The following is a 144,179-nucleotide window of genomic DNA, read 5'->3' on the forward strand; positions in this document are numbered from 1 at the left end:
AGAGCACCAAGTCTTAATATTTTATCAGACGCATTCCTCATCTATTCATCCCTGACTACAGTGTGTGTGAGAGTGCACGGACATGTGTGTGTGTGTGCACGTGCATTTATGCATGCGTGTAATGTGTGCATTGGAGATATGTGGGACAACCTCAAAGGCACATAATTTTAGTCATACTGCCCAAAGTAAATCTTCATCCTCTCTTTTACATTTTGAGCAGACACCATTACTTGAATTCAAAATGGTAAAGGCACAACATTATGTTAACATATATTATATGTTAGCAAAAGCTGTGAACATCGAGTGAAATATCAGTACTTGTGCTAACAACACCATATGCTTTTCCATGAATTGTCTGTCATCACAACACTAGTTCTTGATGGATAGTGGATTTTCCAATGCCACCAATACAGATACTGTATTTGGAGAACAGATGGCCAGTGGCTGATAAAGCATGTGTATGCAGAATGAAGTAATAATACACAAAACCAAATGAGATGCAGAAAATCTCAAAATTGTATGAAACAGAACATGTTTATTAGTCATTTACAAAACCCACTGATCATCCAAAAATGTTTCTTCTTTTCCATCAAAAAATCCAAACATCCTTAAAAAAATAATTAAAGGAAGGGTAAGCAATTTATGAGAGGCTGCAAGCTAGGTTTGAAAGCATAAGATCCCACCCTTCGTCTCCAAAGCCACGCCTCCTCCAAAACACATGAACGCACACAGCAGAGTCTACAAAGCGCCACGAGACAGCGTTAATTTACCTCATGTCTCAAAGCACATAACATTACAATAATAATGAACATAAACTACTTACAGAGCACTGACCTGTATCACCTGACTGCAGCAGATTAATTTTGGTGTTGATAGTGTTGCCATTGAAACACATAAATCTGAGTCTGAGGATATGAACAACTCCGAGTAGAACGCCACCGGTTGACATCTCGTAATTACGATTACAACATGGCGGAGGAACTGTAAAAGGCGGTTGCTGTTTCTTTGCGGCACTCAGTGACTGTCTGTCTAAAACTCTGCATAGCCTTACGTGTGATGTCTGCACGAGTAGGGTGAGTGGAGGTATGCAAATACATATGTTAACAGGCAGGTAGGACATCGTATCGTATTCGGACCAAATGCAATGATTGGACGAACATTTTTTTTGGTCCTGAGACTTCATTGAGACTTTCAATGAAGACCATGTTTATAATGAATTATAGCCCCATTTATACTTATTTATAAGTAAGTATTACTATTCTATAAATATATTTACAAAGAAATATAAGTTCAATTAGGGCATGTCTGAATCCACTTTTGCTAGTTTAACGACGGGAAAAATAGTCGGTGCGCCAGGGGCATGGTCTAAAAGGGTTGTCCCTATTCTCTTAATGAGTAATTGGTTTGTTTTGGGATTTACGTGCGGTAAACCAATCAGAGTCTCATCTCCCATTCCCTTTAAATGGCAGTTGCGCTGGCGCCATGGCAGATTCGCTATTTACATGACGGAATTTGATAGTGGAAAGACCGAACGCGTCTCCAGAGCGCAAATGGAACTGCTCGTGCGTGAGGTAAAAGTGCGCAAGCAGATCATCTACGGGACAAGCCGGATTCCACCATATCTTTATATACACAATAATAATCTTTTACATTGTAATCCTTTTATTTTAAATATTTGGCATGTTTGTGTGCTGCTGTGCGTCCCTGTGTGTTTAATAAGCAGAGTGTACGCGCGTTGTGGACCCGCCTATAGGCGCACATTACTAAATAACAAAAAAAAATTGCGCCATTGACTTTAGACCAGGTTTCAGTTGGTCAATTTATGTTGCCTCAAAATAGCAACGTGCCAACAATGCGCCAGAACACACCTCGTTTTCAGACCAACACACCCATGGGCGCACAAATGCATTTGCTATTTAAACAACATGGCGCAGGACGTGAAAATGATAACTGCGTCGGACTGAAACTAGCAAAATACCCTTGCGCCGCGCTTGGCGCTGCATTGCGCCGGGTGTAAGATAGGGCCCCTATACTGCATTATAAGAACAGTTATAGTTACAGTTATATCATTTTTATAATTCCTTATAAGTCATGCATTTGCTTTTTCAGTGTGCATGCTCATAATCAGTTATACACTGATTTATAAATGATCACATATCAAATATATTCAGAGACACTTGTTTACCGTACCAATTAGTGAAATGTTTGAAAATGTTTGCATTAGAGATCATGAATGGTGATTCTGATTTGTTAAAATCTACATCTCAGCCATATACTGTACATGGTATTGGTTATAGCAGTTTGGAATCATACAAAAAATATTGTTGCAGTGTTTTGCTAATATGTAGTAAGTAGGTTTTTTTTTTTTTTCAACTATTTGTATTAAAGATTTCTGTTTTTTCATTATTTAATTACATGAATTATTGTTCATTAGTTACATTTACAAGTAAACAACTTAAAATATATAATGAGACATCTTCATGATTTCTTCAAATTTGCTTTAGGAAAACTGCATCCTATGTTTTGACTTTACTTAAAGCCTACCTTTAAGAAAGATTTTTAAAGTCACCATGAAAACAAAATTTATATGTTTTTTTGCAATGTTGCAGTGTTTATTATAAATGATTTATTTTTTTTTTAAATACATGTGCACTCGAAATCAAAATCAAAGTTAACAATTACATGTTAACCTCCTTAAAACGACATGGCATATGTCTCGATGGAGGGTGGGACTAAATATCCTCAATAACTGACTGCAAACTGGCATTCAGATCTGCATTTAGGTAGCAACGTCCTTCGATCCAGTCAATTCCTGAGGACGAAATCCAGTCCCGGCCTACATTCATTCCAGAAGCCATTTCACTCGGAAATACGCCACAATACGACAGAAAACACCATCACAACTTCCGTTTCATGCAGACTTCAACATATGTATTCAGAGAATATCTTTAAATCAACCCATGCTTATTAGGAAAAACATGCATGTGGCAATATTTCTGCAAAATGTTGTTTCCTGCACGTTTTGCATTACTTTCAAAGTGAAATGAGGTTTTACATGGCAAGCAATAACTTCTAAATAAAAAACTGCATTCTGATTCATAAGCAATGGAAGATAGGAACAGTTTGGGGAAAATGGGTTTGAAAACTATTGCAATCTTTGCTATTCCGTTTCATGTTGGGAATAGTACATTCATTTTTAAGAAAACACAAAATTTGATTATTGTTTATTTATCAAGCATCCATCTACATTAATGCTACCAATAAAAACAAATAAATAAAAATTAAACAGTATTTCTACTTATTTTGACATACCAAACCTGACAGACCTCTGCTTTTCAAGATGGAGAAAACTGTCCACAATTCACAGAAACCAGCAGTAGAGCAAATATGGCATCTTCCACCTCTTTTTACTGTTTTCATCTGATTTTTTACCCCTCACCGGAGCAGCCATCAATTTCTGGCCCATGTTAATGCACCTTCTCAATATTTGATGTTTTTTTATGGAGTGCTGACAATAGAACAAGGAAATGGCCAGCACATTTCGCTGATCTAGTTCAGTGCTCTGCTTCCATCTTCCCAACAGATCTCTGTACTTCCAGCCCCATAAGTGCCTCTCCTCCGCTGGGAACATTTTCAAAGTTTACTAAGGCAAGATGGAGCACAAAAAACAACAACTCTGTATTTCCCTCAAGGTTCTATACAGTATCTTTCTTTTTCTCTGTCTTGCACCCCCTCCCTCCCTTTAATGCGTCACTGGTTAACTACATGGGCATGAAAAGAAGATAGCTACATTTAAGGAACAAAGTCTCGAGAAAGAGTAGTTATATACATCTTAGTTTCTTGAATACGGTGTTCTTCAAGGGATAGCCTTGTGCTTTGCACATCGGTCATGTATACCAATACACAAGAATACACACATAAGAATACACAAGATAGGGAGAAACCATGTTCTGCTCAGGGGCAGAATTGCAAATGTTTAATTTAATTTAATTTAATTTAATTTAATTTAATTTAATTTAATTTAATTTAATTTAATTTACCAGGAAGTCCCACTGAGATAATAAATAAATAAATAAATAAATCAATAAATCAATAAATCAATAAATCAATAAATCAATAAATCAATCAATCAATCAATCAATCTCTTTTACAAGAGTGGGATTCCAAATCTCTGAATGTACAGTATTCAGTGTCTGTGAGGTGAAATCGTACTGACACGCATAACGTTTTAGAGATTCTCTAGTAATGTCAACTGGCCCTGTCCATGAATAGGCTTTAAAATAGTGCCTCAAACAGCCCTTGAAAGGAGGTGCTTAACCTTGATGAGCTTATGTATTGTTTTAATTCGTTTTAAATGAGGACCCTGTTACCAAAAATTGGATTCAAAAACACTTTTAAACAACTATTTTGTTTTGTTCTAGATATACATATAATTTGTGTAAAATAATGACAGAATGGAACATCAGTTTTAAGGATTTATTTTTTTTCGTAACACTTTATAATAAGTATACAGAAAAAAAGTATTTACAAGTAATTAACAAATTATTAGTTTATAGTTTATTCATAGTTGATATATTGTAGTCTCTATATTGTTATTGATAGGCCATATTGATGACATTGATATACAAATAGCGAGTACTTCATTCATTGTCACTGTAATTAACGAAATTATTATTGTTTAATTAGTTCATATTTAATTAGCTCTTTTTTATGCTTGTTAACAACTCATTTACCATATAAATAATGTACAGGATTTTGGCGAGCAGGATGAGACCGAGGGCTGTGAGAGAACGGCGCAGATTTCTGATGAGCGACCCCTGTGCGACGCACCGGTCTCGTATCTCTTAGGGAGGAGAGGAAGCATAAAAGGAGGAGTGATGACAGTGAAGTGCGAGAGAGGCCAGTGCGTCACGCAGGTGTCGCTCATCATCAATCACGCCACCAGCCTCGCGCCGTTCTCTCACGGCCCTCGGCCTCGTCCTGTTCGCCACAAGTATTTTAAAAGAAAGTAGTTAAGAAATTGTTAATTGAATTGTTAGAAATTGTTATCAGGAGTAAATAGTTCTAGGTTTAGATTAGTTCACAGAAAATGTCATTAATTATGTGCTTTAAACCAACTTTTTTTTTTTAAATGAATTGCATTCATATTCAGTGTTCCTTAAAATGTTTACAAATACATTAAACACACACACACACACACACACACACGCACGCATGCGCACGCGCACACACACACACACACACACACACACACACACACACACACACACACACACACACACACAGGTTTCCATGTTTAATATATATATTTTTATGTATTTTGATCTCATGAGTATTTGCATGTAATTATTCTACCACACGTTCATTTAATTAAATTTGCATAGACACAAAAACATGCAGTATTGGCATATTAATTGGTTTAAGAAACACTTACTGCAATTATGTATAATAAAGGTTGATTTAGAGCACTTTCAGTTTTTTTTTCAATTGCTTAAGCACAACAGGGCCCGGTTTTTCAAACCCCTTCACACAATTAGCACAACACTACACCAAAGTAGCACAACACCTCAGATCATTTGCAAAATGGAACACTTTTGTCAAAACTATACAATGTCTTATATTGTATTCTGATTCTGTTTGAATCAGTTAAATACTCCTGTGCTAAACCTAAACACTTAGCATTTACACAGAGAAAGTGTAAAAATAAATTCATCAAACACCACGACACCATTTGTGCAGACTAATGAAAATATGTATTTCTTTTCATGTACTCAAGTCAGTCAATACTGAACATTTCAACAAAACATGTTCCAGTTTTAATACAGTATTACTGAACGTGCCATTGTACTGTAAGCTTACAGTAATACTGTCACATAAATTACATATCCAGTTCAGTACCGAAAAAAACAACAAAAAAAACAAAAACAAAACATCTCTCCACCTAGCTGGATCTGGCCACAGGGCCTCGTCCACATCACAGGCTATATTTTCATTTGCAAGGCAACGTGGGAAGAATCTTTTGGAGTGACGAATCCACCCTTGTATGGATGCTGCTTCAATTTGATCACATGCTTCCTCCATAGCTTGAATGAGGGGCATCTGGACATAGGGCCGGAGATCATTGTCCCAGACGACAATGTGTTGCATCTGGTCCCTTTGGTTTGCTGCTGTGATAATATTGTGTATTCTGTCTAAAAATGTAAGAATGAGGTCAGTGTTGCAAGGACTCAAGTTGGCATGGCGGTGGAGGACCCCATTCTGTGTAATGGCAGCACAAAGGGTAATGTTACCCCCACGTTGCCCTGGTACATTGACAATAGACTTGTGGCCAATGATGTTTCTTCCCCTTCTTCTCACTGTTGTCAGGTTAAATCCAGCCTCATCAATGTATATAAACTTATGCGGGACTTCCTCCACATCCATTTGCAAAACTCACATTGTGTAGATCACTATACTGTAGGTCTGCTACACAGTAAAATTACATGTACAGTAAAAAGGTTATGTGTGCAGTACACAATACTACAGTCAGTGAACAAAACGTACCACCACATATTCACGCCGCAGGACTTTCACCCTGTCTGGATTTCTTTCAAATGGCACTTTATACAGTTGTTTCATCAGAACTTGATGTTTTTTAAGGATACGGGCTATTGTTGACAGAGAGACCTGTTGGACATTATTGAAAATTGGGTGATCATTGACAATTTAGGCTTGAATTTTTCTAAGTCTGATTGCATTATTGACCAAAACGAGGTTTATGATCTCTCTCTCTTGCTCCTGTGTGAATATGGGGCCCCTCCCTCCTTGGTGTTCTCGACGTTCAATCATATGTTGGCCAAACAAAATACATGTAGCTTACTGTAAAATGATACAGGAATAGATACCAAAACTGTCGATATAGTACATGCAGTAAGCCACGGATTTTCTGTTGACAGAAGATACGTTTCTCACCTGTGCTCTTGACGAAATGTCCAAACTATTGATGCCACCGTGCACCTGCTTAGGTTGGGCTGTACTCTAAGTCCAGCCTCCCTCAGTGTTAGTCCGTGGTTTATTACATGGTCCACAATTGTAGCACGAATTTCGTTACACAGATTTGATTGTCTTCTTCTTTGTGCATGTCCTACCCCTCCTCGAGGTCTTCCTCTCCCTCTCCCTCTCCCTCTTCCTCTACCTTGGCCTTTTCCTCCAACTTGTTCTCTCCGGATTCCCCCTCTCATCCGCACTCTCCCTCTTCCTCTGACACCGTCCATTTTTGTTGAAGACAGGTGAACTTACCTGTTGCCTTCTTATAGTGCTTACACCTGATTGGTGTGTCTACAATTAAGCACCAGTGTGTGTGCACACCTGGTGGCTGTGTTTAACCAATTGGTTCATGCCAAAGCCTTTGCTTTGAAGTTGCAAGGAAATTACATCATGATAAATTTCTGTGTCAAATGCATACAAGTGTGTTTAATGTTTTGCAAATCACTGTGTGTAATGTTTTGCAAAAAAGTGTGAAGCTGACAATGTGCTTACAGTTGTGCAAATCTAGGCCGGTGTTTTGCTCCTTGAGTGTAAAGTTTTTGATAATTGTGGAAAAGTTTTAATTTTAGTGTGTAAGCAATTTAAAAAAAAAAAAAAAAAAAAAAAACTGTAATTAATGTAAATTTTACGATTCTCCGTGACCTAATCTAAAGTGAGAACTATTTAAGTTAACAAAGCATAAAAAAAAGCATGTTCTAACTCTTTACATTTGAGCTAATTAAACAATAACAATTTAGTTAATTACAGTGATAATGAATTAAGAACTATATAGACTATTAATATATTAACAATGTAGAGTGCTAAAATAGTAAAGAGGAACTCCAAAAATCAATGTTAAACTGCAGATTTCACAAAGAATGGAGGAGTGAAATAAAAGGACAGTCTTTGTTCACTGCATTGCAGATGGCTACTTCCTGAATTTATGCTGTCTTTCATTGTGTTTTGTCTCCCAGTTTCTACAAAGTGATGCAACTGTTTTAGTTTCTCATCAATGCAAGTTAGACTGCTCTTTATGGCAGATGGGAGCCCTAATGTATTTCTTTTCTTTTGATTCTCTTACAGAATTTTGGTAAATATGTGAATCCAGACTAATGTTGTTATGGGGCAAAGATTACACTCTTCCAGCTGGGGTTCTGATGGTACTTTATTCAAGACCAAGGGTTTTGGCGCGAGGTGTATCTTTAGTAATGTAATCATGATTATAATCAAATTTAAAGTGATTATATAAGACATTACTATGGTCTTCACTATATATATATATATATATATATATATATATATATATATATATATATATATATTCTCCTCTGCAGCCCTTAAAAAACAAACAAAAACAAAAAACAGAAGGGAAAGAAAGAAAATGACAATGTGAAGACCAGTAGTACTTTTGTTATAATACTTTGAATGTCTCTACTTACATAATGTTCTAAAAACATACATGATTTACCATTTGGGGACTAATTAGTTTAGACCAACAGCCAAAAGAAAATAAATGCAACCGTTAGTCCACAAATGGCAAATGAAAAAGACTTCTGCATTGTCGTTCTTTACTGTATAAGCCTTTATTTGTAAAAAGTCAGTTGGTTACTTATAACCCTTTTTTGTACCACATACTGTAACATCTTGTATTAGTAAAAAACACATTTTGCTCAAACACCTAGAAAAGCTGACCGACACCATTACATTAATTGGCACTGACAAAAAAAAAAAAAAAAAAAAAAAAGAAAGAAAGAAAGGGGGGGGGAGGGGGTGAATAAAGAAGAAAATACAACCTTTTACTTTACAAATGTTGATTTCATGAAGACAAATCATACCCCCAAATGGATCGTCATAAATCATCACACCTCAATAGTTCAACAGAATCAAACCAAGAGCTTAATGAGAACAAAACCAGTACAACACAAAAACAGAATGCATTTTACTTTCAGGGCAGGATGTAAAGTAGAAATATATTTCCTTTCTATGAGAAAACATCAACAATAAGAGTTAACCATTCATTTAAAGAATACAACAAATACAGGCAACTAGAAATGAAACAAAACAGTATAAATAGCGACTGAACTCTCAAATTAGGTATGAAGTGGTTGCCCTAGATATTTGCCAATTTGTATTTATTTAAATTTTTTGAGGATTTTCACTTTAGGTTAGTACTTAACTTGTGTGTGCTGTGTTTATGTGTTATAATTCGTTTTATCGGTAACGCTATCCTGGTGCAAAGAAAATCAGCACAGCAAAGTTACTGGCCTATACATTTTAACAAACTCTGAGAATTTGCTTTGCCAGTCGTGCATTCTCATGGCATGAGACTTTAACTTGCTGTTTTGTTCAACAAGATGTAAGCAGGTCTAGTCTACTTTGAACTAATGGCTTAATAGGTGTGTCTATCTACTCTCAATTCTATGTGATATATATATTTTAAAAAAGCAAGAGAGGATGAAAATGTGCATATTCTTCACATATTTTTTATGATGAATTCCATTAATCATTTTCTCCGTAATTCTCCTTTTCTAATATAGATAGTATTTGTCTTTTTTGTTTTCTATATTTAATTTTGTTTTCTATATTTAATTTAAGATTTACAGTGTTTGGTTCGATCTCTGTGTACAAGAAGAAGCAAAAAGCTTCCTTCCCTTGTATGTGAGGGTGATATGAATCGCCAATTTTAGAATAGAAAAGAAATTATGAAAATAAACCTTTCTGAAAACGTAAGACATGCAAAACAAAACCGGTATCTTTTTTTTTTTTTTTTTTTCTCCTCTTCTTTTTCTTTTTCTTTTTTTTTTCAGAGATAGGTTTTGTTTGCAGAAGTTATGCCGGTGCTGCAAAAGCTGTCCATGCCAGTAGCATTGAGGCTAGCTGTTATTACCAACTGCCCTGTTTTGTTCATGCATTAAGAAATATAAGTGAAAGATATCATATTTACAATACAATTCACATGTAATTACACATATACACAAGAGGCAAGAAAAATTCACATTAAAATCAGTTCAACAGTTTTTGTACTTCCTTTTCTCCTGCTTCATGGATGGATGTAGCAAAAGACAAAAACAATGTACTCGAGTAAAAGCTATTCGATGATTTGTTGAGTTATGTTAATGGCATGAAAATGTGGAAGTGAGCATATGGGGTGATTTGTGTGAAGTGCGTAGATAATTATGTCCTCCATTGTCATCAGAACACATTAGCACCCCCCCCCCCCCCTTTAAAAAAGAACAATAAACAATAACAGACAATATATTTGTCTAAAACTGAAGCAAAGTGCAAGGCAAAAGGAAAATGCGTCCCCTGTCCCCTAACCAGATATCAAATTACACTCAAGAAATCATTAGTATTACGATGAGTCACATTCTCCAAAAAAGGCCAACAATCCCATCCGTGCTCAAGAGTATGCTACCTTTACACAATTCTGATCTAAAATGTCTTGGTTGTCCTAAATTTCCATTATATAACGTCCATCTTAATAAATGAAGTCTTGTTGTTTTTGTGTGTCATAACAGTGTATCTATGTCTGAGCCACTATTCTTCAGAGAGTGTGTTACAAATATAGACATGAAGGGCCCATTCCTTTTCAAACACAGTTTTAAGGTGGCAAATAATGGCCAAATGCTATAAATTATGCATGCATCTTAAAATGGTCCCAACTGAACCCTGTTTTGCTCTTCACTCGCTAAAAGAGGTAATTAGCAGCAATTTCTGTCACAAATTTAAACCCATTCGACACATTCTTCGATAGACCAATTCATATCATACAAAACAAATACACAACAAAAGTTGTGTGAATAAAAAATAACTACCCATGCAGATTCAGTCTGCATGTGATTTTGAAATTAAGTTTACAAAAACTAAATTATTTTAATAAGAAAAAAAAGAAAGAAAAAAAAGCAAACTCAACATGGACGGCCATGAATACTATCACCCTCTCTAACCTAGTGCTGCTACATTTATCTGAGTATTTTCGCCAAATGACCCTTGTAAACTGGCAAATTGGTTTTTAACAACAGTTAATCTATCCTAGCACTATGATGAAACAGTAAACTTTCAAATAAAATCTAAAATGCTAGAAATGATTTGTTGCATGCACCAAATACCTCAGATAGTGAAACATAAGTGAGAGTGTAGTTACCCAGCTAAGAATGTATTTTCAGAACTTGTGCAATTATAAATATAAAACATTTTTTCCGATACAGCTGTTAGTGTGTTTATACAGCAGTTGGTTGCAGACTTAGCAAACTGGTCAAGCAGGCTAACTATAAATAAATTAGCAGTTAGGCTGTGTCCAGTTTCTACGAAAATTTTGTTCTGCTACTTGCCATTCTGATGTGAACTACTACACTAGCCAAGTTTCCACTCACAAAACACAGAACCACATTTCTTGGATAAAACGCTAAGATAACTTGTGTATGGGAGAGACACTGAGATGCAATTACAAGAAATAAAGTTGCAATTATGGAAATTAGTCTTTGATTGCCCAGTTAGGCTACAAGAAGTAATATCATAATTTTGAGACATAGTTGCAATTATGATAACTAAAGACACAATTACAGAAAATAAAGTTGAAATGGTAAGATAAAAGTTGCAGTTACGCTAAATTATAAATGATGTTAGATATAAATGTGCAATTAAGAGAATAAAAAGATTTATATCTAGGCGTACATTTAAAAGTGAGAAATAAAGATGCTACTATGAGGAATAAAGCCACAATTACCTTATTTTATTTTATTACTCTGAGGTCTGATAAATGAAAAGACAATGTAATCCTAAACCAGGAAATATTTGGTTCTACACTTTGTGGTTCTGAGGTTAAGCAGTGGAAACATAGCCAAAGTACCTGGGTGAGACATTTGAGGGAACTAATTTGTCACTATATTATCCTTTAAGGTTCTAGAACTGATAACTGAATTGTACCCCAAATGTCCAATGATCAACTTATAATGATCTTTAACCATGTTTAAGGCTTGAATTGGGTTGAAAGAGAATCACTCTCTCATGAACTTTGTTGTAGTTGCATTGTATTGCTCATTAATATTTCATGAAAATGCTTAGTGATCTTGTTAAGGCAAATCTTGCAGGGACAAATGCCCACAAACCAGAATCTTTCCAAAAAGCTGTTTTAGCCGTAAGCTCACTGTGAATAAACAGAGTGCTGGTGCTACAAGAACATGTTGATGATCAACACAATATCCACTTGAACAAATTCAACATCCAGCATGTCTCAGTGGCACAGTATGGCTGCATTAGCATGTTGCTAATCCCCTCTCTATTGAAATATTCAACCCTTGCCTATCGTGATTGGTCAGGACGCATGGACCAATAGTGATTCAGGTTACCCATGTGGAACAATAAACTGATCATTAGTAAGAAAGACTGCATAGTGCCAGCAAGTCTACTAGAAATGTATGAAGCTATGTAGTAAATGGGCACTAACTTATGTGCATTGTACTAACTACTTCTAAGAATTTCTAATTATTCTCATGAATAAAATACCTAACCACAGGTTATGATTATGATATACTGTATGCATTTTTTTGCTCTATTATTAGTCGCTCAAAGGGAAAAATTAGAGCGCCTATTAACACCGATCGATAACTTAGAGCAGTAATATCTAATACAAAAATATATCAACATCATTTAAATTGTACAGTTCTACTAGTTAATAGTGGTTGGCGCTCAAATGAAACAATGTACTGTATATCCCACCTTTTCCAATGTGTCAAAGGCAGCGCAAAAATCTTCCTTCTAACTGATCTGGTTGATCAGTTCTCTAACTTGAATACAATAAGAGAAATGTTGGCTAATGGCGGAGCTGGCATTTTCAACTTATCGCTAAACTTGTCTACAACACTGCACTAGTAACGGTGGATTTATATTGTAGCTTAAATTGTCTGGTCTACATTGTAAATTCATATCTAAACAGTATAGATTAAATGAGTATACTAACGATACCAAATCAGTAACTAAATACTCTGCCTTTGAACCTTCATTTGGCAAAGCATTGCAGCATCTTGAATGCCAACTGAGAGTTGTAATTGGCCAAGGCACCCCCATAACACTCATGGTAACTAGAGTTACTCATGAAAAGCACTCTGACCTCCATCCTCTTTTAGTGCAGATTTGCGCTTAACTTAATTGCTACACTGTGCATGCATCTGTGCATGTCTCGCTTTGCACTTGGGAGTACTGGCTCCCTTGCACAGGTGTTATGGTCGTGCTCACAATAACAAATAATAACACAATAAGTGGAAATCCCTCAAACATGCTTCTATGTAACATAGGACTTTGCAAGTACATTGAGTTACAGCCTCCTATCTCCCCTAATTCCATTGTTTCTCCATGGAATGAGTGATCTTTTGGTGATCTGGTGTTGAGGGGTCTGGTGTGGGGATCAAGAGCCAAGGGACTTTGTTAAGCCCTGAGGTCTGAGGCCTGCTCAGAATATCCTCATCAAGAAACTCAAGCAAGTCTAGGGCTCTCGCGTTCCCAAGGCACCACCGGACCCTGCTCGCTTTTAAATGTCCCTTGCCCAGTTATTCAGCAGTTCAGTTCTCATCCACATCTTCAAGAACTGATCCAACATTGCTTTGAGAAGCATTTGTTGGGATGCTTCTACTCATCAATCTACTCTGAGACTAGAGACTACCAGAAATAAGATTTGAATGAATATGGATGGTAGATGAATTGACATATGAATCTGAGTTTGTGGTCACCTGGAGATAGAGAAAGATCAATGAAGCTGATGTGAATCATAATGAGGCAAAGCCCAAAAGAACTGGTGGTGGGTGAATCAGGGGTGAATCAGAGGTAAATGGTAAAAAGAGAAATGGATTATAGGCCTTTTTGGTTGTCACTTCAGTTCATGGCTTTTATCGTACATGTCATTTTGCCCCGAAAAGACTCAGAAGCATTTTTTTTCCTGATTATGCTGATGTCATTCATCTTTGAGATTCAATCCCAAGATGCAAAACGTCAGAGCTGTGGGTGGGTCTGCAGTGCTTAAAGTGAAAGGTCAAAGATCAAGGGTCATCTGGCCCTCTTTCACTGATTGATGAACTGAGAACACATCCTTCAGGTTTCAGACAGGCACATTTTAGAGAAACTAAAAACATCAGAGTATATCATTCTTGGGATGGATCACTACAATGACTGAATATATACAATATCAGGTCACACTATGGTCAGAGTGGTTGACTTAAACATGAAACAGATAAAAACATGGTCACATCCCCTGTTGAATACACAATACTCTTTTCTTTTCTTTCCTTATTTTTTACATTTTTCACATAGTTGATGGACTAACTTCAAATCCAAGTTCTAAAGAAACGTCACAGCTCACTAAGGGTTTCCCTCCATTCCAAACAACACAAAGCTCTACAAGATGTTCATGAATACTGTATCAATAGAACAGATGAAATGCACTAGGAACAAGAGTAAAGAAAGAACACCAATACTACCTGACCATGGCAATAAGGCTACTGAATGAATTAATGTACTCTCTCTTTTTTTTCCATTTTCTTAAATTCTTGATGAATGAAGCATACTAGTGGCTTATTATCTATTAATGAACTACCTCTAGAACATGTTTAGGTGTCGCCCTCCAAAAATATGATTATAGCCCAAAAATGAAAGAAAAGATGATCTGCAAAAAATGAAATGTACTGACACTGGGCAGGATGCACTGGTTAAAACTCAAGATGGCCGTCCAGTGTAAACCATTGACCAGAGCTGAGGTCCGATAAAGAGAATGCTTGTCACTTGCAAAATCAAGGAATGACACATAATTGCAAAAGAGGTTGCTGTACAGTGTAGAAACGGACAATTCCGTGAGGATGGGGAAAGAAGTGGATCGGGTCTGGGGTCCTGCTCAGTTGACTCTCCCCGAAATGCTCAAGCCACTTCTGATTTCATGAGCTGCGGTTACGAGAGGCTGATTACAGTATCAATAAAAAGCCGATGAGACGTTCAGATGTGTTCTTTTTCTCTTGCGATCTTTTCTTTTAGGGAAAATATCATGCAGTCTTTAGTTCCGTACCCTCGAACAAGGGACTGATGCTTGTTATTTGTTTGTTTCAGAAGGAAAAGAAATTCAAATACTTGAAATGTTTCTCTTGTATTATTCTTAAACATTCAAGTCATTCTATATAATACTTTTTTTTTTTTTTTTACACCAGAAAAGTCCTTTAGATTTTACACACGCATGTGTATATAGAAATATAATATATAGAAATATGCATATACATATGTATCAACTTTATATGTGTACACATATTTTCCAATTGTATCAAAGCCAATTCAATGTGCTCTCAAAATATGGCCCATGTTTCCTAGGGGAACGCATATCAATTCACATAATACAACCAATAGATAAGGTTGAAGAATCCAAAAGTAATAGGAAAAATGACCCGGGACCACTTGTCAATGGTGCTAACATCCGTCAAGTTGGGGATTTTGAGCTTCAGCTTGGACGAGCGCCTCCTTAGCCGACAGTTGGCACGGCTGCGCATGGCACTGCGGTCCAACGAGTGGTGGCTGAACCCGTCCCGCGAAGCCATGGGCTTGCGGAACTGCACTCCGGAGCTGTCAAAGGACATGACGGAGTTCCGTGAGTCACTGACGCTGCTGCCTACGTCGGATGGCATCACTTCATTGTTCATCTCCAAAGTGGTGAGAAGAATGTTTCCGTAAGCATCCACCTTGAGGCAATAAAAGACAGAGAGGGGTGGTCATGAGCAGCCACAGGAAGCGGATAGCCCTAAACTGTTTCAAATAGCATTTACTTCCATTCAACCTTTCATGCAGATGCAACGATGATGTGATGTGACAGTTATAACAAACTTCAATTGGGAAGATTACAAGACGTCATTCAAAAGGCGATGGCTGACACACACACACACACACACACACAGTAGTTAATGACAATATTTCATCAACTCCTCATTCTAAATTTCCACTGTTTCAGCTGATATGATTTCTAAATGCATGTACCCCGACTTTTCTTTGTTCCTCGAGATACAGATTTCTTCGCTGTGTATATGACCTGAGGGTGTTGCTTTGAAACGGCGCTGAAATGGAGTCCTTGCAATGTGAAAGAAAAAAAAATGAAGAGAACGTTAAAACGCCCATATAAACTCTGACAATCAAGCAACAATTTTTCGAAGAATACAAAAGTGCATAAATATAAGGGTGAAAAAGAAAGAGCCTGCATAAAAGACACAGACACAAATGCCTAAATTCAGTAAAACTATTTTAGTAACTGAGCTTAGAACACAGTTGTTAAGTATGAAAATGGCTGACACATTTTGAGGAGGAAAAAATGAATCTAAATCTATCTCTTGATACATCACAGTACTTCTATTGAAAGAGAAGCCTGTGGCAATAAAGCAGACTAGAATCTGATAACATAATGACAATGTAATTTGTAACTTTCCAAGCAAGAGGAACCTCTCTTAATAATGAAATGCAACTTCAATCAAATTAAATACGTCACTGATTAAGTAAAGTGATGGTTAATGGGCTATTGAATGTTTGTTTTTAGCAGTGATGTGATTCATTCAGGCAATAGTTATTTTGATGAGTAAACTAAGTAAATTCGTATTGATTTAGACATGCATGAACATTGTCAATGCTTATTAAATTCAATTAAATTAGGTTTTAATTAGAACAAAAATGAACTGTGTAACCGTTAGAAATGGTTTACAAGAGATCCTGCATACCTGTTCCCTTAGACGCTTCTCCTCATAGCGGGGACGCTCGTTGTTGGCTTTGTTCAGCTTTTCGTTGATCTTTTTCTGCTGCTGGGGTCCCCGTCCAAAGAACACATAGTTTACAAAGGCATATTCGAGCAGGGCCAGGAAAACAAAGACGAAGCAGCCCATGAGGTAGACATCGATGGCTTTCACATAGGGGATCTTTGGGAGGGTCTCCCTCAAGTGGGTGTTGATGGTTGTCATAGTGAGCACCGTAGTTACACCTGCAAGGAAGATTGTTAGTCATTTGAATAAGCAGTGTCATGTTCACACTTGCGTCAGGGCTTCAATGTACCATGGATATCATGCCCCTACTTTTTTTGGTCACACTTTAGATTAGGGTCCAATTCTCCCTATTAACTAACTATTAACTACGACTATTCCTAATAACTGCTTACTAATAGTTAATAAGGTAATTGTTAAGTTAATATATTGGGTAGGATTAAGGAATGTAGAATATTGTCATGTAGAATAAGGCATTAATATATGCTTTATAAGTACTAATAAATAGCCATCCTAGTACTATGCATGCTAATAAGCAACTAGTTAATAGTGAGAATTGGACCCTAAAGTGTTAACCTTTTTTCTTTTTGGAAAAAAAGCCATGCCCGAATTATTACTATTTTTATTTACATAATTACATAATTACATAATTATGAGACATGGCAGTATACTGTTATGGTTTCTTTTAGAACGCAAAGTGACTACATTTTAATCGTGACATAACACAACTTTTTTTTTTTTTTTTTTTTAATAAGCCAACTAAAGACTTAACCTTTTTAGCCTTAGAAAAAAGAAATGGGTTCTCAAAAGGGTTCTTTGCCAGCTACGTAAATGTCAGTGAGATGAATAGGAATGCAAACTGACAGTTCTCTCATTTTAGAAATACTTGATCTGCATACATATAAGATCAGTCTATCCATCTTGTTTTAATTTCAGTACCTGCATCATCCATATAATGATACTTAATGCATTTTTTGGGGAAATGAAGTCAAAGTTGAACTTTGAACAAAGTGAACTTTGAGCATCACGCAAGCTTAAAACTTTGCTCAAGTTTATTGCATCGGGGAACCCATATGAAAGGGTATCTCCTTTAATCATCGTCGACAGGAAGTTGTATATAAGTATATTTGGAGTATACGAAATTCAAAATGATTGATATGGTTTTATACAGAAAAGTAAAATTCTATGGGATTCACATCCTGTAAAAACAGGGTGCTTTTTAAACAAAATCCGAAGGTTACCCAGGGCCACACGAGCAGCAGAGGCATCATAGTTAATCCAGAAGGAGACCCAGGACAAGATTGTGATCAGGATGGAGGGCATGTAAGTCTGCAGGATAAAATAGCCAATGTTTCTTTTGATGCGGAAACTCAACGACAGCCGAGGGTATGAACCTGGGGAGACACAAGTACATAGCAGAAACCGAAAAAAGAGATGTCAACATGTAAGCGGGAACACAAAAGAGCAAGCACAGGAAAAATAGATCTACAATTTGCAATTGTCAAAGTCTGCACTTTGACAACAGATAGTCATTTTCCCATTTGTTCAGATGGAGCATTTAATTTCCCCAAAGCAATGGATTCCTTCCCAGGGACTAGTTCCATTCCAATTAAACATGGCAGAAAGTCGCAAACATGGCAGATTTTTCTGAAACCCCCTTCTCAGCAGCCAACGTCTACGTCCCTTTGAGAATTGTCACAAAACCTGCAGTGTCTTTTTTTTCTCCCATTTAGCCCTGTAATACAGGGAATTTGAGAAAAAAGGGGGGGAAACAATACGTAACTGAAAAGCTTGTCCAGTAAATGTGTAAAATCTGGTGAGCGGTTTAGGAAAACTGTTAGCAGCATGTTTCAAGACGCCTTTCCAAGATTAGCCTGTATGTGCCCGTTTAAAAACTATGCAGCTAAATGTAATGTGTGGTATGATTTATTGACTTATTCAATGTACTGATTATTCAAATTGTTGCAATGGATATTTTTTGATGTGAAATAAATATACGTGTTATTTCCCTGCGGTTCCAATCTCCCTGCATTTAGGCCTAAATGAAAAATTTTCAGATAAAGATGCAATGGAACAAATTCCTTTGGAAGTCTTTCAGGTGCAATTGTATCAAAGAGAAAGGGAAATAACTTCAGGCTGTAACTTAAATAGCATTTGAATATGAGTGGCACCCAACGCCAATCACAGCTTGCAAAAAACTGATGAATCAACAACAGCACTTATTTTTCACACTTGTTTGGACACCTCACCATGGATTTCTCCATGAAATAAACAAGAGCACACAAGGGCAAATGCACTTAAAATGATAGACGCATTTTTTATATTTTTAATTTAAGCTGTGCAATGCATTGCGATATCCTTAAATCTCTAGTATAATGTAACTTATTCACAGCATTTTTGCCCAGGCCATGAATTTAGTGCTGGTATTAACCCAATGTGGGGTGCAACATTAAAGTAGCAAAACTCAACTACATTTTAGCTGTGTAACAGCAGTTCAACTGTTTTCAAAACTACTGTATTTTACAACAATTAGTTTTGTAAAGGTGCGGTCACAAAATGTCACAGGCAAAAAGATCCAATGTTTATTGCTAATAGCAGAGAGATGTATAAATAACAGCTCACACAGATATCATGTGACCAACTTGAATTTGAGCAAAATCCTTCTCGGAACTCCACATTGCACAGATTCCTTTTGGAATGAATGATTTCGTTCATGAAATTTTGCCATGCAGCGGTAAATGTGACCGTTCCTTAACCCAATAAAATGATACATCACTTTGTGTGAACTGTTTGATATTCATGAACTGTCAGAATGCAATGATTCATTAAAATTAATCACACATTAAAAGCCAAAAATGTAATTAAACATTGTTCATCACTGTTTTTGACTTACATAGAACTTACATGGAACTATAGTGTCACAAAATGGTTGCGTACACGCACAAAGACGAAGGAAATACTTATAGAATACTTAATGTCTTTAATGACAAAACTCTGGAGATCAAACAGAAAACTAACATAAAAATAACTTAATATTGACGAGAACAAAAAGAGAATGAGGGAGAACACAGGGTTTAAATACATAGAGCAAACAAAGGGAACTAATGAGATAATTGATGAAGCGACAGGTGAAAATAATGACTAATTAACCAGACAGCTAAACTAGGTCACAGGGAACACAGCATAAATGTTACAAATAGTTTGATCAGATTTTATTAGTTTTATTTATTGCAAATGTAATGATCTCCCTGCAATTGATATCCACATTGTTGAATTGTTGAAAATACATTGTATCATCTAATATGGTCTTTTCATACAGACATTCTGAAAAAGTTCCAGTAATTGTTCTGGAATTGCATGATTTCGTTCAAACAGCCAGATCTTCCCTTGTTCTCTGCTTTCACACGCATTCCAAACAGTCCCATAAAGACAAATAACATCTAATGTAATTGCCAAGAAGCCCTGCTTATTAATTGTTTTCTGTCCTTTTGTAAATAATTCCATCACCTACAGTACAGCATTTTTTTTCTGTTCTGAACTCATGTTCTTTTTTGCATCTTTGTCTGTATACAGTCTTTATCCTCCTCCTTCCCCCAGGCAAACAGTCACATGATAAATAATGTGACATCACAATTTTTGTTCACAGATATCGCTTTCTGAGATCAATGAACCCCCAGTGAATCATTCATCCATTCATTTTCTAAACCGCTGGTCCAATGTGGCTAAAGCATAATATCATACAGGTATAAATGTATTTTTAATTGATTAAATTGTTTAATTAAGGTTTATATGCTAGTTTCCATGACAGAGGTCAAGATAAATCTTTCCATTACTACTGGAGCTGCCAGTTTTTCTAAGTTTCAAATGATTATTAAACAGCAATAAGCTGCAGCCCTTTTGGCACACCCAGTGTCCGAATTCACTCACTCGTTTTCATTCACTTCAAGTGGACTATATTAGTGGACTAATATAGGGAATAGTGAATGAGGGTACTGTATAGGGGGCCATTTCGAACACAGCCAAATTTTTCCAGCATTCAAGCTCCAAGGTGTGTTCACATAGGAGGCTCTCAGGAGAAAAAAGAAATCTCAGTGTGAACATCAGCTGAGCTAGAGAAACCCCAACTGCTAACACAGATCATTAACCTTATTGTTCATTATTTGAAATATAGCATGACGGTCACCATGCCTTTTGCCAAGACAGACATGTTCCTGGATCAACATATTTTGTTGATCCTGGAACAACATTCCTGTTAGAAAATTTTATCTTAGCCCTATCCCTATCCCTAAACCAAACCATACCCATAAGTTATCTCTAAAATCAAAGGGAAATGATAGGTGAATAACACTGATTGATTGATTGGAATGTTGTTCCAGGATCAACAAAGATGTTGTACATGGTGAAATCACGTTTACCATAGCATGACAATAGCAATGGGATAAATTCCTAGGTAATAGACAGACTGATAAAATGTATACCTTGATTGCAATGTAAGTTGCTTTGAAAGTGTCATGAAGTATTTGGGCCCTTTTGCACATAAGTGAATTGTCCATACCTGTGGTAAACCTCACTTCCCTGGACACAAGACGTAGCTCCACAATGGAGAACTGAGGCAATTCCAGTTTGTCCACACCAGTTACAGCATTGTCCCCTCCTTGCCAGAAGAACACGATGTCATCTGTGGTGTACCCATCTGTAGAGATGGTAGACAGTGTAATGAATGTTTACATAGTATATAATTTATAGATACAACCATTGCACTGGACAACAGCAATTTTACATCTAGCAAGCATGCCGATTTGTGAAGTGATACTGCACAACCTACCAGAAGGTGCTGAACAAATTAGTTAATTTGCTTGATCAATGGAGACAAAAATGTGATTTGTGTTTTAGTGATGTGTAAATTGGTCTGCGTTATGTGTCGTTATCAGCACTTTTAATTGCAAAAGTAAATGGTTCTGCTGTTCGTTATCTAGTGGGTCGCTGCGCTCAGTTTCATCACACATTTGTGTTTGATGAGTGTTTAGTGTGCTTCCTTTTTCCTCTTTGACAAGCTGTCACATTATTATGTTTCCATCCACCTATTTTTATGCACATTTTGGGATACCATTATTGTGTTTCGTTTGCATGCTCTGAGGTGCAAGTAATTTATTATATACTGTAGCAAATTACATTTAGTAATATTCAGCACTAGTTCATCAGGAAGTGATGATGTTGTTCATTTCGTATGCGTGTATGGAAACAGTGCTTTATTCGTGAATGTTTTATGCAATTTTCAGTTTTGCGCATTACTTAAACTTTGCGCATAAATCGCGACTTTGGATAGAAAACATAGCTAATGAGGAGAGATTACTGCAAGAAATAGTTTGTTGTAAAATAGTGAACTTCAACATTTCACTTGCTGCCACTTCTGGTGCCAGTGTGTTCATCGGCAGGCCGTCGCTCTATGTCTGTGCAGTGTGTCCCGCTGTTTCTGTTCGTAACTGTGTTGTTTATGTGCCTGTCAGCACATAATGCTACATCTTTAATTACATATGATCTCCAATTTCTTCTTGACATTCATACTTTGGCTGTGGATTACTGCCGTAAGGGTTATGATGAACGAGAACGCGGATCTTCTAATCCTCCGTTCCTAGCCCGACTTCCATCGGACATTTGTCGAGTCCCAGCCTGTTCTTTGCACAGAAGGAAACGGGTGAGAAGACGCGGCAAGCATGGCTGCACTATGGTGCGGTTAAGGAGAGTTTGTCGCAATCGTGTTGAACCATTGGAATCTCTCTCTGCTACCTCTCTCGCCTACGTCTCTAACGATGGATTACTTTTTTATTTTAATACATCTGAGTTAAGACTTTCATGCCTCGTACCTCTCTGGCCACAGCATTTGGATATGGTGTACAGATTGTTACCGGATCTAGCTTTTTTAAGATCAAGGCCCCAGGCTGGGGTAAACTTCAGCAACCTCAGAACTCTTGATCACGCTCCTTCACAGATGTTGAGCATTGATCATTGCACTGAGCATTGAGCACAGATGTTCAGCATCACTGACTCAATCTACGGAACCAACGACTGTAAAGATGGCTCTGTTGAATGTAAGATCGATTTCAAATAAAACATTTTTAATTAATGACTTATTTTCAACACGTGATATGGATTTTGGGCCCTATCTTGCACCCAGCGCAATTGACTTTGTACACTGACGCATGTATCATTCCTATTTTGCACCCGCGCAAAGCGCGCTTTTCCCTCCACAGAAGCACGTCGCTAAACTAGGGAATGAACTTGCGCTCCCTGGACGGTTCAGCGCAAAAAAGGAGGCGTGTTCCGGCGCAAACGTTCCTTCATGCTATTTTGCAGGTTTAGAAAACAATTGCGCCACTAACCAGGAAAAAATAGTTTAAAGTCAGTGGCGCGTTGCGCATGTTATTCATATGCTATTTTAAGGGCGCATGCTTGGCCATAATCAATGTAGCGTGTGCACAACGCGCATACACTTTGATTCTCTCATCTACACAGAAGCAGCAGTTTTCATTTTTGCAAATCATACATTATTATGATAGATAGATAGATAGATAGATAGATAGATAGATAGATAGATAGATAGATAGATAGATAGATAGACAATTTATTATAAAAGCATACATCTAGCTTACACATTTACCCAAATTATCATACGCCTTTTTAACCGAAGTTAATTTGGGTGGGTTTCTCCATCCCCAACGTCCCTGACGAGAGCGTTGCTCTCCTTGGCTGTGAACCGCTCCTGGCGCGCGTCTGGGGGGGGGGGGGGGGCTTGGGGGGGTTGCTACAATTTATAAGAACAGTTTTAGTTTTAAGTGTTGTTTATTATCAGTGGACAATTTAGCAGTTTTGAAGTTCAAGTACTTAAGATAAGTCCAGAGAATGCCCTTCTATGTGCCTTGATTTATCGACTCCCTATTATAATAAGATGTTTCTGCAGGAATTTTCTGAGTTTTTATCTTCTCTGGTACCTTATTATGACAAACTATTAATTCTAGGTGATTTTAATATACATGTGTGTTGTCCCTCTCATCCTTTGGTTAATGAATTTCTTCAAATTATTGACTCTTTTAATCTCACTTTGTCTGTCACAGAGTCTATGCATAAACAAGCCCATACTCTTGATTTGGTCATTTCAGTAGGTCTTACTGTCAGTAAAATAGAGAATGATGAAATATGTCTATCAGATCATAAGCCAGTATTGTTTAACACTGTACTCAATACTTCAAAGGTTAATGTCAAGTCCCGTGGTCGTCCAATCCGGTCTGTTAATTCTGTTACATCTAAACAGTTCGAAGATGCTTTTGTTAGGGATGTTTGCCCTACTGTGTCTTCCTTCTCAGAGATGTCTGTTGATGATTAACTTTATTATTTTAACACTCTGTATGGCAATGTTTTGGACTCAGTTGCTCCATTTAAAATTAAGAAACCTAAATTAAGGATGCAACCTTGGCTTAACAAGGATACTCGTGCCTCCAGACAGGAGTGGAGGAAAGCTGAAAGAAAGTGGAAGAAAGATAAGCTCCAAGTATCCTATGAAATCATGAAAGATTGCATGGTGAGCTACAAGCACTCTGTTAAGGCTGCTAGAGAAAAATATTTTTCTAACTTGATAGCAAAGCATGCTCACAGCCAAGTCTCTGTTTAGTACAATATATAATGTACTTATTACCAATTTACTCTCATTTCCTGATGCTACACAACCTGTGATACATTTTTTATTTTTTTTGTTGATAAAGTTAATACTATTATTTCTTGTATCCCCAAGTTTGATTTGAACTCATCTGTTAATGGCTCATGTTCGGCCTGCTAAACTGAGTTTGAGCCTATTTCTTTTTCTTTTCTTGTAGAGCTTTTCCATAAAATAAAGCTTTCCTCTTGCTCCTTGGATGTGGTGCCTCCTCATCTACTTAGGGAAGTGTTAGGTGTAGTTGAACCTTTTGTTTTAACTATTATAAATAGCAGCCTATCTCAAGTCACTGTTCCATCAATCCTGAAACACACAGTAGTGAATCCACTCCGCAAAAAGGCCAGTTCAGATCCCTATATTTTAGATAACTATCGCCCAATTTCAAAATTACCATTTTTATCAAAAGTAATGGAAAAGGCTTCCATCAATTGACTGTATTTTTAAGTGAGAATAACTTATTAGATAAGTTTCAGTCTGGTTTCAGACAACATCACAGTACAGAGTCAGCTTTGCTGAAGGTGTTGAATGATCTTTTGTTGGCTGTGGATTCGGGTAACTGCAATTTTGTTCCTTTTGGACCTCAGTGCAGCTTTTGATACCATTGACCATGCTATCTTGCTTGAACGGTTGAGTAACTGCATAGGAATTGAAGGTACCGCATTGAATTGGTTTAAATCCTATCTTTCTCATAGAACATTTTCTGTAGAGGTTGGGAATTTTTCTTCCTCTTCTGTACCATTAACTTGTGGTGTACCTCAGGGGTCTATTTTGGGCCCGCTGTTGTTTTCGATGTATTTGCTCCCTTTAGGCTTAATTTTTTTGAAAGCACAACATTCCTTACCATTTTTACGCGGATGACACCCAGGTGTACCTCCCTTTGAAAAATGGGGATAATTATGACATACACTCTGTGTTGAGCTGTCTTGAGGAGGTAAGATGCTGGCTGGCAGCTAATTTTCTAACATTGAATGACTCTAAAACTGAAATTGTAGTTTTTGGACCACCAGCTTCTATTATACAGATAAATAACCATCTGGGTCCTTTATCTGGGAATTCTCATGCTTACTGTATGCCAAAAATTTGGGAGTGATTTTTGATAACGGCCTTAAATTCGACAAACAAATCAATTTAGTGGTGAAGAGTAGCTTTTATCATCTCAGATCCATTGCGAAATTGAAAGCGTTTTTTACAGTAAAAGATTTGGAGACAGTGATTCATGCATTTATTTCCTCCAGGCTGGGTTATTGTAACTCACTGTACCTTGGTGTGGCTAAGTCCTCCTTATCCCGCCTACAATTGGTACAAAATGCTACCACCAGGCTTCTTACTGGAACTAGAAAGAGGGAACATATTTCACCTGTTCTTGCTTCGCTTCATTGGTTGCCGGTCAAATACCGTGTTAAGTTCAAGGTTTTGTTGTATGTGTACATTACAGATCTTCTTCTGCACCGGAAATGTTCTAGACCCTTCAAACAAGTTGATGCTGACTGTGCCACGATCTAGATTGAAGTTAAAGGGTGATCGTGCCTTTTCTGTTGCTGCTCCACATCTGTGGAATGATTTTCCGGAACACTTAAGGCTGTCTTCCAATGTTGATAGCTTTAAATCCTCACAAAAGACTTATTTTTTCTCTCTGGCTTTTGGTTCAATGTAATTTTATGAATTTGTGTGTGTTCCTGTGTGTTTTTGTATTTATGTATTTTATTGTCTGAAGTGATTGTACAGCACTTTGGTCAGCAGAGGCTGTTTTAAATGTGCTATAGAAATAAAAGTGCCTTGCCTTGCCTTTCTAAAATAAAAATGAAATAAAATACATTTTTATAATAATTCTCTGTCTCTGCTTTTCCAACCGCTAATATGTACTATAATGTGGCAGCTCAGTATCATATAGTGAAAAGTAAAAAAAAAAGAAAAAAAAAAAAGATTCAGTGTAAATTTTTTGTACAAACGTTCTTAAATTATTTAAGATTAATTTTACAGAAAATTTACACCGGCATTTCTTCTGCTAAGTACAACATTTAGGCATTGGATGGGGGCAAAAAGGTTTTCTAAACAGTATTTTTGTATTAAACGAGACAATTTACATAAGAAAAGATTTATGTTTAAACAATTAAAGCAACAATTTACATAAGAATGGTTTTACAAACAATTTATGCATTGACAAACACTTTCTATATTGATTGTGTCAATTTATATAGGAATGGTATTATGAATGTTTACAAAAATGTTTCATGAATGAGGCCCACAGTGTGATTAGTGACACCAAAGGAATTCAGTTATTGGAAGAGCAAACGTTAATGTTCCAAAAGTACAGAAGTGTTTATACAAGCAAATCTAAAAAAATGCTCACGCCTCAGCAGGTAGCAACTGACGCATTGATCTGCTCAAGTGATAAACAGTAAGCATGAAACAATGTACATGGCATAATCACTGTAGCTCCACTGATGTACCCGTGATGGACAGGGCACAACATCCTGGTACGACTGACTGATCGATAGTGCAGGGCACCTCATTGATAAACCAGCAAACACTTTCAATCTTACCTACTTCTGTCAATTGTGCCATGAGCCCTCAGTGTCAAACCCCTCCAAGAGCATTTATCACTACTGACACCTAAAAGACAGAGTGGGCAGGACGGCAGATATGGATGATTGCTCTAAATGGCCTTAATGATTATGTTTGCTTACATTAGGTATCTGTGGAGTGTGACAGAGATAAGAAGCAAAAGTGAAATTGATGAGCTGGACGAGTTCACGATTTTTCTTCAAGGTGATGTGGTCAGAATGTGAGTAAGAGTTGGCATTTGTGCAGTGTAGGGGAACTTGTTACTTTTGAAGATTGGATTATTATACTAGTATTATTCATTGCTGCAAATTTGTTATTTTAACCTGTTAATCAATAGCTACAATAGGTATAGCTACAAATGTAAGATAATGTGCTTGCAAATGTTTGCTAATGAACTTATTGACTTACTTTATATCTACAAATGATACACTAATTAACATCTTGTTTATTAATGTGGATTTGAATGATTACAAAGTAAGCAATAATTGACGGAGGGCTGTTGAATTATTAGAAAAATAATGCACACCTGATGTGGTAATGTGGCCACAACACGAAGCGAGCATTATGTGAAGCATTATTTTTGTAATAATTCAATGAAGCATTATTTTTGTAATAATTCAACGGCCAGGAGTCAATTATTCCTCTTATACTAAGGTTACCACACCTCAAAACATCTGTCAGGTTTTTGTCCCTAAAACGCTCTTTTGTGTAGAACTAATTTCTTACACATCTAATCCCAAGCCTCCGTTGCTAATTCCAAAACGTCGTTTTAGAGCTAGTAACAGAGGCTTGAGCCACTGATAGCAGACTGACACAGTTATTAATGCAGTTATCAGAGAGAGAGAGAGAGAGAGAGAGAGAGAGAGAGAGAGAGAAAGTTAGTTATCAAGCGTGAATGAATTATCTGAGTCTGTGTGTCTCTCAACAGTGTTCAGCTCCAGCGTTTCTTTTAATAATAGTATAAACTATAAACTGTAGTGAAACTGTACGTGTATCTGCTCCAAGAACAGTGGCATTATTACATTGCTAGTGAGAAATCTCATTTAGCTTTTAAGTTGTTAAACTATTTTACTGCTAAAATCGTCAGAGCAGTGCTGATAACACATTTCTGTGCTAGTGTGTGTCCGTACTGTATGTATGTGCGTTTGAATGGGAGAGAGAGCGGGAGAAAGAGAGTAGGTGCCTTTCTATAATAAATAATAAATACATAATAAAACAAAATTTAGTGGCAAAAAAACATGGAAATATTTTTTTTATCCTATTATATACTATATTTATTTGCTTGGTCAGTGTCATTGTGGGTTTTGGTTCTTTTGCTGAAATTATTGAAATTAATTGGCGAAGTGATATGAAACTGTAATGCAGTCAAGACCTGCATGGAACTACTTTACCTGTGTGTTTCCCTGAAAATAACTGGATACCTTAGAACAATTGATCAGATTCAAGCATTCAACTGCCCCATAGTAGAAATGTCATTACATGCATGATCATATTTGAATTGAGGTTAAGTAGGTAAGTATCATTACTGTTGTTATGATTATTCATGAGATGACACAACACATTATAAAGTTGTTTATAAGGAACTATGCATGCATTATAATGCACTAAGAATACCCTTATGATACATTATAAATGCAGGCTTCATCTGGGGTTATAATGCATTGTCCTCTTAAAAGTTATAACCACAAACAGGTAGTGTTATAATGTATTGTAACTGCTGTTATGATTATTTATCAGATGGTACAACATATTATAAGGTTGTTTGTAAACATTTGAAAGTATTTTAACTTAAAAGAACCAATGATTTTATTGTATTTTTTAAATCAAGATGATCAGTTAACATTTAAAAGCACATTATCTCATATTGTAGCTATTTGAATAAATATTAATGATCTGTTAAACATTATATAATGTTTGTTAATGCTTTATTAATGAAAGCTATTACAAAGTGTTATCAGTCTTGGCACTACACGCATAATTGTAGGCTCATTTGAAAGAAGGCACTTGGAAGTTTGTTGTCCTCCAGTCAGAATTACATACTGTCATAACAAAATAGCGAAGGTATATTAAGGTAGAAAGCTTAAATGTATTGTAAAGTTATTTGAAATTTATTTCCATTAAATATGTTATGAAAAAAAAAAAAAAAGGAAATTGACATTGGTTCTGTTTAGAAATGCAATGGAGCTAAAGACACATCTTACCATGTTGTATTTATATCTTAGGATATCTCTAAAACTCTGAGTTTTATTTAATATTTTTGTGATTTTATTTAGAGGAGACTAAAACATTAGTTCTGCAAAAAAACAAAAAAAAAAAACAAACAAAAAAAAAACAGTTATTTGTCATAATATTCTAGTACCTGATTTGCTTGTTTGGCATATTATATCCTCTAAACCATGCCAGTGCTTGCCAAAGACAAGTGTGTAGAACACAACAAATTATCTTCTCTACAGGTGCAGTATATAGTATTGCATTTCGAACAAAGCTTATGTGTGTGTGTGTGTGTGCGTGTGCGTGTGTGCGTGTGTGTGTGTGTGTGTGTGTGCACGCGTGTGTGTGTGTGTGTGCACGCGTTTGCGCGTGTGCGTGTGTGTGTGTGTGGGCGCGTGTGCGCGTGTGCGCGTGTGCGTGTGTGTGTTCCTTTCACTTACAGCTCTCAATCTCCAGGGTACAGTTCTGTTCGTCGAGGGGGTACCGTCTCAGGTCCATCATGCAGGCTGCTGTAGTGGTTATTCTGGAAAAAGAACAGCAAGAAAACAGGGAAAGGAAAATAGAAAAAAAGAGTGGAGAAAGAATGAGAGACACCGTTATCTTGGTAACCTTTAGGAAATCATAGCTTAGCCTTGACTGTGCCATGTGAATATCTGAGTCATGAGTAATGTTTGCCATCTATTCTCTTATTCTAAGAGAAAAGAAAAAAGGGGGGAAATGCAATCATTATAGGCAAATGGTGTTTGAAGTCTCTTGTTTTTGTTATTTCCCCCACTTGGACTCATATATATTGCTTGTTTTTAATATTCTTGTAATGTCCTGTAAAAATATGATAAAAGAAAATTAAATATAAAAAAAGAAATACGTATGCTGTATATCTTATTATGAAATGTTAAAGTACCCTGTAGTCAATCATTTTATCTCTTAAAACTCACCTTTGATCACCAAAATAACATTTTTAAGCGTTTTTTCCTTGAAAATGCCTTAAAATAGCTTGAATGTAACCCTAGCCTCATTTAGTATACGTGGTTCTATGCATATGCAAATTAGGCCTGCCTCCACTAACGCACTATCACACACTGACCAGGGGTGCATTTCCCAAAAGCATCATTAGCCAACTATGGTCGCAAGTTCCGTCGTTATCATCTTAGTTTAACAAATCAGTGTTTCCCGAAACCATAGTTCTAACGATGGTTAATGACATGTGGACTTAATAAATTCATATCTTGAGCAAAATAAGCAAGCTGACATTCATTACAACATGTGTCTTTTATTTAGAATACATACAAATGTCATTTACGTCTTTTAGTTAATCAAGAGATTTTAAGCACCATTTTTGAAACAGGTAACAGTCGTGACTAGCTGATTTCTTCAACGATGCATAGTACTTTGGTAGTGAAACATCGAGTTACGTCGTTGTATGGGAAACACACCCCTGATTGGTTACAAGGTAGTTTGTGATGTCAGAAACACCAGCGATTTCAAACCGCGTTTTTGAGACTTTGGTTCTTTCAAAGACTTTGTCTTTGGTTCACTGCACGTTTAAGGAGAAAATGCTCAGCAATGGTGTTGACACATGAATTTGCACATGGTTTGTCTTAAAACACATTAAAACACCACATAGACATATAAACAACATTAAAAGATTGATTTTCACCACAGGGGGACTTTTTCAGAGCTAAAGAACCTCTTGGTTCTTAAGAAATTATTAATGATTATGATTGTGTTGAATAATACACATTATAAAACAGATGGTTCTAGTCCTGGATCCTAATTGGCTATTACAGTGTTCAGAGGCATCCTGCACTTAGTATATTTGAGGGGGCACCACTTGGTAGTCTACTTTTGATTTATCGAAGCAAGAACATACAGTACATAAACGCATTTACTGTTGCTATTCCTGAATATTAAGAATATTACGCCTATAAGTCCCCCATCATTCAGTCTTCCACGTATTTTGTTGCTCATAGAAACAAAAAAAATTAAAGCATATAAGCACTGACACAGCAAGGAAAACTGCACCTTATCTCATTGTTGTACAGCAAACCTAACGCTCAGTAGATCAGTAAAAGTAATTTTAACAGAAGGCTAAACATTTATATTTTGTAAAATTTTGGACGGTCTCCCCCAACCACTCGCACACAAAAAGTCGATGGTTCTGCACAAATCGCCAAATCGCCATTGGAAAAAAAAACATGCCTTTGGCATTTCTGCAAAATTACGTTGGTTCTTGCACATTTTGTGACAGTTTCAAGGTGAAATGTCTAGTGAGTGGAACTAAAAGTATGCTCAGTTTTAGTTGTAGCTATTACATTTGTTGAACTTATCGTGTAAGTTTGGAAATTAAATGTCCAGTTCAGTGGTGCTAAAAGGTCAATGCTCTATCACATTTGAAAAAAACCACCTAAACCCTGCCCTAAACCTAACCGATAGTGTTAACAAAAGCAATCATGAGATAAAACCCAATTTGCTGAGGCAACCATGCTATTTTAGCTTCAACAAGCCTTTAAGCTCTTTTACCATGGCTTGCATTTCAAAGAACTAGTAACGCTGCATTGAAGGTGCTATACTGTACCAGGTTAGCTACAGAGCAATAAGTGTTTATTTAACAATAATCTCCTGTAATCATAACTTGTGTAAAAAGATGTTGTAGTTTTAATGCCTCCAGTGTTTACTTTATCTGGAAACTGCTGTGAATTGTATGTATAGCTACTTTTTTTAATTTTTGGTAGGGGCATGTATTTCCAATACAATACAATAATGTTGTTGTATTAAAGTCTTGACCAACTTTTGAGAATGGAGAAGTTTGAAAAGCTAACAGTTATGACTCACAATTGTTTATGCACTTTATACCAACTTACTGAAAGTTCTCCAAATAAACATAAAACAGTCAAATGAACTAAGGTATTTTTATTGGATGTGTTCATGCATCATACTAAGTTGATTCAACAAATTTGTTACTTAAATGATGAAAACGTACAATGTTTTGTTTTAGTTTTCATTGAAGTTCGCGTTTTTTGTTAGCGTGTGCACAGTTTGAACCCTGAACGCATGCGCAGTTTGAGACTTCAGCTACTCGGCGGTTAGGTCTCTGTCTGCAGCTGGTGAGAAGTCGGTAGCGGTGTGCTGCCTTCAATTCAGCTTTTCTGCAGAATCACTGGTATGTATTAATCATTTTTATAATCGACTGTATGTTATTTGTCATATATGATGTATTGTGCTCTTCCCAAACTGATGGCCTGATGTAATTAACCAGTGCTGCTGATTTCGCACACTTTTGGGTGCTTTTGCCAATGCTGATGTTAAAGGAACCGTATGTAAGATTGTGGCCAAAACTGGTACTGCAATCACTTTCAAATTACTGTGTATCCCCTCCCCCTCCCCCCGACTCCAGGTTGCCAGCTAGGCTGCAGGATCCAGCAGGAACGTAGGCTGCTACAAGGAGCTTCCAATGGCAAGTGACGAGTTCTACACAGTAAGTTTTTTTTTTCTGTTAATTATGTTTATGCTTCATGAGAGATGTTTTGCGAAGTAATTATGTATCGCAAAAATTTACTAATGGCGATTAGCCAAATATAATCGCAAAGATGTACAGAGATGATAGATGATATAATCTCGTATGTGACAGTACATTGTTAGAACAGTAGCTGTTAGTCTAACTTGTAACGGTAGGTATCTGTCATTAACATTAATTGTTTTATTTCTGACTTTGTCACGACATATTTCGGATTCATAACGAGGTCTTTTAGGTTTCGTAACGTAGGACATTTTTTATCCGACACGTTTGTAGCTGCAGCTGTGGTAACTAGAGCAGAGCTGGCAACCCGGATGCCGAAACACTACTGACTTCGTGATTGGTAGATAGGTGGAGGGTGGCGCATCAGGCCAAAACACAAGATGACAACATCAACATCAGTTGAGGGCTGCAACTTCACTTTTTAAATGACAATATCCTGGCCGGACTACTGTTGTCAGTGATATAAATATTTGAAATGAACATGATTTCTTAATGTCTAGTGACATATCAGGGCCATTTTATGATTAATTGAAATACATTTCTTACATACGGTTCCTTTAACTAGCAGTGTCCTGCCTATTCAATCCAGCGTTTCTAAAGAGTCATTGGTATGTATTAACGACACACTGACGGGAATATTGTTCTTTGTGTTGTTTACTGTATCGCTTGTTTATACAAGGGGTTTGTTACCGCTGGCGCTCTGTGGAAGACTACATTACCAATCACTGCCTAGAACTACAGCAAACTACGGCAACTCAAATAGCTCAAAATACACGGCACGTTTAGTTTTTTGTTTTTGTTTTTTGGTGACTCTCCCTGCATTCCAAATGGCATAATGTTATGTATTTTAAAAATAATCTTTTTTTATTGTGAATACAATTTTTATTTTAAATGAATTCATTAATGATTTAAGTAATAATTGATGTGCTATATTAGACATTTTTGAAGTAGAAATCCGTTTTGAAAGTTTAAAACACTGTTAATTACAATAACTAGGTTAGCTGAAAGAAATATTGTTTAAAAAAAAGGTACAAACTAAGACTTGACTTGGCCTTTAGGGACTTGAACATGTCTGGTATTTATCATTTTTATAATCAACTGTATGTTTTGTCATATCAAATGAGATGTTTGCTCATTATGTATTTACACTAGTTGAGGAGTTCAGAGAGAGATGGCCTGCCACCTGCACTTTTTCTAAAGGATGAGGTAAACCATTTAATAGCAACTGTCAATATTAATTATTATTTTAATTATTATTTCTAAAGATTTAGAACATTTTAGGAATACTTCTAGTAGTAAAACTTTGTGGTGATTCCAATTGACTCATTTTTTACAGATCTCCATGGAGTTTTCATGTATCTGTAACGTCGACCATGAGAATCTACTTTGAATGAAAACATATAGAGAGGAAAATAGTCAGTAAATAACTTTATAATATCAGTTATCAATATCATAAGCTTAATTATGACATCAGTCTGTTTTTTTATTCAGTTGTCAATTGGGAAACAGTGCATGTTTTGTTGACACATTTTATGATTTTACATCTTTGTTGATGCCACTCTATGTAAAAGAGCAATCTGTACATTATTTAAAAAAAATCTTTGTTATGGACCAAGTCATATGGATTTGGAATTACATGAGGAAGAGTAAAATATGACAGAATTATCATTTCTGGGTGTGCTGTACCTTTAACTCCCAAAGCAGTAGAGATCCCTATATTAAATTATTAAGAGTTAAGGTCATAGTGCATCTGCAGATTTAAAAAAAATATATACAGTCGTGCTCAGAATTAATCATACCCCTGGTAAATATGATCAAAAATGGCTGTAAAAAATAAATCTGCATCGTTTATCCTTTTGATCTTTCATTAAAAAAATTGGCAAAAATCGAACCTTTCATTGAAGTAAAATAATTGAAAGTGGGGGGGGGGGGGAAATCACATTATGAAATAAATGTTTTTCTCCAAAACACGTTGGCCACAATTATTCATACCCCTAGAATTTGTTATGAATAAAATATCTCTGAAGTACTGTATATTCCCATTAATATTTACCTTTTTTAGCACACCAGAGTGACTAGGAACAGGAAATTGACCAGCCATGACTTCTTGTTTCACAGGAGTTTAAATATGAGGAACCACAAAGGCCAAATTCCCTGAATCATCCATCACAATGAGTAAAACCAAAGAATATAGTTCTGATGTGCAGCAAAAGATTGTTGAGCATCACAAAATAGAGAGTGGCTGTAAGAAAATAGCTAAAGAATTGAAAATCCCCATTTTGACCATCAGGACAATAATTAAGAAGTTATAATCAACTAAAGATGTTACGAATCTGCCAGGAAGAGGACGTGTGTCTATATTGTCTTAATGGATGGTGAGGATGAAAGTTTGAGTGGCCAAAGACTCTTCAATAATCACAGATGGAGAATTGCAGAGATGAGTTGAGTCTTGGGGTCAGAAAGCCTATAAAAAAAAATAAAAAAAAAACCCTCCATCACCACATGTTGTTTGGGAGGTTTTCAAGAAAAATGCTCCTCGCTCATCCAAAAACAAACTCCAGCATATTCAGTGGTCAGACACGACTGGAACTTCAAACAACACAGGGTTCTGTGGTCAGATGAAACTAAAAAAAGAGCTTTTTGGCAGCAAACACGCTAGATGGGTTTGGTGCACACAAGGATAAAAAGTACCCCATGTGTACAATTTAATATACCATTGGATCATTAATGTTGTGGGCATATTTTTCTGCTGGAGGTCCTGGACTTCTTATTCAGATACATGGCATTGTGGATTCTATCAAATATCAACAGATATAAATCAAAACCTGACGCCTTCTGCTAGAAATCTTATAATGGGCCGTGGTTGGATCTTCCATCAGGACAACGGTCCAAAACAAACATCAAAATCAACACAAAAATGTGTTAGGGAGCACAAAATGAAGCTTCTGCCATGACCATCCCAGTTCCCTGACCTGATGAGTGGAGTGAACTGAAGAGAAGAAGCACCAACATGGATCTGGGAACCTGAAGGATCTGGAGAGATTCTGTATGGAGAAATGCTCTCTGATCTCTTGTCAGATGTTCTCCAAACTCATCAGGCATTATAGGAGAAGACTCAGAGCAGTTATCTTGGCAAAAGGAGATTGCAAAAAGGTATTTAATAAAAGGGTATGAATAATTGTGGCCAACGTGTTTTGGAGAAAAACATTTATTTTATAATGTGATTTCCCCCCCACTTTCAATTCTTTTACTTAAATGAAAGGTTAGGATTTTGCCAATTTTTTTGAATGAAAGATCAAAAGGATAAACGATGCAGATTTATTTTTTACAGCCATTTTTGATCATATTTACCAGGGGTATGATTAATTCTGAGCACGACTGTATATATTTTTTCCTTTCTTTTTAGGTGAGTGACATTACCACACGTCAGAAAACAACAGATCTTGAGGGATTGCCACTTTTCCAGCATGAAAACTCTACAAGTTTACTCAGGATGCATCTGGTAAATTACCATATTCATTTTCATTTCTTGGTCATTTTTTAAACTATGTATGTTTTACATGTATTCAGGTTATTTACACAACAACATAAATAATAATAATGTTGTTGTTGTTATTATTTTTAAATTTACACTTCAATTAATACCCCTATCTCATGAATTATTCTCCCAGGATACTGATCCTCTTGACCACGGCACCAAAGATGTAGAGATCAGAATCCTTACTGTGGCCGAAGATGCCGCTGTTACATTACTAACAACTCTGACCAACTAATACTGGAAGAGGCCATTGTTCTTGAGGACATTACAGATCTACCAGCAGCATACGCTTGTTCGGACTCATGAATGCACTGAATATGGATTATCCAAAAGAACTGAAGTATACTTTCAAAGTAATTAAAAGGTAACTTCTCTGCAAGAGTGCAGTCACTGAAGTTTAAATTTAGCTAAATAGACAAAGCCATTTTGCAAATGTCATGGGAAAATTTGTGTGACATTCCTCCACTGGACACTGTTTCTTTTATAGTTAATGACTAAAAAAAAACAAAAAACAATACTGCTCTGTCAATGTATTGATTAATGTTAAGTATTAATCGGTTTCAACCTTAGCTTTAAAGGGATAGTTCATCCAAAAATGAAAATTCTGTCATCATTTACTAACCCTCATGTTGTTCGAAACATGAATGAGTTTATTTCTTCTGCTGAACACAAAAGATGATATTGTGAAGAATGTTACTACCAAACATTTGACAGTAGCCATTGACTGCCGCAGTATTTTAAGGCTACCGTTTAGTTACCAGCATTCTTCAGAATATCTTCTTTTTAATTTCAATTTCAATTTAAGGGTAAATCAATGATGATTGTCTTTTCATTTTTGGGTGAACTGAACCTTCAGGCTAATGTTCTTTAACGTGCATTTGTAAGTACCATGCATTGAGTTAACAAATTCAAGACTTGACACAACTTTTTTTTTTTTTTACAGTGTGGTAGTGTCTGCATGTCTGCCAAAATCGATGCATTTGAAATGTGGTGCTGGGGGAAACCGTTGCGAATACCAGGGACAGCCAGGAAAACAAATAGTTCTATAACGCATAAAACCAGGGATGTCACTAGAAGCTGAAATAAGTAGACAACGACTGTGTTATTTTGGCCATGGTATGCATACAAACTTGCTAGAGAAATCAGTAATGTTGGGGATGGTCAGTGGAACCAGAAGGAGGGGATGGCAAAGAACTCACTGGCTTAACACGATCAAAACAGACACCAATATGAAAATTAAACCGTTGAAAGAAGCACTGCTCGACATGACAGCTTGGAGAATATTTGTCCATAAGGTTGCCAAAAGTCGGACATGACTGAATGGACAGATCAGCAGCAGCAATAAGTGCACCACAGACATGTCACCCTGTAGCCCGAGACTGGTTGCCCACTGCAGCTAAGCAGGGTTGAGCCTGGTCATTACCTGGGGTGCGTTTCCCAAAAGCATCGTTAGCCAACTATGTTCGCAAGTTCCGGTGTTATCAGCATAGTTCAACGAGTCTGTGTTTCCCGGAAACTTAGTTCTAACGAACATTCGCAAACAGCATCGCAAAGTTCTGTGGTTGGAATGACAGCTCTCGACCTGTGGTTTGAAGCATAGTTTCTTGTTTGCATGACATCTGGACTCAATAAATCCTTATCTTGAGCAAAAAAAAAGGGGTTTCCCAACAATGTGAATGTCTCAGCAGTGCATTATTTGTTTGTATTTGGTGTATTTCACTGTGGATTATTTGGTAAATTTCAGTGCAGGCTTTGCAAACAGACTTTTACGATATGGATCTGCCAGCACCGCCACAAACATGTAAGTAGTCATGTTTATTCTAATGCCAGATCTGTGATCAGTGATTTCTGATGTAATTATTCAAGTTCAGACAGATCATCTCTCAAAATATCGTTCAATACTGTTTATGCATCAGTAAATCAAGCCAGTGACTAAACAATCAACTTCACGTCATTTCACTTAGTAGGATGAAGATAATCTTATTTAAACTGTGATTAAATTACATAAAGAAAGCGATCAAAGAACGCTCCCTTTCCAATTGCCCAAGCTGTCAATCAAACAGCACGAGTTTATCTGGACACTTGCCAAAACTCGTTGAAATCAAACTCTTTTGAGGAGAGAGTGGATTTCCATTCATTTGTTGTCCTGATTCCACGCGCTATGCGCGAATACACTAGAGGCTCACTCTCGCTCGTATCCAAGGTAAATCATCAACACTATCATACCTTACATGTGTTTTATTTAACTAAATACATCATAATCAGCTAAAACGCATGCGCAGGTCACTTTACTTCCTGAACAAGTGCGCACCTGAGTCCGTGTTGCTTTCACATTCACACGAACCGCGGCACGGTTCGGGAGCAACCGATCTCAGACCAGCTCCTCCAGGTAGTCTCGGGTTCAGTACCCCAGTGCGCACCCGCTTCCGCATGACAGCATTCACATTAGCGATTTTTCATGCGAACCGTGCCCCGTTCCGAACTAAAGTCGGTGTTTCACAGTGTGAAAGCACCCTAAAAGTCCTCCTCAGTAGCTATTGTTCCAATCACCTGGATTTGCTAATTAACACCATTTTTCAGCCAGGAGATAGAAATAATAAGTGAAATCAGCTGGTTGAGTTCATGGGTGGAATAAATATATGGCAGGACTTTTACTTTCTGACCCCTGGACTTTACACCTCTGGTGAAAGCATTTGTGAGAGTGCCGAAATTGCGTTGCAATGATAAGATCTTTTCATACGCGATCAACAGACTGTCATCTGCTCAATGCTCATCATTGCAACCTTTCATGTGATGGGAATAGATCATTATGATCAATACTTTTCACGATTCCTTAATCTTGATAGCTGTAATAGTAAAAACGTAGCAAAAGTTTTAGAGAGAGTTACACATGTAATACTAGCTATTTCATATGCAAACATGTCAGCCAATCACAGCTGTGGGCGTTTACACTGAAGTCTCACAACAGACACGTCCCTTAAAACAGTGTGTTCAAATCAGAGGCTAAAATCAGGCTTGGAAAAATGCCTTTTATTTATAAATTATGACCATTTTTGATGTTAAAGCAACACTATGTATTTTTTCAACCTTCATAATATATTTCCAAGACCCTTGTGATGGTACATCGACTTACAATAGGTTGAATGACACGTCTGCCATAGCCTGACGGGGTCTGTATCGCTTTTACTGGCACTGCGTAACTTCGGGGTTCTGGTAGTAACCCAAGCACAAAAAGAACTACAAAATTCAACTTCTTTGCGGCATACGTCACTTCCCCCACCACTTCCTCAAATTCGGACGTGAGAGGCCAACCAGCGTTTGTTTTCCGGCTTTCGTGCGTATGTTTTTGTCATGGCCAAAGTCAGAAGTCAAAAAAAAAGTCAGAAGTAAGCCTATGTCTAAACAAGTTTGGTAGGGGCTACATTCTTGCAAGTAAATAATAGATGATTAGACAGACAAAATAGTCTTTTAGGCTAGCCTATGATTGCAGGCTGATAGTCATGTTTGTTTATTTATTTTTCTGGTGAAAGTGTCTTGCCTCAGGCTATAATGCAAATCGATTTTTCAACTTTGCAGATTCATCTATGGTAGCTTGATATTATAATATTGACAATATATGGCTATTACCTACCACACGAACATTGAATTGAATTAGCATATCCATTCTGTAAAACAGTAGCCAATAGGCTACTATAATGACGCTGGCTTGTAAACGTGAGCTACGCGATCTTTTGGCGTTAAAAAAAAATAAAACCCATGAAATTATATTCATATGACATGCTGAAATATATGCCACTGTACCTGGGATGAAGACATTTCACACGCAACGCAGGCAGTCTGCCCAAGATGTGAGAACTCCTTCTGCAGAGTTCGGGGGTATCGGCTTGTCAACAAATGCACGTGTATCCCCTGGTGTAACCATGACAGATTTTACGACAATAGTAGAAGACAATACTGTTTCCCAACTGTAGGGGGACCCCGAGAGCAAAAGTTACTTGGTGTTGCTTTAAAATCATACTAACATTATAAGGGCACCCCAGGAAACATTATAAAATAATAAAATAATCCAGTCCATGACCCCTTTAAAGCACCGTTTTTGAAGAGTGCGCCTATGCGAACGTACTCTAGTGCGTAAGAACGAACCTATGATTGAATCTGGAAATAAAGCAAAATAACTGAGAAAAGTGAGAAATAGTCCTCAGATGTCATGTCTGTTATTACTCCAAGTGCGTGAAGTCATAAACCAATGTGGTTGAACGACCACTTTGCGACAATATGGTTTTGGTAAACAGTCATGACTAGCAAGTTGATTTCTTCAACGATGTATCGTATGATAGTTAAGCAGCGAGAAACGTAGTTGTACAGGAAACGCACCCCTTGATTGGAGACCTCCTGGGAAAACTAGGTTGCTGCTGGAAGAGCTGGAAGTGAGGCCAGTAGGCTGTGGTTTGTGTCGGTCCTAACGCCCCAGTATAGTAATGGGGACAATACTGAAAAAAAGTACCGCCCTTCGGATGAGACGTTAAACTGAGGTCCTGACTCTCTTTGGTTATTAAAAATCCCATGGCACTTCTCATAAAGAGTAGGGGTGTAACCCCAGTGTCCTGGCCAAGATTACCTCCATTGGCCTATATCAATCATGGCTTCCTAATAATACCCATTCTTTTGAATTGCTCTATCACGCTCTCTCCTCCCAAACCTATAGCTGGTGTCTGGCGCCGATGTTATGAGGCTGCCGTTGCATCATCCAGGTGGATGCTATACATCAGTTGTGGTTGAGGAGAGACCCTCTGATATGATTGTGTGTTCAGTAGTACATAGTAAAGTGCTATATAAAAAAGGCTTCGCTTCACTCACATTCTGTGTCCAACCTATATGTAATTTGTGTGTGTTTATCAAGGGCCTTCTGTCAGGGTATGCACAACATTCAATTTCCATCAATCCAACGCGGGGCAGTAAAATGTCTTGCATTACAAATGAGTTGAGTGTGTTGCAGCACATGTTCATAATTACATTTACGATGTTAAATCTTAGCGACCTTGTGTAGATGAAATGAAGGCTGCAATGTGTGTAAGGGTAGGCCAAAAAGAAACAAGGGCGAAAATGATTGAGTGTTCACATGTGTCACCAGGTGACCACATGTTGTGGGGCGGAACTAAAATTACAGAGTTTTGTTTCCCATAAGGAGGAGGCATTAAAAGACGGACCAAAACAAAGCCGGCATTTTACACGTGATGTCCTTATCGTTGACGATGGACAGGTGTGCAAGAGGGAAGTGTGGGGTTTAGTGATTGGCTAACAAGACTCGTCAATGTGTTTTTAAGCTTGTGACTTACAGTCTTTGAGTCGAGAGAGTGTGGGGTGAGACGGATTCGCGGCGAGTTCTGGATTTCCGACCGGGTGCTGGCTGGGGACGCAACGGTGGAGTTTGTAATCAAGAGAGGATAACGAGCACGAGTGACGTAGAAGCAGGACTGCCTGGGGCTGTGGATTATCGAATCTGACGAGGCAAGAGAGAGATCGGCTGAGCTACGATAAGCTAAGTGAACATTCCTACACAAACATACTGCTGTCTTGCTAGTGCTGTAGCCAACGATTTACCTGCCTCATTGCACTGTTCTATCGACTTTCATACTGGATGTGCATATTGCTGTCTTGCTAGTGCTGTAGCCAACGATTCACCTGCCCCATTTCACTGCTCTATTGACTTCCATACTGGATGTGCATACTGCTGTCTTGCTAGTGCTGTAGCCAACGATTCACCTGCCCCATTGCACTGTTCTATTGACTTCCATACTGGATGTGCATATTGCTGTCTTGCTAGTGCTGTAGCCAACGATTCACCTGCCTCATTGCACTGTTCTATCGACTTCCATACTGGATGTGTATATGGCTGTCTTGCTAGTGCTGTAGCCAACGATTCACCTGCCCCATTGCACTGTTATATTGACTTCCATACTGAATGTGTATACTGTTGTCTTGCTAGTGCTGTAGCCAACGATTCACCTGCCTCATCGCACTGTTCTATCGACTTCCATACTGGATGTGCATACTGCTGTCTTGCTAGTGCTGTAGCCAACGATTCACCTGCCCCATTTCACTGCTCTATTGACTTCCATACTGGATGTGCATACTGCTGTCTTGCTGGTGCTGTAGCCAACGATTCACCTGCCCCATTGCACTGTTCTATTGACTTCCATACTGGATGTGCATACTGCTGTCTTGCTAGTGCTGTGGCCAACGATTTACCTGCCTCATTGCACTGTTCTATCGACTTCCATACTGGATGTGCATACTGCTGTCTTGCTAGTGCTGTAGCCAACGATTCACCTGCCCCATTGCACTGTTCTATTGACTTCCATACTGGATGTGCATACTGCTGTCTTGCTGGTGCTGTAGCCAACGATTCACCTGCCCCATTGCACTGTTCTATTGACTTCCATACTGGATGTGCATACTGCTGTCTTGCTAGTGCTGTGGCCAATGATTTACCTGCCTCATTGCACTGTTCTATCGACTTCCATACTGGATGTGCATACTGCTGTCTTGCTAGTGCTGTAGCCAACGATTCACCTGCCCCATTGCACTGTTATATTGACTTCCATACTGAATGTGTATACTGTTGTCTTGCTAGTGCTGTAGCCAACGATTCACCTGCCTCATCGCACTGTTCTATCGACTTCCATACTGGATGTGCATACTGCTGTCTTGCTAGTGCTGTAGCCAACGATTCACCTGCCTCATCGCACTGTTCTATCGACTTCCATACTGGATGTGCATACTGCTGTCTTGCTAGTGCTGTAGCCAACGATTCACCTGCCTCATCGCACTGTTCTATCGACTTCCATACTGGATGTGTATATGGCTGTCTTGCTGGTGCTGTAGCCAACGATTCACCTGCCCCATTGCACTGTTCTATTGACTTCCATACTGGATGTGCATACTGCTGTCTTGCTAGTGCTGTGGCCAACGATTTACCTGCCTCATTGCACTGTTCTATCGACTTCCATACTGGATGTGCATACTGCTGTCTTGCTAGTGCTGTAGCCAACGATTCACCTGCCCCATTGCACTGTTATATTGACTTCCATACTGAATGTGTATACTGTTGTCTTGCTAGTGCTGTAGCCAACGATTCACCTGCCTCATCGCACTGTTCTATCGACTTCCATACTGGATGTGCATACTGCTGTCTTGCTAGTGCTGTAGCCAACGATTCACCTGCCTCATCGCACTGTTCTATCGACTTCCATACTGGATGTGCATACTGCTGTCTTGCTAGTGCTGTAGCCAACGATTCACCTGCCTCATCGCACTGTTCTATTGACTTCCATACTGGATGTGTATATGGCTGTCTTGCTGGTGCTGTAGCCAACGATTCACCTTCCCCATTGCACTGTTATATCGACTTCTATACTGAATGTGTATACTGTTGTCTTGCTAGTGCTGTAGCCAACGATTCACCTGCCTCGTCGCACTGTTCTATCGACTTCCATACTGGATGTGCATACTGCTGCCTTGCTAGTGCTGTAGCCAACGATTCACCTGCCTCATCGCACTGTTCTATCGACTTCCATACTGGATGTGCATACTGCTGTCTTGCTAGTGCTGTAGCCAACGATTCACCTGCCCCATTGCACTGTTCTATCGACTTCCATACTGGATGTGCATCCTGCTGTCTTGCTGGTGCCGTCGCCAACGACTTAACAGCCTCACTGTACTACTCTATCGACCCCCATACTGGATGTGCATACTATCGTCGTGCTAGTGTTGTATTTAACGACTTAATTGCCTCACTGTGCTATTCTACTGACTTCCAGATTGGGCGGGCATTGCTGTTGTGACCCACCAGCCTTACTGTAATATTCTATCCTGTGTGTGGTAATTTGTACTATAGATGAACACAGACAACGGCATGTCTTTAGCCTGCTGGCATATTTACTGAACTGTTTCCATGACAACACAGAGATACATTTCTACGGCCCCAGGTACGGGGCATCCCGAGGGTCATACTACATCTCCCCTTCTCCCAAAGTAGTGATAAAACCTTAAATAAATGTTCACACTGGCAGAACTGCCTTAACCGTAGGTCACCTAGTCTGTTGGAAAGTTAAACCTGAACCAAAGATATCAGACAGAATAAACATAAACATAGCACTGTCTATAATGCTTAATTCTAGGTGCTGAATACTATGTTACAAAGTCTTTAAGCCACCCTGGGGCTTTCACCTCTCTCCTTGGGTGGACTCTCTGTATCCTCCCCCCCTCCCCTTGCCCTTCTTCTGGCCCTGCTGCCTGTTCCGTATCCTCCACGGCCGGTGGTGGGGCTTGTATCTCTGGGAGGGGTCTGAGGTGTGTTTTGTTTCTCCTCACCTCTTCTGAGTCCGTTTCCACTACATATGAGCGGGGCGTGTCTGCTTTTCTAATCACTGTGGCCGATTCTTTTGTATTTGTGATCCAGACTCGCTGACCTGCTTTTAGCTCCGGTCTCACCGTAGCTTTGTGTCTGTGATTAAAGTCAACTGTCTGTGTGTGTTTCAGTTGTTTGTCCTTGTCTGCAAAGGCCTTCCTGTTTGGCCATTGAGGTTTGAGTTGAACAGTTGAGACTGGCAATGGTGAGCGCAGTCTCCTGCCCATCAGGAGTTCTGCTGGCGATGGTCCGTGATGCAGCGGTGTGACCCTGTAGGCCAACAGAGCCCTGTATGGGTCAGCATTTTTCTTCAATAGCCCCTTGACAGTCTTCACCGCCCTCTCTGCCTCTCCATTGCTCTGTGCAAAGTATGGGCTGCTGGTCACATGTCTGAAATCATAGTCCATGGCAAATGAGGAGAAAGTGCCTGAAGAAAACTGAGGGCCATTATCAGTTATTAGTACTTCAGGAACCCCATGTCTAGCAAAAATGGATTTAAAGCCATTGATAACTCCTGCTGATGTGGTTATTGGGGTTTTAATTACTTCAATGTATCGAGAATAGTAGTCCACTAACAATAAGTAAGAGTCATTTTCCCAATAAAACATATCCGCTCCTACTTTCTGCCAGGGCCGCTGTGGCAGCTCTGAGGGTATCATTGGTTCTGGGTGAAATGGTTGGTTTTTAGCACACACCTCACACTGGGCCACCATTCTTGTGATTTGAGCACCCAGTCCCAGCCACCACACTGACTGCTGGGCCCTCAGCCTGCATTTGGTTGTCCCCATATGTCCCTCGTGTAGTCTGCACAGCATTTCCTTCTGTAATGTCTCTGGTATAACAATCCGTTGCCCTTTCATCAGAAGGTCACCATTCATGTGTAGCTCACTGTGGTGGACCGAATAGGGTTTCAGTTGCTGGGACAGCTCTTCCTGCCGTGGCCACCCTCTCTTGCACTGTGACATCAGCTGGCTACAGATAGAATCCCTCTGTTGGTGCTCAGCTATCTGTTGAAGTTTAGACTGGGATGCAGGTAAGTTTTCACGTATCATATTAATGAAGACCTGCACTTCCCCTTCCAGTTGTGCCTCTTCTTCGGTCAGTGGCCGTCTCACCGGGGCCCTGGAGAGTGTGTCTGCTGTGATGAGAGCCTTCCCTGGCACGTAAATTATCTTGTACGTGAACCTCAGCAGTCTGAGACGGAATCGCTGAACTCTGGGAGGTAAGTCATCCAACGCTTTTGTCCCCAACAAGGCCAGTAGTGGTTTATGGTCTGTCTCTATCGTGAATGGTAGGCCTATGAGGTATGAACTCAACCTTTCACATGCCCAGGTGATGGCCAACGCCTCCTTTTCAACCTGGGCATAACGTTGCTCTGTTTCAGAAAGGCTTCGAGAGATGTAAGCGATTGGGCGCCACTCCATGTTATCCTGTCTCTGCATAAGGACAGCCCCCAGGCCAAAGGATGATGCGTCTGCAGACACTTTTGTTTTGGCTTGTGGTCTGTACTGAGCCAACACTCTCTGTGATGCCAGCTCCTTTTTGAGGTTTTCAAATGATGTCTGTTGCATGTGGCCCCAAGACCACTCATTGTTCTTTGACAGCAAATCTCTGAGTGGTTTGGTGGTGTCTGCAAACTGAGGGATAAACTTTGCTATGTATGTGACCATCCCCAAAAAACGCCTAACATCTGCTGTATTCTGTGGGATGGGCATATCTGTGATGGCTCTGATTTTCCCGGGGTCAGGTTCAATAGCTCCTGCCCTGATTTTGTGCCCCACAAACAGGACTTCAGGCTGTGCAAAGGTGCACTTTTCATTTAGTGTTAGACCCGCCTCCTGGAGACGTGTCAAAACAGCTGTGAGCCGTTCGTCGTGTTGGGCCCTATTCTCTCCACATATGAGGATATCATCTGCATGGCATATTACTCCACTTAGCCCTTCTAAGAGCTGGGACATGCGTCTCTGGAAGTGTTCTGGCCCTGAGTTAATTCCAAAAGGCAGAACATTAAAACAAAATCGGCCAAAGGGGGTGATAAATGTTGTGAGCTCCCTGCTCTCCTGTGCTAAGGGTATCTGCCAAAACCCACAACGAGCATCCAGCTTTGTGAACACCAGTGCACCATTCAGCTGGGCTAATGATTGGTCCACTGAGGGTAATATGTGTCTTTCTCTGCACACTCCCTCATTGAGTTTGGTCAGGTCAACGCAGATTCTTATCTTACCATTGGGTTTTGGGACCACTACTATTCCTGCACACCAATCAGTGGGTTTCTCTATCTTTGAGATGACCCCCATCTCCTCCATTCTTTCCAGCTCTTCCTTGACTTTGTCAGTTAAGGGGATTGGCCGCGGCGAGGGGTGGTCAGAGCATAAGGGATGGCGTTCTCATTCAGGCGGATTTGGTAATCACCTTCAAGTCTCCCTAATCCACTGAACACCTTTGGAAACCTCTTTTTGAAGACCTCCCCTGAATCTGCTTTCTCTCCCTGTTCTTCAACTGCATCCAATCGCTCAATGAGGTGCAGTTCTGTAAGTGCTGGTAAGCCCAGCAGTGGCCTGGCTAGGTTATCAATGACAAATACAGACTGAGTGGCCTTTTTGTCTTTACTTTCTAGTCTACTCTGTATCTGTCCCACCACAGGCAGTATCTTGTTATTTGGACCATACAGTCTTTTTGAGGTGTGAAGTAGAGGACCATCTCTACTATACTTATATAATTGTGTGGGTATCGCGGTCACTGCTGCTCCTGTGTCTAATTTAAAAGAAACAACTTCCCCATTAATTTTGATGTCTGAGTACCAACCAGCACAGTCTGCCTTCACCTCACCCAGGAAAAGGCTGTCCTGGTAGAGTTGCTCCTCCTCATCTGCCATCTCATGCACAGGCTGCTTGGATTTGCAGACAGCAGCAAAGTGTCCTCTTCTGTGACATTTCCTGCATTCAGCCTCCTTGGCCGGGCAATCTTTCCAACTATGAAATGGCACTCTCCCACATTTATGGCACATCCCTGATGTTCCAGTAGCATTATGTTTTGCTCTTCGTTCGGAATTCCACTCTTTCCTTCGAGCAGGCGAAAGCGCGTGCACTTCATCACTGGGCGCGCTGTGTGCGTGATTTCCCGCGCCGCGCAGCACCACTTGCTGCTGTTTTACAGTTTCACTTTGTCTTACTAAGTTCGTAGCTTTAGACAGAGTCAGATTTGAATCTAACTGTAGCTTTTCGGAAAGTCTGATGTCTCTTATGCCCACTACTATGCGATCACGTATCAGTTCATCTTTGAGAGTCCCGAACTTGCAATATTCCGCCAATTTGTGAACTGCAGTAACAAAGCACTCAGCCGTTTCCCCCGGCTCTTGTTTCCGCATGTTAAACCTGGCCCTCTCGAAAATGACGTTGTGTTCTCCAATGAAATGTTTATCGAAACAGTCTTTTACTTTCTCGTAGATTACCTTGTCCTCTTCTTGTATCGCCGACGCATGTAAGATATCCTCTGCTTCATCTCCCATGGAATATATCAATGTGTTCACCTGGAATGCCTCATCCTTTTTATCCAAACCCGACGCTACTCTGTACCTTTCGAATCGTCTAATCCATTTGGGCCAATTTTGGATGTCTCTGCAGTCAAACTTCTCTGGAGGGCTAATGCGAAATGCATCTCCAACGGCGTAAGCTGCAGAGGGTGGTCCCGCGCGTTCTCTCTCTTCTCTGGACATCTTACTTAAGCTGGCGCGTTGATTTACCTCCAAATAGCGGTGATTTTCCCTGAAAAGTTCATTAAACTGTCGACTATACTGTCACGTCGAAAGCTGAGTTGGTTTTAACATTAAACACTTCTGACACCATGTGGTAATTTGTACTATAGATGAACACAGACAACGGCATGTCTTTAGCCTGCTGGCATATTTACTGAACTGTTTCCATGACAACACAGAGATACATTTCTACGGCCCCAGGTACGGGGCATCCCGAGGGTCATACTACACTGTGTCTCGCTATCATCAGTCTGCTTTGTCGCTTAAGGATCCCAGCTCTTTGCTCCAGCCAGGCAACTGTAAATCTATCATCCAGTTTGTCTCCTCCCTGACATGTAAATAATGGAATAGTCCATCTCAGTGTCGCCGGCGCCGCCTGCCTGTCATTGTTCCGAGTCGACCGCCTGCTGATTATTGGTGTGAAGATTGTGGTGAGACCTCACTTGAACCTTGGGGTGTTGTGGTATTTTCTTCTGTTTCAAAGAGTATTCTACGTTTGCTGTGGATTCCCCCCAGGCTTCGTTGACGGGGCTGTGGCAGACTAAGCGGTCAGCTGAGGGTCAGGGAGCAAGCCGGTGACACCACACTGCTGGTTACCTGCTGTGGGAGGAACCAACTCAGCTGAGTGGCAGCACCCTCTAAGTGGGGGAGCGTGGAGGAACTTCGGACTTAAGCCGGGCTTGGAGACACAACGTGGAGAAAAGCAGTTGTTCTGCTTCAAGAGATATATCGTAGTAGAAGACAGTTGCCTTGCTTCCAGAGACATTTTAACTATTGAGACTTCAATAAATTCTTTGTTTTAAACTCACTTGACAAGCCTCTGAACTTTATTGGTGGGTGTGGTTTGCTCCTCGGGGTGGTAGGTTAAAAGAAGGGAATAACGCCCTCATCTCCTGGTCACACATGTAGTAAGTATAATGAATGATAGAGCAGTCAACTCTATAGAGCAGTTCCCATAATGAGGCAACAAAGAGCATTAGTCGATAGTTTTCACTCTATGAACTAGATTTATAAGATGATGACTGATTGGCAGATGCCCTAACCACTTATTGACAAGCATAAAAAAAACATCCTTCCATTAATTCTCCAAATTGTCCATCTTGTCCTAAGTGCGATCGTTGGGATGCTTGGGCTGTGGGAAGGGAAACAAGCTGGATGGATGGCCAGTCCATTGCATGGCTAGCAAGACAGCTAGACTTATGAAATCAGATGATGACTATTAGTGATAACTGAGCATTACAAAAAATGTACAATGAAATGTATATGCAAGTGATTTTATGAAACCAGATCAACTGTTTCATTTAAAAAAAAAGGACTCAAATGGACAAATATCTATATCTGTCTTTAACAGTATACAGTATTTTCAAAGGAATTAGTTTATCAGTAATGTTAAATAATTCTGCATCTGGTAAATAAAAATAATTTTGGTCAAAGCTCTTAATTGGTCAAAGCATAAATATTATAGATTCGGCAGTTCTTACAATCATAGGCTACACAATGTTGTGGCGTTTTCAATGATTCACTATGCTTACGGTTGAAATGTGAATATTTATTTTTGAATGAGTTGAGAAACAGAGAGAAAACGTGAGCTTTAGGACACGTCTCTGCTCAACTCTACTTATGGGAATCGTGTCACATTTGCTTCAAAAGAAGTACTGAACAAGCCAGTGACAAGGGATGGGGAAAGTCAAGTTTTCGTCTGCTGAGAACATTTATTTCACTCTTTTCCATTCATCATCAAATTTCTTCCTCTGGTTTCTGAATGCAAAACATTCAGTCACCATATGGCAAATATAAACCTGCCACAACCATTATATTATGCTTGATGTAAACACAGAACAACTTATGACACCACACATTTCTAAACTTTGAATGATTAAAAGATGTTCTGAGTTCAAAGCTCTATGTAGATTTTCACAAAATTATTTAGACTCATCCTTGAGTTTGTAAACACAAACAAATTTTAAAAAGTTGATATCCTTTCTAACCTGTAGCATATAAAATAATAATAAGAAAAAAATAAAAATAAGAATAAAATCAATATATAACAGCTTGATAGAAATCACCTCGGTTATGACTGTAAGCTCGGTTCCCTGAAGAGGGAACGAGACACTGCGTCAATTGACGCTAAGGGAACGCTTCACGTGATGACGTCTTGAAGCATATGTAAAATCAGTCCAATGGTGTGACGGAATGTCAGAGGCAGGTGACGTCATGAACCAGGAAACTATAAAGCCTGCCCAAAACAGAGCCGCACTAGCTTCGTAAAAGTCTGAAGTAGTTGCTGACAGGCATGTAGGAGATATGGCAAGTTGATGCAGCACTCAGGGAACCGAGGTTACAGTCGTAATCGATTGACGCTAAGTGAACGTCTATACCAACGCCACCATAGCGATAAGTATCTGTCCAGTGTGAAATCGCGACTAGGTAATAGTAAAGCACTTTTTTGTTGTTGGGACTACACCACTGCTGTATATGGTAATAAAATTTGGCCGAAGGTGTAGAGGCTGCTGAATTTATTTATTTATTTCTGTAATTGAGAGTATACTGTATTGTGTTGCATACCGTTCATATTCAATTAGTTGGTATTTGAACATTTCTTTTTACTTTTAATCTACTGTAAGATCACTTTACAGTTATGTAACTAAAATTAATTTTCCCTAAAGCACATTGATGTATTTTACGGTCTCTGCATTCATTCATTAATGTTGTATAATGTAAGCTGCAAAATGATTCCTGAATAAGAGGTTTTTGTAATCTCACTAGTGTTCACAGGGCAGGAAAGTAGTCTGTTTATTTGTTTTTGTGTGTCATCTGAAGCCAAAGCTTAATTCGGACAAAAGACAATATATGTTTTGATGTGACAATTTGAGGTTTGTGCAAGTTTATGTGTAGTTATGAGATTGTGTTTATAGTTGTGAGAAAATGGTGAATTGTTTCATGAATTGTGTATTAGCAGTCGAGCAAAACTGTATATCATATATTTTGTAATAACAGCTGCTTGTTTGTGTTCTTCATTTCATTTCATTCTTTTTTCCTCATTATTTCACCATGCTTTCTTTGAAATGTAGAGTAAACAGTCAGCTATACCTGCCATATATTCTCCATGTCTTGTCAGGACTTTTGTTGTATTTCCTGTCCTAGTGCCATGTTTTGTAGTCCTTTGTAGTTTTTCTTGTTGATTAGTTCCTGATTGTTCCCCCTGTTCGCCCCTTGTATACACCCCAGTGTTTCTCATGTTCTTTGTCTGGTGTTGTCCTACATGGATGTTATGTGTGCTTTTTTTTTTTTTTTTTAATAAAATAGTCACTGCATTTAGATCCTCCTCTCTGTCCTTTCTAAAGTGTTAACATTCTATAAAATTCTTTCCTTTCAACACACTTCTTAAAACCCTTCAATATGAGCATTAGCATTTTCCTTCAAATCCCCATAAAGCACAAACCACTGCATATTTGCAAATCTATGCGTTTGTGGGTCATATGGAGGATGTTTTGCATACATACTGTAGCTCTACTAAAGCTGACTAAGGCACATTAATTCGAAATCCCTTTTTAGACACGACAGGGCATGATATGATAATTAAACATTAACAACAGCCCCGACTCATTAATAATTTACAGCCAGCAAAGGTCCATCTTAAGACATTATAAAAAAGTGGACATATCGATACTGCAAACATCCAAGCTGGAGTTCACCTTATTTAAATTCTCCACAGCGGTGCATGTTTGAGAGACCCTCTGGGGGAAAAAAGCAACCAACCTGTGGCCTCACTGCTTATTCCTCGATTCCACCTGTGCCAGAGCCTCTTGGAAGAGGAAACAGTTTGTCATCTTTCATTATTGATAGTTTGATTGAGAGGAGCACGAAGAGTGTACTCTCTGCCTTGCCGGATCAGCTCTGGGTTAATGCATAGCAGAGTCAGGAGGGAGAGTGTTTATTTTTATACCCGTGCCTTTGTTTGTCCAAAAGAGGACGCCATCTGAGACAACAGTTTGTAGACGTTCCATCTTATGTGTAACCGTTTAGAGGAGATTTGGGGGTGAGTTATGATATTGACTATTTCACTAGACGTCCAGCAACCAAGCTCGATTTTAGTCTCTGTAGTGTTGATATTTTATCTGTCACCGCTACAGCTTTTGGCCATTGTGTCACGTTTTGCATTTAAAGGGAATGGGAGATGAGACTCTGATTGGTTTAATGCACATTACGCCCAAAACACTCCCATTACTCATTAAGAGAATAAGAACAAACCAAAAACTAGCAAAAGTTGATTCGGACACGCCCTAAGTGCACTTGCGCCATGCGCTTTAGACCATGTGCTTAGATCATTAAAATAGGGCCCTGTGTGTTGAGCTGACAATAGTCAAACCTTCACAACTTGTCTCAGTTTGTTCCATTGTGCTCCATCTATCTGAAAAGTTCAGAGATTTTTTGTTGTTGTTAATTTAATAAATTTACTGAATTTTAGATTATTACACTGCGTCTACACTGGACGTGAGCAGCACAATATGGTGCATCAAAAGCAAACAGAACCCATTAAAATGCTGTCTACACTGGATGGTGCGAAGAGAAGGTGGCGGTTTTATGTGTGCTTGTGCTACACATCCAACAGAACAAATGGATTTGGAAGGTTTGCTTTGATGTGTCCAGCATTTTTTCCTATGTAGCTATCAGATTACAAATAACTATGTATATTTAAAGGAGCCGTATGTAAGATTGTGGCCAAAACTGGTACTGCAATCACTTTCAAATTACTGTAGAGCGGTGAATCCCCTCCCCCCTGACTTGAGGTTGCCAGATAGGCTGCAGGATCCAGCAGGAACGTAGGCTGCTACGTAGCTGTGGTAACTAGAGCAGAGCTGGCAACCCGGATGCTGAAACACTACTGACTTCGTGATTGGTAGATAGGTGGAGGGTGGCGCTTCAGGCCAAAACACAAGATGACAACATCAACATCAGTTGAGGGCTGCAACTTCACTTTTTAAATGACAATATCCTGGCCGTACTACTGTTGTCAGTGATATAAGTATTTGAAATGAACATGATTTCTTAATGTCTAGTGACATATCAGGGCCATTTTATGATTAATTGAAATGCATTTCTTACATACAGCTCCTGTAACGTATCTCTATTTACATATTGCATGTAAACATGATTTAAAAAAAATAAAATTAATGGCTTTGTTGTTTTGTGTAAATTAACTATAAAAATCTGACATTAATGGCGATCTTGAATCGACTAATTAGCCTTTTCCCGCCAGCGTTTTTTTTTTTTTTTTTTAAGTTGCCAGCCACCGCCAGCATTTTTGATCATTTTCACAAAAATGTATATGGTCCCCAGAATATTTTTGTTGTATGAATATCTGAACATGTAAAATGTCAAAAGAACAGTCCCTCTGCTTTTAAACAACAACAAACAAAAAAAATCATTCATGCATTCTTTTTTAATCAAAACTTGTATGTGAGTAAGATTCATTAAAAAAGCAACATTTTAAGCAAAAAGCTGAGAAAATCACATTTTTGTCAAAGACTACATCAGGATTGGATTCAGAACGATGATAAAAACATAGATGGAGTAGATCAAGTCCATCAACACTAAGGTTGCACAGTCCTATAGCTCGTCCTGGGTCGACATTTCATTCAGTAACATTGGGCAGTTTTGATTTATATGCTGTTTGATGTTGATGATCGCGTAATTTTACATATGCATATGATTACATATTATATTGCTTGTTTCCGCATCTTCGTCATATGTGTTTTGCTAATGAGATTCAGTACTCTTTCAGAAGATTTGTGATAGCGCCCCCGACCGTATAACAGTGAAAACATGGTAAGCTTGAAAATTTCGTCAATGGCTTTCTCACAAATGATGGACATTCATATATTGCAAGGTGCCACCACGTAACAGTTTCAGGAAACAGTCGTGACTAATTTGCTATATGCAGTTTTATGTTTTCTGAAAGTAAGGGACCACCTTACTTTGGCCAAATCAATAACGAAGTTTGAAGCGGGGCTGTAAATCAAAAGCTTCTTCACACTTTCCACCCAATATCATTAGCGCCTTCATTTTCAACACAGTCTGTCAGTGCTGTGAACCATTAACACATATCTTTCACACACCCCAAATAGAAGCTTTCCCATAGCTAACCTTGTCCTCACTGTGATAGCAAGTGTGACATAAAGTTTAACTTTTAATTAAAGTTAAACTAAGAACTTTGACACTGATATCAACAATAAATACAAGAATGATGTAAGACAAAATGGCTGCAAAGTTCAGGTTAAATGACTGTGAATCAGGCAATTATTGAGCTTGGACTGAGTGAATGAAACCTATTCATTACTTTCAGCTGATTACAATCATCTTTAAAGTCTGTGTGAACTGAGAGTTGTGACGACTTAACATCAGTATTGTGACAAATGTAATAGTCACGGATTAATTGTTCACCACATGACTAGTAATGTGTGCTAAGGGTCATTTCTGATTTCATGTGGACTTTAAGACTGTGATTTGCAGTGTTATTGGAAAATCTGACATTATACAGCACAATACACATAGGTAGCAGTGATGTTACAGAGGCAGTGGCATTTACCTCAGTCCATAAAGAACAGTGCCATCTGGGTGGAGCCGAATCATTCGGTTCTTCACCGTCACACCGTGCAGGAAAGACTTCTTGTCATTCAGGAAGTAGGTATCTGGGAGCCATAACTGATCAGCCACACGGTTGTCCAAAGTGAGATTCAAAGCCATCTCAGCGTAGGCCAACCGTTTGTCCCTCCAGCTTTGTTGGAAATACATGGTGATGGTGTAGTCCTGCAAAGAGCACAGAAAGAGTCTGAGATTGAGAATTAAGGTGTATTCAAAGTACTTATTAATATTATTATTTTAGATTTTTCCTTTCAAAGAAAATGTACTTTAAATTTAGTCAACATTTCGTCATGTCATTGATTTTGATCCAATTTACTCTGACTGTATTTACTCTTACACGATAATTATACATTTTTATTTAATAACACCACCCCTAATTGAGTATTATGTTTCAAATTAATTTTAGGATAATAAATAAGAAACTTTATGCCTCAATATTTGTTTGATCTGGTTTGACAGCATTGTAACATCTAGGACAGCAAACTCATTATAAAACATTTTTTATTGAATGAGAAGGTAATGCAAACATTATAAAATGGATTAAGATGTGTACCAATTTTTATATTAATTAAGCAGCAAAAATACTGCTTTGATAGGATTAGGTCCATTGACTTTTAGGTCCAGTGACTTTTGGATGTAGGGCAAATACGATTGGCTAAGGAGGCCACTCTAAAGATCCACTGATATGACTCATCGCTGCTTCAACGCTAACTGAAAACTGGAACGGCATCTCTAATAATACAGCATTCTGCACAGAAACTAGTATAATGCAATAAGCCTACATTTAGTTGTGGATGCTGGATGATTTAAGGAAATGGTTAGCAAAGAGTTTGACTTCATATTCATCCACATGGCAAGGCCCCTGTTTACAAACTGTAATAGAAGCAATAAAATATTTCATAGGGCAATTTCATATATTTTGTACAGTTGATGACTGATAAATAAATAATCATAAACAAATTATGAATGTAACAACTACAAGGGCGAATCAAACACAAATGAATCTTCCAGAATATTAATTCAAACAGAATATTAATTCAAGATTTGGTCAGGACTTCTATCCTCATCCATCTTGTCACGGGATCCAGGCGCCGACCAGTCTGACTAATTACAGCCCCAGCACTAACACATAACTGGTCAAAGCTAGCTTTGTTGCCAAATTACTGATTGGTTAAGAGAAAGACAGAGACCAAGGCATCACACAATGAATCATTCACAGTCTCCAGGAAGTCTGCGGACCAACGACTTTTATTGGTCAACTTTGATAGTTTGCAAGACTGATCGATACCAGCAGATGTTACTGAACCCCCACAACATTCCTGAACCCCTCCTCCTTGAGGACCTCTGAATGACCAAACCAGATTTCTCTTTTCTCTTCAAACCAGAGAACTGATTCTTACCAATAACTTTACATAAAATCATTCGAGAACAATTTTCAATGGACTTAGGATCAGACATCACGCAATTACAGAATTCGATGGTGTTTTACGTGTGTTGTTTCACCTGTGTGTGTTTTAATATGCTTTGATCCCATATAATTCATGTAATGGTTATAACTATTAGAGGTGTGAATGAAAGTGTGTACTGTTTCATATCAATGCTATCTTACGAACACAACTAGCAAGATGGTTGGAATTAAATCTGTGTAAAATGTTTCATATTCTGATAATTAGAAATCATGCCTAAACTGTTGCATCTGGTCTTTTAGTTTCATTAGAGAAACCCCCCAGGGAAGACATGATTTATGACTTTGCAAACAAAGCAACAGTCAGGACTTCACTGGTAGGGTAACAAACCTTTTTTGTTTTAAAAACCCTTTAAAAACCAGCGCAGAGTGTTGGGGGGAGGGAAGTTAGTTCGTTCAAAATGTTCTGATAGAGAAGAGCTATCCACGAGTGCAGAACAAAGACGGAGACGGCAGACGATGGTTTAGTAACCATGTAACGTTAACAGACGAGCAGATCAACCCAAATTAAGATCAGATGGGTTAGATTCAATCCCAGTCATCTAGCTGCTTTCCGTATCTTATTTTCTTTCTTTCTTTTGTGTTATTCTTCTTTTCCGATTGAAAGTCTGGGTTTTAAGTTAAGTTTTGCTGCAAAGTTTCGGTCCACGATTGATTCACGGCTGCAACGCACGCTTTCAACTCCAAAGACTTTTCATTCATCCACCAGCCACCACGTGACTGGTTTTCCCGAAGCTCTATCCAAGCACGAGGAGATCAACCAACGGACCCCGAAAACACCCTTTTTACCCAACAAAAGGGAACCCTCAAACGGAAACGCAAGTAGACTACCTCCAGACTTAAGCTGAACTGGTGTTTTTGATAATAACCTGTCTAAGAAACGATAGAAGGGTTAAATTAATGATTGATGGTTCGTTCAGGTCATGTCTTACAAGTGCATATAGAAATTCGGAATTTCCTTCCTCTTACCCTTAAACTCATTCTTCCCAAACTCATTCTTCTTTTTGTATTTCTTTCTTTCTTTCTTTCTGTAACCTGTATGAATGTGTGCGTATGCGTGTGCGTGGGTTTGTGTTAGATATTTTAGATAATTAGCTTTGTGTGTTAGTATATAATCAATAAAGTATTGTTCGTATTTGAAAAGATATTGCTTGTGTGTGTGCTTATCAGATTTATTGTCTTAAACTTCGATCTAAGTTACCGATGCTGTTACCCGTGATTTTCTTAATTTATTGTTAGCTGGAGATTAATTCTTTCTTGGCCAGGAAGATATTATAGTTCCTAGAGTTAATACTTGTTTATGCTTTCTGTTCATTGGCTGAACTGATAAAATGATCATACTATTGATTCTGCTACAGTAAATTCTGAAAATAATTAAAGATAATTAAAATATTAATTATTGATCATAATCCGTTATGAATAATAATTCAATATTCATAATCAATTATAACCAGTTATTATTGATTATTAATATTTCATATAGAGCTAATTTGCTACATGAAACACATAACAGTTTCAATAAATAAGATAAACAATCCTAAAAAGTAAAAGTATTGTATTTACTTGGAAAAGTGATACCCAACTTAATAATGTACAGCTGTGTACAACTATTTTACTTGGAACCAGAGGTGGACAAAGTACACAACTTCCTTACTTGAGTGAAAGTACAGATACTACTGGTCAAATATTACTCTGTTACAAATAAAAGTTGTAAAGACTGATTTTTACTTAAGTAAAAGTACAGAAGTACTTGTTTTTAAAAGTACTTAAGTATCAAAAGTGAAAAGTAAATGTCAATGCATTGTTTTATTATTGTTGCATTGTTGTATGTAATACTTACAGTACCTTATGCCTCTGAATATATGCCTGCCTACCTACCCTCATATCAATATCAAATTTATTTCTAGAACACAGTTCCAGTAGTGGGATTAAATGTGAGATTGAATAAGTGCACTTAATAACGTCCACAATAGTTTCGGACACCCAAATGGCTGTTCCCTCAAATAGTGCCCTGTTTAAAGTTTTTTGGCTTTTAGTATGAATATTTTAGCCTTCCTGTTATAAGCTAGTGTGCTCCAAAACAATGACACAATTTGCATTTAGAAGACCAAACCCAACATTGAAAATGATCACAGATTGATGTCAGAATCCAACGTCAGATTGACGTTAATCTCCAATGTTGGACAGACGTTGTATTGTGGTTGAAAATGAAAATCATGTTGACGTCAGAAACCAACATCAGTCGGGTTCTGACGTCAACTCGACTTTGATTTCCAACCAAAATGCAAGCCCTGCAACCAAAATCATCCCCTAACTAACATTACTACGTTCTACTCAAGGACCTTGACAGAAATGTAGTGGAGTACGATATTTGTCTTTCAAATGTAATGAAGTTAAAGTAAAATGTTTCCAGAAAAAATAATACTCAAGTTAAATACAGATACTCAAAAAGTATACTTAAGTACAGTACTCAAGTAAATGTACTTTGTTACTGTCCACCTCTGCTTGGAACAAATATATGAATTATACAAGCTCATAGCTATTGGCAACAATTATTTCATTTATAATTATTATATTATTACAGGCTTAAATTAAAATAGATTAAAAAAGGTCACAGAGAAAATTAAAGCACCATGGTACAATAATACTACGCATGTTCTAAAGAGAGAAACCCGTAATTTAGAGCGTAAATGGAAACAAACTAATTTAGAGGTCTTTAGAATCGCGTGGAAAGACAGTATGTCACGTTATAAAAAGGCCCTAAAAGCGGCCAGGGCTGAGCATCTCCGCAAACTAATAGAAAACAACCAAAACAATCCTAGGTTTTTATTTAACACCGTGGCTAGACTAACAAATAAACAGACGTCACCCGAACAAAATATCCCGTTACAGTTTAGTAGTAATGATTTCATGAACTTCTTCACTGAGAAAATAGAAAACATCAGAACCACAATTGTAAACGTTCAATCCTCAATCGCACCTTATAATTCAGCCTCAATTTTCCCCCCGCAAGAACAATTACAGTGCTTTACAACTATAGAACAAAAATAGTTAAATAAACTTATCACTTCATCTAAAACAACAACATGTTTATTAGATCCTATACCAACTAAACTACTGAAGGAAGTGTTACCTGTAGTGGAAGAGCCTCTCCTCAATATTATTAACTCGTCTTTATCTTTAGGTCATGTTCCAAGAACATTTAAACTGGCAGTGATAAAACCTCTCATTAAGAAACCACAATTAGACCCGCATAATCTAGCAAATTATAGACCCATTTCAAATCTACCTTTTATGTCTAAATTACTAGAAAAAGTTGTGTCCACTCAACTGGGCTCTTTCTTGCAAGAAAATGATATCTATGAAAAGTTTCAGTCAGGATTCAGGCCGCATCATAGCACTGAAACTGCGCTCGTTAAAATCACAAATGATTTACTCTTAGCTTCTGACCAAGGCTGCATCTCAATACTAGTTTTACTTGATCTAAGTGCTGCGTTCGATACTATAGATCATACAATACTCTTAGATCGACTACAAAATTATACTGGTGTTCAGGGACAAGCATTAAGCTGGTTTAGATCATACTTATCAGACCGCTACCATTTTGTCTATTTAAATGGAGAAAAATCGATTATAATTCCAGTAAACTATGGAGTGCCGCAGGGATCTGTATTGGGCCCTCTGTTATTCTCAATATATATGCTGCCACTTGGAAATATTATAAGGAAACATGGAATTAGTTTCCATTGTTATGCTGATGACACTCAAATATATATTTCATCACGGCCGGATGAAAACGCTAAATTATCCAAATTGACAGAGTGTGTTAAAGATATAAAAGATTGGATGACGCGTAATTTTCTTTTATTAAATCCAGACAAGACAGAGGTAATACTTATCGGTTCAAAAAACCGCCCACAGAACCTCTCACAATACAACTTTGACATCGTAGGATGTCCTGTTACTTTATCCTCTACAGTAAAAGACCTGGGTGTTATACTCGATTGTAACCTGTCTTTTGAAAATCATATTTCGTATGTTACAAAAACAGCCTTTTTCCACCTTAGAAACATTGCTAAGCTACGTAATATGCTATCAGTTTCTGGTGCAGAAAAGTTAGTTCATGCATTCATGACCTCGAGACTAGATTACTGTAATGCTTTATTAGCCGGTTGTCCTGCATCCTCAATAAACAAGCTACAGTTAGTCCAAAATGCAGCCGCTAGAGTTCTTACTAGATCAAGAAAATATGATCATATAACACCGATTTTATCATCACTACATTGGCTACCTATAAAGTTCCGTATTAATTATAAGGTATTGCTACTGACTTATAAAGCCCTAAACGGCTTAGCTCCAGTCTATTTAACGGATCTTCTATCACCCTATAATCCATCGCGCTCTTTAAGATCAATAAATTCAAGGCTTTTGGTCATACCTAGGATATCCAGATCAACCAAAGGAGGGAGAGCATTTTCACATTTGGCTCCAAAACTCTGGAATAGCCTTCCTGATACTGTTCGTTGCTCGGACTCACTCTCCCAGTTTAAAACTAGATTAAAGACGCATCTTTTCAGCCAGGCATTCATATAATATTGTTAATCTCACAGTTTCAAACTACAATCCGGCCTCTAGTTCATAAATGCCAGAGGAGAACTGGCCCCCGACTGAGCCTGGGTTCTCCCAAGGTTTTTTTTTTCTCCATTAGGTCACCTGATGGAGTTTTAGGACACCATTAGGCCGCTTGATGGAGTTTTTTCGGTTCCTTGCCACTGTTGCCTTTGGCTTGCTCAGTTGGGGATATTTTGGGGATATTTAATTTTATTCTATCAATCAATAAATTCCACTAGAAACAAACTTTGTTGTATTATTTTATTTTAATACTGTGAAGCTGCTTTGATACAATCTGTATTGTGAAAAGCGCTATACAAATATACTTGATTTGATTTGATTTGATTTAAATTAAAATATTCTGACAGTGAGACTGACTTGGTAACCACAGGTAAAACCATGCTGGCTACTTACTACCACTGTCAAATGATATGATATTGTGAATCTATATGTAAAAAAAAAAAGGTAAAAACGTCTTGGTTACATATGGTAACCCATGTTCCTTGAAAGAGGGAACAGAGACGTTCGTCGGAGGGATCCGACTTGAATGGGATCTTCGCAGAGAGACCAATCTACTTCGAGAAAAAGTAAACGAGCCAATGCACATTGGCATGTGATAATTGCGCCAGCTGCTTCTATCACGCAGCGCGGGTATATAATGAGCAGAAGGTGCAACACAATTTTGGTTTTCGCTGAGGAGCCGAGCCAGGGACCTGGCCGTCTGCAGCGATGGTACAAAAACATGGCAACAGGAGGAACGTCTCCATTCCCTCTTTCAGGGAACATGGGTTACCATTCGTAACCGAGACGTTCCCTTTCATGTCGGTCACTCCTACGTTCGTCAGAGGGATCCGACTTGAATGGTATCCCTACCAACATGCCATGCTGTTGGCCCTTCCAGTGCCCTGCATAAGCCTCACTTCTCTCCCATAGTTTGGGGCAGAAGCTTATGCGGGGAGTCCTGGCCACTGATGTTCCGCAAGACCCACGCAGTGAGAACATTGGATAACACTGGGAAAGCGTACCCTTCCCAGGGGAAGGAGAATGCTGCGGAAGCCACGACCTGCCCAAAGGGAGGTAACCTGTGGAGAATACACATATGGACTAGCCAAGGAGAGTAGTAAGACATATGGAAGTTTCTGGGGTGGTTCCAGCCTGATCCTAGAGGGGAAGCACACCGGCAGAGATGGCAGAGCGGGCTCTGCCAAGGGAAAAACACTGGCTAGGGTAGCCGTACCGTGGAAAATACACATATGGGGTTGCCATAGGGACCACTACATATAGACGTCCAGTCTAGCACAGGTTCCTCAGTGCATATGAGTGTTAGGCCTGGCGTCAGATGTTTCGCAACGTCTGACTGCCATAGGAGTGACGAAGGAACTCAACAGGGTTAGCCGTCTCCGGGGAACACACTGGAGCAAATAGACACACGTATCTAGCCGACCAGGCAAGAATGGCGTAGCAAGCCGACACTTGAGCAGGTTCCCTGTGCTACTGGCCACTTGGGGCGAGTATACGGGAAGATACCAGCTTTACACGAAGACTATAGAATCTAGCGAACGTGTTGGGTATCGCCGCAGCTCTATATATAAGGCGCCTTGAGCCAACACCCAGGAGGAAGCAACACTTTTAGTTGAGTGTGCTCACAATCCGAATGGGCAAGGCACATGTTGGGATTGATACGCCAAGACAATTGCATCCACTATCCAGTGGGCTAACCTCTGCTTGGAGACAGCCTTTCCATTCTGCTGGCCTCTGTAACAGACAAAGAGCTGGTCTGAGGTCCTAAAGCTTTGCGTTCTGTCCACGTATAACCGCAAGGAGCGGACGGGACAGAGAAAAGCCAGGGCTGGGTCTGCCTCCTTCAAGGGCAGCGCTTGCAGGTTCACTACCTGGTCTCTGAAAGGAGTGGTAGGAACCTTGGGCACATAGCCAGGCCAGGGGTCTCAGTACAACATGGTCTTCACCGGGCCCGAACTCTAGGCATGATTCGTTAACTGAAAATGCTTGCAGGTCCCCTACACTCTTGATAGAAGCCAGTGCCATCGGGAGCACTGTCTTTAGTGACAGGATCTTTAGCTCTGCTGACGGCAGCGGTTCGAAGGGAGGTCTCTGCAGTGCGCTGAGCACCAGAGACAGGCGCTAAGAGGGTATAGAGTGGGGACGAGGCAATTTAGTCTCCTTGCCCCCCTCAGGAACCTGATGATCAAGTCATGCTTTCCCAATGGCTTACCTTCAACTGCATCGTGATGCGAGGCAATAGCAGCGACATACACTTTGAGGGTGGAGAGAGACAGTTTTTGCTCCAGCCCATCTTGCAGGAAAGAAAGCACAACTCTGATCGGGCATCTTCGGGGGTCTTCCCATCGGTAAGAACACCACTCAACGAATAGATTCCATTTCAATGCATAGAGGTGCCTCGTAGAGGGTGCTCTAGCAGAAGTGATGGTGTCTGCCACCGCCTGGGGCTGGTCACCTAAAACCTTCGTGTCTCATCCAGGGACCAGACATGGAGTTTCCAGAGGCCTGGACGCGGGTGCCATAAGGTGCCCGTCTCTGAGAAAGCAGGTCCATCCTCAGAGGAATGGGCCATGGAGGGACTGTATCGAGGAGTACTAGTTCTGGGAACCAGGTCCGGTTGGGGCAATAGGGGGCCACTAACAGGACCTGCTCCACTTCCTTCCTGACTCTGCACAAGATCTGTGCAATAAGGCTCACTGGGGGGAAATGCATACTTGCGTAGGCTCCGGGGCCAGCTGCGTGCCAATGCATATGTGCCGAGGGTTCCGTCAGTCAGGGAGAAAACAACTGGCAATGTGACGTGTCTGGTGAGGCAAACCGATCTACCTGTGCGGTCCCAAAGCGCCTCCAAATCAGCTGGACCACCTGGGGATGGAGTCGCCACTATCCCGGAAGCGTAAGCTGTCATGAGAGCTCGTCGGCTGTACGATTGAGCTCGCCAGGGATGTGAATGGCATGAAGCGACCTCAGATGCAGCACCTTGAAGCGGCTGAAAACAAGACGTATTGCTAGCAACTCGAGGCAACTGATATGCCAATGCAGCTGAGGCCCCGTCCACAGACCCAAAGCTGCATGCCCGTTGTACGTGGCCCCCCAACTGGTGGCAGAGGCATCCGTGAAGACCACAGCATGCCTGGATACTTGTTCCAGGGGAACACCTGCCTGTAGAAACGAATGGTCCAACCAAGGGCTGAAGGTTTGGTGACAGTGTGGGGTAATGGAAACCCGGTGTATGTGTGCTCAATTGAAGCAACCCGAGCGGCGTTACTGCGGCTGCGGAGGCCATATGCCCCAGGACGTCTGAAAAAGTTTCAGTAGGACCGCTGTCCTGCGTTTGAACGAATTCAAGCAGTTAAACACCGACTGGACTCCTCGGTGAGGCGCGCTGTCTGGTTGACCGAGTCTAGCTCCATACCGAGATAAGAGAGTTTGCTCTTGTCCCAGTTGACCCGAAGCCCCAACAGACTGAGGTGCCCACAACCTTCGAAAGCAAAGCACAGGAAGGGCCTGTGTCAAGGAAGAATCGAGACGTGAAAGTACGCGTTTCAGGTCGATCGCTGCAAACCAATCTTGGAGACGGAGTCTCCAAGAGACTCCAATCTAGCTAGGCTCCGAGCGGGTCCAACGTATTAGCCACAGTAACCATTTTCTGGTGGCCACCAGAGAAGAGGAACTAGATCGGGGAAAAGACAAAGGGACTACCTCGTGTGAGGTACTCGAGTCTCAACCGCGCATCTAGAGCGCCGCACGACACGCTGGGTTGCCGTAACAACACGCGCTATCAGGCGGCAGCTCGACGGCACACGGCACGTTGAACGCTCAAGCCCTTGCGAGAAAGGGAAGAAGAACAACGTGCTGACATGGTCATGTTCTCCTGAGAGAACATGAAACACCCACAAACACAGTTTTAGCATGCTTACGCCCAGGCATGTGAGACAGTGACCGTGGCCGTCACATGAGGACAGGGAACGACCACATCCGGAAACACACAAGTGGAATGTCACACTCATGTAAGCTCTTTTAGGAAAATCAGCTCTTTCTATTTCTGAAGTGCACAGGGGGATGTCTGCGGCCAACAGTGGGAAATAGTGCAATCCACTGAGGCACTCAACCGAACCGCCACGCTCAGAGCTGTGAAAACAGCTGTTTTTTTTCTTTTTCTGAGGTGATCCTGCAGCAGCGCGCTGTGACACCAACACGAACGAGAGGGCTTCTTCCAAAAAGAACACCCAAAAAGTTGTCTCTTCTTTAGAAGTAAGACTGCTGGAACAGAACATGAATCAGCTCGGCTCGGCCCCGAAATGAAATGCAAAGATGAGTTGCACCTTCTGCTCATTATATACCCGCGCTGCAAGATAGAAGCAGCTTGCGCAATTGTCGCATGTTCATTGGCTCGTTTAGTATTGTGGTTTTCATTGCTTATTTTGACATACTAAAATGCACATGTAAAGTTCCCTTTTGAAGTGGAACATTGACGCTGCGTCTTGGCATTGTCGCTATGGGGAATGCCATCAGCATGACCAATGTCTGAGGCACATGTAACAAACGACAATAATCATTGGCAGACGGCAGTCCATGACATCATATGGAGAGAACCTGTGAGTATAAAAGGGCACCTGAGTTACACGTAATCAGCTTTATTGTCATCAGAAGCCACTTGTTTGTTATGCGTGTGTAAGATAAGAGTCTGTTGGAGTGTGTTCGTCTCTCGAGGGTGCTGGATGTGCTCCTTATGTTGCATTTGCAGTAAGAAGCTCTGTTCTTGCTTGATTTTCTCAAAATCTTAAAACGCTTAAAATCTAGCATTTGCACGGAATGTGTTTGGCTCTTGAGGGTGTTGTACTCATGGCAATGCATTCACAGTAAGAGGCTCTGTTATTACTCAATTCTCTCTGGAGAGATAAGAATCTAGCGTTTGACTCTCGAAGGAGCTGAATGGAGCTGAAGGTGTTTGCTCCACCCATGCTTGACTCTCTCTTGAGGGTTTAGAGTTGAGCATATGCACCTTGTGGTTTTGGTCCTGCGGCCACCAAGGGAGCAGGGCAGGATCATTTGTGGGAATTGTAGGCGAAGCATAGGAAGGAAACTGAAGGGGCCTTTTTCCCTTTTGGGCTTCTCCTGCTATGTTGCTTTCATGTTGGTTCAGGAAGCCACTCTGTGGCAGCTTCTGATCTAACTAATTAATGTGACTTGTCTAAGTCTGAGGAATTAAATGCAGAGAGAGTTAAGGCAGGTGTTATTTATATCCGCCTCCACTGTCCCACATATAGGTTTTTGAAGCTTTTATTCCTTCTATATCTCCACATTGAGGTGTCAAGATAATGGAGGAATTTATATTCGGCTCGTATAGTCTCTGCCAGTCTCTATTTATTCACATGTGGAGAGGCTGTGTGAGCAACAATATGTGAGAATGCCCCAGTTGACGAGCTGCTTGCAAGATATCTCTCCACAGGTGCTGTATCCACTTTGAAGGCTGCCGCCATGCCAATGGTGCAAGCACTTTAAGCTCCTGAGGAAAATGAATGTGCTCACTGTGATGAGGTAACTCCCCTCTTGCTTGACTTTTTAATTGTGGGATGAAAGTCAGGTGTTTGCACCTCGCGGTTCGAGCCATGAGTACCTCCAACAGCCTCAATTGTGGGGTCATAGGTGGGAAGAGGCAGATGTTTTCAAATGAGTCTGCCTTCTCTGCTTACTACCTAGTGGCTCATGGCAAGGCATATGCGGAGATAAGACAGGCCTGTGGGGCCCTGCACACTGTGAAATTTGTTGAAGGTTACCCTCTTAGCGTCGATGCAGGGTAAACAGAGTTATGTATGGCAATATATATTTCCTCTACTTCATTTACCTTCCTCCCCAATTACTGTTGAGTTTTGAAGTAGGGATGTATGCTCCCCTTTGGATGGGTGTTTTGATGGGTGCTCTACTATAGCCCCTGGTTTAACCCTTTCGCATGTACGATCACATCGGTGTGATCAGTCTAGGCTGGTCCCTGGAGCGTACGATCACAGCCTTGTCAAATTCTGGTGAGATAAGCCTGACATAGCTAAGGCTATGTATGGGATTTTTCCCTTAGAGCTCTGCTCTTGGGGCCATATAGGACTGAGGCCTATCCTGCAAGGAAGGGGGGCAGGTGTAACCTCCAGGACTTCCCTTGCTGTAGAGCACATAAGCTTGGGGATCTTTCCAAGTATCGGGGAGTATTGGTTTATAGTGCCACTAGATGAGTCACATGGGATGCGCTCATGGGGTTGACTTACTTCTGACTCCGACTGGGTAATCCATAGTCGATTTATGTTATGCTCAATATGTTTGTGAATATTCACAGCCTAGGGAGGCAGACATTCCCACAGCATGCCGTAATGGATATTGGTTCCCAATAGCATCAATACCAAGACACAGCATCAGAGTTCCACTTCGAAAGGAAACATCTCAGGTTTAGACTATAATCCTGGTTGCCTGAGAAGGGGGATGACATGCTATGTCTCATTGCCATAATTCGTGCCTGCCTGCGCATCTCCCTCAGACAAAAGTGTTGATGATATGTAACTCTGACACCCTTTTATACTCACGGGCATTATACGCATGTGACGCAAGGACTTCCATCTCCCAATGATTATTGCTGTTTGTTTACACGTTCCTCAGACACTGGTCACGTTGATGGCGCTCCCCATAGCATCAATACCAAGATGCAGTGCCTTGTTCCCCTTCTAAGGGAACCAGGTTTACAGTAACCCTAGACGAGGGGAAATTCACCCTTTTTATGCTGGACATTATGCTGAAAACTTCTCTCTGTTTACATACAGTATGCAGGGCTTCTCCAATCATTTGGTCTACTTGTCATCTCAAAATTCAATCAAAAATTTATGCATACAACCAAGAACCACACCCTACATATTTTCTTTGTCAGTAATATGTTACTCTCGGATGTACATCACATGAATGTGGAAAAAAGTAAAGGAGAATGTGGAAAAAGTAAAGGAAAACAACCTCATACTTGAGTGAATACTTTGAACAAATAAAAATACAAATATTCTGCCTGGAAAAGGATGGAAATTCTCCAGTGGCACCATATGGAGGTATTGCAGTTGGAAGAAAACATAGCATCAGATCTCTGTGTCTCTCTCCACATTCTCTCTTGCTTTTTGTCTCTGATATCTATCATTTTATGGCTCTCTTTTTCTAATAGCTCTGTTAAATAAAAGACACTTTCCACAAACAAGGTACCAAATAGAGCCTGAAAATATACTCCGCAAAAAAGAAACATCCTCAAGTTTCTTTTTATGTTATATTTAAATGAACATAAAAATATTTATCAAATGAGACATAAACTGAAGAAGTTTCACTGACATTTGACAAACAGAAATGGAATAATGATTCTGTGATTAAAGTGCATCTCATTCTCATCGTCTGCACCAGATTTGCCAGATCCTGTTGCGAGATGTTACCCCACTCTTCCACCAAGGCACTTGAAAGTTCTCGAACACATCTGGGGGGACATACAGTTACACATGGTTTGGCACTGCAAGGACAGTCAGCTAACCATCCTGTCTACCTTAGCACTGTAGTCTTACATTACGAACATTGCATTGCTCTGGCCATATCTGCAGGCCTCATGCCTCCTTGCAACAGGACTATTGCATGTTTACACAGGTGAACATGGGGGACCCTGGCCATCATTCCTCTGGTGTATTTTAGAGTCAGTGGAAAGGTCTCTTTAATGTCCTAAGTTATTGTAACAGTGAGCTTAATTGTCTACCGCCTGTAAACTGTTAGGGCCCTATTTTAACGATCTAAGCGCATGGTCTAAAGCGCACGGCGCAAGTTCACTTAGGGCGTGTCCGAATCCACTTTTGCTAGTTTAACGACGGGAAAAATGGTCAGCACGCCAGGCGCATGGTCTAAAAGGGTTGTCCCTATTCTCATAATGAGTAATGGGTGTGTGTTTGGGATTTATATGCATTAAACCAATCAGAGTCTCATCTCCCATTCCCTTTAAATGCTAGTTGCGCTCGCGCCATGGCAGATTTGCTATTTACATGACGGAATTTGATACTGGAAAGACCGAAGCCGTTTCCAGAGTGCAAACGGAACAGCTCGTCAAGTCAAGTCATCTTCATTTATATAGCGCTGTTAACAATGTAGATTGTTCCAAAGCGGCTTTACATTGATAATAGGAAAATAAAGTAACAGAGATTGTTTTGGCTTTATAGTAGCTCTAGAATAAAGTTATTGTCCAGCTAAAGTTAGTTTTTATTGATTCACTTCCGTCGCAACGAACATTAGTTATTAACTTTAACAGAAAACTCTTAAGTTCTTTCTGCGCAAACTTAGAAAAACGCGAACCCGTGAGAATGCTGATGGCGTGCACGTGTGTTACGAGTTCAGTCTATAGGTATGCGTGTTTGAATATATGTGAGCAGGTGTGTAGTCCTTCCCTACAAACCAACCCTCAACAAACTACTTGTCTGGCCTTAAAATTTATAATACAGAATTTTTATCGCTTCCGCGTAGCCACGCGAACCGGAAGTGCAACGGTAATCAGCTGGAGTGCCCTTGAGAGCCACCTGAGGGCACTCCACATCAGACTATCATTATTTACTCACAACTACATTTCCCATAATTCACTGCCCGGACTCATCATCCCTGATTATGAGGATTACGAAGTCTTCTGTTATAAACTGCATTTGGATCCTCAACCTTCGTGTCTCGAAGCAATTCATAACAGAAGATTTCGCAGGGAATGATGAGGTGAACCAGGCTTATATGGGGTGAACTAAACAATATAATGAGACACAGGTGAATGTGATAATCAGGGATGATGAGTCCGGGCAGTGAATTATGGGAAATGTAGTTGTGATTGAATAGGGCACTCCAGCTGATGACCGTTACAGGAAGTAAGTAATCAGCAATATTTTAAAATGTATACGATGTTTAATAGGGAGCCAATGCAGTGTTGACAGAACAGGGCTAAGATGGTCATACTTCCTGGTTCTGGTAAGAACTCGAGCTGCTGCATTTTGGACCAGCTGTAATTTGTTTATTAAGCATGCAGGGCAACCACCCATAAAAGCATTACAATAATCTAGCCTTGATGTCATGAACGCATTAACAGATTGTTACGCATTTGTCAATGAGAGCATATGACGTAATTTAGATATATTTTTAATATGGAAAAATGCGGTTTTACAGATACTAGACACGTGACTTTCAAATGAAAGATTGGTATCAAAGAGCACCCCCAGGTTCCTAACCGACGACGAAGACTTGACAGAGCAGCCATCAAGTGTTAGAGAGTATTCTAGATTATTACGTGAGGAAGTTTTTTGTCCAATAATTAGAATCTCTGTTTTTTTCAGAATTAAGTAGTAGGAAATTACTAGTCATCCAATTTTTTATATCAGCTATGCATTCCATTAATTTTGTGAATTGGTAAGTTTCATCAGGGCGTGAAGAAATATAGAGCTGAGTATCATCAGAATAACAGTGAAAACTAATTCCATGCTTCCTAATGATATCTCCCAAGGGTAGCATGTACAGAGTGAAAAGCAACGGTCCTAGTACTGAGCCTTGTGGTACGCCATACTGAACTTTTGCTTGATAAGACATTTCTTCATTTACTGCTACAAACTGATAACGGTCAGGGCCCGGTTTCCCGATAACGCTCACTCTTAGCGCGCTAAGAAAGCTTGAAGGATATATCTTACCAAAGTTGTTTATGTTCCTAAGTGTGTTCCCCGAACCATACCTTAGGAAGCTGCTTAAGATATACCTTCTTACGTGCGACGTTACCCGGCGCTGTCCGTGGCGATGGTGCTGAATTGTTTGATATCGATGGCTCGAGAATCAATTATTCTCTCGTGCAGGGGCTGTTTATGTGAGAAAGCGGTGATCTTTATAAATGAAGCACTTCAGAAATAGTTGAAATTGCAATTTATTATGATTATTGGATATTATAAAAAATAATCCAAACTATAATAGCCTATAATAGCCTAGCCTACATATTTTAAAATTGTAACATATATTGCTGCCACAATAACCTTTTCAAAAATGTACGTGCCTTCTTCTCTTTCCCATTTTTGTTCGCTGAGGTGGAGCTGCGATGAAATATTGTTCTTGTAAATACTTTCCAGCATTTCAGTAATAAAAGTTTACATTTTGCGTACGGTGCTCGGCAGTGATCAAAAAGGATTTAAACCGTGAATTTTGAATCTCTTGTAAACTCAGAGATGTGGATTCAGACGGCAATTAAATTACCACACAACCTGTTTGTCAAAAAACAGAAGGTACTGATTTGGCCAGGGATTTTTACGTGGGTTGGGTGAGAAAAACACTGATATTATGGATTCGGACGGCACTAAAATCACCGACTTACCCCTGTAAATGTTTAAAATACCGGACGAGCCCATGAGAAACAATATTAGCGTCCGAATAGGACTTAACTGACAGTAGCCTATGCTTTCACTGGCCTTTAAAAGAGCGTTTTAATTAAATTAATAATATTGTATAATATAAAATCTAACAACAATCAGTGTAATGACAATTTTATTCTTTGCATGAAAACACTTGAATTAGCCTAATTTAATACTGTCTGGGTGTATTAAAACTTCAGAATTATATTCATATAGACCTGCAACAGTGATAAGGTAAAGCTAAGAGTGGTCCAGACCAACCTTACGAAAGTGTAACTTACAGAAGATATACTTAGCGAACGAACGTTTCGGGAATCGTGCCATAAGGTTAAGAGAGAGCTTAAGGAACAGGTTAAGAACTACTTAGAGATAAGAACGCTTTGGGAAACCGGGCCCAGATAAGTATGATTTAAACCACGCTAATGCAATTCCACTAATGGCAACATAATTTTCGAGTCTATTTAAAAGAATGCTGTGGTCAATAGCAGAGATGGGACCAAGTCACACATGTGCAAGTCTCAAGTAAGTCTCAAGTCTTAACCTTCAAGTCTCAAGTAAGTCCCAAGTATTTTTTTCTTGGGCAAGTCAAGTCAAGTCAAGTCACAGGCTATGTCAAGTCAAGTCAAGTCAAGTCCTGTAGTAGGTCAAGTCAAGTCCAAGTCAAGTCACCTTATTATTGTAATTTTACTTGCAGAATCTGATCTAAATAAAGTGAAAAGACCAGATATAAGTAACTGTCAATAAATTACAACAATTTGGATTTGCATTGTAAATACTCATGTTCAGTAAAATACACCATGGAATCAAACAAAATCGTAACTTCATAAAATTATTTATTTTTCACTTCTGCCAACAGTGTTTAAAATGTATCGAAGTTTAATGTTGTATGTAAACTGTGTTTACAATAAGTGTATTGTGATTGTCAAAACATTTTAGTAACTAAACTGAATTGTATTCGGTTTAGTGACAACATGTTACAATGTTTACATAGTACAATTTCTGGTAAGCTATGCTTTTTTATTATTTAAATTCAATTCAATTATTGTGATCTGATTTAATATTGACTCATTTGGATAAATATTAGGTAGGCTACACAAGATAGCCATTCATTTTTCTCAAGAAAAAAAAAACAACTCACCTAATGCTGTAAACATACAGAGAGATATATAATGCGTTTTTTTATTATAATAACAACAACTTTATTTAATGATATATGTAAAAATATAATAAATATGTAATAGTACACTTATTTAGAAAAATACTTTTTTTTCTAGCCAACTAACGTGCTATAGCCATATTATGGTCATCAAATGGCTTTCCTGGGGTAAATGTTATGTGACATAATTGTTCTCCAGCTGTTTTATTGACCCATTTGTTTGATTGATTGGTCGATATTATGTATGAGGAATATACATTTCGGTAAGTTGTAGGCCTACTGTATCTTTCAACATTGTTCATTCGTGTTTATTTCTAGAGATGATCGGTTCACCTGCCGCTAGGGATCTGTCGCGTCACATTTACAAGCGCCAAAACGGTATTTATTGTTTGAATTTCGTAATAAAAGTGACAGAATCTGAGAGCTGAGATTTTTTTATATCATATGTAACCTGCTCTTGCGTCGCGATTTTTCTGTGCGTGAGAAAATGAATGTGTGGCGACGTGAGAGCATGTGAAAAGTGTCGCGTGTGTCTCACGGTGAATGCGTGAGTTGGCAGCTCTGTCTGGCTATCCGCGATGTTAATGTTGCATGTCTTGCAAAGCGCTGTTCATCTTTTGCCATCTTGTGAATAATTCTTGAAGCCGAAAGCGATGACCCTCGGAGTCAGTACCCCTCCGGCTGACATGTTGACGTGATATCTGATCTAAGTGGGCGTGGTGTGCAAGGTACGAGAGGGCGCGCGCGACTGATGATGGTGTCGTGATCCAGTCATGACAACGCTATTCTCAGCCTGCGCTCCAGCTGGGTAATCAACTTTATTTTTTAAAATAATTTATATATTTTATATTCAAACTGAAAACATGATGTGATTAACACTCAAGTCATTCAAGTCATCGTGTCTCAAGTCAAGTCAAGTCCCGAGTCTTTAACTTCCAAGTCCGAGTCAAGTCTCAAGTATTTTATTTTTTGTCAAGTCAAGTCACAAGTCATAAAAATAGCGACTCGAGTCGACTCGAGTCCAAGTCACCAAGTCACAAGTCCCCATGTCTGGTCAATAGTATCAAATGCAGCACTAAGATCGAGTAACACTAATAGCGAGATACAACCACGATCAGATGATAAATCATTTGTAACTCTAATGAGAGCAGACTCAGTACTATGGTACGGTTTAAATCCTGCCTGAAAATCCTCGCAGATATCATTTCTTTCTAAAACGAAAACATAGTTGTGATGATACTGCCTTTTCTAGTATCTTTGACAGAAAAGGTAGATTCAAGATTGGCCTGTAATTGACTAATTCTGTAGGATCAACTTTAATCATAGCCAGCTTAGAAGTTTTTGGTACGTATCCTAATGACAAAGATGAATTAATGATATTAAGAAGAGGTTATATGACCTCTGGAACTTGGAAGCATCTCTTTCAGTAGCTTAGTCGGTATAGGGTCTAACATATATGTTGTCGATTTAGATGATTTAACGAGTTTAGCGAATTCTTCCTCTTCTATAGCAATGAATGAATCGGATTTTTCCTTAGGGAGACTACAATGCACTGCCTGATGCGATACTGTAGTAGACGGTTGCATAGTTATAATTTTCTCCCTGATATTATCAATCTTATAAGTGAAGAAGTTCATAAAGTCATTACTGCTGTGCTGCTTGGAAACTTCTGGGCTTGAAGATTTGTTTTTTTGTTAGTTTTATTTGTTTCAAATAAATACCTAGGGTTTTGTTTATTTTCTTCTAATAGAGGAAAAATAAGCAGATCTAGCAGCTTTTAAGGCCTCTCTGTATGCAATTGTGCTCTCTTTCCATGAAATGCAAAATAACTATAGTTTTGTTTTCTTCCAGTTGCGCTTCATTTTTCTGGCTGCTCTCTTAAGGGCCCGAGTGTGCTCGTTGTACCACGGCATTGGACTATTTTCTTTAATCTTCTTTAAGTGCAACGGAGGAACTGTGTCTAAAGTGCTAGAAAAGAGAGAGTTAAAAGTTTCTGTCGCAATATCAAGTTCTTCTAAGCTATCTGGGATGCTGAGATGATGAAACTGACCAGGAAGATTATTAATAAAGCAATCTTTAGTGGCCTAACATATTTGTAACACGGAGTCAGCTTTGCAGCCTTGGCTAAATGAAGTATGCACGAGACTAGATAATGATCTGAGATGTCATCGCTCTGCTGCAGAATTTCAACGGCATCAACATTGATTCCGTGTGATAATATTAGATCTAGAGTATGATTATGACAATGAGTATGTCCTGACATGTGTTGTCTAACTCCAATAGAGTTAAATGTCTTTAAATGCCAATCCCAATGCATCTTTTTCGTCATCTACATGTATATTAAAATCACCAACAATTAGGCCTTTATCTGCAGCCAGTACTAACTCTGATAGAAAGCCAGCAAATTCTTTGATAAAGTCTGTATGGTGCCCTGGTGGCCTGTATACAGTAGCCAGCACAAATCTCAAACATGATTTATCATTTACACTATATATTGCTACATTAAGCACCAACACTTCAAAAGAATTATATTTTAAACTAGACTTCTTAGTAATTCTGAAAATATTACTATAAATTACAGCAACACCTCCCCCTTTCAGACGAGGTTCATTTTTATAACAGTAATCTTGCGGGGTGGACTCATTTAAGCTTGTGTGTGAGGTAAAAGTGCGCAAGCAGACCATCTACGGGACAAGCCGGATTCCACCATATCTTTATGTACACAATAATAATCTTTTACATTGTAATCCTTTTAATTTTATTATTTGGCATGTTTGTGTGCTGCTGTGCGTCCCTGTGTGTTTAATAAGCAGAATGTACGTGCATTGTGGACCCGCCTATAGGCGCACATTACTAACACGCTCTATAAATAACCAAAAAAATGCAGTCTATTTCTGTTGCCTCAAAATAGCAACGCGCCAACAATGCGCCAGAACACACCTCGTTTTAAGACCAGTACGCCCATGGGCGCACAAATGGGCACAAATGCATTTGCTATTTAAACAACATGGCGCAAGATGTGAAAATGATAACTGCATTGGACTGAAACTAGCAAAAAACACTTGCGTTTCGCTTTGCGCTGCATTGCGCCGGGTGTAAGATAGGGACCTTAGTGTCTTAAGGACTTTTCCACAAGTGCATGTGCAACAATTGTTTATGTTTATATATTAATAATATGGCATGTCAAAATAGATACACATTAATCAATGTAAATGCAGACTAACAGATTTATAGCAAAAATATTTGGTAACACTTTAGATTAGGGAACACTATTCACTTTTAACTAGTTGCTTATTATCATGCATATTACTAGCATATTGGCTGTTTATTAATACTTATAAAGCACATATTAATGCCTTGTTCTGCATGACCATTTTCTTGATCCCTTAACCCTACCCCATACCTAAACATAACCACTACAACAACTACCTCACTAACTATCAAGTGTATTGTCCCTATGACACTGAGTACACGTTCTTGTAGTGTCATCCGTTAATCAGCATTTTTATGACATCATCAGAGAGGGCATCTTTTTCTCTTCATTTTGATGTACCAACACTAAAAAAGAACTGCCTGAAGTGAAAAATAAAATTATATATATATATATATATATATTCCCAAACACACATCACAGCATAATAACGAGTTCTAGGGACTTCCTAGGAACACTTGAATAAAGCATATATTTAACCAGTAGACAATTTTCAAATCCCTTTTGAACGTCTCATCAACCGTTTTTTCTCAGAGGCAAAACTGGACAGTGAGAAATGTCAGAGCTGTAAAATGATCTCGCTTAATACTCTTCAAAGTACCCATTTGAAAGAACCGTTTAGTAACGACTTTTTCTGGGGGAAAAAATGTGAAATTGTTTCTGAAAAACAAGGAGCTAATGTATTCTGAGCACAGTGTCTTCTGTTCACACATCTGCTAGAATGGGTTTATTTTAGTCAGGTGAAGACTGCTGCCTGTGATGACTGTATGCCTCAGGGGCCTCTGGGAACTTAAGTCCCCAGAAGTGCCATAAGTTCATCTAGTTTACACAGAAGGTCTTAAGGTTGTGAACCACACACAAGTCCACCCACAGAGTTGATGTGGCCTTGGGTTTCCCTCCAAATAATTGCTACATTATGACAGAAAAATGCTATGTATGATGTATAATTTACTTTCCCATTAGTCACACTTACTATATAGTGAATTTCTCATTGCTGCTGGTCTCTTAAAGAGGACATCGGATGAACTTTTCACTTTTTTAAAACTTTTTTTGCATTTAGTTTGGTTTCTGGTGTGTCAGCCAGCTCAGAAAAGCTGAAAATAAAATATGCTGCCAGTTTGTTATGGGCTGTCTGAGTCTGAAACTGTGTCATCCAGCAAGCTGTTACAATTTGCATCCGGTTTTTACGTAGATAGTAGAGCAGCTCTGATGGACTCTGAGACCCTCTGGATAGACCCACCCTGAGCGAGTTGTGTCTCTTGTAAGCAACTCAGGTGTTTTGTTGTTGGATGTAAGAGTAACAGTCTTCGTGTACTCCCGACATCAGAGCCGTTGAAGACGCAGTGGATTAGTTTTATTTTTGAAGGTAATACAATATAAAGTTTACCAGTTTATTAAGCACCCCGTGAAAAGGCATAATGTCTTTATATGTTTTTACTGTTAGTTGTAATAAGTGTTTTTGAGTAATTCACTGTTTATGTTGATGCTAATGAAAGGGAGAGAGGGAGTGAAAACATTTGCTTCATCTTTTTTGTGATGTACAATAAAGTTCATAAAACTCATCAGTAAAGTTTTGGCCATCATTCGGACGGGGTCCACTACTCCAGGCTTGTACTAATAGTGAATAAAAGCAAGACAACACAATTTATAACCGTAATTAAACTAAACTATACCTTTTCTATCTCCATGCAGCTTATATTCTTTGGCTCTGTTGGCATCATTGTCCGACTCCGGTTTGAACATATAAGGCTGAACAATACTACTGAGAGTTTCTGACATTTTCAGTGTGTGAGATTGTCCTGTTTTGTTGTTGCATGAGCTTTTGCTTCTTGACAGGGGCTGGGAACAGCAGCTCATTTGCATTTAAAGGGATACACACAAAAATAGGCAATTTCAACATGCTATACAAATTATCTGTGGGGTATTTTGAGCTAAAACTTCTGGGGACATTAGAAAATTATTTTACATCTTGTAAAAAGTGACATAATAGGGCCCCTTTAAAAAAAAAAAAAAAAAAAAAAAACATTTGGAAAGCAGCTGGCATTTTTTGCATCAGTGGCAGACTGTATAAAGTTCTGGTGGTAAATCCAAAGGGACAAATACTTCAACAGCACTTTGCTGAGCTGAGCTACAGTGGTAAACAGCTGTTGCTACACTGGAAAACATTTAAATCAGTGGTGTTTATGTACACATGGGCATCAAACAATCCAAACATAGACATGATTGCTTGTTCTGACAGAGGAACTGTTCACTGATGACATCGACCTGCCTTCAGATCGCTGAATTTCCACACAATCAGGATGTTTTTATTTTTTTCATTGGTATTTTGGTGTGTTTAGTAATTCTGAATGGATCTAAACGGAGTGTTCTCTGTGGTCTTGGTTGGTATGGCAGGTTGACTTGTGCTTATTTGTTTATCTGTAGTAAGTGCAGAGCAGAGTGAGTACATTTGAGTTGTAAAAAATGTCTGCAGTGACATTTTTACGAAGTATGTTTGCAAAAAAGAAGGTTCTGTCTTAAATTAATTTAGGACTCAAACTCTGCTTAGGACCAAAAAGCAGTTGTTAAGGTTGCAAATTTACAACATCACTTTTAACAATTCAGAAAAAATGCCTGCAAATGTTTTTTTTCTCTCAAAACCACATTTACATAGTTAATGGGTCCTATTGTTTGTCCTCACAATGCTATTGGATAGAAGAAGTGTTTATAGGTCCGGTCATCTGGCTATGAACTCACTCTACCTGCAAACTTCCCGCTGAGCTCATCTCCTTTTTTTGCATGACTGGATTTGTCAGGATTAAAGTAAGTAAAATTGCTTAAATATTTTTTTGGGTGTTTATTACAATGTCTAGAACATGTACATATTTAGTTATTTTGGAAAACTTTCATCAAATTTGATTTAGAGCTTGTTATGTCTATGTTGTAATTCTACAACGTTGGGTCAGAGTGGTAGTCAAAATAGCCTGTGCACCTTACACATTAGGACACTGCACTTTTCAAATGATCACAAATAAAAAAAAAAAATGTAGTCGAAATGTAGTGATTCATTGTAACTAAGCTCTAAATGTGTTTTTCTGTTAATTGTTTTACTTAGTTTAGCTTAGACCATTATTAAACACATGAATAAATTGTATGGGATATTTGAAACTTCAGCATCTATAGCAGTATTTGAAACTCCCTGTATCTTTGTAGTTTTTTGTTTGTTTTTTAACTTCTAAATGATCCTGAGCCATTTTTTCTCAGTGTTGCCCAAGCAGCAGTTAGTAGCATTAGGAGATAGAAAAACAGATTCTGAATGTTCTGGAATTCTTGGGATGCCTGTTGCATTGTCCAGGGACAGGTGCGAATGGTCTTGAATGTGAACCTGTAAGTGCTCTGGGGGGATGCATGTGTTCCTTTAGTATGATAAGTAGAGAGCATAATAGGCTGCAATAGACAGTATTGTTTGAATGTAGTGAAATGTTGATTATCACTTCATTGAAATTATAATACTCATGGGCATGCTAATGGAAATACTTAGATGTCTACCACCCTGTCTATTCTTTCAGTTTATCTACTACAATGTAAGACCCATATGTATTATTCACATATTTAACTTCATTATTTTTTACTTTTTCCATTTCAGAATGCCACCAGCGCAGAAAGGTCTTTTATGATGGATACACAAATACACTGTGTAGCAAGTGCATTGTTCGCCTGTGCTTAACAGATGAAAAGAACTGTTTTAGGGACTATCACTGCAAGTGAACACAGACTGCCTTCAAACCACATTTTTTTTTGGTTTTTTTTACGAAAAGTTTTGTAAATATTTTTTTCCAATATTTTTTATTAATAAATTCTTATTCATAAAACTATGATTGTTGTGTGGTTATTACTCATGATATATACTGTTATGGGGCCAAGTAAGCAATCAACCCTGCAAATGAATGCTTAAATGTTCTGTATATCTGTTCAGACAAAGTGAGTACAAACACAGAAGTTCTGCTCCCAACAATGCCCAACGTTGCAAATTTACAACATTTTCCTAAAAACTTAGTAAAACGTAAAAAATCTGAAAACTCTTTCATTTCTACATCAGAGGCCTCCTAAAACAATATCTGGGAGGTCAAAAAAAAATTTGCTCATTTTTTTCTATATTTGGGTCTTACAGGGTTAAAACCAAGCAAGCAGTTTTTTTTTAGTTTTTTTTTTTAGGTGTATTCTCAAGTTTCTCAATACGAAATCTAATCTAGGATCATATTTCCTGCTGTCAAACCATTATTATCCGACAGTAACCCGAGGGAAATGGTTCCAGGTCCAGCACTTCTTCTCTGGGGTACTTTATGGATTCAGGCCGCAGTCATTGAAGCCGAGGCACTAATAAAACCAAAGTCCCTGACTCTGCATGAAGAAATGATGAATGCAGTAAGTCTGCATGGGGACTCCACAGTAAGTATGTATAGGGAGTTGTCAGCAGAAATTTAGATGACTGCTCTTTAAGTAAACTGCTTTTTAAGGGCTCCAGGTTGGTGTTTAACTTGAGGTGATGGTCCAAAGCCAAAAGGTCTACTGGTGCTACATAATTGGTCATGACCGCAGTTATACATAATCATGCATACTGATCATTTCCTTACTGAACATCATGAAGACTCAATAGAACGGCTTTTAAACACAGTGTGTTTCTCAGGAACCAAAGCTAAACTATTCATAATAGGCAAACTTAGGATGTTAAATGTGTTAATTATTCAAAAAATACTATATATACTAGAAATATACTTTATAAAAACAGGAAATGCAAGAAACAAAGCAACATGTTTTTGGTTTTTCAAAACAATATACTGACTTAATTAGAGTACTAAATACTAAATTATTGTCAGCCCCAATAATTTTTTTAATTATCTTAATTTGGATGTTTTCCTAATATACATTTCCTAAGAATTTAAGATAATTGATTGATTAGCCATACTGATTAAAATATTACTGATCAATTCATGACGTTCAGCTTTTTGAGAGTCTAACAACAATCAGCAACATTAACATTAATAATAAAAGTAATGCCAAATTAGTGTTACTAACCATGTTGACTTCTGAAATGGAGTCAATACTGGCAATATTTATACTCATTCCCACGATGACCGGAGGACCTACAGAAAAGACAAAGAGAGAGAAAAAAGTTCAGTTAATCACAACATCATTGTACCACAACATCATCAGAGGTTTATCTATGATGCCTATTTGAGGAACACAAACAAAAATTGAAATGTAAAAACTGGAGACTTTTTCACAGACATACACTTCTATATCTAACAAATCTTCCATCAAATCTCTGGGTACATTTGAACCTGGCGAACTTTATCAAATCCACTGATTATTTAATGATATATTCATTGTATAAAACCGGACACTTGTAAACACAAATAATCTTTCCAGACAGACCTAATCCTGTGCCTTTACTACAGGAAGTTCTGTAAAGCTCACCAATCAAAGTAAAGCTTGGTAGATAAAAAATAAAAAAAAGCCCCCAAAAAACTTTGCAATATGCATCAGACGGTCAGTGAACAGACTGTGGGTGTACTGTCTGAGACTGAGACATTTATGAGAAAAACAACGTTGTAAACATTAGCGAATTTGCAAGTGAGAACACCTTGTGTTACATAAGCACCAAAAACTGGATAAAGCCTATACCAAATAGCTACAAAGAGGAAATACATGAAACTAGCTCATGAAATTCATTATTTAGCCAAAGCATTTCCCCCCAAATAAAATCACTATTTTAAGTGCCTTCCTTTACTAAATTCATATAGAAGTTGTGAATTGTTCATTATTAATTATGCTCAGTAATCTGAGGTTTTACGTTTTAAAGTTCTACTAAAAGTAGTATGGCATTTGCCTTGATGGTGAGGAGTTAGTCAGATTACTTCACTTGTTTGCTGCTTTGGAAATCATTTACAATCAGTACAAAATTTTGATTAAAATTAACTTTAGGTTTCATTTCTAGTCAACAAAAACACTTGTCAGGTACTAAAACTGAGAGAAAAAAGAAGCTATAAGTGGATGGAAACCATAAATCATTAAAAAAATCAATTAAATCACTTTTATGATATAATGTCTTTATGCAGACTCAAGTGTGCATAATAATACTTCTCTTTTAATCAATCAACTCAAAATGTTAATGTGTAACCATCTGCAAGTAAATATGGAAAAGCATTCCAACTTAAATGTAATAATATAGTATTTTAAAATATATATTTTCTATAGCAGAGGAAGTTTGTTTCAGCCACTGTACTGTGCTAGCTAAGATTTTCAGAGACAAACATTTACACCATGACACTCTAAACTGGCTGCTGTTGCAGTGCATGTCAATATTTCTTTAGTTCCATAAAACATACAGAAATGTGGTTATGAGCAGAACATACCAGGTGACATTTAGTATTCTTAGCCATGAGGGCCAAGAAAACTCCTGAATGAGAGCTGGTTAACGTTATCCAAAAGTCAAAAAAAAAAAAAAGTGTCAACATCAGCGGAAAAGAAGAATCATTTCAGAGAAAGAGCAAGTTATACAAAGTCAAAAAAGTATATATTTGGACCAATAAATCATGCACAATAAAACCAAGAAGACCCCAACACAATACAAAACAATTTGACATCCACTTTAGTTTTCCTAGACACACAGTTCTTGAGAGAAACGAAATGTCTGATTCATAAGGAAATCAGTTAATTCAGTTCACAAAAATTGTCTATTTACCTCAATTCATTATGACTTCAATTTTGTTCTGCTATCGTACATTTTTTCTGTCCCTTAAACTGTCCCTTTACGATTATTTTACACGGTACCTTCGGAGATTTCCTTTGTTTGGCATCCATCTTCTGTGCTGTCTTAAAATATCTCTAAGATGCCATCCAGACCCACTAAAAAAAAACATCATTCTTTTGACTGCAGTTTTGAAATATTTACTAACTGAGCACTTGACTGAGAGTGCAGTCTTCCATCTCTCTGTGTATCATCTCCATCTTCTTTGTGCAGTGGTACTTTTTTCACCCCCATCTTTTCACTGCTGACATGTTTGCATGTCATTCCGCCTCACTCCTTAAATGCCTGCAGTTCCGTTAATCTCTCACCCCACCTCATAAAAACCAAAGAGCGAGAGAAATGCCGCTCGTGGAGAAAAGGGAAAAATAGAGCCATTTTCCTGTGCGCTTTGTGAAGGCAACCAGCAAGAATTTTCCCAGGAGATGTCAAAGTACATTCATTGGCTAGTTGTAAAACAGCGAAGCCTGAAATCACCCGCACGCTCCTGCCGTTACATATTTTTAACCCGGGATTCCATGAAACTAAGGAACATTGGAGAAAGGTGCCCCGGATACGCTCTCCCTCAGCTTCAATGCCACAGCTCAAAATAAAACCACTTCTACCAGAAAGACTCGGGAGATAGAATGACGTAACAAAGCATTAATTTATTGACAGTCCAGCAAGCAATTATTTATAAAGTTCTTTGGCGTAGTGTCCATAGTGCATAATCCGAGCAGTAGTGGATCTGCATTTCCTGCCTGAAGACGAAGGCAGGGGCGCAGCCAACCCCCCGGGAGGTATGGACAGGACCATCCTGGTGGTGGTGGGGAGGGTGAAGGTAATTGTGTCAGCGTCTGCGAACTCAAACAAATGTAAGTACCGATCTTTTATACAACAAGTATTAGGACATGATTGGATAGATGTGAAGGTAATAAGTGACGTAGTAATTGAGTCTTCCTGGCAGAACTTATCCTAAAGCTTTCATTTACCTGTGTCCGAGACTCTTGGAGTGAAAGTGTGTTTCGGCCTGCTCTCCTACTACTCTGATCATTAGGAAGTGCTGTGAATGTTAGCCATCTTCCTTATGAACACTTGTGCTCCCACAGCTTAAAAGAAAGTTCCGGTGTGGTATCTAATTCTGACTCCCCGTGAGATTCCGACTCCCCTGCATTTTCCTATGAGAGTAGGATTAGGTTTAGGTGTGGGTGGTGGGCTTTAGAGATAGGGACCACTCAGGGGGCAGCCTCCCCACCGAATGAACCAATCAGAAGCAGAGAAGTCAAAATTTGGAAGTACTCGAAGGAGGCCGGTAGTACTTCTGAACTTTAATCTGTAGCATACTGCAAGCCCTCACTTTTCCTTACTTCTCACATGTCGCCAGTACTCTGACTGCCCTGCTCCTGGAATGCGATTTCAATCGAGGTGGATACTGGTAATACTGGTTTTACAGCTAAAAGTGAATGTTTCATGATGAATTTTGCACCATCAACACTTGTTTTCCTGTTTATTACTGTGAAATTGCTTTATTGTATAAAGTGCTATATAAATAAATGTGACTTGACATGACATTTAGAAGGTTAGTAGGCAATATTTATATAGAAGCCTGTTCCTGCTTAAGAGTAAAAAAAAAAATTTAAAAAAAATAATAGTAAATGTAATATCTAAAAACTGGGACTTTATTTTTCATATCTGCGTCTTTGTATCTCATAATTGCAACTTCATATCTCACGATGTGACTATATTTATTTTAATCTCTTAAATATCTCTCAGTTAACTTTTTACTATAAGGTGGAAGCAGGCATTGATTTTATTACATTAGTCTTAACACATACTACCCCTGGTTTCACACAGAAGGCTTAAGCCTAGACTAATGCATGTTTGAGCTGTATTAACTGAAAGCAACTTGCACTGACCTTTCTTAAAATATGTCAGTGCCACTGTCACCAGTAATGTTTTTTCCTAGGCACATTTATAAAAGCTACTTAAATGCCCTAATTGAACTAAGGCTTAATCTTGCCTTAATTTAAGCATTGTCTGTGAAACCAGGTCCTAATGTTTAAGTTTTGTGGTTACACTTTTGTAACATTGTGTATTATGGTTTATCCTGGTGCAGTGTCTTGTCCCTGACAAGTGTATTAGTGTAAGCTCAATTTTTGCTTGTTTTTACAAACTGACAAACGAGTTAAAATTATTGTCAGCTGTAATCCACAGCATGTCACAATATGTGCACATATAGCTTAAATTGTATTGAACCTTGCACAATCCTGTAAGATTTGAGTGACACCTGGGTTGAACTTTAAAATGATCTCACTGAAAGACACATGCACATTGTGAGACTTTTGTAGAAAGCCAGCAAGCAACTAGCCAGTGTCCTGATGCGGTTTTAGAAACTTATAATAAATAATTTTGTTTTCATGTTTACATTGTTGATAAGTCCCACGGCACTAGTGTTGCACGGTGTACCGATACTTCAAAAGTATCGCGATACTCGGAAATTAAAAACGTCACGATACCTAAATTTATCAGTATCGATACTTAAAAAAAAAAAAAAAAAAAAAAAAAAAAAAAAAACGCCTCCCTATGGACGTCTGTGTTTTTTTCCTGACGCACGCAGCAAAGAACCTGCCGCTGTCAGTGTCATGTGACAAAACACTACAGCGAGATGGCTGCATGTGCGAGAACAATTGGTCCACGACTCGTAGAAAAAGATGACGCGGGGAGTGACATATGCGTTGCCTACCTTGCTCTGTTGCACGGTGCACCGATACTTCAAAAGTAAATCTGAAATTAAAAACGTCACGATTCCTTAATTTATTAGTATCGATACTTCTAAGAATGACCGCGTTCCAGATGGCCGGCGACACACTGGCTGCGTGTCGTGTCCGTTTTTATTTCGGCTCCCATGTTAACTGCCTGCGTGACACACGCGTCTGGGTGCAGCTCGAGAGACGCGCGGAAAACGCGTGCATTCTAGAAATAGAACCGACGCCTATTTTTCACGCGACACGCAAGCGTGTTGGAAGCGTTTCCAGGCAAAATAGAATAGGAAAAGATGTTTCTATGTCATTTTGACACGAATACATATTAATAAATGACATTTTGATGTTTGAAAGTTTTGACATAAATACAATATAAATGTAATTTAAAAAAATATTAGCGATTTTCAAATATTGCACCTCTTAATACAGAACGAATTATTCTGTAGCCTATTTTGCCGTCAACACTGCCGACGTTGTCTTTGCTGCTATATATTTATGTTTAACATGAAGTATAGGCCTTCCACAACTCTCTCCCCACATGTCAAATAGATCACCAATGAGGCTTATCATATGTTACCAATATTAAACATTGTTTAATATAATCACTGTTCATATTTTTATTCAAAGTTCAGAATCAAGATAAAGCTCTTATGTTTCTTATGATAAATGAGATAATGCTGCTAAATTTATAAAAAAATTTACCTTGAATGTCATTGCTCTAATTTATTTTTTATATTTTGATATTTCATATTTTGTTCAAATGTTTAATATATCTGCTGTTCATATGTTCATTTATTAGTGTGTTATATGATTAGAATGTTGTCCCGGTTTTAAAATAAAGCACAGCAATGATATTTGAGAGTGTTTCTCCCTTTTCAGGAAAAGTATCGAAAAAGTATCGAAATCGCAATACTTGACTTGGTATCGGTATCGAAACAATAATTTTGGTATCGTGACAACACTACACGGCACTACAAAAAAGGTAGACTAAGCAAAGTCAGAAATATTACAAACAGTTCATGCAATGCAAAAATGTGTTTTAAAGCTGAAGTATGCCATTTGTCTTCATGTTAAAATACTTTTTGTCCTGTTTGAATCTGTTTGTCCTAACAATAGAGACAAGAAAAGTTCATGAAATGTATTTGAATCCAATCCTTGATTTTGAAAGTGAAGCAGAAATTACACTTCAGCTTTAAAGATAGACTCTGCATTGGTAGCATACTGTTTGATAAAACATTTACATTGGAAGTGAGAATGTGGAGCAGAAATGTGAATCTTGTTTTATAATTTTATAAAAAAACACAATAATTCTTCCCTCAAAACTTGTGTATTATTTGAGCTGTAAAGTGGTTTAAACCATAATTACCATCATTTAGTTGTGTTTAGAACCTCGGATTCAGTAGGAACAGTGCGGGTTTCGTCCCGGTCGTGGAACACTGGACCAGCTCTATACCCTCTCCAGGGTGCTGGAGGGTTCACGGGAGTTTGCCCAACCAATCCACATGTGCTTTGTGGATTTGGAGAAGGCATTTGACTGTGTCCCTCGCGGCATCCTGTGGAGGGTGCTCTGGGAGTATGGGGTCCGGGGACCTCTGCTAAGGGCTGTCCGGTCCCTGTTCGACCAGAGCAGTAGCTTGGTTCGCATTGCCAGCAGCAAGTCAGACTTGTTCCCGGTGCATGTTGGACTCCAGCAGGGATGCCCTTTGTCACCGGTTCCGTTCATCATTTTTATGGACAGAATTTATAGGCACAGCCAGGGGCCGGAGAGTGTCCAGTTTGGGGACCACACAATTTGTCTCTGCTTTTTGCGGATGATGTTGTCGTGTTGTCCTCATCAGACCAGGACCTCCAGCGTGCACTGGGATGGTTTGCAGCTGAGTGTGATGTGGCTGGGATGAGAATCAGCACCTCCAAGTCCGAGGCCATGGTTCTCAGTCGGCAAAGGGTGGTTTGCCCACTTCAGGTTGGTGGAGAGTTCCTGCCTCAAGTGGAGGAGTTCAAGTATCTGGGGATCTTGTTCATGAGTGAGGGAAGGATGGAACGGGAGACAGACGGATCGGTGCAGCTTCTGCAGTAATGTGGACGATGTACCGGTCTGTTGTGGTGAAGAAGGAGCTGCGCTGCAACGTGAAGCTCTCGATTTACCGGTCGATCTACGTTCCTACTCTCACCTATGGTCATGAGCTGTGGGTCATGACCGAAAGGACAAGATCCCGGATACAGGCGGCCGAAATGAGCTTTCTCCACAGGGTGGCTGGGCGATCACTTAGAGATAGGGTGAGGAGCTCAGTCATTCGGGAGGAGCACAGAGTAGAGCCGCTGCTCCTCCACATTGAGAGGAGCCAGCTGAGGTGGTTCGGGCATCTGTTCTGGATGCCTCCTGGACGCCTTCCCGGGGAGGTGTTCCGGGCACGTCCCACCGGCAAGAGAACCCGAGGAAGACCTAGGACATTCTGGAGGGATCATGTCTCCCGACTGGCCTGGGAAAGCCTTGGTATTCCCCCGGAAGAGCTGGAGGAAGTGTCTAGGGAGAGGGAAGTCTGGGCGTCTCTGCTAAGACTCTGCTTATGGCCCCGGATAAGCAGAAGAAGATGGATGGATGGATGGATGGATGGATGGATGGATAGTTGTGTTAAAGTTGTGTTAAATTCTGTTTTAGTTGTGAAAACAAAGTAAAAAAATTGGATGGTAGTTTTGACAGGAAATATTATTAAGCCTTTTTTCACACTAAAATCATGTTTATATGCATACTGTTTAAGTCAGGTTGTTATAATACTAAAACAGTGAGTATTTTAATAGCCCCTTTCACTTTTGCTGTAAGTGCCCAGATTTTAGTTATTTTACTCTTTCCACGCCAATGACGGACGGGGAACCTTTTGAAAAAACGAGAATTGATTTCATCTTAATCTGTTTTTGAAATTGCTGTTATTATTATACTATGTAAAATATCAATAAAAAGGAAGAAGAAACAAGCGATAGCATATGTAAGCAGATGCATATGTAAATCAACATTAAACAGCATATAAATCAAAACTGCCTAATGTTACTGAATGAAATGGCACCCAGGATGAGGTATAGCACTGTGAGTCTTTGAGGGTGTTGATGGACTCGATCTACTCCATCTATGTTTTGATCATCGTTTTGAATAAGATCCAGATGTAGTCTTTGACAAAAACACTCAGCTTTTTGATCAAAATATTACTTTTTATTAATGAAACTTACCCACATTCAAGTGTTGATAAAAAAAAAAAAGAATGCATTAAGCTAGAATAAAGCAGAGGCTCTGTTTTTTCTTTTGATATATTGTATGTTCAGATATTCATACAGCAAAATATCCTGGGGGCCATGAAAATTTTGTGAAAATGATCAAAAATGCTGGCGGTGGCTGGCAACTTTTTTTAAATTATGCCACATATTCTTTCGGTTTTGTACAAACTTGTACTCATCCGATTTGACAATAAAAAGAAACAAGGCCACTCATAAGGATTTTTTTTTTCTACTGCATATTCTGACACTTGCGTCTTGCACAAAGCAAAGGATGCTGCTTTTCTAAAGAAACACACAAAGCACAAAATGGCAGATCATTTCAATTAGTAGCTGTCAATTGTTCAATATGGCTCTTTGTGCCATTGCTCCTTTAAAATACCCTGTCATTTAGAATTAATTTGTGCTTTTCATTGAATTCATCCCCCTTCCTAAAACCCACCACCAACCACTTCAAGAATTTAGTGTTTCCACCCATTTTTTCCTCTCTGACTGCACTAGCAGATGGCACAATCATCTGTGTACATATTTAAATGACAAATGTAAGGCAGGTGGCATCTCTCGAGACGCTTACTCCATTCAGAGGACCACTTTGCTCCTCCAATGACTTTGTTTTGCAAAACTGTGGGCAGATCACAAGGAGCCTGGGCCCGACACAGAAAAAACAAAACAACAAAAAAAAAACGGTAGAAACAGCAAAAATAGCAGTTCTGACGGAACACAAGTGCCAAGGATACTGCGTCCCGGGATGAATTCTCGTGGGCCACCGCTTTTTCCCTAAGCAGGTTTTCACTGACACAGCAATGTATCTCTCCTGCAGGTAATGATGACGGTAATGCCTTGTGTTTGTGTTGAACCTCTTTCCTTAGGAGAGAGCTGAAAGTGCTTACTAGTGGGGGGTGAAGGAAACTCATAGCAGTCGATCCGGATGATGTATAGCTGCAAGTCTTCGGCATAACAGTGGATTGCCAAGGATTTATTGTCCCAATTAGCTTAGAAGTTGATGAGCTTTCACAGCATAACAGAGCATAATATAACTACATCTCAGTTTGAGCTAAACAAATACATACACACAGGTCAGGAGTCCTGTACCGAAGGTGTGATTATGTGAGGTGCCCTAGAGCTCCCTCTACTGACACTACAGGTTCCTGCAGGGCTATTTCATCTTCTGCATTTGCTGTGATGCATTCTGTTTTATTCTAAAGACAAGACATCGGTGCATTGTAGTAGAATATATGTTATCTATTGATCATTTCCTGTATAATTTTTGGGTGTTCTGGGCAAATATCAATTAAATGCTATATTGATGAAGCTAAAAGCATTTGTATAAGTACATGATTGCTTAATCCATGGTGGAAAAAAACAATTGCATATAAATTAGAGTAAGGACAGGCCCACATGCCTTTCATCAACACAGTCACGCACAGCACCATACATGGAGAAACAGAGTGGCGAAGAAAATACCACTCTTCCTCCTGATTCAAAATTCTAATCATCAACTCATTGCTTAGCAACAGAGGGGTTCCATAGCAACAAGGCAGCATTGTCACTCTAACATCGCAAAGAGAGACACGGTGCTTTTCATACATTGTATTCAATATGCTTCATTTTTCCCTCTCATGAATGGCCAAACGTTGGCATCGTGTCCCTTTCTCAGATGAGGAACATATACGGCAACTCTGTTAAATCATTTGAGATGGATGGAACACTGAGGAGTGGATAAACATATTAATAGATGTTTAAGCCACATGTTTAAAACATGAAGCGTTCGCATGTGCCAGAATGAAAGGAGAATATTTATATGTTGCTCTAGCTGACATTTGTAGTTATTAACACAGCGTTGACATTTAAAAAAGTCTCTGGATGTGGTGAGTCAGAACTAACAACTTATTTATTAATAAGCTGAAATAGTCATTTGGAAACAACACCTACACTAAAAAAAGAACACTAACACTAAATAGAGGACTCTCTAAGGGTATGAGATTTATATTAATGAAATTAATAATCAAAAGATAATCACAATTGAATAATGCGATCGATTTAGATGGCAAGACCAATTTCCATATTTATATGTAAATAATAGGCCTACCATTTTTGATCAGTTTAGAAAAATAAATAGATTAATGTATCTACCGTAGTTATCCAATACCTGACACTTTCCATTGATTTTTGGATTTTCTTTCCATAATCTTACCAACATTTTAAAGAACTGTGTGCATTTTTTGTTAGAATTATGAGAATTATGTTAGAAATAACATCAAATTAACCTAACATTAAAAGCAGCTAGTTTTAAACACATCAAATATCAAGCAATACCGTAACTTGTTTAAAGTATGAAAAAAAATAAAAATAATAATAATGTCATATATTTGTTCCACATTTTCTGCTGAACCCTGACAGCTTAATTATTTTTCTTATTTGAATTTAATTTAATGAATATTGGTAGAACCAAGTCACACAAATTAGAGTTTTAAACTATGGACCAATATTTTAGTAACCTTGTTAAAAATGGATGGACAATAAAACAGCTCAAATCATTTCAGGCCCAATTTTGTACCTTATTCATAGAAAGTGTCATCTGCATCGATAGAAGGGTTTAAAATTGCAGTTATTAATGTATGCATCATGCAAAGATTCTTACTGTTATTTAATCATTGCTGTGACACTGTTTGTCAAGCTGTTTAAGAGAATAATCAAAATGGTTAAAATTATTTTCTTTAATTAATAGTACTTCAACATTAACACACATTTGGTGTGGGTAATTTGTGTGTCCGTGGCTAATAAAAGAGCCTTGTGACACTGACAGTCTTTGACGAATTAAAGCGCTCTTCAAACTCAGAGGCCAGAACAAAGAGATGAATGTGTACAGTTCTGCAAGTTTTAGGAAACTCAGCAAGCAGCCATATGGCACATTTGCAGAAATACACATCAGCAAGAAGAAACACCTAGCTGAACTGCGTCAGCCTACAGTACATCTTCAGGGTTTATTTCTGGGTTTTATATATATATATATATATATATATATATATATATATATATATATATATATATATATATATATATATATATATATATATATATATAAACCCCCCAAAAACCCTTCACCAACTAAAGCACAATGCAGTTCATGATAACTGCTTACATTTATTATTCTATGACTTTGAGCCAATGTTGCTGTGTAGGGACACATACAGTACGGTAAATACAAAAATACGGTAAAAATAGTCGCAGTGCCAGAGTGTTACACTTTTTGTGAAAATATGAATATCTGCATATCAATCTGGGATCAGAGATAGTGTCAGTATTCAGTAACGTGGCCGTTTCCAACACCGATTAGGATAACACTTTGTAGGATTCAGTGAAGCCAGGATAAAAATTGAAAAATAATTCCAAACCTATAAGCATTAAGGAGCAACATTTGCCTCCTTAAATTGATTTCCAAGGGCATTTTTAAGGCCAGCTTTCAAACCTTGCATCCCCTTTCTTAAAAATTCTTAAATCCTTATTCGTTTTCAATTAGAATTATAAGACACTATATGGCTGTTACCAATCAAATCAGTCTCAATAAAATCCATCTTTGCACTGCAGAGGTGACACAGAAGTTGCAAGTGCAGTGGCATTTAGATGTATTTACACAGGCTGTTTTATGCAGCTCAGAGATGCCATGAATGCATTTACAGTGCAGCGTAAATACTTTATATATGAAACTAAAACCACCAGTAGGTGGCGGCAAGTCACTATCTTAATGAGTGAGTTATTGGTTGATTCATTCCACCAACTGTTTAAAATGGCTGATTGATTAAGGAATGAAGAAAGTGGCTGTCTTTATAAATAGCTCAGAATCATTGATATGATCAGATTCGTTCAAAACAACTGAATCATGTTGGTGAATGGCTCGAAGCGAACTCAGATGCTTCTGACTGGTGGGCGAGTTGCGACATACGGGAAGAGTGCAGACCACCTTGTCAATTGATGTACGCTACTGTTGCGGTATTGTCTGAACGGACTAGTACGTGCTGATCCTTGAGCAATGCACGGAAGCGGTGCAGAGCCAAACTTACCGCCAGCAACTCGAGGCAATTGACATGCCAAAGGCGCTGAGGTCCTATCCAGGAGCCTGCGGCAGCATGTCCATTGCACATGGCACCCCAGCCCATGGTGGAGGCATCTGTTGACACAACAACATGACTGGAAACTCGTTCTAAGGGCATACCGGCCCATAGAAAGCTGATGTTCGTCCACGGGGCGAAGGTCTGACAGCAGGCTGGAGTAACTGGTACTCGGAGCGTGCCCGGTTGCCATGCTCACCTCAGGACTTGATCGCGAGGTCAGTGCTGAAGCGGTCTCATATGAAGCAATCCGAGTGGCGCGGCTGCGGATGCCATATGCCCCAGGAGCCTCTGAAATAACTTCAGTGGAACCGCACTCTTGCCCTCGAACTGTCTCAGGGAAGTCAGCAGTGACTGCGCGCACTCGCTTGTAAGCTGCGCGCACATGGCAACCCAGTCGATTTCCATACCGAGAAGAGAGATGGGGGGAAGGAGGGCCGGGGGAAGGAGTGGTCCTGCTACCATCTCGTGAAAAGAACTGATTGCCATCTCTGAGCAGCCCGTCTCAGGAGCACCGTCTGGGGCGCCTTCCTGCGGCCACCTCCATGGCGCTGCGCGGGTGGAGGCTGCTGCTGTGGCCAGGCGAGAGGACGCCCTTGGCGGCGAGTATTGACTGAACGAAAGGGAACTTTGCAACTACATGTCAACTTATTTTACTTACCCGAACCTATAGTCTACAAACAATCTACTACTTTATTTACTGGTATTTGACATGTAGTTGCAAAGTTACTTATAGTTAAAGTGTATAAAGGGGACCATCGAAATAAAGTGTAACCTATTATTTATTTATTAATCATATACCATTGGATAATGTATAAAATGGTGATGATCTTAAAAGGAGGACAAATGAGTATCCAGCTCAAGGCTGAGCTGGTAGGCACACATTATTTCAAAACTGGACTTTCCAACCTAAAACCGGATGGATGGCCACCCTAGTGTACATTTAGTGTCATCGGTGTGTCAGTTGTTCTAAATGCACCCGGAAGGTCAATGGTTCCCAAAGGCTCTGTAGAGGTATAATAATGAAATGGGTTTTTAAACATGCTTCCTGGCCACTGAGCCAGACGCATCCATCTCAGGCCCTGCGGTAAATGACATGTCTTTCACTGTGTATTTATCTGAAACGATCACAGGGCCGTATCCTGTCCTTGACTGATCCCTTCTGATTCCCAAGGACTAGTCTTCCCCATCCATCACCGGGGGTGCGAACAGGGTCCCATGGGGATGAGTGTTATTGTGATGCGCCTTCACCTGCAGCGAGTCTCGTCAAACATGCAGTTTGTTGGTGAACAATGAAGTGTGCTTTCTGTGGTTACGTGCCTGCTAATAGGTCTCCTTATTCTCCTTTCAAGCATAACTGCCTAACACACACACACATAGCATGTTCATCTAGTAAAAAGAGGACTGCAGCATGAGATAAAGCAAAAGGAACAGCCTCCTCAAGCATTTTCTCTTCGACCGGCTCTTTCCCCCATAAATCAGAAGACATTCTCTGCTCATCGGGATAGAGATCATTCGTGCTCTGCTCGTCCATTTATCGCCCAGCTCTGACAATGCCGCACTTTTGTGCTGAATGCGCGCTACTTTCGCATCCAGCGTTGATGCTCTTTCAGCCCACACACGCCTAAAAAGCTCCTTTTCTTTAAAGCGTCGGGACATGGGAGAGAAACCGTGTGGCTGCTTGCAGGAGTCAAGTTAATTAATAGGGAAACTAGCTGAAGCATTGTAGGTGTATTCATTATTAATTAAGAGACTTTATGCCAGCTGGGAAAGATGTCAGCAATTAGGGGAGATTTTGCGGTGAGCAGTTGTCCTTGGATATGGGAGTGTGTCCCCTGTGAGGCACAGTGTGGTCGCAGAACACTTTGAGTCATGCGGGTTTATCAAACTCATAGCTTAACTGTTGGGGGGTCGTTGCATTTTATTAATTGTATCTCTTTTCCCAGGATGAGCTGACTTTCTCATGTAATATACCCGGACCACATGGGCATAATGTGGACTCAAATACTACTACTACTACTACTAATACTACTACTAATAATAATGATAATAATAATAATAATCATCATCATCATAATTATAGGGTTATTCTTACAAAAAAGCCATATTTCTCCCCCAAATTAAAAATAAATACATAAAATAAATATATAAATTAAAATGAAAAATTTCTGTCATTCACTCTATAAATTGTTTATCATTTACTTTCTACAAGACAACAGCTTACAACTAGTGACTGTGTTTATCAGGTGATTGGCCACTGCAGTTGTACTGATCCTACCAGAGGCAGTTGTTCAGAACAATACCAAATGACATTTAGCACAGAATTTTAAAATAATTAATCGCAGACATTAATGGCCGGTTACCAACCACCAATTTTCACACAAAAATGTTCTAACTGAGCCCCTAGAGTGTGCTTTTTTAAGGTGAACCTAATTTTAAAATGTATCACCTCATTATTTCCATGGCAACACAAAAAAAGCTGGTCATGTGCCAAACCACAGGCACAATAGCACTGAACGTTCTAATCATACCAGTGTGCTTGTAGGCACCAAAGGGTTAAGACTTCCACCCAGTCTTCTTTCGAAGACTTTCCATCTAAAACTGCAGCCTCTCTTGCCATCTGACTCTAGTCTGACCTCATGAAGGCAAGTGTCTGCAAGATGGCAGTGTGTTAGCAGTTAGTGCAAACTATTTAGAGAATGCACTGGTGTCCATGACAACCTAAACCATAGGTGGGAGCTAACCCACTGCAGCAACATGATGTAATGTTCAACATATCAGAGTGTTTCAACTTTTCTCTCTGCACTGTGTTGTTTTTTATGCTACTGCTACAGTAGGTGATTGCTTAGTGGCTTAAATAAAAAAAGCCCATCCCAAATATCTATGACATGCTGGTCTCTTGTGTCTCTCCTTCAGATTAGGTCTATGGAATTGTTTTGCTAGATTTAGGGTACATTTTGCATGTTTCGCGTAAAGATGAGAACATTGTAAAAACGATCCCTGTTCACAGGGATTAAAACGCTGTATTATACTATACATGCCAGGCCAGTAGTTGGCAATGTCACTTTGTAAAGAAACACTTTGCACCTATAGACTGAACACGTAATGCACATGCACATGATGCAAGCGTGCCGCACAAGCACTGAAAAGTGAAGCCAAAACGTCTCGATCGCCCCCCGGTGACTGGTCCTAGTATAGGTCATAAACCCAGCCTCCCCGTGTTATTCAACGGGACTTGAGACCAACTAAACAATTTAATTACACTTCAAATATCTTTTTTCTGAAGGTGGTTTCTGTCATTTACTGTAGTTTTTATAACGCTGATTTAAATTCAAGTGTTTGTTTTTAAAATAAGTTTGTTTTTAGTTAGTTATTTGATGCTATAAAAAAGGTGGTGTGACGTCATGATTGACAGCTGTGATTGACAGGTTCTCTGAGCGAAGTAGTCACTGAAGCACCAACAGACTTTTTTTCGGGATCTGAGGACTGAGGAGATTGGAGCTTTAAATTGAATATCTAAATTTCTATAATTAATTATTTCACACCGAGAGTGAGGGCGGGGCCTTGATTTCGCGGCTTTACTTCCTGCTCACTACTGCACAGGTCTGGTCCCGAAATCGCTACTGCGCAGACTCAAGCCCCAAGATGTCAGCGCCATATCGGGACACTGGCGGCTTCACTTCTCACCAATGGAAGAGAGCGAAGGGGCGTCGTCCATATTTTTTTACAGTCTATGACATGATGTCACCGTTTCACAAATTTGCGTTTTTGTAGTTTACACAGAGACAAAAACAGTACTGTTTTCAAAGATTTGCACTTTGAAATCCGTTTTCAAAAGTTTGCATTTTCCGCCTCCCATAACACTATTGTCGTGTAAATGAACGACCAAAAACATTTTGAAAAAATCAGTTTTTAGTTGAAAATGATGTTGCGTAAATGGCCCCTTATTGTCCACCAGTAGGGTTGGGTACTGAAACCAGTACCAATATAGAACCGGTACCCAAGTAACGAGTATGTAACCGGACCGAATCAAAATGCAGATTTCGGTGCATTATTTCGGTGCCACTTAAATGCCTCAGCTGTCGGTTGAAATATTTGCCCTCTGGTTCTCCAAAACGGACGTAAGAAGCATCATTACCGCATGTGATCGCTAGTTTACCCTCTAACACGTACAATTGATCACACCAGTGTGATTAGAACGTTCAGTGCCAGAGACAGACGCGCTTAGCGCTGTCATATATCACAACTATTCAGTGTTTTTAACCACATAATTTAAATACACATAAGTACTAGTAAAACAATACATTTATAGTTTGTAAAATACACACTGATGTCTATGGAATCGGCAATAACAATCCTTTCAATTATAAATTGATGACGTGTTTAGATACACATTGTAGGTACTAGGTAACTATAAAATTTACTCTGTTCTTCTCACATTTCACCGGCCACTTACTTTTATGTATTTCGGGAGAAGTGGATGAATTGTCGTGTTGTAGGCTAAATCTGACAGATACAATACTCTGAACTGCGGTGCGTACTAACATGGCGAACATTGTGCGTTAGATCAACTAACATATATCATGATCATTATAAAGGTTTCTTAAATGACACAATACATTCACTTACATGTAAGAATAGAAAATATCAGCCAAGGACTGACTGACATGTAACGCAACCAATCACAGTTCGTTTTGTTCCGAGTCATGTTTTAGTGTGAAAATGTGAAGTCGATGTCCCTACAATAACAGACCTGCGTACATCTAATAAATTATTCATTCAAGAACGTTGTGCAAGTTTACTGAAACAATAGAGCCGCAAACTTCACATCCAGCATTCAGTTGATCCTGATGAGATAAACATGACAACCGGGGTTTTGCTTCACGGCATTTGGTTCTAAAATACTGTCACCTTGTGCAGGACATGCAATAAGTCCGGAGAGGTGTCGTATTTTGCCAGAGAAGGCAAAAATGTGGTCAAATTTCTGCAAAAGAATTGCTGAAAATTGAAAGCTGGTTTGTAGCATAGCAAGAATACAGACTACTTTGCTGTTATTACTGTAACTGTTATTTAGTGTTAAATTATTGTATTTGGGTTAGGTGGCTAAGGTTTTATTGGGAATTTATGTAAATTTCTTGTGTTTTACTTATATTTATATATTTAACCATACTTTAAAATTGTAATATATTGTTCAACTTTAAGATTTATTTATTTTTTTCAATAAAAAAGCCGTTCATTCGTGTCATTCACCATCGTTTTGACCCAACCCTATCCACCAGGCAGAAATAAGTCAGATATCCAACGAGCCGCATGGTTTGAGGTAACATTCATGTGCACTCAGTCATTTTTCCCTCATTAAATCATTACTAAAAATAATATTTTTTAAGAATATATTTACACTCAGGAGAGACTCAATCAAATCAGTAGCCTATTAAAGACTTTTTTATTCTACATGGAGCATCTGGTTGCTTATTAAAGGGATTCATGGAGTCTTCGTGTCATTTCAAACCTGTATGACTTTCTTTCATCTCTGGACCACAAAAGGAGATGTTTTGAAGAATGTGTCTCAAAATATCTTCTTTTGTGTTCCATGTGAGAAAGAACTGCAACCCAGTCTCAATTGGAAAAACATGTCCATGCTTCATGACACCTTCAAAGTTAAAGTGAGTGGCACTAAAAGTGTGTTCAGTTCAGTCAGAAACAGATGATCATGAATCTGGCAATGTTTTTTGTTGTTGTATAATATGTTCATTTTATATAGCACCTTTCTGCCAACTCAAGGACATTTCACAATACAACAATGGAAAAAATACAGCAATAAAGTAGAAGAGAACAAGCGAATAATCAATCCAGCAATACGCCATTACACACAAAATCATCCACAAAATCAAGAATAGCATTTAAGGAAGAGATGGGTTTTCAGTTCTCTCTTAAAGTCTTTGATATTGCAGATGAAATGTCCAGTGAGTGGTGCCAAGTTAATTCTATATCATGTTTGAAAATAATGTACCAAATACACTAAATCCTACCCAAAGCCTAACCGAGTGTTTCAAAAATGCATAAATGATATAATAATGCATTTGCTGAAGCAGCCATGCCATTTTCAACCCGATCTTACAGGTGTTACTATTTTACGAGGTGGCATTTTCATATGGACTCGTACGATGTGAATTCATACAAAAATTTACCTATACGATTATTAGGGGGAAAAGTAAGCCCTGAAACAAACAGTCACTTGGGTACAAGCAGATTGTACAAAAACATATGAAAGAGATCCTACAAATTCCTATGTTTTAGCCACCAATTCACCAAAAATAGTTGATAATTGACATTACATTGTGTTGCCATTATAGCTTGCTTCTACAATTCTTTGAGCTCTTTTATTGTGAGACCGGTTTTACGCAACTCGTACCAAAGCACTCCGCAAGTGCAATGCTGTACTACACTACTGAGCAATACTTCATCAGAAAAGCCATACTTATGGAGCTGGTTATGCAAAGCAATAATCAATGCATCTTTAAAGTTTGAGGTTTATTCAGATTACTAACCCTAAGAATGAGCAATAACAGTAGTGATGCTTGTCTTAGAAAACACCACTAAAAATGTAGTTTGCCTGCAGAGAACAGAATTGCATCTATGTGGTAACTCTAGCCTGGTTTAATATCAAGACACGGGGAAAAACGTCTCGGTTACGAATGTACCCCTGGTTCCCTAAGAAGGGGAACGAGACACTGTGTCTGACAAGAAGCTATGCGGTGTTCCCCATAGCATATTTTTCAGCTGCAGTGCGAATTCCCTTTCGAAAGGGAACCAAAGGCCTAGAGTAGACTCACTCTTAAGGGAAAAGAGTACATGTTCGCAGCTTTATGGATGTGTCGCCACCATTTCAAGCTTTGTTAACGGTGGGATCTGAGACCATAAAACCCATTTCAGAGGCGATGACAGCCAGATTTACTGTAAAGTGCTGTCTCCAGGGTGAGGGGCTCAAACTGGATGGATGGGAGAGAGTTGGTGGCCAGGTTTTCTCATTTGCACATCTTGTACAAAATCCCTTCAGAGCGGTTCCCCTTCATAAGGTTGGGGGAGCTCTGGTACTGGCCAGTGACTCTTTGAACCTGCCTTCCATGCCCAAACACAAACACAGTTTGTCCATTTTCCTGGCATATTAATGGAGCCCCCTGAATATGCGGTGAAACATTCCTGATGCCCCACCCCCAGAATAACCTCTGTTTGACTAGCACTACATACTCCATTTTTTAAGCTTGTACACATGTGAGTGATAGTAAATGGAAAAAATTAGAGAAATCATTGTATTGCTCAGTAACCACAACTTGGTGAAATTGCATCTGACATCATATCGCAGACCAGCTTTACATGGTTTTCTGAGATAAGTCCCTGAGAGCCTCAGAAAATGGTACATCACAGTAACATACTGTCCAGCGTTAAGACAGCGTACAGACATATACATCCTCCCAAGTTAAGATTTATCTAAAGCACCTTGTCCATGACAGTTGCATGTAATGCACAGCAATACATTAAGCTTGAAGGAGAAGTGTCAGCTTGTACGTTCCATCAGAGTGAATACATATCATCAACACACACACATACACAGTGGTCTAAGGCCAGGGACAGTAAATCACACTGCTAACGAGATGGTCTGCCCTCTGGCTACTCTGCACTGCTATTTGTCTAAGACTTGGCAACCATTTGGATTATATATCGGCCCTGCGATGTAAATGTACTTATGAGATGTGGTGGCATATAGCACTTAGGTTAGGAACCCTATTTGTTTGCTTCTAAAGCTTGACACATTATTGAGCACTTTAACAGAACACGCCCTGTTAATCTAATCTAAATATTATTATTTATTTTTTTATTTTTATTTTTATTTTTTTGAAATGGTTGTGATTTAGTTTTGGTTAAGGAGAAAGCTGGAGTTGCATAAAATGGCTATTTACTCAGCATTATGATACCGAGCAGCTATAAATGCTTTAGAAATGTTTTCTATTACATGTTTATTACATAGTTACAGCACATCTGATATATTTTCATGACATTTCTTTAAATTCCAATGTAATTTACAAAGTGTTGATCTGAAAGCTTTTAAAACATTGCCCACAGTACTAAAGTTGAAGGAGATGCCGATAACCCAGCACAGGAAAAACACTTACTGCTACAATTTACAGGCCACTGCTTTTTATTAGATTTCCTGCAGTCCATGGGGGCCACTTACATCTTGGGAAAAATGGTGAGGTCCTCAAAGATAATGTAATTAGTGGCCTTTTGTTCATAGTTTTGTTTCAATGGTCTCTCTCTTAGACTATAGGCCTTATTCTTCAGGGAGCAGGACACCCCTCTTGTTCATACAAAGCTTCAGTACCAGGACGACAGAGAGAGGTAATCCAGCATAGTGTGAAAAACAGTAATCTGATGTGGGTTTTATATCGTATATATACACATATTAACACTGGTGCATTGTGATCAGTCATGAGAAAAACATATTTGAATAAACATGTAAATGAAATTTGAGAGCTGCGGTAGAAGGCAAGATTTTCATGACATAATTTCAGTTTTTGTCTCTTCATCAGACAAAGATATTGTATGGCTTTTGAAGACTTGGGACATATAGTGTAGCACAAATCATGTGGACTGCTTTTACGATACATTTATGGTGCTTGAGCATCCTTTTGAATCTTGAAAGTCTCAAAGCAACCAGTTTACAATTCTTTAAAACTCTCTTATAGCGTTTCACGAAAAAAAAAAAAGTCATATGGTTAGAAATAAAAATGAGAGTCAAGTCAAGTCACCTTTATTTATATAGCGCTCTTTACAATACAGATATTTTCAAAGCAGCTTTACAATGATTACAGGTAAATCTAGAAGAAAATAGTGTCATAGTCCAGCTTAAGTATAGTTCAGTGATGGCTTATTTCTGTTGTAAGTTATTTATTAATAAGTATAATATTTTTTATTATATGTAAGTTAAGTTATTAATGTAGTTAATTTATATATATATATATATATATATATATATATATATATATATATATATATATATATATATATATATATATATATATAGCCGCCCTGGTGAACAGTGATGTCATCGTCCAACTTAGTTCAGTTCTCATTTAATGGTGTCAATGCAGGCAGATCAATAATATTGTTGAATATTAAGTGTCCGTCCCCAACTAAGCAAGCCAAAGGCCAAAGGCCAAAGTCGACAGTGGCAAGGAGTGAGTAAATGATCACAGAATTAAAAATTTTGGGTGAAGTATCCTTTGCGAAGAAAAAAACAACAACTGTATTGACAAATTATATTAAATGTGCACTTTTAGTGTACTAAACACATATATTATAATATTAATGAAATAAAAGGCCATTTAAGTGTACTTAAAGGAGAGTACATCCATGACTGTTTCTTAACACACTCAAGTACACTTTTAAAGTACAATTTGTAATAATATCAAATGAAAAGTTTTACGTTAAAGCACATTTTAAATCATTATAATCTAATAGTCTTTTGCCATGCTTTAATTAAGTACACTTATTTTGATGTGTTGATCAACATACGGAAGCAGATGTGAAGTACTTGAGATTAATTTTATCTGTAGTGTTATTTGATATTACATTGTTATTTGATACACATGGCAACCTCATCATTACAAATGTACCAATATATTTGAATACATGACATGCAAGTTTCAGTAGAAATGACAATGAAATTATATATTTTAATTTATTATAAATGCTTATCAGTACATTCAACAGCACACTTTGGCCATTTTTCATGGACAATAGATGTGAATATGAAATTACATACTGAGATGAGGGCTACTTAAGTGCTACATAAATGTGTCAAAAAGCAAACATGTAAGTTCAAATAATTGCATTTAATTGCAATTAACATGCAATTAAGTGTCCTGAGAACATTACATTTAGTTTGCACGCTAAGCATATTCTTCTGAAGTATATTATTTCCGTAATAAGTACTCTTTTTAAAAGTATAATTTTCAACAAGGGATTCCTCCAGTGTTTGTTTGCAGCACAGCATTGCTGTTGGCATTAGTAGTGTCCACGTCACCAAATCAGTACAGAGAGAGAAATGCAGTTAATTGATACTTTCACACACTTTCAATTGGAAGCTTTCCATACAGGCAGATTATGATAGGAATTTTAGTCAAACCATCCTCTGTGTGTGTGTGTGTGTGTGTGTGTGTGTGTGTGTGTGTGTGCGTGTGTGTGTGTGTGTGTGTGTGTGTGTGTGTGGGTGGGTGGATGTATGTCTGGAGGGGTGCCGGAAAACATGAACTGCTTATGTAATGTAAACACACACAGGTAAATATTTTGTTTGTGCTCACACATATTTAAGGATGAGAGAAGTGTGACCCTGGTATGTGAATGTAATTGTGTTTCATTTTCACACATAAATATGTGTTACAGAGCTACACAGCCAAGTGGGTTCATCTTAATAGTTCACCCAAAAATGAAAATGTTGTCCTCACTTACGCACCCTCAAGTTGTTCTAAACATGTATGGGTTTATTTCTTCTGTTCAACACAAACAAAGATATTTTAAAGATTTTATATATATATATATATATATATATATATATATATATATATATATATATATATATATATATATATATATATATGTAGATTATGCATAGAAATGATCTATCCCTTTAAATTATCTTATATAGTGAATCACATTTTATTGAATTGGTTTGTTTGGATAGTTCTTACTGATTCAAGTTCCTTTGGTGCGTTTTTGGTCTTCTTTTACAGTGAAATATTTAGTTAAATGCTGCTGTTCTGGACACAGTTAATAAATTATGATGTTTTATGATGTAATATATCTGTATAAGTTTAATGGCTGTCAACCTATTGGAGATTATTCATTCATTCAAAAACTAGAGATATTGTCCCCATTGTAGCTTTTAAATTATGTAAATAATGAGTAGCTTGTATCTTGGCAAGCTACAGTTTCAAAGTATCTTTTTTTATGTTAATAATTATCTTAACATTATAATGAGGATCCCTAGAAAGATCAGTTTTTGAGTAATTTTATTTCCATACTGTGAATATTAATAATAATATTTCTAAATATTAAAAAAAGAAGACTTTCTGTTGCAAAAAACCCCCCCAAAAAACATGTAGTTGATTTATGGCCTCGGGTGTGACATGTTGCGTATCTAGGCAACTGTATTCATGTTCCATTCTGTTGATTAAACTTTCAGCATGTTTTTTATGGGCAGCACATAAACAGGCCCCGGCAACATATCCAGACTCAACCAGACCTGGGAACGTGAAGGTATCCTTTGTTAGAGAGGATGACTTAAAATGAGAAACAGCAATCTCGTAAATTCAAGGTCTTCAGAGACCTTCAGAGGCTGCCCTGATTATTGAGGTTGTAAATAAGGCCAGCACAGGCTGTAATTAATCCTGTGTCTTCCTCTTCTAGACAATGGGGAATTCGGTTTCATTTGAATGGCGCAAAATGATCATTTTCCATTGTCATTTTTCCACTGGGATATTTACACTCTTAGCAGGTTTATACATAAGAGAGATCATGTACAGCCGGCTGGTCACGATCTCGAAATAAACCCAGACAGGGTGATCAGGATTTGCAACAGGTTCGTTATAACCCTGAAGTTTCATTTGAGTTACATTCAATGACCAACTGGTTGTACATTATCTCACTTATTATACGGCTGTTTATCTAATAAATAAATACATGGAAATACATTAAATATTGTTCTGAATTGAAAATATTTTGTGTTACTAGCCTAAAGCTTTCACTAAGGGAAATAATCCATTACTATGCAGAAAGAAAGTGGAATGGAGACAAGACGGTTGTGCAACAAGGTTACAATATTAATTTATATACTGTATTATAGGTCCAACTTTCTATGGACCAGTTATTCAACATATTTGTAATGTTTCTGTCTTCCACTATTTTAAGTTTTCATTTATCCAAGTCTTTGTATCTCTCACCGGTTTATTATTAAATACTGTATACAGTTAATGTTATTATTACATACAGTTTTATAATGTACTATAACAAATGAAGAGCAAATAGTATCTGCCACTATTTGCAATAAGTATGAATAGCATCTAACTATACTATTGACACTTGCAAAGAAAATACTGTGAAATGAGTTGATATAAATTCAATTTTTTTTTTGTGGTTGAAAGTGGACTGTGTCACACAAGATTTGTCTGCACCAAGTATTATGTTTACAGTGTGGCAATATGCTAATTTTATACTGACTTCAATTGTGAGTCACAAGTCTTTTACGCTTCACTGCGTTGCTGCCTACAACGAGTTTCAAATCAAGTATTAGTAAAATTTCAGTCAGGACTCAAACAAGGCAGTAGACAGCAAAGCAGCAGGGTTTTGTATTCCACTCAAGCTGAGTCCGATTTGAGTTCTGCTCAGACAGGTTGCTTTCTCAGACCGTACAGCACACCCATGGGCTACTTGTTGAGAGCTGGAGCCAAAGCCAATAACTATAACGCTAACATGAAGGGCAACAAAGTCGAGTGTAAAGCAAGGCTGAATAAAATGACTCATCATCTACTGCTGCTGAGACAATGAACCCTAACAGGGTGAGAATGGCTACAATAGGAAGACTGGAACTAACAAATACATGGATGGATGGGGGTGGGTCTGCTAGAATACATTCACATGATTTAAAGGGATAGTTCACCCAAAAATTAAAATGTTGTCATCATTTACTCGCCCTCATGTCGTTCCAGACTTTAAAGTAAAAAAAAAAAACACACACACACACACTATTTTGTACTATACAGATACAGACTATACAATGTATAGTATGAGAAAACACAGTTTTTCTCAGTCGCTTTGGTTAATTTCCTCGTATCATCCTTAACCTCGTCACCACACATGGATTCATGGATTACCTAAAAGCCTGTAACAAATCCATAGTTCATCAATTTATGTCAATGAACATTATCAGTGCCATCAGAATAAGTCCTTGCGTCATTGTTCACAAACAAGATAGTCAAAATGCTTAGCCATGTTGTTAATAACAGTGAATACTCTGAAAGTATTTCCTGACGATGGTTTTGATGACTAACTGAAAATGCACAAGGCGGCACTTTTTGTGTATGGCAAAGATTAATTTCAACTGTACAAATTTGGCGTATATAAAATATTGATAGCAAGAGACTGGTCTGTTTCGCTTTTACTGTTTCTCTGACAACAAATTACAGTAAAATGTCAAAGAAAGAGACAAGACATGTATGTATCTGTATAATATATGCTTGTATCTGTATATTTACTGTATACTGTAAAATGTGAGTGGACTACTGTAACATAAAGCATTACAGCATTACAGTAAGTACACAGTATTACAGAAGAGTGCACATTGTTGGATTACATACCTGTTCTGTTCTGTCTAAGGAACGTTTGAATGATTGAGGACACGGTTGTTCTCTCAACATTTGGCTGCCCCGCTCGACCAGCCTCTGCCATTGAAACGCCATGATTGAGAACATAGTACACAATAGTGGCCTTTATTTTATCGGAAATGTGCCTACAGTACAGTACGTCATTGGCCTTTTCTAACTCTTCAACTGTTTTGCCTCTCTACCCTTCCTCCAAGCATCCTTATACTCCTCTTCTTCTTCCCAGCTGTTGACCCTGTTCATTTCTCTGTTGTTCTTCTATTATCAGAATTTGTACCAGTGTTGTTCTCTGTCTACCAGAGATGCACCTCTGAGCTGGTTCTAATGCGTTACATTCCCCTTTATTAGTTCAATTCAAGATTCATCTGTGCAGTTCATCAATTCAGGACACATTAAAACAAAAAAATCTAATAGAAATGTATAGAAAATATGCTTGACAGATTATGACAACTAGTTCAACCATTTTGCATTTAATGACTTGCGTAATTAACTAATGCCTAGATGTTTTGAGGGACAATACTATTCAACAGAGAACCAGTATAATGTATTATGATCAACATGACATAAGGAATTGATAATGTAGGAAATAACAGACAATTGTACATAATCAATTGCATGAACGTACCAAAGCACTGGAAGTTTGTTCAAAAGAATGATAAATTGCTTTTATGATGTGCACAAGTGACTATATGATGAAGAATTTCAACTGTGATCTGGGCCCGGTTCCCCGATAACGCTCACTCTTAGCGCGCTAAGAAGACTCGAAAGATATATATCTTACCAAAGTTGTTTATGTTCCTAAGTGTGTTCCCCGAACCATACCTTAGGAACCATACCTTAGGAAGATATACCTTCTTACGTGCGACGTTACCGGGTGCTGTCCGTGGCGATGGTGCTGAATTGGTTGATATCGATGGCTCGAGAATCAATTATTCTCTCGTGCAGGGGCTGTTTATGTGAGAAAGCGGTGTTCTTTAAAAAAGAAGCACTTCAGAAATAGTTGAAATTGCATGTATTAGGACTCATGGGATATTATAAAAAATAATCCAAACTATAATAGCCTATAATAGCCTAGCCTACAAAATTGTATCATATATTGCTGCCATAATAACCATTTCAAATTTGTACGTGGTTTCTTCTCTTTCCCATTTTTGTTCTCTGAGGTGGAGCTGCGATGAAATATTGTTCTTGGAAATACTTTCCAGCATTTCAGTAATAAAAGTGTAGGCCTACATCTCGGTGCTCGGCAGTGATCAAAAAGGGTTTAAACAGTGGATTTTGAATCTCTTCTTGTAAACTCAGAGATGTGGATTCAGACAGCAATTAAATTACCACACGACCTGTTTGTCCAAAAACAGTAGGTACTAATTTGGCCAGGGATTTTTACGTGGGTTGGGTGAAAAAAAAAACACTGATATTATGGATTCGGACGGCACTAAAATCACCGACTCACCCCTATAAATGTTTAAAATACCACGAGAAACAATATTAGCGTCCGAATAGGACTTAACTGACAGTAGCCTATGCTTTCACTGGCCTTTAAAAGCGCTTTTTAATTAAATTAATAATATTGTATAATAATATAATTAAAAATCTAACAACAATCAGTGTAATGACAATTTTATTCTTTGCATGAAAACACTTGAATTAGCCTAATTGAATACTGTCTGGGTGTATTAAAACTTCAGAATTATATTCGTATAGACCTTCAACAGTGATAAGGTAAAGCTAAAAGTGGTCCAGACCAACCTTACGAAAGTGTGACTTACAGAAGATATACTTAGCGTACGAACGTGTTGGGAATCGTGCCATAACGTTAAGAGAGAGGTTAAGGAACAGGTTAAGAACTACTTAGCGGTTTAGAATGTTTTGGGGAACCGGGCCCTGAACAATGAAACCATAGAGACTGAGAAAAACGGCAATGTATTTTTGAACTTTAAATCATGTAAATATATTCAAGCAGACCCCCCCCCCCCCCAAACAAACAAACAAACAAAAAATAAATAAATAAATAACATAAAATAATTCATTTAAATTAGCAAAATATATGCACTTTAATAATAGTCAGTTTTGTTTGAGGCACATGGAAGTCAACTAGATATCCAAACTGTATAACCATTTAATAATCAGTACCTTTATGATGTTTAAAAAAAAGAGCACCAAATCTATATATCAAGCCTGCTAAATGGAATTGAAATTTGGCATTTGCAGTGTTAATTTTGTCAGCAAATTGGAAGGTGCAATCTATAATAAGACATTTGCACAAAAAAGAATGACAGTGCCTTTAAAAAACGCAATGTGCAACGCAATTTCAGTACGTTTAGAGGTTCATTAAACTTGCTTGTGGATATTTTGTTAATGCCATTTTTTTAATTTTTTTCGCAGCAATACTGTTGCGCAACTGTTTTTTGTGTGAATTCATGTGTGTGTAAGCAGGCTTTGCCTTCATGTGTGTTGTGATGTGACTTGGGATGCACACACACACAAATACACCACGGCCAAACCCCGCGGCTATCCCTCTAGCCGGCCAGAGAGATGAAGCTCTTTTAGGGCAGCCTGGTTTCCCGACAACCTAACTGGCCTCTTTCTTTCTCTCCATCTCTCTCCTCTCTGCCCTCTTCACCCCCCCCCCCCCCCCCCCCCCCTCTCTCTTTGGCTATCGTAGCTGCGGTCTGGGTCCAATTAAAATGCACGGTGCTCCAAAGCTGAAGTTGGTCAGCAGTTGTGTCAGGAGACTTGGGCTCTGACTGATGATAGAATTATCAGTATGTGATAGACTACAGTTCCCTGGCCTGCATCAGAGTGGATGGTGCTCCCAATACAAACGTGCAGCACTGTATCATTGCTCTGTGGAGGGGCCATCACTCCTGGTGAAACGATTCAAAAATCCTTTGTGTGGTGTAAAAATGGTGTTGAAGAGAATAGAGAACATTTAAATGATCTCCAATTTACCCTTCGCAGGGAGTTTGATTGACAGGCGATCTGACCAATCATAATCCGCCATCCGCCATTTATGTCTGACAAAGCAGTCAGGAGAGTTAGTAGATAAACGTCGGAGGATTTGAACTTGAAAAACGGTGTGTACTGACATCTTTCCGCGGTTAAAACAACATTCCTTCCTATGTTCATTCATGTTTATTTGATGCTATAAATTAACTAGAAGGAAGAGATGATCGGTTCACGAGCATCTTTAACTGAGGCTCTACAGCGATCTGTCAGACACATTGAAGAGCCACAAACCGGTATTTATTGTTTAAATTTCTTTTAAAAAAATGACCAAATTTGAAAGGTGAGACTTTGTTTCATATCAAAAGTAACCTGGTCTGTCCTGTCTGTCAGTGCGTTGTCAGTGCTTTGTTAGTGTCCTCTCTGCTCCGCGATGTATTTTTCACTGCGTGAGAACATGGTGTGGCGTTAGAGCGACGTGGCTAGTCGGACATAGCAACAGTAACTAAAGGGGACGGGTCTTTGCGAACAGTCAATTGGTCAATGTGTCCTGAAATACAGCAAATCAGAGGAATTCTATATCGGACTTGTCATCTCTACCAGCAAATTCCAAAAGGCCAAAAAGGCAAATCTATGGTAAAAACATGAATACAGTTTGAGGGAATCTATCAAATATTGACAAAAAACATAAATAATACACATATGATATTTAAATAGTGGCAAACATTGACATACAAGTAGATAGATGAAGGAGAGCTGCAAAGCTGAATTGAAAAGTACATTCTGTAGCAAATTTATAGTCTCTTTGCATTATCAGGGTCAAACAGAATGCTTGTGATGAATAGCCAGACAAGCCAACTTCTAGTTGTGGTGAAACAAAATTTTCCCCCGACTTTGTGGTTCGAAAAGCATCTTGTTGTCCTTCAACAATGTGAACGTGTGCAGAAATATGGACCATGAGCTGCAACCTAAAACTGTGTGCTCAGCCTTTGTGAAAACTGTACCCACACAACTTTTTATAGGAAAGGAGGGGTCCGGGGGAAAATAAATAAATAAATACGGGATACAAGAGTACAGAGTGCCTTTCCATCCCAAACAGCTCCTTGTTTTCTTTGCCTAACCTTGAAATTGATGCTAAACCATGAGATGTTTCAGCAATTTCTTGAAAATGTCTGCCTTCATACAGTCACTTTATTTTCCGACTTTACATGAGATCATGAGCAACAAACCAGCAAGTTTTGAAAACCTTCCTACACAGGAGATTTATGATCAGATGTGCAATGCGGAAAACATAGCACTATATTTTCTATATACATACAGTACTGCATTTGCCAATGATAATGTTTAGCACTAGACTCCAGATAAGTGATTTCTCTGATAGTGACTGACTGGTGAGAGTATAGGAATACGTTTTTAAGAAAGGATCATGTGTACCTCCGAAGTCTGGCCGGAGACGGATGTCATACCCCTTCAGCAATTTGTCCACTGTCGTCTTGGCCACAGATATTCCGGTATTTCCGGTGGAGGTGCTGCAAGAGAGAAAATCGAGAGCGCTTTTTGTCAAAATTCTGCTAAACCAAATATACAGCTAATAGCAAATTTGTTCATTCATATGATGTAATTGAACCATATATCCTTGATTGTTTATTAGCAATGCATTTTGTTTTCATTCAGACAGACTGAGAATGTTTGGCGTAATTGCCAATCCGAAGAGGCTTATCTTTAGATCAATATAACCACCACATAATCATTAACATAAATCTATGTGATTGAATAATTTATTGTTTTACAGAGCATAAAGTGTTACTGAAAGCGCAATTGGATCTTAAACAGAAACATCTAATAATGACTGTGCACGACTGTGTCCTGTTGCTGAAACTATAACAAAAACACTCAAACATCATACTGTCAAATGGGGGTGGTCAGGTCAACATGTAACTTTGACAACTGACATGACTGGGTTTATCTGGTTCAAACATGCAGTCCAGAGCCAGGTTTTTTTTTATCTCGGGGTCCTGGGGCCCCTGAGGCTCTGTCAACAGATGGGTAGTTGACGCATAACATATTCCTTTTTTTAATCAACATCAAGATTTTAGGATAAAATTTATATGAATGTTTAAAAGACATTTTAAAATTTAGGTTCACATTTTTACAATTTGGCCTTCACTAGTTCATTGTAGATCATTTTGTGGTATGACAGACACATTTTGAAAAGAGCAAATATTCTACATAGCCTCAACTAATAAGTGGTCATTAAGGCTGTATGCATAATAATTTATAAATAAAATAGTTTTCGATGTAGTATAATGTTACACGTTATGGACGTCTGCTTACAAAAAAAAAAAATGTAGTGTTACCTTTAAAAATGAAGAAAAAATGTATCTACATATTATGAATTGTTGTCTCAATGTGTGTAATGATGTTTGATCATGTTAATATTATTCATGAAAATACATTGAAAGTGTTGGGAGTCCCTTGTTGAACCTGTAGGTCTATAAAGGTTCAAAACCCCTGTTTAGAGGCATATGTTAGTGTTAGACAACTAATAATTTGCACATGAAAAAGCTTATGTGGCTTCAAACTAATGCATTTGAAAATGCCATACCTCAGCCATGCACACTGCACTTGAAATGAAAATATATAACGTCAAAATGGAAGGCATTGGGTTTTAAGCCACCACTGTTGATTTCAATTAGATTTAGTGAAAATCATAATAATCACGACATGAGATGAGTAAAGACAGCAGTGTTTAACATATAACAAGGCTTGTCATTTGTCTTACAGGTGTTTACGCATACACAGTATGAGATGGAGAAAAGATATATGTGTCTTCGGCCTCAGAGGCTTCAAAGCCACGTCGCATCTCAATGATCACCAGCGAACACATGTCATTAACCATTATTGACTAATAGGCGTCGTCGTTTTTATTCTTATTGGCTGAGTGATGATGGATCTCTTCTAACGCCAGTGACATGGTGGTATGGGTGGGGGTGGATCAGAAGAAAAGCACTGATCATTTGTAAATGTATATTTCACTCAGTGGATCATTGCATAAAGATATATAGCCTATATATATATATATATATATATATATATATATATATATATATATATATATATTCAATTAGTTAATAATTAAACCATTTACTGTTTAACTGAACAGGGAAATTATTATTTTATTTTTTTAATTATTATTTTCAAAGGAGAATAATATATAATCGACAAACAAAAGACATGACAGATTCTAAAGAAAAATTGTTGGTTTTCAATAACAGGCCTATATGCGCTGCAGAATTGAAACAACTATGTTTCTCACATAGCCTATGATTCTCTCTCTCTCTCTCTCTCTCTCTCTCTCTCTCCCTCTCTCTCTCTCTTAGACACTGCACACACACAATTCGACAGTTTATTCAGGTAAAAAAAAAAAAAAAAAAAAAAAAAAAAATGGCATAGGAAATTAAACATTTCGTACGCTATATCCCTATCAGTGAATTATGTGAGTGTCTGTTGGGATTTGACCAATAAGTGGCCTCATTCATCCAATCCAATAGTCATCATTTCCAATATTTTCATTTTCTTACCTTTGTACAAAGCAGACAAAGGACAAAGCCGCCAGAGCAGAAACAATTCCACATAATTTGTCTTCTTGAGGACCCAACATTTCCACAAATCCGTTTATTCAGTTTCAGTAATCCAACCGCCTGTGCTCCAAACTGATGTAAAACAAACAAACAAACAAAAAAGCAAAGCAAAACAAAAACAAACAAACAAACAACCCCCCAAAAAATAAATAATCCAAAAGAATCCAACAGAAGGGGATGGGAGGGAAAAAAAGGCCAAATGAATGACAGAGATCAAAGCACCAATGCACACATGTGTGATGGCCCCGCAAAATAAAATAAAATAAATAAATAAAAAATAAAAAATAAAAAAATACAGAAAATATTTAATGGGTCCCAGTTGTTTTTTTTTTTCTTCAGCTATGGAAATCCGTGCAGGTCAGAGACCCCCTCGATCAAAACCAGAAGATCAGACATCTCTCTCAGCTTCGACTGGACTTCTGGGAAAGTGCTGGAAAGTCTTCTTCAACCAAAACATGGAGAAAAATAAATAAAGATAAGATGATGAAAAAAAAAAAAAAAAAAAATGGAAGAGAATCAATCTTCTTCTACACCTGTCGTCGCAATTTCCAGGTCCAAAGCTGTGGGCAAGCCATGGCTCCAGAGATGCTCCTTCAAAGAGGGGGGTGCTCCACAGTAAGTGATATTTTTATTTATTTCCCCCCTCAGCTATAAAGGTTGGAGGCGAAGAAAAAAAAATTAAATCTGCATCCCCTACGCTGATGGTCGAGATATTCCTCTCAAAGTCACTGGGGAGAAAAGATGCACATTTAAAGAAATGCAGCAGAGAATATCTGATGCAGACGTCAGAGCTTGTAGTCCATAGTACAACCTTACATGAAGCAGAAGCGGGGTGAAAAAAACGTATGTATCTCAATAAAACGCTTGCAAATGTCCAAGCTTTGTCTAGCCTACTGGAAAACCCCCCTTATCTCTCGATTGAATCCCCGAGCATGTTCCTGCTCTTGTTCAGAGCAAATGATGACACACTTCAATTGCAATAACACCTCCAGGAATCGTAAAAAATAATCAAGACTGGAACAGAAATCTCCGTCGTACACGCTTGGATTTCAAAAGAAGAGTAAAAGACATGGTCCCCCTTTGAATGTGCTGAATGAAATGCCGGTGTTTGTTGAAAAAATAAAAGCGAAAGCGAACTAAAGAGGAAAGGCAGTCTGTCCACGCGCTTGTCTCGCGGAGGAATGATGTCTGTACTTGTCGGCTCGCGCGCTGCAACCTATTAAAATGCTGCGAGAGTATCCCGGCGCATTTTCATGCATTTCTTCCACATTCTTCAGCTCAACACACCCTCAAAAACACAAACACAAACTCAGAAATGGCAAAAAAAAAAAAAAAAAAAAGTAAATAATGACGGACAAATGAGATTTTGAAATCAGTGCCACTTTTTTTGCACACGCCAACATGCAGGTTGCGATGTTATATCAAGATTAAGGTACAAATGAAATTATAAAAATCATTTTGCATATTGCACAAATATATAAGTGGTGTGATTTTTCCCATGTATTTTTACTCGTAGTAGATGAGGGATGCAGGCATCTGCTGCTGTCTAGTTGCTAGGCAACCATGCTAGCAGTGATGCAGAGCAGTGGTGTTTCGGTGGCACATTTAAAGGAGCTTCTCTGTTGCATCTCCTGGACAGGAGGGCCCCAATGGTGATGTGGACATCCTCAACCCCCATTTAGCGCTTTTACAGTCCCCGCTGAAACGTGAGGAACATTGATGTGAAGGGCAGAGACCGACGGCCGTCAGCACTATCTGCAGCAGTTCAGCTGTGCTTTACAAGATTAGCTTAATGAGGCATTACAAGCCATATCAGTAACACCCTCTGACTTTACATCATATGTTTACTGGGTGTAATGTGGAGTGGATTCAGATGTGTGCTTGGTAGTGGTCAAGGCAGTGACTTGGGTATATGGTATCCTAATGAACTGTCTTTTCTGAGAATATTAAAACCTTAGTGCTCTTTCGTGTATCACAATAAATATAAATCCAACTAAGTTTATACTGCTTGACAGCTCATTATTGTCTTCTTTGAAAGAAAGCTCCATCAGATGCACATTTGCTGAGGGCTATGACTGAAGAGTAAGTTTAGGACCATGGACAGTATCATGTTTGCTCAGCTGAGGAAGTGTGGCTTCAGGACCATAGACAAGGTCCTATGTAGCAATTTTACAGTACATGCAGCACTAAAAGACGAAATGGGCTAGCAATTGTTGTTTAAATAACATTTTTATGATACTTTTTTTCATCATTACAGCAGAACATCATAATACTGTACCTAAAAACTGAAAGTTAAATCTGGTTTGTTTTCATTTTGGAACAGTCCCCAGTGATCATGTAGAAAAAGTAAAAGACCAAAATATATATGCGACCTGTTCTGGACACCTTTTACAAGCGTCTTTTGTCTTTTAAAACTAGTTTTCTGCTTATGTTCCATGTCATTCACTTGGGCTGTCCATTGTTGTTGTGCTTAATGTTCTGGAGAGGAAATTCCAGTGGAGAAGTGTGGGAAAACGAGTGAAACAACCTTCCGCTTCCTTTCATTTCACCCGCCATGACAAACATCCTTCTGTTTTAGGTTTTAGCAATTCACTTGGACAACTTGGCATTATTAAAAAATAGATTGCTTGCCTAAATTGTCACGTTAAGGTAAGGATGAGAAGTAGAATGGATTTTTAGCAGTCTTTTAATAAAATGAAACACAATAATCCAGAACTCACACGAATAACCAAGGGCAGCATAAGACAAGACATTACCGGACCAAGAACAGAACCAAACTCTGGACTTAAATACACAGGGGAAGCTAATCAAGAGAAACTAAAACAGGTGCGTAAGATGAAACCAAGAAAACTAACTAGTGAATACAGATGGGCAGACAGATAGGGCAAACCAAACTAAAACACAAACAAAATTAACATAAACCTGACAAACTGTTTCATTTAGTTATTTCATATTTTATTTTATTATTTATTTATTAGCTTTCTCTAATGCTATTTCACCTCTTATTTCAAATGAATTAATAATAATAATAATAATAATAATTCATTACATTCATATAGTGATATTCTCAGCACTCAAAGCGCTTTACATTGAATGGGGGAATCTCCTCAACAACCCACCACACACCAGCTTATTGTTGTAGAGGAGACAGAGTGATGAAGCCAATCAGTATATATATGGGGATGATTAGGAGGCCATGATGGATGGGGGCCAATGGGCAAATTTGGCCAGAATGCCTGGGTTAAACCCCTGCTCTTTTTTAATGACTCCTAGATTTTTAATGACCACAGAGAGTCAGGACCTCAGTTTAACGTCTCATCCAAAGGACGGATGAGTTGTATGTTATAAAACTCATCGAATTGTATGTTATATTGTTGTTGTTCCTTATTTATGATTTCATGGCTGAGTTCATTCACTTATTTCCAGTGTTGGGGGTAACGCATAACAAGTAACGCAAGTTGCTTAAACAGATAAATTTTTCAAGTAATGAGTCAAGTAACGCAATTTTTTCAAAAAAGCAACGCAAATTATTTTGTTTTCCCATTTATTGATTGACAGCTCTCATGTCCTCTTGTGGAGAGAAATTGGGAGTGAGGTGTGTGCTGTGTAAGTATGATGGTTGTTGTAGTCATAGACATATAAAATACACAGATGCCCCATTGGCATCTTTGGACTGTTGCTGCAATATATCAACGAGTCCGTCATGTTGGTCCGTGCAAAACAAAACCGGGAGCTGCGTTTTTTTTCACAACAAAAAACACAATAATACTTACATTTTTCAACCAATTTCAACGGTTTATGATCTGTGTGGAGTAAGAAAGAAGTTCTGTCTCAAATTACTCAGAATCAAATTCAAATGTAGTATCTACTCAGACAGCACACGATTTCGGACGCACCGTAGAACTTTCCTCTCCTGCATCCTATTCTTCTGCAATCCAGAATGGCAGCACAGCTAAAAAGTTTGTTTGAGCTGCGCCCTCTACTGTACAGGACTGAATGTGTATTTCCTTCTGCCTGAGGCTTATTAAAGGGGTGGTATAATGCCCTTTTCACAAGATGTAAAATATATCTATGATGTCCCCAGAGTGTGTGTGTGAAGTTTTAGCGCAAAATACCCCACAGATATTTTTATATAGCAAGTTAAAGTTGTCACTTTTTGAGGGTTTGCAAAAACGCACCGTTTTGTGCCTGGCCCTTTAAATGCAAATGAGCTGCTGCAGAGGGCGGGGTTTCAAGAGCTCATGTCTGTTAGCAGCTGCTATTACCTCATGCAGACACACTAAAATGACAGAAACTGTTCTGCCTTTAATGTTAAACGGAGTCAGATAAGGATGGAGAGACTCAAGAAGAAGTGACAACATGTAGAATGCAACAGGACGTCTCTGAATGGTTAGTTGATGAATTTATGTTGCTTATGTGGAGTTAACTATCTTCAATTAGGATATTCTGTCATGATAAATCTATAAATTGCTCATATATGAACTGTTGTGAGATGCACACAGAGTGACTTTCTATTGCATGTGAAAAGATGGATGTTAAAGTTTGAGCTGACTCACAAATGTACTCTTATACAACAACTTTTCCTCTTCTCAACATGGACTGCGTGTTCCCGGGGGCGGGGTTTATGTAAATTCTAGGGTTAGTGATGTCACTAACCCGAGAGAAATGTCCTGTAGTCCCAACCAGCCATTTGTTGTAGTCCTTTTCTTTAAAAGCAAATATCTTCCTTTGCTTTGAACTTTGAGCGTTGTAACTTTGTAGATGTTGTTTATGATCAAACAGCGACATTACACACTAACTAAAGTTAGAAAAGTGAAATCACACTCAACCACCCCTTTAATTTCACTTTTGGTGTGAAAGGATCTTTATATCTGCCAAAATTATAAATTTTTATTTTGTTTTTATTATGAACCAAACAAGCAAACTCAGTCAAGTCAAGTCATCTTCATTTATATAGTGCTTTTAACAATGTAGATTGTTTCAAAGCGGCTTTACAGTAACAAACGGATAATTTAAGGTAACAGAGATTGTTTTGGCTTTATAAATGAATAAAGATATTTTCCAGCTAAAGTTAGTTTTGATTGATTCACTTCCGTCGCAAGGATCATTAGTTATTAAATTAGAGGCCGCTAAGACGACATCGTTCTTTCTACACAGACTTTAAACGCGAACCTGTGAGAAACGCTGATGGCGCTCACGTGCGCATCAAGAATTAATTCTATAGTTATGCGCATTTGAATATATGTGTGCAGGTTTGTAATTCCCTACAAACCAAGCCTTAAACTACTTGTCTGGCCTTAAATTTTTGATACAGAATTTTATCACTTCGGGGTAGATACGCGAAACCGGAATTATCCCGACAACGCTTTGTCTGTAGAGTGGGAAAGGGATCCTTCACAGGGAGAGACTAGTTGGCACTTCAGCACTGCGTTGTCATCGGGTACAGGCGGAGGTCCTTCGTCAGATCTGGATACGGCCTGGATCCGGCAGGCTGCGGGAAAACCTCGAGATAAACAAAGACACTAAAATTAGCGTAGATGCCATTCTTCTTATGATGTAACGAGTACATCAGGATTTATGGGAAGTGTTCCCAGTTCCGGCTGACCTAATCTATGTAGCCTAACATTGGATTATAGAAGTCTATAATGTATTATGTGAATGCTAGGTCAAAGAGATGTGTCTTTAATCTAGCTTTGAACTGACAGCGTGTGTCTGCTTCCCGGACAATGGTAGGAAGACTGTTCCAAAGTTTTGGTGCTAAATAGGAGAAGGATCTACCGCCAGCAGTCGATTTTGATATTCTAGGTATTATTAAATGGCCAAAATTTTGAGATTGCAATAGACGTGAAGGACTATAATGCGTTAAGAGCTCACTCAAGTACTGCAGAGCTAAACCATTTAGTGCTTTGGAAGTAATCAGCAATATTTTAAAATTGATATGATGTTTAATAGGGAGCCAATGCAGTGTTGACAGAACGGGGCTAATATGGTCATACTTCCTGGTTCTGGTAAGAACTCGAGCTGCTGCGTTTTGAACTAGCTGTAGTTTGTTTATTAAGCATGCAGGGCAACCACCCAGTAGAGCATTACAATAATCTAGCCTTGAGGTCATGAACGCATGAACTAATTGTTCCGCATTTATCAATGAGAGCATATGGCGTAATTTAGATATATTTTTAAGATGGAAAAATGCGGTTTTACAAATACTAGACACGTGACTTTCAAATGCAAGATTGGTATCAAAGAGCACACCCAGGTTCCTAACCGACGACGAAGACTTAACAGAGTAGCCATCAAGTGTTAGACAGTATTCTAGGTTATTACGTGTGGAAGTTTTTTGTCCAATAATTAGAATCCCTGTTTTTTCAGAATTTAGTAGTAGGAAATTACTAGTCATCCAGTTTTTTATATCAGCTATGCATTCCGTTAATTTTGTGAATTGGTAAGTTTCGTTAGGTTTTGAAGAAATATACTGAGTATCGTCAGCATAACAGTGAAAGCTAATTCCATGTTTCCTAATGATATCTCCTAATGGTAGCATGTACAGAGTGAACAGTAGCGGTCCTAGTTCTGAGCCTTGTGGTACTCCATACTGAACTTGTGATCGATAAGACATCTCTTCATTTACTGCTACAAACTGATAACGGTCAGATAAGTATGATTTAAACCATGCTAGTGCAATTCCACTAATGCCAACATAATGTTCGAGTCTATTTAAAAGAATATTGTGGTCAATAGTGTCAAATGCAGCACTAAGATCGAGTAACACCAATAGAGAGATACAACCACGATCGGATGATAAGAGCAAATCATTTGTGACTCTAATGAGAGCTGTCTCGGTACTATGGTACGGCCTAAATCCGGACTGAAAATCCTCGCAAATATCATTTCTTTCTAGAAAGGAACACAGTTGTGAGGATACTGCTTTTTCTAGTATCTTTGACAGAAAAGGCAGATTCGAGATCGGCCCGTAATTGACTAATTTTGTATGATCAAGTTGCGTTTTTTTAACAAGCGGTTTAATCATAGCCAGCTTAAAGGTTTTTGGTACGTATCCTAGAGACAAAGACGAATTAATGATATTAAGAAGAGGATCTATGACACCTGGAAGCATCTCTCTCAGTAGTTTAGTCGATATAGGGTCTAACATACATGTTGTCGATTTAGATGAATTAACGAGTTTGCAAAATTCTTCCTCTCCTATAGCAATAAATGAATAGATTTTTTCCTCAGGGAGACTACAGTGCTCTCCCTGATGCGATACTGTAGTAGACAGTTGCATAGTTATAATTTTGTCCCTGATATTATCAATCTTATAAGTGAAGAAGTTCATAAAGTCATTACTGCTGTATTGCTTGGCAACTTCTTGGTTTGAAGCTTTATTTTTCATTAGTTTAGCCACTGTTTCAAGTAAATACCTAGGATTATGTTTATTTTCTTCTAGTAGAGGTTGGAAAATAAGCAGATCTAGCAGCTTTTAAAGCCTCTCTGTATGCAATCGAGCTCTCCTTCCATGAAATGCGAAATACCTCTAGTTTTGCTTTCTTCCAGTTGCACTCCATTTTTCTGGCTGCTCTCTTAAGGGCCTGAGTGTGCTCGTTGTACCACGGCATTGGACTATTTTCTTTAATCTTCTTTAAGCGCAACGGAGCAACTGTGTCTAAAGTGCTGGAAAAGAGAGAGTTAAAAGTTTCTGTTGCAATATCAAGCTCTTCTAAGCTATCTGGGATGCTGAGATGATGAAACTGATCAGGAAGATTATTGATAAAACAATTTTTAGTGGCAGAAGTGATAGGTCTAACATATGTGTAACATGGAGTTGGCTTTGCAGCCTTCGCTAAATGTAATTTACATGAGACTAGATAATGATCTGAGATGTCATCGCTCTGCTGCAGTATTTCAACGGCATCAACATCTATTCCATGTGATAATATTAGATCTAGAGTATGATTACGACAATGAGTAGGTCCTGACACGTGTTGTCTAACTTCAGTTGAGTTTACAATGTTTTTAAATGCCAATCCCAATGCATCTTTTTCGTTATCTACATGTATATTAAAATCACCAACAAATAGTACTTTATCTGCAGCCAATACTAATTCTGATAGAAATTCTTTGATAAAGTCTGTATGGTGCCCTGGTGGCCTGTATACAGTAGCCAGCACAAATCTCAAACCTGATTTATCGTTTACACTATATATTTTTTTTACATTAAGCACCAACACTTCAAAAGAATTATATTTAAAATTATATTTCTTAGTGGTTTTGAAAATATTACTATAAATTACAGCAACACCTCCTCCTTTGCGTTTCAGACAAGGTTCATGTTTATAACTGTAATGTTTATAACTGTGGACTCATTTAAAGTAATGTAATCATTTGGTTTTAGCCAGGTTTCTGTCAAACACAGCACATCTAGGTTATCAGCTAGGTTATCAGCTCAGGTGAGAAAAAGTAATGCAAAAGTAACGTAAGTAGCATTACTAGTTACTTTGGTAACAATTTACTTAAAGCCTTTATGTATAATGCATTATAAAAGTAGTTTTAATACTGTCAGGATTCCATCGCCATCTCCTTCCACTCATTCCCTCACTCCGCCCACTCAGTCATTCACACGCTCATTGTCACCTGATTACTAATCACCGTCACCTGGACCTCATCATCAGTTCACCCATATATACCTGCTACAAACATTCAGTCATTGTCTGATCTTGTCTATACATGACACAGACTCTCTGCCATACTTACCTGTATACCTACCTTCGATCCCGATCTTCTCAGCCAGTCACCATTCCGTCTTCTAAGGAACTCCTTCATCATCATCTGCAAGAGAAAGAGAGAGAGAGAGACTTGGTTACACTTCAGTTAAGCTATCATCTGAAATTCAATTTACTGTTTACTCACCTGTTTCGCTGTACCGATCCATTCTGCAAATTAAAGCATTTAACTTACCATTCTGTCTGCTTCGTCTATGCCAAACCTGACAAATACATTCATTATGAACCTTATAATGCATTATATAGTCTCATGGATCCCTGTAACTACAGGTATAATACATTATAATACTTTTTCTAATAATTGAACACACCTTTAGAAAGTATAATACATTAAACACATGCTAAACAAACAATTTCAGAATCTGCAAATATTATAATGCATTTATAATGCATTTTAACTTTGGTTACAATTATGTATGAAAAAAATATAACACAAAGTAACTTTAAAAGTATTTTTATTTATTTTTTCATGTGAACTAACTGCATCAGGAAAATCAATTCACTGACAACTAACTTATAGTTGTCTCTTGATTTTAAACTGAGATATAGGAACAAGTATGCTAACATAAAATGCTTTAAATGAGCACACATTAAATGAGCAGATTATGAAATTCTAAATTATGGCAATTACAATGTGATAATGCCCTCAAAATGGTCATTTTAGGTCTAGGTATCATCACCCAAATGCAAAAATGTGTTTCATGATGAATATGCATTAGTCAGCCTCTGCATTTGAAAGTTAAGGAGCAAATTTATCATATGATTAGCTAATGGAGGCATGTTTGTACAAGTAAAGTCCTGCTATTCCCATTGACCCACGGGTTGAATGAGTCTACTCTGGTATAAGTGCTTTCTCTGGTAAAATGGTGCAAAACTTGACAGACCTCTTTCAAGTGAATGTAGAGAGTAAGAAGGTCATTGAGACAAATTTCCTAGTCACTTCTAAGCTTCACCCTCTATCCAACCTCAAGTTGGATGCAAGACATCTTTGCAGTCATCTCATTAAAGTAAGGTACTTTAGAGAGAGCTCCAGGCTGTCCGAACGCCATTAGATGCTTTAATGAATTAGAATGACAGCTATGATATTAAAGACCACTGGGATAATGACAATGGAAATGACAGTGCTCCTTTGACACCACTGTATGCGTAGTTATTTGAATCTAAATTGCTCTACAGTCAAGCAATAGAAGAAACATGGCTGCAGGCACAAGAGACCAGATTTTATGATGGCTTCTTTTTTATTTGTAAATGCAACTGAAATCAGTTTCAGCAGACTGATGATCATCACCGTCATCATCTTCTCCAAATTCTTCAGCAGCATAACGTATATAGTGTAGTTTAAATGCTTAAATGCTTTTATGTCACAGAGATTGATAAAAAAAACACAGATAGAAATGTTTACCCTTGCCCCAACAAAACATTCAATCGCCAAACTTCAGTCCTATACAATTACTTTCAAGGGATCTTTTTAAATAGTTTATCATTTTTTTTATTTAATTTTTTTATTAAATGACATTCCCACTACAGAATATTGTAGTTGTAGATGTTGTCCATGCATTTCATAAATAAAAAAAGGACAACATTCTCCTGTGGTGTATGTATACCAGTTGTTGGCCATTGTTAGTAGACAAACTGTACTAGTTTATTTTCTAAAATCCACAAATCCACTATAACCCTTCTTCACACCGTATAGTGAGGCTATTAAATGTTGGTAGCCATAATCACCTATCATTAGTCATAGATTTTTTGTGCACTTTACTTTTTGTTGCATGTTGTCTCAGGGGAGGCTGTGAAAATAAAACGTGTATCTGTCTCAATTTAAATATCTTGAAACTTAAAGGCAATCATGAGATAAATTCGAATAGCTACAGCAATTCCACCAGTGCTGACTCATTCAAAAATGCGCTTTGGAAAGCATACTTGAACGCATGCACTTTGGAAGTGCTACAACACTTGAATTTGTTTGTTGCAAATTCTCTTATTAAAAATGTCACTCAGTTGTGTTGTGGAAGGCTAATTAAGTCCCCCCACCCCACCCCCTCTCTGTGAGGTTTACATCATGATGTATTGCTTTATCTGTAGGAATGCAGTCCTGAAATGGCTTAGATAGACATTCTTTCTGTTTCCGTTGCTGAATTCTAAAAATGCGCTATTGAGCACTTTATTTGTGCTTACACCAATTATTTCAAACTTTGCTTGAGTGTGACATAGTTCAGTGTGAATGTTTAAAGTCTGCAGAATACAAAAGGACACTGCATCATTCCTTCACACTTAGAGGTGCAAAATGTGCAAATAAAAAAGATTTGATTGAAAAACAGACCAGAAATGCAGGTCATGAAACTCTGTATAATGTAAGGGATGTCTAAAACTTTCTTACATCAAATGTTCCTACATCAAAGTCACCGCGAACTGCTAAATGCAACCAATTTTACTATCACAATTTGATGCATTTCATAGTTTATTAGGACATGACTTGATTTTATCCACCTGGAATTGATTAGTTCATGAAAGGTGTGTATTACATACCAGCATAAAGCCAGACCTAAATGTACGTTTTCTCAGACAAGCCCTAAATATGTGACTTAACATTATCCAATAAAGAAAGTCACATTTACAGAAAATAATTACGAAATAAATATATTAGAGTCGTTTCTGATTTCATTTAACATAACTGACTCTATTATTTGATTATATTATGTTAATTATAGTAATAGTGTAAAAAAGTCATTTTTATACTGTATATGTACATGGCCATTTCATAAATAAATGTTGCATTACAATTATTAAAATATCAATTAGTGTGATATTCCAAAATTGCAAAATTTCATATTGCCAGCAATAATTTTATTTTGTTACAATTCAGAATTCAGTAGGATTTTTTTGGTAAAAATGTTATAAAATAGATGGAAAAAAAGGACAGTAAAGACTTTTACATACTACTATACACACGTCTTATGCAGCATGTGTGTGTGTGTGTGTGTGTGTGTGTGTGTGTGTGTGTGTGTGTGTGTGTGTGCGTGTGTGTGTGTGTGTGTGTGTGTGTGTGTGTGTGTGTATAAATAAGTGCCTGTGCACTCTCAACATAAATACATATTATTATCAAATTCTAAATGCCTCTACCTATATGCTGTTCTTTTGATCTTTCTATTCATCAAAGATACAGAAAATACTGAAAAAGTATCACAGTTTCCAAAACTCATGAGCAATGTTACTTGAGCACCAAATCAGTATATTAGAATGATTTCTGAAGGATGTGATGTGTGTGTGACACAAGACTGGAGTAATGATGCTAAGTAAACAGGACTGATTCCAGTAGACAGTCCATTCCCTCTCTATGTTCATCCAGAAACATTGGATTCCTGAGGTGCAATGTACTCTTAAGGTAAAAGCATTTAGAATTTGAGAATAATATGTATTCCCCAACACGTGCACGTATTTATACACACACATGTTGCATAAGACATGCAAGTTACTAGGTCACTGTCACTTCTTAGATATAAATAATATCACATGCTTAATGCATTGCTGCGTTCAAGCCACTTGCCTGCTCTTTTTATATACACTGTTCATTGCTCATAAAGATTTGTGTCTAAATAAGAATACAGAAGTGCAAAAGTTCCAATAAAATGTGTTTTATTGTTATTAATAAACTAGGGTTTCATGTGCTACCACACAACCAAGACAATACCAAGTGTTGGCATAATATACAGGTGGGTGCTGTACAGATTCATATTTCCTTAAATATTGTATAACTGTTAAAGATGAATTAAGCTATTGATTAGAAAACCAGGTTGCCTGTAAGTCAGGTGTTTGTTAGCCATGTAAACCAGTCTTTCCTTGACTAGTTTATCATTAAATCAATCAGATAAGACTTTTCACCAGGGCTGGATTATAGACTGGGCCAGTGGGACCAGTGCCCTGGGGCCTTGGACTGCCATGGGCCCCTAGAGCCTCAGGACATACAGACTGCCAAAGGAAGCTGAAAACCAATTTACAAAAAGCTGCGAAAAATACAAAAAGTTGTGGAAGAATACTTCTAATATCAAAGGTCAGAGTAAAAAGAGAGTTCAATTTCTTTCGGTAACACTTTACAATAAGGTTTACAATGCTGTAAAATATATTGCTCATTATCAATTAATACATTAACTAATGCTAACAAATGAGACCATACTGTAAACTAATACATTTTCTTTGGACACCATTGGACATTGGTGTTACATTGTTTAATGTTTGTTGTAGGGCAGGACCTCCCCTCATCTGGAATTGATTGGATCATTTGCTAATTGCTGTAATCTCATCAGTAATATCATTGCAAGGGGGAGTGGAGTTATTTTTTTTTTAATTACATTTCACAAAATGTAAATCATCTACAGTAAATATTGCGTTATTCCAAACAAATATGAATTGTCAATTTTGACTTCATGGTAACTAAGAGTTCTAACATCTAACCAAATCTTGGGTAATTTTTTTTTTTTTTTTTTTTTTTAAATATGGATTTTTTCCCCCGTCATATACTGCACATATATATAAAAAAAATGTCACAAAATTTGGTTACCATTGACTTCTTTAGTATGGACAAAACCACACAAAACGTTTACTTTGCACAGAAGAAGTTGTACTGGTTTGAAACGATGTGTGTGAATAATTGATGACACAATTTAAATTTTTAATCCCCTTAAGACTGTTGTCTATGCATACCAAAACATACACTTCTTAATGTTTTCAACAAAATTTATCGTCTTGTTAAACAGAACAAGGTAGTGACTGACTAAGGACATAATTTCCCTTATTTTGTGGCTTAAACATCAGTTAAGTTAGCTGTAGGGTTCTCCAATTTGTAGCCAATTAAAAAATCAAATCTGTAAACTCATCCTCATTAACATTTATTTTATTTTATTATTATTATTTTATTTTTCTACAGCAGGCCAAACTGCTCTTAATATAACATTTTTAATTGTTTCCCCTCTTGCCTCAAGAAGGAACAGAGCGTTCCAGGACTACAGCAAAGTCACAAGGTTGAAAAATACATCCCGATATAAGAGTCTCACCTTGATGGGAAGCGTCACAGCAGGAGAGCTTGCGGCATGTGAAAATCAATGGTTGTAAAACTGATGAATGTTCGAGACGTTACTCTCGTATCATCTCGCTGACGACTTTCTGCAAGGATTTCATTCATCTGTTTTCTAGGGCCAATCCCACAACCCCCTTCCCTTTGTACATGATGGGATACGGGTGGTCGTAAGATGAAGTGTTCCTACTGCAGTCGTCATGTTCAAATTCAGTGGCCTTGTGAATATCATCAAGGGTCATTTTACCTCAAAATATTTATTTTTTTGTCAATGATCATCACTCATGAGACACGCAAATTTCAATGTTGTTTGACGTCGTTGATAAATTTCAGCCAATTCCTGACTTAAAGATATTGGGTTCACTTTATTTTGATGGTCCCTTTAACACATTCTGTTGACTATAAGTAACGTTGCACCCGTAGTTGACATGTAGTTGCAAAGTTACTTATAGTCAGTAGAGTGTCTGTTGGAGGATCATCACAATAAAGAGTTGGCAGATATTAAGTAGACAGTCTACTAATACTCTAATGAGAGTTAGCTGACATGTAGTTGCAAAGTTATAGTCAACAGAATGTTTTGAAGGGACCATCAAAATAAAGTGTTAACAAGATATTATATGGATTTAGAAGAATTAGAATATAGAGAAGTCAAATTGAATAATTTCTGTTTTAGCTCATATAGTAAGATAATTAGCCACTCATCTTTGAGGAAAACATCACACAACAATCATTCATTCCCATTTGTTAGACACTGTTTTGAAGAGGTGTTGATATTTAAGGAATTCGCTTCATGCCTTGAATACTGTAAAACAAACTGTATGAATTTCTAATCATCAACACAGCATTTTTTTCAGAACCTGTAAGTCCATATGAAAGAAAAAACATGCACATGTTGTCCGGGTCCTGCCCTGGCAGTCTTGTCTGTTTTGTCTTTGTTTAATGTTATGATGTTTTATTAACAAAGTTTGGGAGGAGCACGTTCAGATAATTAAACTGATTAACATAAGAGGAGCGCATTAAGTCAATCAACTCAGTTAACGACAGCAGACTTACCTCAGTTCGTTGACAGTTTATTAGCATCCCTCCAGCGCCCCATCTCCTCACTTGTAGTCCTAACTATTCTCATCACAACCGGGGGGAGTACACTGGGTTCGGGCCAAAATTCAGCCCTCCCCCTGGACAGCACAACAAATACGCATAACTCTTACTCTACTTCATTATATGTAAGTGTGAACACATGAATCTTTGTTTGTCTTGTGCCTAAGCAAGTACATGGCTCAGTCTTTGTTTGTCTTGGCCATGTGCTACTCTCGTCCCATCTCCTTGTTTCCCGTTACCACACCTCCTTGTTCAGTCCTTGGTTGAATCCGAAATCGCCCCCTAAACGTTCAATCACTATTCCCTACGTTAGTCCACTAATACGGTTCACTTGAAGAGTGAATGAAAATGAGTGAGTGAATTCAGACTACCGTTGAGTGCACATTGGCTATACACGCGTTGTTGTGGTGCAATGTGGTATAGAATGAGTTCACTCGATAACGTCCACTATGGTTAAGGACACCACTACAAATGGCTGTCCTCTCAAATAATGCCCTATTTGAGGGTATAGGGATTCAGCCCTTGTGTGTGTTCGACATCGTTCTGGAGAAGCTGCGCAGAATGAATCAGCCGGCTGCTCTCAAATCGCTCTCGCAGTATTTTGATGGCATACGTCAAAGTCACGTGGCGTTGGCGCTGTCTCAAGTCGGACACAATTTCTAACCAGCATGCACTGCTTCGGTCTGCACAGCGCTGTATGAAGTCGAACAAGCCTCTTGTCTAGTCCTTGTTTGCTTGATTGTGTTCACCTGATCCTCATGTGCTCTGCTCCCCTTATATCGTGCTCCTTTCCCTCATGTCTTTGCTGGTTTGTTGTGTGCATTCATTATGTGCATGCATTGCTTGCAGATCTTGTCAGTCAGTGCTAGATTTAGGTTTCCTTGTTTGATCATTTTCTTTTGATAATTAAAGTTACCCTTGTTCCTGTGTTTTTACTCTAGTCAAGTTCAAGTCTTTTGTTCCAGTTCCCCCTAACCTTATTTTTGTTTCTCTCTAGGTTTTTTTCTTTCTTTTTTTTTCTAGTTTCTACTGCAAGTTTGCAGTTTTGTTTTTAATTTCCTTTGTTTTTAGGTCCAGTATTTCTTTCTAGAATTGCTTTTGGTTTTGTCTTGTTTGAAAGATAAGGTGTCTATTTCTTTTTTTTTTTTTTTCTTTTTTTTTACTTTAGTATTATAGTTAATTTGTATTTTCCCTAGTCACAGTTGTCACAGTTTTGCCAGTTTTTATTTTACTCTTGTTTCTGTTTGTTATCTCTTGTTGTCTTGTCTTGTGTGTTGTGTTGTCTTGTGTTGATTTCTGCCCTGTATCCTGTTCTACCCCTGGTCATTGACTCTCCCGGCCTGGCAGCTAGTCTGGTGCTACGTCTAGTCTCATCACCAACTGTCAAGCCCCTGGTTCTCTGAGCGGCTGCCTTGTCTCCATCATTGGCTGTCACATCTTTGCTGTCTCAACCCTGACCAGCCAGTTCTCTCATTGTGTCCTGCCCCTATTGTTTGGACTTTGTTCCCGCCTCACTATTCTTGTGCTGTGTCTTTTATTGTTAATATCACCACCCGCTCATTCTGCATCTGGGTCCTCCATTTCAGAATCGTGACACATATATGAAACATGCACATTATGAAAATGTGTGCCTGTTTTTAATTCAATGTAGACACATTTGTGTTTATATTTCTGCTTCCTTCACAACCAATAGCCCAATGTATATCATAAATCTAAATTCTGTTGTAATGATTGTAATGTTATCTGACCAGAAAACTCTCTTTTAATTGTGCTCTGTATATCTCTTGCCTATGAAACAATATTTGTCTACACAGTTCTTAACAGGTAGCATAGGTCACAATCCCAAAAAAGGGTGGAAAATCTGTTTTGAGAGGGTTACAGTTGAAGGGAAAATGTGCGTCCAATCATCAATATTGTGTGCATATCCATTCATCACTTGATTAACATAAGACAGATACCATGCCTTCATCCTCAAAAATTATATACAAAACAAAACCACAGAAAATGTGACCCAGACAACACTACAAGCATGTTTGCACGCAAAAAAAAAAAAGGTTTGTGTCAACCATAATATGTTTTGTATGTGGTGAATTAGTGACTACTGAGAGCATGAAACCACAGAAATTAAGTTTTTAATAAATTAGTAAATAAATAAATTTTGTAATTTTAATAATTTTGTTTATTTCTGCATAGTAACATCAGTTCATTTCCTTTATTTTTTTTTATTTTTTTTGCTTTCAAGAACAGTTTTGGTACAATCTGATTCCTGAAGCACAACCAGTTGAGAACCACTAATCTAAAAAAACATTTTACATTCTTTCTGGTATCTTTTTCAGCTGGTAGCATTACAATTTGTAGCCATTTCTAATTGATTTCCTCCACACAATAAGGCTGAGGGGGAAAAAAAACCCTCTTTTGAGCAGCAATGGCTTTCTCTCCCCCCACTCCAAATCTCATTTTCTTCAATAACATTCAGTGTATTCAGAGTACAGTAAACCTGGTGGATATTAATAAATCAGCAACAATGGAAACCCTACCACATATTTTCACACAAATGAAATGCGTGCACAAAGTGTTTCATTTGTATACAGAAACACATGAAGAAAACACATGAAGAAGATGACATATGTGTGTCTGTAATGTAACACAGCCTGTTGTAAATAGCAGCGCCCCTGCTTTGGCCATAGACAGTGTGGGCTCTCGGCGAGGAATGCCTGTGAGAGAGGGTTAATGAATCTTTCTTGCAGATAGATATTGCCATGGAAACAGCTGCGTGACTGCTTGCAGCTTGTATTCAGTACACACAGGCAAGGGTGGGGGGTGGGGGGGTTGCTGAGAATGAGGCAGAGGCAGAACAATAGCGCCAGAAGTATTGTACAATTCTGAAAGCTCTGACGTTCAAAGCACACTTAGATTGTATTTAAGAATTAAGAAGGGTGGAGTCGATTAAAAAGGAAAACAGAAAAGGAAACTCAGTACCGCCCAATCCCCCCTTCCTATACTCAGCGTTTCTATGCAGTGTGATTCAAAGGAAAACATAACATGCAAGATGGTTTGCGCGGCATTGGATGCAGTCATAGTTTGACACTACACTTCCTGTTGATGCAATTCAGGAAATGCAAGACGAAACCATAAATAAAGGAATTAACTGCCTTAGGCAGTGCAGCTGAGCGAATCAAGAGAGAGAAAGAGGGGAGCAAGCGAGAGAAGAAAGCCGTGATGACGTAGAAAAGGGGGCACACAGAGAATCCCCCTACCCTCCTCTTCTGTTTTCCCCTCCATCTTATTCCTCTCCTTCCCCTCTGAGTGCTGGCTGAGCAGTGCTGCGTTTGACTTAATCACTGGAGCAGCGCTCTGGAAACATTTAGAATCCCTTTTCACTGCCCGAGGCAACTGGGAGAATGCATTAAAGACCATGGAAAGGCCTTTTTTGTAAACACTGTTGGTACAGCACTCTCTATCTGTCAGACGCTCTATGTGAAAGAACGGCTTTATCTAGAGAGGTTCTATATCACAACAGATGACTGAGTGTTCTAGATCCAATTCTAGAATCAGCACAACCCAGTCACTAATTGTTTTTGTTTTTGTTTTTTTTGCAACAGCGCTGTTTGAAGTGTGTTTAACAAATACAACTTTGGTTTTGAGGTATTGTATTATATGTTTGGTTTACACTTGAATCACATTGTTTCAAGCTGGTATTTCATAATGAAGATAGTACTTTAACTCTTATGAACTCTTTAGTGTCCTTTCTCCGATAGAACAAGTAATAACAAATGCCTCAAACACGTGCTTTTCTATTCATTTTAATGTAAATGATTTCATGAACACATTAACACATTTCAGGTCATACATACTGTATTATGAGGTTAATTTAAAAGGCTTTAGTCCAGGGTGACTTGCATTAATGGTGCATGGGTTTCTCTGTAGCTGGCCAAGCATGCTATTTGAGCGAAGTAAAAACAAGTTAATTGTAAAATTAATAGAAATATCTGATAATCCTCCATAATGTGGCCGCTATTTACAACTCATACCGTCTGTAAACTCTTGTATTACCAAGGCAATGACTGATGAATTTACATTCCAACAAGCTCTGTTATCAGCCCCACAGTGAAAAATTAAACCATTTCCCTACAGGCTGGGCCAGATTGGCACAGAATGGAATGGTTAAGCAACAAGAACGGTTTGGCCTGATGGTGGAAAAGTGTCTAATATTTTCCATATGTGTTTCCATTCCATTTGACTAATATAATCAACGGAGTTACAACATTTGATATAACTCTGTTTAGTAATGCAAAACAAAGAAACAAAACATTAATTATTTTTTTAAATGTTGTCTATCAGAATAAGAAAGTACCATACTTTCACAGATTTTTTATAATTTTTTTTTTTTTTTTTCATAAGTGCACTGCACTTTCTGTATAACCCTGTTATGTTGTGACTTTTCCACGTTTTCTTTTAAAAAAAGAAACGATTTTTCAGGCATTGTATATGATGGAGTGACATCATCATAATTTTTTTTTTTTTTTTGTCCATATGGTTCAAACAGAGGCAAGTTCTTCTTATAGTCAAGTATTTCATTGTGTTTACTCTTATATTGGCTCTGTCAAGTGATCCTTTTTTTCTTAGCACAAAACAAAGATGGCTGACTATAAATTATTTTGTGTGCTGCAATATTCTTCAACCCTTTATTTGAAATGTTTGGAAATGCTGTTCGTACCTTGGTAAGTAAGAATCTGCTACAAATATAAACAAAATGTAAAATATAGATTTGTTTTTTAAATCATAGAAATTTACACAAGACTCATGTTCACCAAATTTTAACAAGGACCCTCTATTGCAGTGCTCATTGCTCTTTCTCATAGCCAAGATTAAGAGAAACTCACTGTCACATAATGTTGATAGATCTATCATCCAGTGGGGGTCTAACAGTTGTTGACTCTCCAGTGTAAAGCTAGGGGTGTTCATATCAATCATGCATCATTGTGTGCCACTTGACAGGGTATTTGCTCCAATGGAACTCCAGTTCCACATCCGCTGCGTGTTTAAGAAACCGTTTTGGATGCAGCCTGATAAGCATCCAATTGTCATGGGGTACTAAGTGAGTCAGTTGAGCGTTGAGCTTTCTTTTTTCTGAGAGGTCACCCATATTGATTGCAATCAGCCAAGAAATGTCACCACTTCGCTGAGGATGAGTCCATTCACGAATACAGAGCCTAGGAGCAAGTGGTCCGTGAAATACCTCCTCCATGTCTATTTTAAGGCCTATCAGCTGAAGCTAATTGGATAGTATGTGTGTGTGAGTGTGTGTGTGTAGTACTGACTGATCTATATGCACACTAATGTACAAGGGTACAACTAGTATGATTACAGGCCTGGGGCACCTAAGGGGTTAATCATTGGCTATGCTCACTGTGCAATTACAGTGTTCTTGGGCATATTGTTAATTAGGCAGATGTCAATTGCTTCTCTTTTTAGTGATCACATAGTATCGCTCTAATGATGAGAACATAAGGATGAGACCAAAAAGATCACTCTACTGCTCATGTGTCTTTACATGCAAGGCAGATGGACTGTAATTCTTTTATTCTCATGTGACATATGGTGAAAAGACATTGAGATCTGATCATAACAAGAAAATTGGAATTCCAGGTGTAAAATTGGCATGGGAAATTCCTGTGACATTTAAAGGGATGTTCTGTGTTCAGAATATGTAAGTTAAAGTTCACCCAAAAAATCATGAGTTTGCAAGTACATGTATTCAGATCATACATGATAATGTATGCATATTTGGCATGCTGTCCGAGCGGAAGGCTCCGAGCTCGGAATTTGGCCCGAACCAAGAGAACTCCCCCATCCTTTGACTAGATAGGAACCAGCCAAAAGTGAGGCGTTGGGGTGGTGGAGTGAATGGTTGGATGGGTTAAGGTTACATGAACATGCCACTATCGAACTTTAAATAAGTTTGCACGTACATGTAATCAGATCAGATATGATAAAGTGTGCATATTACACGTGCTATCAGAGAGGAAGGCTCTGAGTACTCCTCAAAAAAGCTAAATGAACATCGGACAGCAGCCAGACCCCAGCAAAATGTGAAATTAAGCATGAGACTGAGAGTTTCTCCAATCCCCATACAATGTCACTTCTCTGTCTTTTACGGCCCTGACGAGAACGTCGGTCTCCTCGGCTGTGAACCGCTCCTGGCGTGTGCCTTGCAAATCCGCCACTATAATAGCAATCCGCCATGGAACAAGCATGCCTGCTTTTAAAGGGAATGTGAGATGATGCTCTGATTGGTTTATTGCACGTTACGCCCAAACCACACCTATGAGTAATGTAGCTACTTCAGAACAACCCATTTTAGAGATTTGGAGAGATCCGCCCACAAAGTTACTTGCGTTTCGCGTTTGATACTTGCGTTTCAGATCGTTAAAATAGGGCCCATTAGGTTGTAAATATAACTTGATTTGTAACCGGGCAAGACATAATTAGAGAGCTTATTTGCGAACAGGATGTGGTGGAGTGATCAACCGACCTACAGCCACTAGAAGAGATGTTACAGCAGCCCAGGAATCCCTAGTGTCGAGGTCAGTGTCCAAAGCAGTGTACGGACACTGATTCCACTACCCAGACGATGCATTTTGTTGAAACAGCATGTGATATGTGTAAAAATGACTGTTGCCGTAGGACAAAGCGAGCTACGCAATTATAGTTACACTAGACGCTAAAGTTGGTGAGCAAACTTTGTTGGCTTGAGAAGCTTAAACCTTGAGCAGGACTCGAACTCAGGTCACCTGAAGCACTGCTGCGGCACATCATAGCCCTGCCCACAAGGCTATTGCTCTGACATATGAAGTTTCCCACCCCAACTCCTCACTCTTATCTGTTCTTATCCAAACCAAGTATACAGGGGAAGTACTCTGGGTTCACATTCCGAGCTTGTTCTGTGAATGATCTGTGCGCGCGAACTGTACGTGATGTGCAAGTTATTGTTTGTAGAGTGTGAGCTACAAGGAAGCAGCGTGTTAGTTTAGAATGGTGATTTACTTACCTGTACAATAAAAAAAAAAATAATACAAAAAAAACGTTTAGTGCTTGAAGTATTAACTCTTTCCCTGCCAGCATTTTTTTTTAAAAGTTGCCTGCGACCGCCAGCGTTTTTGATCATTTTCACAAAAATGTCATGGCCTCCAGAATATTTTGTTGTATGAATATCTGTACATGCAATATATCAATAGAAATAACAGAGCTCTGCTTTAAAAACAAACAAACAAACACACAAACAAACAAACAAACAAACAAACAAACAAACAAAAATAAGTTTTATTGTAGCTTAATGCATTTTTTTTTTATCAACACATTTCAAGTTTCATAAAAAAAACAAAAAACATTTTGAGCAAAAAACTGAGAAAATTACGTTTTTGTCAAAGACTACCTCCAGATCGGATTCAGAACAATGTTCAAAACATAGATGGAGTAGACTGAGTCCATCAATACCCCCAAAGCTTGCAAAGTCCTATAGCTCGTCCTGGGTCAAAATTTCATTCAGTAACATTAGGCAGTTTTGATTTATATGCTGTTTAATGTTGGTGATCACATTATTTTACATATGCTTGTGATTAAATATGATATCACTTTTTTCTGCATCTTCCTCGAACATGTTTTGATCAGAAGATTCAGTACTCTTTCAGATGTATAATAGCGTCCCCTACTGTATAACAGTGAAAACACGGAAAGCCAGGAAAATTCTGTCAATAGCGTGGGAAGAGTTTTCTCACAAATCCCGGAAATTTCCGGCAATAGCTGGAAATAGTTAAATCTCTCAGAGGAGTAACAGTCAAAAATAATAATAATAATAATTGTAGATTATTCAGAAGTAATTCCCAGAAGAAGAGGGAATAATTATAATTATAAAAATGTAAATAGTATAATAATATGTTGGCTTCTCAACCAACATAATAATCATTTAATTTGTGGCATCTATGGGGGAACATTGATCAAACTATTTCAGTGTAGCGTTTGAAAGCGATGCAAAATCCAACCATGGACACAAGGATTTGAGCAGTGCTCCTGAGGGGGACTGAGGGGGACTTAGCAGGTGGAAGCGGAGAGTGGGAACTGGCCATAACTAAATCTGAGGCGCAGCCCTGGCTTTCTGCAGGCCTGCTCAGACGGCCTGAATGTGGTCATGTGCAGGTTGTAACGCTCAAATCCACAGAAGTTGAAGATGATCATAAAATAACATATGATTTATTACAAACTCAGCCAACATGCCAGACAGCGTGCTATACACGAACAACAACAAACAATGAACAGAGAAGAAAACGGAACTTAAGTACAGATACAAATAAGGTAATTAATCACACACAGCTGAACAAAACAAACTCATAATGACGGTGACCATGGCAACAAAAGAGGAGCGGGAAAATGAACATAGGAAAACAGGACCTGATGAAATACAAACTCAAAGTCCACGAACTAAAATAAACTGAACATAATTGTAACAATACACCCCCCTCCGGCAAGGCACGACCTAGCGGCGTAACAAAAAGATGGCAGAGGAAGGGATTGAGGGGGTTTAGGAGCTGGGCAAGGAGGTGGAGAAGGGGTGGTGACAGGAGATGGTGACAGAGGAGGGATGTGAGGATTACGACTATCACCTGGCGGCGATGATGGGAACAGCCCAATGGCACAGACCCAGAGCTCCCCAGTGCCAACCGTCCATGGCGTAGTAGAGGGATGGAGGAGCCAAGATGGTGTAAAGGCTGACAACAACTGGGGGACGACCGACGTAGATGAGGCCGATGGATCCACAGGCACAGATGGAGAGCCGATGGAAACGAGCAACATCACTGGCACTGGAGACCTCAGCGATGCCACGGCGAAAAGCGTCAGAGGCAGAGCCAGAGTACCCGAGGGATGAGGTGGAGCCGGAGTGATGGAGGACAGGCTGGAAGATCCAAGGCGAAGCCGACAGGACGACAGGCCAAGATGGAGCGAAGAGTACAGAGGTCGGAGGCTCAATGTCACAGGGACTCCCCGGAGACGGCGGAGAGCTGTAGACATCCGGCGGGGCTGGAGGACTGGCTGAGTTTTGCGTAGCCACAAAACTTGACAGAACAACAGTAAGAATATCACAGTCTATGCAGATTGATGAAATGGAGTTATCATAGTTCATACAGTCATTAAGTCTTGGAAACGATGCCGCAGTTGTTCTGGATTAGTTTATCTCAGTTTTTTTTCTGTTTCTGTGTTTCTTACCTCAAGTTGTTGCAGTTCATCTTGCTTTGAATCACCGCTGCTCAGCGAGCTGGTACTGGTCTAAAAGACACATAGCGACCATTGCGCTGAGCTTCCCTCACATGTCACAACTCGCCCATCACCTCCTCCTTGGAGTTAGAAGCTTCTGAGGTTGCTTCATTCCACTATTTCTTTCGGCCTGTTCAATCGTGCCGCCCATGAGCCCCACGACAGCCTATGGCCAGGGAGAGTGGAGACTCAGGAGGTCAGGAGTGGAACAGGTCTTGATAGTTGCCCCTTTTTTGGCCCAACCAGACCTTGTTCCCCTCGACAGCCCTTCCTGACTTCCCCTGAATACATTTCAGGGACGGGGCATAATGGCACCCGCGTTCAAGTCCAGGCTGGTCCTAAAAGTGGATGCGGAGGTTCAGGTGGTTACCGCAGGAATATGTGGTGGTCACCATCACTTCTGCGAGAGCGCCCCATAAGAGGAAGTGTTGCTTACGCCAAATAGAAGTGGAAGGAGATCCTTAAAGGGTTCTGTCATTTCTGTGCTCTCTTTGGAAGATGGGTTGGAGTGAGGGCTGTGTCCTCCACCCTCAAAATGATGTTGCATCTATTTTTCTTTGCATATCATGATGCAGTAGCTGGGAAGCATGTCCTGATCGCCAGGTTCCTGAGGGAGCAAGGTAACTAAAAGCCTTGCGCCCCTCTTTATCCTCTTGGACCTTATCTCTGGTGCTACTGCACTGCAGAGACAGCCCCTGAGCCACTGCAGGCAGTGAATTAAAAATTCTGTTTTTAAAGAAACAGTTCTCCTTGCATTTGGTCTCTACTAGAGGGTAGGGACTTGCTCGCTTTTGGTCAACGAGTTGTGCCTGGAATTCGGGCCGGATAACTCTCACTAACTGAGACCCCGGCCTGGATGTGTGCCCAAGGTTCCTACCTCTCCCTAAAAGGTGGGACCAGGTGGTGAACCTGCAAGCGCTGCCCCGGAGAAGGCAGCTTCTCTGTCCGTCTACTTCATTGCGGTTATACGTGCACAGAATGCAAGCCTTAGGACCTTAGACCAGCTCTTGTCTGTTAAGGAAATCAGCAGAAAGGGAAGGCTGTTCTTACGGCACTTACGTGGTGAGATCCTCTGAAGTAAGTGGTGCTCCTGCCTAGGCGTTGACACAGTGTGAGCTGAGAGATATTCTAGAGTTGGGGGATGGGCGACACCTATGTTCGAACTGCTGCTTCTCGTGGGCTCCCTTCTCATGAAGCCAGTTTCAATCGAGCCCGGTTCGAAGTGTCAGCTTGCTGTGCCATTCCCCTCCTATGAACTGGATACGTGCGCCATTTTTGCTCCAGTTGAGTTCCTTTTAACCGAACCCTGTCGAGTTCCTCCATACCCTCCGGTGACAGGCCTACCATTCGTATGCACTAGTGGAACTAGGCTAGGCTGGGTCCATATGTTGCGATCCCCACAGTGATCCCATATGTGTATTCTTCCACGATACGACTCCCTACGGCGAGCCCGTGTCTTCCCTTGGCAGAGTTTTCTGCCGTCACTGTCTGGAAAGTAGCTCCCCCAGGTTATAGGCTGGAGCCTCCCCAGTGACATTCTATATGATGTACTGCCCGTCAATTCGCCCAGTCCATATGTATATTCTCCACATGTATCTCCTTGTGAGCAGGATGTGGCTTCTGCAGTGTCCCTTCCTTCTCCACCATGGTCCCTCATACCACTGGATCCACTTGGCTCTGCAGTTGTACTCGGTCACACTGGCTCCACCCCGGTCTTATGGTTCCCCACCTCTAACTTGCTCCCAAGAGCCGTCAGCTCCACCTTGGCCTGCCAGACCTGCAGTGTCACCCTGGGTCCATGTCTCCTTGGCTCAGTCTGGGTCTCCACCACAGCCGGATCCGTCGCAGGAGATTGCATCCCTGGTCCCTCATCACAGGCCTCCACCATGGCTCCTCCCTCCTGGATCATCTTGCTGGCTATGGCCTGGGTCCCTGCCTGGCTACTCCTGCTGCTGGCTCACCCAAGGCTCCTCCCACCCTCCACTACCCCATGGACTATTTTACCTGTCTCTATTTGGTTACACCCCTCTCCAGCTCCACGTCATCCACCAGAACCTTCTCCCTCCTTCTTCAGATGGACTCCTTGTGGCGTGAGGACGCACCTTACAGGAGGGGGAGTTAGTGTAACGTGTGTGCTCTGTTTTGATTTAGTTTTCATTGCATTTTTGTTCTGTTTTCCCTTGATTAATGATTCAGTTAATCTGTTATCCAATTGATTTACTCTTTAGCTCATCTGTGTATTTAAATACTGTGCTAATTTAGTTCTTTGTTCGGTGTCATATAAGTTAGGTGGTTGTAAATTCTGTTTCCTGAGTTTTCCTGTGGATTTTTGGATTAAAGACTGTTTCCTTGAATTATTCATTGTCATGCGCTTCATTGTCACAGCCACACCTGACACACACACACACACACACACACACACACACACACACACACACACACACATATATATATATATATATATATATATGTGTGTGTGTGTGTGTGTGTGTGTGTATATATATATATATATATATATATATATATATATATATATATATTAGTGCTGTTAATCGATTAATAAAATTCACTAGATTAATCACACATTTCTTTCTGTGAAAAATCACAATTTAAAACACTAAGTTTGTATTAGTTTTTTATATATATATATTTTATAATGTAATATTTACACAGTTAATCACCAAATTAATGTAGAAACAACATAAAGACAGTATATTTTAAATACTTGTTTAATGGCATCTTTTTATGAGTGAAGGCCAGTATTACTGAAACTAATACAGCCACCCCCAATTTTAAACATTAATTATAGCCATTCAACATTACAGTATAATTGAACGATATCTTTGTTTTTGTTTTTTGACATTTATTAGGCTTCAAAAAATATAAAAATATAACAACTTTTAAATTAAGTGAACTTAAAACAATCTTCACATAAACCCATAATAAATGTCATATTTACCCTTCCTACCTGTCTAACAGGTAGGGAATATACAGAAATTGAATAAAGTTATCAGCCGGGTTCGTCACTTATTGGGGTCCCCTGGAAACATTTCCGTTGTGGTCTGTGTTATTTGCAGAGCGTTTCTGTATTTGGTTGTTTTGTGAACTTTTGCAGCGCGTTTCTGTATTTGGTTGTGTTGTGAACTTTTGCAGCGCATTTCTGTATGTGGTTGTGTTGCGAGTATTTGGAGCACACATGTGTTGTGAAACTGATGAAGATGTTTTTTTTAATTTGCGGGTGTTTTTTCTATTTGCATGTGTTTTTCAGCAACAGGCTACCATTTATTCAGTGCAGCAAAGTACTCCTCCAGTGGTATAAAGGCCCGATTCATGATCTGTATCACAGTGCTATACATTTCCAGTGAAGTGTATCAGATTGTGCTAATCTGCTGCATCCTTTACAACCTAGCACCAGACCACTGTTCTACAATAGTGTTAGTGTCAGCCCCATCCAGCCCCACCAAATTGATAGTGCAGTGAAGGTACTAAGCCTAAGCATGTTTGCGTGTATGTGCAGTCATGGTATGTGGTAGCTTGCTATCAAGACAATGCTACAAACAGTTATCCCCAAGGGACTCATCTTAACGTCACAGGGGTTGCTGCCAAATCAGAATCACAGATGAAGAGCTATGTAAATTTGTTTTTCCATCTGAACTAGACTGGGACACTGTAATTAGGTCGGAACAGGATATAAAGGGGTAACTTTCTGCACCATCAATTTAAATGGACTTTAAATGCTCTGTGGTTGCTATTTATGATAACGGTTGAGTTCAGGTGATCTCCAGCTGAATTTACAGACAAGCGTGGCCACCTCCATAGTAAAACACACAGAACAAGACTGAATCAATCCTACAGAGCCAGGGTTTTCCAACTGGGGTCGGCAGATCCCTTGTGATCTGTGCAGGTAGCAAACACCACTAACTGACATACATAATAAATGTAATATGAATATCATTACATTTTAATGGTGACAACCCATCCATCTGTATTCTTTTCAGATGTTTATAATAACCAAAGAAAATGTAACATTCAAAATCCTCATATTTACCTGACCTCTGTCTTGGCGACATTTGAGGTATTGTATGAAGCTTAATGTGGATATTATCACCTGAATTTAACTCTGCAAAATCATCCATCAGATTAAGTCACTTTGGAGACCCAAATTAAACAGATGGGCTATAAATAATCCCTGTACGCTTTGTGCACAGTCATGCGATTACAATTGCAGTTGTATCCACAGCTGGAGGATATCGCATCATCTGTTGACCAAGGATCCTGGACATTTCAACAGACTGGAAATACGTCACAGAGTGGAAGTGTGTTTTGTTTCTGCATTATAAATCCATGGTCAACACTTTATGTGATGTCATACAAATGAGCATGCAGGCCCTCCCATATCTGCTGCTGCATCTGTCTGTAGTGTGAGCTTGGTTATATTTGGAGACATTGCTCAGTGATGACATGTTTTTCACATTTCTCCGCAGGCGCTATGAAGCGGGGGGTGGGGGTGGTGCGAGACAGGAATGGGAGGGCATGGGCCCAGAGAGACAGATAAAAGCTGGCAATGAGGAATTATTTGGACATCTTGGATTGTATTTATTTATTGATGCTTGCAAATCAAAGAATCACCATTATTGTTTCTTCCAGATAAAACAATTGCACATAAATTATACTGCAAATTATGTGGCTTTTTGATGAGAGGTGTGATCTGACCTTTCAAAGTGATCAGACATATGAATTATGCGTGGCAGATGAAAAATACTGTAGAGAAAAAAAAAATCCCTAAACCCTCACTGAAAATGGTCATACCTAGATGGTGGACTCTTTAGACTTAGACCAGTAAGAAACTATTTATTGACTTGCACCAGTAAGAAACTAGCCTGGCAATGTCCTAACAACCACTCAGAATACAAAACAGTGGTAGTTTTGCCCTAACAACACCCAACACTATATTAACCACCTAACAAGCAATGTGCCCTCAGCCATATCTTGGCAGAATATCACAGAGACATAAGGGTAGACTCTTTTGATTGAGTATATGTATGCAGTTCCAAGACATATCTGGGCACCAGCATACAATAAAAAGTAGGCTAATTGTTATCATCAATGGTGAGCATTGACCTGTCCAGGTCCCAAGCTGGGACTGATGAAACGGATGGATGGATTGATGGAACAGTGCATAAAGGAGGAGGGTACAGACACTGGAGGCCTTCTCAATCCTTAATACCTGGTGACTGATGATTCATTAATTTGACAAGCAATGCAGAGCAGGGATGGATTACACAAAGCAGTCACCGGCCGGCCATCCCCGCAAGCATACAGATGAGGAGAGCAGAAGAGAGTGACAGATAGGAAAAAGAGGTAAAGAGGACAGGACAAAATTGTTTCTGAACATATCTGTACTTGGATAGGCCTATGGTGACCAAACTGGCCACATGTTTAGTGACATTTAAGCTTGACATAGTCACAGATAGGAAGGGGAGGGTTTAACAGAGAGGATGAAATCAAACAGGACAGATACAGTACGATTACACAATGCATTTAAAAGCGCGCCCCCAGACATGTGTGGATGTCTGTAACAGTGCAACATCGATTCACTGGGAATCTTGTTCTCTGCAATGGTTTTATACTGCTTTTTTTTCAAAATTAATAATACTTGGTGGGATGTCTGAACAATGATCTTGTTAACCAACCAATCATGCAGAAAAATAATACTAAGTTGCAGCACAGAGGACAGAGGACATTGTTTTCTAGTAAATGCGACGATTGCAGTCTTTGGGTCAACTGCTACTGAGTGTCGCTATAGAGTTAGAACTGGTGAATGCATGTTACATACTGTAAAAAATATGTGAAATCTACAGTAATTTACTGTGTTTGTGCACAGGAAATTGCTGTATACAAGTTCACAGTAGAATACTGTGTATTCAGTCAAAAATTGCAGTAATGAAAGAAGTACTGTTATGAGTACTGTGAAGTATGCGATTTTGGCTGCAGCCCAAGTCAACAAATAATGAGAGGGCTAATAGGAACAGAACCAAACCAAAACAGAATATCCATGTTACAATTATATTGTATGACATCTGAATGATGGTTTACTGTCATTTTATCAATTCAATTTTTTTTTGTAAAATTCAGTGTTGTTTAACCGTTAAACTTTTTTTTTCTTTTGTTGTAGAACATGGACAGTACCAGCCAAAAGTTTGAACCAACCCTCACATGCACTTGAATGAGAAAGTGTGTCCAACTTTTAACTGGTACATTATGTCTCCACTATAGTGTTATGTTTTATATTATGTTTTGATTATTTATGTTTATGAAAATCAAGAATAACTGTCTAATGAATATAGCACCATGATTTAAAGTGTTATCAAGGAAAGACTTAACACCTGTAGTGACTAGCTTCAGTAGGCCTATTGCTGTAAATCTGCAATACTGCATTGCATGAGGCAGATTGACCTATACTTATGCAAATTGTTTGTCAAAATGAATATCCTACTGGCCAAGCAAACTGATTCATCAGTCAGTATTTATGCCTTCTTGCCCACTCAAACCAACTCAGAACTGAGTATTATGTCTCTGGGGGGGTCAGTACATAGCTTGCCCTGCTGTTTATCAGGCTTGCAGATCAGGTTTATCAGATATTTTTACTAATGCTAATGGTACCAGCAGCTCTGTGTGAGAGGAACAAGCTGATGCTACAGTTAGCCAGCGCTCTGATATTTTTACTTGGCTTGTCAACTAATATGAAATATACCTCTGAGTCTTGCCTATAACGTCACAAATAGGGAGGGTCAGAGAATTTGGCTGAACTGAATTTTCAAATCCAAGCTGGCAGATTACAATTTGGACTGTGGTGCTATGATATTAGACAGTTTTTAGTTTGAATAAACATAAGTAATCACAAATGTAACCACTAGAATGTGCCCATTACATATGTTTAACAATGTCCTACAGCAGCAAAATGAGAAATAGTAATGGTTCTTCCAAGTTCATCTGCAACACAAGGAGTT

General features: G+C 38.7%; 1 protein-coding gene across 1 annotated transcript; it reads right to left on the reverse strand.

Moving 5' to 3' along the window:
• Positions 1–9,548: 9,548 nt before the first annotated feature.
• gabrb4 (gamma-aminobutyric acid type A receptor subunit beta4) lies at positions 9,549–114,371 on the reverse strand. The gene is made up of 10 exons (XM_084136679.1): positions 112,858–114,371; positions 110,711–110,805; positions 81,049–81,116; positions 55,062–55,282; positions 29,694–29,776; positions 21,325–21,462; positions 18,011–18,163; positions 16,734–16,990; positions 16,006–16,095; positions 9,549–15,713 (listed from the first exon to the last, which is right to left on the reverse strand). The coding sequence occupies exons 1-10, from the start codon at positions 112,935–112,937 to the stop codon at positions 15,360–15,362; spliced, it is 1,539 nt and encodes a 512-aa protein (XP_083992805.1). The 5' UTR covers positions 112,938–114,371; the 3' UTR covers positions 9,549–15,359.
• Positions 114,372–144,179: the final 29,808 nt, after the last annotated feature.

Source organism: Abramis brama (assembly GCF_963993115.1).
Source record: "Abramis brama genome assembly, chromosome: 15".
NCBI lineage: Eukaryota > Metazoa > Chordata > Actinopteri > Cypriniformes > Leuciscidae > Abramis > Abramis brama.

What these genes read in the sequence shown, in the direction of transcription:
- gabrb4 (XM_084136679.1), bottom strand. Translation starts at nt 112,937, where the DNA reads ATGTTGGGTCCTCAAGAAGACAAATTATGTGGAATTGTTTCTGCTCTG. An exon ending in GGAAGTGAGGTTTACCACAG is followed by an intron (nt 18,164 to 21,324) that starts GTATGGACAATT and finishes GTGTCTCCCCAG; the next exon opens with GTTCATACCCTCGGCTGTCG. An exon ending in AGGAACAAAGAAAAGTCGGG is followed by an intron (nt 15,714 to 16,005) that starts GTACATGCATTT and finishes TATTGCCTCAAG; the next exon opens with GTGGATGCTTACGGAAACAT.